General features: G+C 41.7%; 9 protein-coding genes across 12 annotated transcripts; 5 read left to right on the top strand and 4 right to left on the bottom strand.

Moving 5' to 3' along the window:
- Positions 1–5,490: 5,490 nt before the first annotated feature.
- Positions 5,491–9,518, top strand: LOC311494279 (neurexophilin-2-like; the record flags this gene model as incomplete). Its single annotated transcript, XM_084553237.1, has 2 exons — positions 5,491–5,680; positions 8,676–9,518. Exons 1-2 carry the CDS (start codon positions 5,603–5,605, stop codon positions 9,516–9,518), a joined length of 921 nt encoding a protein of 306 aa, XP_084409363.1. The 5' UTR covers positions 5,491–5,602.
- Positions 9,519–9,626: 108 nt separating this feature from the next.
- LOC311493768 (serine hydroxymethyltransferase, mitochondrial-like) lies at positions 9,627–17,966 on the top strand (the record flags this gene model as incomplete). The annotated part of the gene is given in 14 exon segments (XM_084552548.1): positions 9,627–9,669; positions 10,118–10,215; positions 10,217–10,273; positions 11,237–11,431; positions 13,044–13,123; positions 14,385–14,585; positions 15,490–15,571; positions 15,677–15,799; positions 15,923–16,062; positions 16,381–16,543; positions 16,737–16,836; positions 17,246–17,401; positions 17,552–17,659; positions 17,808–17,966. Coding segments are annotated over 14 exon segments (1,674 nt in total). The 3' UTR covers positions 17,936–17,966.
- A 5,809-nt stretch (positions 17,967–23,775) lies between these two features.
- ndufa4l2a (NDUFA4 mitochondrial complex associated like 2a) lies at positions 23,776–29,114 on the bottom strand (the record flags this gene model as incomplete). The annotated part of the gene is made up of 4 exons (XM_084553238.1): positions 23,776–23,832; positions 23,921–23,981; positions 24,947–25,032; positions 29,070–29,114. The coding sequence occupies 4 exons, from the start codon at positions 29,112–29,114 to the stop codon at positions 23,776–23,778; spliced, it is 249 nt and encodes an 82-aa protein (XP_084409364.1).
- A 7,527-nt stretch (positions 29,115–36,641) lies between these two features.
- On the bottom strand, positions 36,642–42,060 carry actr5 (actin related protein 5). Its single transcript, XM_084553229.1, has 9 exons — positions 41,576–42,060; positions 40,219–40,457; positions 39,896–40,065; positions 39,509–39,726; positions 39,182–39,346; positions 38,581–38,685; positions 38,224–38,363; positions 37,428–37,560; positions 36,642–37,320 (listed from the first exon to the last, which is right to left on the bottom strand). The coding sequence occupies exons 1-9, from the start codon at positions 41,957–41,959 to the stop codon at positions 37,003–37,005; spliced, it is 1,872 nt and encodes a 623-aa protein (XP_084409355.1). The 5' UTR covers positions 41,960–42,060; the 3' UTR covers positions 36,642–37,002.
- Positions 42,061–52,406: 10,346 nt separating this feature from the next.
- Positions 52,407–55,281, top strand: LOC311494276 (vesicular inhibitory amino acid transporter-like; the record flags this gene model as incomplete). The annotated part of the gene is made up of 2 exons (XM_084553231.1): positions 52,407–52,787; positions 53,545–55,281. 2 exons carry the CDS (start codon positions 52,407–52,409, stop codon positions 54,730–54,732), a joined length of 1,569 nt encoding a protein of 522 aa, XP_084409357.1. The 3' UTR covers positions 54,733–55,281.
- Positions 55,282–56,182: 901 nt separating this feature from the next.
- On the top strand, positions 56,183–62,635 carry bpifcl (BPI fold containing family C, like). 2 transcript variants are annotated; one of them, XM_084553233.1, is made up of 16 exons: positions 56,183–56,425; positions 56,595–56,707; positions 56,809–56,908; positions 57,172–57,303; positions 58,395–58,550; positions 58,645–58,708; positions 58,815–58,875; positions 58,973–59,064; positions 59,347–59,523; positions 59,636–59,695; positions 61,354–61,521; positions 61,620–61,687; positions 61,770–61,812; positions 61,894–61,957; positions 62,117–62,193; positions 62,296–62,635. In XM_084553233.1, the coding sequence occupies exons 2-16, from the start codon at positions 56,608–56,610 to the stop codon at positions 62,341–62,343; spliced, it is 1,410 nt and encodes a 469-aa protein (XP_084409359.1). In that variant the 5' UTR covers positions 56,183–56,425; positions 56,595–56,607; the 3' UTR covers positions 62,344–62,635. The 2 variants fall into 2 exon arrangements, with proteins under 2 accessions (XP_084409359.1, XP_084409358.1); XM_084553232.1 differs by having other exon boundaries at positions 56,567–56,707.
- Positions 62,636–64,287: 1,652 nt separating this feature from the next.
- LOC311494281 (PRELI domain containing protein 3B-like) lies at positions 64,288–69,884 on the bottom strand. The gene is made up of 6 exons (XM_084553239.1): positions 69,782–69,884; positions 68,166–68,334; positions 67,988–68,077; positions 66,896–66,966; positions 66,245–66,347; positions 64,288–66,150 (listed from the first exon to the last, which is right to left on the bottom strand). The coding sequence occupies exons 1-6, from the start codon at positions 69,811–69,813 to the stop codon at positions 66,031–66,033; spliced, it is 585 nt and encodes a 194-aa protein (XP_084409365.1). The 5' UTR covers positions 69,814–69,884; the 3' UTR covers positions 64,288–66,030.
- A 2,557-nt stretch (positions 69,885–72,441) lies between these two features.
- On the bottom strand, positions 72,442–105,404 carry LOC311493765 (piezo-type mechanosensitive ion channel component 2; the record flags this gene model as incomplete). The annotated part of the gene is given in 55 exon segments (XM_084552546.1): positions 72,442–73,560; positions 73,798–74,005; positions 74,135–74,214; positions 74,564–74,680; positions 74,912–75,081; positions 75,717–75,809; positions 75,906–76,094; positions 76,332–76,479; positions 76,582–76,740; positions 77,106–77,320; positions 78,046–78,193; positions 78,361–78,493; positions 78,584–78,791; positions 78,912–79,100; positions 79,823–80,081; positions 80,188–80,493; positions 80,639–80,797; positions 80,965–81,164; positions 81,785–81,951; positions 82,092–82,169; positions 83,193–83,313; positions 83,431–83,543; positions 83,634–83,699; positions 83,899–83,987; positions 84,107–84,196; positions 84,825–84,984; positions 85,248–85,344; positions 85,493–85,736; positions 88,662–88,827; positions 89,130–89,231; positions 89,398–89,602; positions 89,712–89,912; positions 90,554–90,718; positions 90,877–91,053; positions 91,237–91,433; positions 91,672–91,787; positions 93,453–93,494; positions 93,706–93,870; positions 94,314–94,462; positions 95,411–95,470; positions 95,852–95,973; positions 96,093–96,201; positions 97,063–97,329; positions 98,502–98,656; positions 99,145–99,277; positions 99,377–99,418; positions 99,578–99,664; positions 99,969–100,137; positions 100,335–100,548; positions 100,661–100,874; positions 100,963–101,122; positions 101,295–101,340; positions 101,473–101,574; positions 104,520–104,615; positions 105,341–105,404. Coding segments are annotated over 55 exon segments (8,187 nt in total). The 3' UTR covers positions 72,442–73,304.
- An 8,921-nt stretch (positions 105,405–114,325) lies between these two features.
- On the top strand, positions 114,326–143,834 carry gnas (GNAS complex locus). 3 transcript variants are annotated; one of them, XM_084553236.1, is made up of 13 exons: positions 114,326–115,052; positions 115,165–116,096; positions 121,626–121,698; positions 129,587–129,641; positions 129,827–129,946; positions 133,787–133,884; positions 137,269–137,323; positions 138,137–138,210; positions 138,362–138,420; positions 138,519–138,639; positions 139,439–139,569; positions 140,869–140,936; positions 141,096–143,834. In XM_084553236.1, the coding sequence occupies exons 2-13, from the start codon at positions 115,958–115,960 to the stop codon at positions 141,240–141,242; spliced, it is 1,140 nt and encodes a 379-aa protein (XP_084409362.1). In that variant the 5' UTR covers positions 114,326–115,052; positions 115,165–115,957; the 3' UTR covers positions 141,243–143,834. The 3 variants fall into 3 exon arrangements, with proteins under 3 accessions (XP_084409362.1, XP_084409361.1, XP_084409360.1); XM_084553235.1 differs by having other exon boundaries at positions 114,326–115,737; positions 115,958–116,096; XM_084553234.1 differs by having other exon boundaries at positions 114,326–116,096.
- The last annotated feature ends 345 nt before the right edge of the window (positions 143,835–144,179 follow it).

The raw sequence follows: 144,179 nt of genomic DNA, 5'->3' as shown, positions 1-144,179 counted from the left end.
CCTCAGTATTAAACAATTAAAATCACATCACACGTTGACGTTCAGAAACTGGTCAAATTTGAACACATGTTCAAATGTTTGTGACTCCCCTCAATGCTTAGATTCCAGCTCGGATATCAACATCGACACAAGGCTATCGCCAAGCCGAAAACAGATTTTTTTAATATTGACAAGAATGAGAAGCCCTGCAATGTGCGGGGCATCAAAAAATTGGGAAAAACTCTTGTTGTCCCTCTCCACGGAAATCTTTAGTAAAAGGCGAAAGATTTATACGATCTGAAGAGAAACAAGAGTGCATATCTTCTTTCCTGCTAAGAGGAAGAGCCCATTCCCTGCCTCAATGTCCTGACTTGTGGTTCAAATGGTCAAGACAAGTAACAAGCACAGAATCCTATTCTGGAGATTTAGTTGACAGCACAATCAGTGACCACTAGAGGGCAACACAACACAAAGTTTTTACCTTCACACACACACACACAACAATATCCTGTCATTCATTGCTATTGTCTGAAATGAGTTTAGCTATGTCATGATCAGACAACTCCACAATAAATAGCAGTGTTTCTGTGTCTCATACAACAAACTCCTACCTCAGTATTAAACAATTAAAATCACATCACACGTTGACGTTCAGAAACTGATCAAATTTGAACACATGTTCAAATGTTTGTGACTCCCCTCAATGCTTAGATTCCAGCTCGGATATCAACATCGACACAAGGCTATCGCCAAGCCGAAAACAGATTTTTTTAATATTGACAAGAATGAGAAGCCCTGCAATGTGCGGGGCATCAAAAAATTGGGAAAAACTCTTGTTGTCCCTCTCCACGGAAATCTTTAGTAAAAGGCGAAAGATTTATACGATCTGAAGAGAAACAAGAGTGCATAGCTTCTTTCCTGCTAAGAGGAAGAGCCCATTCCCTGCCTCAATGTCCTGACTTGTGGTTCAAATGGTCAAGACAAGTAACAAGCACAGAATCCTATTCTGGAGATTTAGTTGGCAGCACAATCAGTGACCACTAGAGGGCAACACAACACAAAGTTTTTACCTTCACACACACACACGACAATATCCTGTCATTCATTGCTATTGTCTGAAATGAGTTTAGCTATGTCATGATCAGACAACTCCACAATAAATAGCAGTGTTTCTGTGTCTCATACAACAAACTCCTACCTCAGTATTAAACAATTAAAATCACATCACACGTTGACGTTCAGAAACTGATCAAATTTGAACACATGTTCAAATGTTTGTGACTCCCCTCAATGCTTAGATTCCAGCTCGGATATCAACATCGACACAAGGCTATCGCCAAGCCGAAAACAGATTTTTTTAATATTGACAAGAATGAGAAGCCCTGCAATGTGCGGGGCATCAAAAAATTGGGAAAAACTCTTGTTGTCCCTCTCCACGGAAATCTTTAGTAAAAGGCGAAAGATTTATACGATCTGAAGAGAAACAAGAGTGCATAGCTTCTTTCCTGCTAAGAGGAAGAGCCCATTCCCTGCCTCAATGTCCTGACTTGTGGTTCAAATGGTCAAGACAAGTAACAAGCACAAAATGCTATTTTGGAGATTTAGTTGGCAGCACAATCAGTGACCACTAGAGGGCAACACAACACAAAGTTTTTACCTTCACACACACACACACACACGACAATATCCTGTCATTCATTGCTATTGTCTGAAATGAGTTTAGCTATGTCATGATCAGACAACTCCACAATAAATAGCAGTGTTTCTGTGTCTCATACAACAAACTCCTACCTCAGTATTAAACAATTAAAATCACATCACACGTTGACGTTCAGAAACTGGTCAAATTTGAACACATGTTCAAATGTTTGTGACTCCCCTCAATGCTTAGATTCCAGCTCGGATATCAACATCGACACAAGGCTATCGCCAAGCCGAAAACAGATTTTTTTAATATTGACAAGAATGAGAAGCCCTGCAATGTGCGGGGCATCAAAAAATTGGGAAAAACTCTTGTTGTCCCTCTCCACGGAAATCTTTAGTAAAAGGCGAAAGATTTATACGATCTGAAGAGAAACAAGAGTGCATAGCTTCTTTCCTGCTAAGAGGAAGAGCCCATTCCCTGCCTCAATGTCCTGACTTGTGGTTCAAATGGTCAAGACAAGTAACAAGCACAGAATCCTATTCTGGAGATTTAGTTGACAGCACAATCAGTGACCACTAGAGGGCAACACAACACAAAGTTTTTACCTTCACACACACACACACAACAATATCCTGTCATTCATTGCTATTGTCTGAAATGAGTTTAGCTATGTCATGATCAGACAACTCCACAATAAATAGCAGTGTTTCTGTGTCTCATACAACAAACTCCTACCTCAGTATTAAACAATTAAAATCACATCACACGTTGACGTTCAGAAACTGATCAAATTTGAACACATGTTCAAATGTTTGTGACTCCCCTCAATGCTTAGATTCCAGCTCGGATATCAACATCGACACAAGGCTATCGCCAAGCCGAAAACAGATTTTTTTAATATTGACAAGAATGAGAAGCCCTGCAATGTGCGGGGCATCAAAAAATTGGGAAAAACTCTTGTTGTCCCTCTCCACGGAAATCTTTAGTAAAAGGCGAAAGATTTATACGATCTGAAGAGAAACAAGAGTGCATAGCTTCTTTCCTGCTAAGAGGAAGAGCCCATTCCCTGCCTCAATGTCCTGACTTGTGGTTCAAATGGTCAAGACAAGTAACAAGCACAGAATCCTATTCTGGAGATTTAGTTGGCAGCACAATCAGTGACCACTAGAGGGCAACACAACACAAAGTTTTTACCTTCACACACACACACACACACACACGACAATATCCTGTCATTCATTGCTATTGTCTGAAATGAGTTTAGCTATGTCATGATCAGACAACTCCACAATAAATAGCAGTGTTTCTGTGTCTCATACAACAAACTCCTACCTCAGTATTAAACAATTAAAATCACATCACACGTTGACGTTCAGAAACTGATCAAATTTGAACACATGTTCAAATGTTTGTGACTCCCCTCAATGCTTAGATTCCAGCTCGGATATCAACATCGACACAAGGCTATCGCCAAGCCGAAAACAGATTTTTTTAATATTGACAAGAATGAGAAGCCCTGCAATGTGCGGGGCATCAAAAAATTGGGAAAAACTCTTGTTGTCCCTCTCCACGGAAATCTTTAGTAAAAGGCGAAAGATTTATACGATCTGAAGAGAAACAAGAGTGCATAGCTTCTTTCCTGCTAAGAGGAAGAGCCCATTCCCTGCCTCAATGTCCTGACTTGTGGTTCAAATGGTCAAGACAAGTAACAAGCACAGAATCCTATTCTGGAGATTTAGTTGGCAGCACAATCAGTGACCACTAGAGGGCAACACAACACAAAGTTTTTACCTTCACACACACACACACACACACACGACAATATCCTGTCATTCATTGCTATTGTCTGAAATGAGTTTAGCTATGTCATGATCAGACAACTCCACAATAAATAGCAGTGTTTCTGTGTCTCATACAACAAACTCCTACCTCAGTATTAAACAATTAAAATCACATCACACGTTGACGTTCAGAAACTGATCAAATTTGAACACATGTTCAAATGTTTGTGACTCCCCTCAATGCTTAGATTCCAGCTCGGATATCAACATCGACACAAGGCTATCGCCAAGCCGAAAACAGATTTTTTTTAATATTGACAAGAATGAGAAGCCCTGCAATGTGCGGGGCATCAAAAAATTGGGAAAAACTCTTGTTGTCCCTCTCCACGGAAATCTTTAGTAAAAGGCGAAAGATTTATACGATCTGAAGAGAAACAAGAGTGCATAGCTTCTTTCCTGCTAAGAGGAAGAGCCCATTCCCTGCCTCAATGTCCTGACTTGTGGTTCAAATGGTCAAGACAAGTAACAAGCACAGAATCCTATTCTGGAGATTTAGTTGACAGCACAATCAGTGACCACTAGAGGGCAACACAACACAAAGTTTTTACCTTCACACACACACACACAACAATATCCTGTCATTCATTGCTATTGTCTGAAATGAGTTTAGCTATGTCATGATCAGACAACTCCACAATAAATAGCAGTGTTTCTGTGTCTCATACAACAAACTCCTACCTCAGTATTAAACAATTAAAATCACATCACACATTGACGTTCAGAAACTGATCAAATTTGAACACGTCATGTTTGTGACTCCCCTCAGCACTAATAAGCGCTTAGATTCCAGCTCGGATATCAACATCGACACAAGGCTAAGATCACACACTGACGTTGATGAATTGGGAAAGTCTCTTGTTGTACCTCTCCACGGAAATCTTTAGTAAAAGACAATTAGAAAGATTTGCTTTTCAGTAATGTTGTTACCAATACTTATTCATTTTCAGATAAACGTAAACAGTTTTGAGTATACGTTTTTAAGTGCATTAGATCACACAAATGTGCTATTGTCAGGTAAAGTATAAGTACGTGAGAATAGAAGTGTTATACATTAACGAAATGTTTCACTTAGTTTTTTCCACCAATTAAAATATCTCACATAACATGACCTAATGCGAAGTTTAAGATGCAAGAACCGTTTATAGTTTAAATTATACCAATTCCACAGGGAACATCATTTCTCCGCTCCATTCACTCAGACTGGTTCATCATCAGATGAGATGTCTTGGTACTCTTTTGCAATTACAACAAATCCAATTTTTTGTGTCTCAGTTGTCAAAACAATAATGTTTTCAAAAATCATAAAATGTCATTAAATCATTGAATAAACTATTTGAGTGAGGTTCAGATAATTTCTGGGTTCAGTGAATTATTTAGTGGAGACGTGACCTTAAATAGCACGGGAAACTATTACACTGTATTTACTCAGATTCTCATTATAACTCTTCATTCAAGACTTAAGTTATCTGGTTGGTTTTTATTTGCAGTGATTTGCTGCCTTGAAATCCCACCGATAGGCTGAGGCAGTGAATCTCACCAGTTGTCAGTATTCTTTTTTTTTTTTTTCATTTCCCAGTGAGAGTCCTTGTCATTTTGTCAGCCTCCCCGTGGCTAAAGTATGCAGGGACAGCGGGGAGGGCTGTCAAACTGTGCCTGCCTGAGAGCGCCTTTCCCCGGGTTGATGAGTCATAATAAGGACCGGCCAGGTGGTGAAAATGAGCAGGGAGACAAGTGAGGGGAGTGTGTGTGTGTGTGTTTGGTGTTTCTGTTTCTGATATAAATTATCCCTCAACAAATTTGAAATATTCTCCAGTGAGTTTTTTTTACAATTAAGCTGATGCAATTTTTTTTATTTTTTGTCTTCATCTAGTTTGTCTTTGTGTGTGCGCAGTGGTGGTGGTGGTAATGGAGGGGGAGGTGGGGTGGGGGGGTAGTGAGAGACAGAAAACACAGTGGGGGCGAGTGAGCGATAGTGGGAGGGAAGAGGAGAGCTGAGTCTTCACTAAGTCTTCGATCCAGGTCTTGGGGATTGTGAGTCTCTCACTGTGGAATGTCTTTTCAACTTTAAGAGTGAGAGCGAGCATTAACTCAGTAAATCAATCGGGCTGATTGCCTCTCAGACAGTCCGGCTCTCTGGATGGAGAAACGCTGCTGTAAAATGAGATCTCTGTGTTTGAACTTTGCCATCACCTGTCTGTGGCTTCTTCCTTCCTCGGTGAGTAAGATCAGTAAACAGCCTTTGCTCTCTGTGCTCATAATTAACTCAAAGTGTTGTTCTAGTGACGCAATAATTCCCTGCAGATTGTATTATGTGTATTGCTACTTCGTCAAATAAGAGGGTTATTATATAAATCATCGTACGTTCGTCATATTGCAGCACAATCACGTATTTTCTTAATTCATCTGTTCTTCTCTTAATAAAAGTATGTGATTCCACTGTGTCTGATATTGACCAACTGAGCAAATTCTGTACTGTGACTTTATAATGATTTTAAAAGATAATGGGTGACTTGACATGGAAACACTGAAAATTCTCCATATCATATTAAGGTGTAGATAAAAGTGAAAACTACAAAAAGAGTTTCATCTTCTTGCTGTATGAAGTCATCTGCTGATCAGATTAGACGTGACTCACTTATCTTTCTTTTAAAAGAAATAAATAAATTTTATGATTTTATGATTTTCAATCTTAGTACTGAAGAATTCTTATTTCATTATATAAGATTGTCTTGGGAAAGTTTACTTTTCTATTAGATGGCGAGGCTCAGACAAAGTGGATATATACCACTTTCACAATTTTAATTTGTTCCACTCCTGTGGTCTGTAATTCTCTTTCAGGTCTAATTGTAATTCAATCTGCTCTCCTGCCTTTATTAAACTTTCTCAACTGTGCTGCATGAGCGGTCGACTGCAACATCTGTAAGACCGAATTTGTCGCGTGTGAAAACCTCAAAGCAACCTCATTTTGCACTTTATTACTTGAATGAAACGACTGCGCAGCCTTTGTCAGTTTAAAAAAGTTTCATCACCCTGGGGCTTAATAATAAAACATAGTCGCTTCATTTGTTCGGTAAGCTCTGAAAAACTGACAGATTACGGATCTTTTTAACAAGTGGAAAAAAATCTGTCCTCAAAAAAAGCAAAAACTCTCAGGCTTTTCTTTTTCTTTTTTTTACACTCTGCAGGTGTTTTTGCACATGTGTTGTTCTTGCATCCGCTCCTCTGCTCCAGCTCAGTTGCAAACACTGTGCTGGCATCTTGACACTGAGCCAGTGACACGGCTGTCACACTGTGGGCCCCAATTAGGGGAGGTGAGAGCAGCACATAGCTAGAGGTTTAGGCTTGTAGCAGTAGGCACAGCTGGATCTCACTTGGTTACACCAGAAGGCAGAGATTGGCACACAGAGTGGTTAGGGGTGATGAGAATCCCACTTATGTTGAGAAATAATGGCACCCTGGGAGCTGTTTATTTAGAAATATGGGCAAGAATAACCCTAAATCTCCACCTGCCTCAAGCCCTAAAGGACTGCAGAACTTTGGGTTCAACTATGTCTCTATAGCCATAAAGATCCTTGACCCATTTCCCACATTCTTTAAGAGAGAAATGAGACTCCAGTATTCACCTTTCTTATTAGGGGTCCAATTTGATTTTACCCATAAAAATGTTGCCCTGATGTATATTTAGCTGCTTCATCAATCATAAATCATTATGTTTTGTATGCATTTTATTTATGAACTGAGAATAGCAGTCAAGTGGAGTTAACATGTTCCTCTCAGTTATTGTGCCTATTCTGCTCTATGGGAGCTGTAAAAAGAACAACTTCTGCTTATCAAAATAACCAACATTCAAGCAATTAGTAAAGGAGTTTATATATGTGTGTGTGTATGAAGCGTTTAAATAATTTACTTACCAGAATTGGGGCTGTAATGGGGGGCAGTAATAGGAAGGAGGATGATGTTATGAAAGAGGAATAAGTGCAACACCACAATACATTAAGGGAGCAGATTATGTCTTGAGCTCTAAATTAATTAATTCATTATTGTATTATTCTTGTAAATTTTATGTTGTATTTTAATTAGATACCTAACTAGATACCTCCAAGTGAAAACGTACTGCCTCATTAATTTCATGTAATGCAGATGAATATGAGCACGGATAGATGCTGGAAACAGTTCGCACGATTATGCTCTCTATATTATTTTACTGACAAAACGACAAAACGGCTTGCCGTGTCCCTTTCTCTTGTGAGCGTATTGATTAGAAAGCTAGAGGATTCAGTCCATTGCCAAGGTCACACTGAAGGGAGGAATTTGAGTTTTAACAAGGGAGTGAGAGAGAGAGAGCGTGCAAGGGAAGACAGCCAAATTAAAATGTGTTAATGGCCGTATGAATGTGACTGTGTGTGTGGGTGTGTGAGCGCTTCTTGTTACTGTAGTCTTTGCCTGAAGGGGATAACCTATTGATCATAGTTAAAGTCATCCTCATTGTGAAGGACCTGCCACTCCGAAGAATAATTATTTTTATCGATTATCTGCTGCTTTGTAATTTAGACACTGTCCTTCATTTGTGGTCATTCTGATGGTCGAGTCACTTTGTACAATATTTACTATATTTACAGTTGACAAGTGTTGACTCCGGAGTTGTTTGTTCCTCCAAAGCGTGGAGTGTCAAGGAATTAAAGATTAGTTCCTTGAGTCTGTCTTAAAAGACTGTGTTCATGTGTACATTAAAGCAGGCTTTGCATGCCGTCACCATTTTTCCTGTTCATATGCACAAGAAGGGATTCCGCACTGTCTAAGGAAGCAAACGAGTTTATCTAAAAAAACAGAGAAGGAATTTAAAGAAGCACAACATATTTAAAACTGGACTAATCTGAGTAGTTTCTTCAATTCTGCTAAAACTGCTCTGGAGAAATCTCTAATTTCTAACAAATCCAGGTGTCTTTGTTTTAGCTTTTATTCCAAAATACCACGACCTGGACAAATGAGAATCTTCGTAGACAAACTTCAAATGCAATCCAGCCAAGCCAAGTTTTTGCAGAACTTGTAAACATCATTTTAAGTACTTACAGTAGAACAACAAAACTGATAATAAATAAAAAGCCAAAACTGTATGCATGGTAGGAATCTTAGGACTTGTTCTTGTGACTGTGGGAAAAGAGTGCCTCTGATTTTTATTCTTTTTCATTCTTACATTCTGTCCTCTACAGGTCCAAGAAACATCCAAGCCACTGGACTTTCCGAGCCAACAATGGGGGGAGGATGAAGTAGGAAGAGAAGATGCTGAGGGAGCAGCGTTGAAGGTCAAGCATATCTCCAAAGACTTACAAATCATCTCCACCAAACACAAAACACCTGCATATGGCTCTCTCGGTCCCTACGGTTGGCCTCAGAACTTCTCGCAGGCCCTGGATCAGTATCTATACCGCACTCCTCCCAAATCCAAACCACCTGTTAAAACATCCCCAAAGGCCAAGAAGATCTTGGGCTGGGGCGATTTTTACTTCAACGTGAAAACAGTGAAGTTCAGCCTCCTGGTGACGGGGAAGATCGTGGACCACATCAACGGGACATTCAGCGTCTACTTCCGTCACAATTCATCCCGTCTGGGCAACATATCCGTCAGCATTGTCCCCCCATCCAAAGCCGTGGGATGGGAAGTTCTGGATGCATCTCAGAGCGCCCATACCAGAAACTCTGTGCTGCTTCCAGACTTTACACCGCAGTTCCAGAGCCCCCCTCAGTCCACCAGCTCCACTCCTCCTGAACAACAACAAAAGCACCAGCAGGACATGATGGTCGTGACCGAACTCAACTGCCGCATCGAGTACCAAAGAACCAACCGCTCCAAGAAGACCAAGCCCTGCATGTATGACCCAGGCCAGACCTGCTACTCAGAAAACACGCAGTCCCAGGCTGCCTGGATCTGTGCCAAACCCTTTAAAGTTATATGCATCTTCATTGCCTTCACCGGCACAGATTACAGGCTGGTGCAGAAAGTTTGTCCGGACCACAACTTTCAGACAGAGCAGAACCAGCAGCACTTCGGATGACAGATTCTCAGATACTGAAATGTAGACATCAAGCACTATTTTTTCATGCATCCAAAAAATCACGTGTCCAGACTTTTAGATATAAAATAGATTCAAGTGTGACTCATGATGGTTTTTACACACTTGGAACATAAAAAGACATTTTCAGCCTGTCAGTGACTGCAGTTTGAACACTTGTGTTTTAATAGTCAAACTTGTTAAAAAAAAGAGTTTTAAATGCTTTGTGTTGCCTGAAATTAGTCTCATCCACCAAACGTGACACATTGTCCATAAGAAATACCAGTTACCTAATTCATACAGTCAACTTTGTGCATAGTGTTTTCCGAATTTGTTTTCTGAACATGCATTCGCAGAAGTTTTCATCCATAATTAAATATATATTGATTGGTTTAGTCGTTAGGAAATTCTTAAATCACGAATAAAAGTAAATGCTGTATATATGTTTACATTTAGTGACAGAATGTTTTAAACAGACTGTGTTTTTAATCTAAAATTAAATTCCTGCTTGTTTGTTTTATGGTAGCTGTGACTGATTAGATATTTCACCTCAAAGAACTGAGAAGATACAAATGATTTACTGTAGTTCTGACTTTTATCAGTGACACAAAGTACGCATGTCCCTGCCCCTCCGCCCTCCGCCCTCCGCCCTCCCCTCCGGCATGATTTTACCTTCACCCTTTGTACCTTGCAAGTTTTCTACTGTTTTCCCAGCCGTCACAGACATGCTGTCTCTGTCATTAAGGCAAACATTACAGGTAAGAACATTAATAACTTCAAATAACACACATTTGCACTTGTACCTGCATCAGAAGATCTTATTTTTCCGCACAAAAGAGCAATGACTAAATCACTTATTACTGCAAACTAGGTCACCCTGGCTAACCTCAGCCCTGTCAGAGAGAAAAGGTCTGAAGATGTATAGTGTGTTTTCAATTTGTCAGTCCAAAAGAGAAAACTGTGCTTCTGCTTGTCCTAGAATACATTATGTTGTTGGAGTTTTCTGTACAGTCGGCGCTTTATGCAAGTCTTTTCATACTCAAGGCTTAGAAAGCATAAGGAAAACAAAAGATGAAAGGAGACTTACTTCAACATACATTTATGTTTGAACCGTAATCTGTCTATTAGGCCAGAGTAGCAGTTACATAACTATCATGCAGCTACAAGCTGGCTCCAACAAACAGCACCCAGATAACTAAGCCATTACATGTCTGACCAGACCAAACACACTTTTCATGTACAAGGTTTTCTGTAACTGCTTCGCTGAACAACACGTTTGGTTTTTCACTGCCTTTCATTTAATGGATTGTTTTTAATATCAAAAGACACATTATTCTAACTCCCTTGTTTCCAGCCCCCTGGTGCAAAGTATTATAATTTTGAGTGATGAAAGTGTTGCAGGGGCTCACTCTGCATGAGAGTTTCAAAAGACAACAAAGGAGCATTCGTGGACAACAACAACAAAAAAATACAAAAACTTTGTACTGTTCAGAATAACAGACAGTTTAAAGCCCAGTGGAGATTTGCATCTTATTTGTCTCCTTTATAGGGTTTATATTAATTACTCTGAACTGTTAAGAAAAGGAAGTAATATAGAAGACCTTTCACAGGACTCGCCCAGTATGTTTGAGTGTCAGTTCTGCAGTTGTGATTTCAGCAGTGCACATTTAGTTATTGCCTCAAATTAATCTTGTGTGTTCATCCACTGCCCGACACTACAGCCCCTCTTCCTCAGGGTTTCAGGAAGTTTGGGCAGAAAGGGCCCAATCGCTGCGGAGTCATGCAGACGAGGCCTCAGCAGCGGGAGCACGTGGACGGGGCAGGAGAGCCTGGCCCAGGACGACCCGGAAATGTGGAGTCTCCTGCAGCAGGAGAAGGACAGGCAGTGTCGAGGGCTGGAGCTCATTGCGTCAGAGGTAAGGCCCAAATAGTCAAAGCATCAAAACACTGCACTTTCTACTGCACTACTTATTAGCTGTCACCTATAGTGACCTGTGACCACCAGCATGCTGAAAGGCTGTTGTAATGTTTGCTCAGTGCCTTGCATCACAGAGCCTGTGTGTGTGTGAAATTAGTGCTGGAAATACAGGTGTGCAGTACAAACCATATCAGAAGTGGAGTTCCTATTTTGCTCTTACTTGCTTGTTCCAGATTATATATACAGTACATCCCTCAGATCTCACTTAAGTGTCAACAGAAATGAAGAATCCTCATCGAAGTCCTTCATACCCCACAGCCTCATGGTACTGCGTGAGTTTGGTGTGAAAGATGTTTTGTTTTAAGTCCTACTTTGAATCTTCTGCAGAACAGCCCCCATTCAGACGATGAATGTAATGCTAATTATCCCCTGTGCTAGCCTGTGTTCAGAAGTTTTAAAGACTGCAGTATGCGAGACAGAAGGCTAGAAAAACAACCGTTCATGGTCCAACTGCAGCAGTGAAACCGCAAGTCTCCAGTGTTGTCGTTTCCAGAACATAACAGTTTCCTTCTGAGTCTGTAAGATTCCTTTGTGTTTTCCCTCCTTGGAAGTCACTGATTTCATCTAAGTGGAAGCTGTGGGAATAGAGGAGAGCTTTCATTCTTTACTCTCCAGCAATTATGAATCCACAGCACCATCAGTCACAATGGCATCTGAAAGATTTTCATCTTCTTGCACATGTGCTGTCAGTCATTTTCTGCTGCAGGCCAGCTCCTAGTGTGTTTCTTCAAAAACACAGTCAAATTATCCTATTAGCTTCCTTCGCTGATTTCTTCAAGTGATCTCCATTTTAAGTCGAGACAGGGGAGGAGGAGCGATTGTGCATGTGTGTATATCTGGATGTTGTTTGAAATCTCATAGAAAGAGATTTATGTCACACAGGGGACTGGTTTTAAACCCCACTGGAATGATTGAGGGATCCCTGAACAGTGACAGGTTTAGTATGATAACAAGGCAGAGGAGGCAGCGGAGAACCGAGAGAGAGGAGATGAGCTGAAGAGCAAGTGGGAGAAAAAAAAAGAGACAGATGGAGAAAAATTCATTTACATTAATTTCCTTTTCTGCAACTACATCTCTCCACTGACATTTGACACTGTGTTGAAACCCCACAGGGATTCGGCTCTAGTTAATTTGACTATAGTACTGCTAATACGATATTATTTTTAGATACTCTAATTTAACTAAATCTTTGTAGCTTTTGAGAAAAGGACGTGGCAAACCTTTTGCAAGATTTATACCACACAAATTTAACAGATTTTAGTATATTTATAATATTATTTAGCACAAAAATTTGTTGTGTTGTTGTTTTAATTGGCATTTGCGAGATTTGTTTTTTAATATATATATATAGTTGATTTAAATGCCTACTCGATAAGTTTATTTAAACTGTGGTTACACTAGCTGAGCATTACTGAAAAAGTGCAGGGGTGTTCATTTTCCCTTCTCCAGGTAAATGTATATTTGGATGGGGACAGTGTTCTGAATTTATAAGCATGATAAAACAATGTGCAGTGTGTGGCTCTTGACGCTGCGCTTGTTTGTTCTGTCAGAACTTCTGCAGCCGTGCAGCACTAGAGGCACAGGGATCTTGTCTGAACAACAAATACTCTGAGGGATATCCAGGACAAAGGTGACTACATACACTTTCACAAATATACAGTAATCACTGACAATATCCAGGTGGCCCGGTAGGCAATTTTGTGCATGAAACCAGAGGGTTGACAAGAATGTATAATGATGAATTTCAATTACTAGGTGCACGATTCCCATTTCAACCTAATACAATGTCAGTATAAAATGGTAAAATGGTAAAATGGTACACGATACGATACGATACGATACGATACGATACGATATGATACGATACAATGATACGATACAATGATACGATACAATACGATACAATGATATGATACGATATGATACAATGATACGATACGTACGATACGATACGATACGATACGATACGATATGATACAACGATACGATACAACGATACAATACGACACGACATGACAGTACAATAAGTTACGATACAGGACACGACACAATACGAATACAATACAACAAGACACGATATACCACGAAACAACGTGATATGACATGATACGATACAATTCAGTTTTATTTATATAGCGTCAATAACAATACAAGTTGTCTCAAGACTCTTTACAACCTCCGGTCAGAAACCTGGCCTGAAACCCCCAGAGCAAGCCTGAAGGCGACGGTGGCAAGGAAAACCTCCCTTTTAACAGGAAGAAACCTTGAGCAGAACCCAGCTCATATGGAGAGACCCATTTGCCTAAGGCCGGCCGGGTAGAGATACAATATGCGAGGCGACGTTACGTTACGTTACGTTACGTTACATTACGTTACGTTACGTTACGTTACGTTACAATATGATACAATACGATACAATGCGATATAGTATGATACAACAACAAACGCTAACATATGAAATGATACTATACAAACGCTACGCTATGAAATACTACCCCTAAAAGCGATACATTTCAAAACATCACGGTACAATACAACATGATACAATAAATGCTCATGTTACAAACAGCAATATGAAACAGTTTGATACAATCTAATACAACATGATAAATACACACAAGATACAATACAAACATTTTGATTAAATACAATTGAATCTGACATGATTCAATATAATGCAATATTGTGTCATATACAAAATACAAACTTACACTATAAGTACTATACAACTACAAGCACACACAAAATAACACACAATATAATTTAATAAGAGATCATAAAATGCAATTCGATAAAATACAAATTCAAAATGCTATACAGTTCAAAATGATATGATAACATGTGATACTCAGATATGATACTCCCAAATTGGTGATTTCTATCTTTCTCAGGTACTATGGAGGCGCAGAGATTGTAGACCAGATTGAGCTGTTGTGTCAGAAGAGAGCGCTCACCGCCTTTGGTCTAGACCCAGATCTGTGGGGTGTCAACGTCCAGCCATACTCTGGCTCCCCCGCTAACTTTGCAGCCTACACGTCTGTACTGCAGCCTCATGACCGCATCATGGGCCTGGACCTGCCTGATGGGGGACAGTAAGTGAAAATTTCACAACCTCTTCAAGCTAGAAACGCCCAAAGACAGGACTTTTGGGTTCGCTGTTTTCCTGTTTGTGTATATAGAACTATAAATGATAACTGCTAAGATTTGTTGTCAAAAATTAAATTCATTTATTCAGTGTGTTCAGTTTTACATTGTCTTAGACATTAGACATGTCTTCAAATCATTTGAAAGTCATTGCAATATTAATAGCTGCAGATTCGTTTGTCTTGCATGTTCAAACAAACATGCAAACAATTTCTGGGTGGACGTTGGTAGAGTTGTAGAAGCTGTAGAAGAAACAGAGGAGGCAGGATGAAGACTACTGAAGTCAGCTTCATGTAAAATTTTCTATAATATATTTGTTTGCATAAATATGCTGGTCATGTATATGGTCAGGGAAGTCAGAGTAAGTTAAAGAAGAACTTATATATCCCTGCACATGCTGAACTTCAGAGATATACAAACTGCTGTTATATAAGTTATCATAATTCATTATTGTTCATATAAGTAATGAATGCTTCAATCGGTCACTTCCGTTTCTGCCTTTTGGCTTTTTGCAGTCCTCGTTAGTATAGTGGACAGTATCTCCGCCTGTCACGCGGAAGACCGGGGTTCGATTCCCCGACGGGGAGGCTTAATTTTTTTCCCGTGGTGGTCTAATGGTTAGGATTCAGCGTTTTCACATTCTTGGGGAGCTGTAGTGGTTAGAGGAGCAGCTTGTGACCGAAGGGTCTCATGTTTGCCTTCCCTTCCCCCTTGTCCATAGCTGTGGTGCCCTGAGCAAGCACCGAACTCCCAAATTGCTCTTTAGAGGCTGCACCTGTCCACACCACTGTGTGAACAAATTAATGGGTCAAACATTAACATTATTATTATCTTCTGTTCCCATTCTACCAGCCTTACCCATGGCTACATGACTGACACCAAGAGAATCTCAGCCACCTCCATTTACTTTGAATCGATGCCTTACAAACTGAACGTGAGTAGAAAGTCAAGTTGTTTAAGTTAATCTGTAAATGCTCTCCACAAAGATTTTAAGACTGTAAAAGCTTGTTTTTATCTCTGACCTTGTGTATTATCTCAGCCTCAAACAGGTCTGATTGATTATGATGAGCTGGAGAAGACTTCTCGCCTTTACAGACCCAGACTCATCATAGCAGGGACCAGCGCCTACGCTCGCATCATCGACTACTCTCGCATGAAGAAGGTGCCTAGTTTCAAACAAGAACTCTGCCACTGTTACCACTGAAGGAAAAGTTGTTAATCCATCCAAGTCCTGGCAAAAGGAATAAAATTAAACAGGTAATGAGTCTGACTTCATGTGTTTTAGCTGTGTGTGGAGCTGAACGCCTACTTGCTGGCAGACATGGCTCATATCAGCGGCCTGGTGGCAGCAGGAGCTGTTCCCTCTCCTTTCCAGCACGCTGACCTGGTGACCACTACAACCCACAAGTCCCTTCGTGGAGCAAGGTGAGGCCCTGGATTTCGAGATAAATTAATATTTGCTTGTCACACAAAAAGGTTGATAACAGTCAGCCTAAGTTATTAAACACACAAGCATACGGACTGTTGTTTGTTTACTGTAAAAACTTCCAAAGGCCATTGGTTTGAGCTGAGAGCTGAAGATGGATGTTTACTCCAAAATAACTTCAAGAATACCTACAAAATTACTTTTTTTCTGTCAGTGGGCTGCACAATGGCAAATTTACTCTGAAGGTGTTTTGCAGTTTATTGTCAAGTGAAAATTGATGATGTGAACATATGAGACCTCCTTTCTCAACTCTGCAGGGCTGGACTGATCTTCTACCGGAAAGGTGTTCGGTCTGTGGATAAGAAAGGCCGGGAGGTTCTCTATGACCTCCAGGACAAGGTGAACTTCGCTGTGTTCCCATCACTCCAAGGAGGACCTCACAACCACGCCATCGCCGGGGTGGCTGTTGCCCTCAAACAGGTCCAGATACTAATTTTATGCATCTATAGTCGACAGAAGCTTGCAAAGTCAAATAAAATAGAAAATCATCCAGGAAAATACTCTCAAGCACCAGCTTAACTTCAGCTGGCTCATGTATAAAACATGCAGTTGTCTTCTGGAGAATCCTGATATGGCCTTTCTCTTTCACCCAGTGTTATTTCTGTTTCTGCAGGCTTCCAGTCCCATGTTCAAACAGTACATCGCCCAAGTGATGTTAAATGCCAAAGCCATGGCTAACGCTCTGCTAAAGAAAGGCTACACTCTGGTATCAGGTACTCTTGATTATGATAAACTCTTCTTTAATTTGTATATTTAAACACATATGATTCCCCACAAATAAAAATAGAAATACTAAGTTATTACAGTTTTATTTCACTATAAAATAGAAATTTATGCTAATACATTCTTTCCAGCTCTCGAGTTTTTGATGCAATTGCTTTACATTCACTACAGCCTAATTTGCATTGTGTTTTTATTACTTTGAAAAAGTTCCCTAAACCTTTGCTTGAGAGCTGAACGCAAACAAAAAGACAATAATGCGAGGAATATCAGAGAAGCAATGATGCCTTTCCTCGTCGACGGACTGAGTGGAGAGTGAAGGGAAATGGAGACATCTTTGAGCACAAATCAAACTAATCCTGTAAACCACTCTCCTCCTCCTCCTCTTCCTTCTCCTCTCAGGTGGAACAGACAATCACCTGGTCTTGGTTGACCTTCGACCTCGCGGCATGGACGGCGCTCGAGCTGAGAGGGTCCTGGAGCTGGTGTCCATCACTGCCAACAAGAACACCTGTCCCGGAGACAAAAGCGCCCTCTCTCCGGGAGGACTCAGGCTCGGTACTCTTGCTGATAAATGTGAAGCTTGTGTAGGGCGGGAGATAGTTTGGACAGAAACTTCCCAGAAACTTCTGTGTGTCCCATGGCCTTGACTTCTTTATCAGTTTTATCAAAAGTGATCAAATAAATTCTCATATCTGTTTCTTATAGGAACTCCAGCTCTGACTTCTCGACAGCTTAATGAAGCAGACTTTGAAAAGGTTGTGGATTTTATCGATGAAGGGATTCAGATAGCACTGGATGTGAAGAAGAAGACCGGTAAGGGGGTCTCTCTTTTGACAAACTTGTGATTTATCTTCTGAGAGAAGTAGAGTTTGGTTGTGGCGAGGGACAATTCAAAATACATAAGCTGGTTACACAAAAAGAGCTATGGTCATACGTCTTTGCTTGATTTGTTTGCCGACAGGAAACCTGGCTAGCTTCAAGTCCTTCCTGCTGCAAGATCCAGACACAATGTCGCGAATCGCAGAGCTCCGCCAGCGAGTGGAGCTATTCGCCAGGCCCTTCCCCATGCCAGGATTCACTGACCACTAAAACCAACACGGCCAGGAAAGGCTGCTCACGTATATCATTTCATGAACTGTAATAGTCATATATTTTAATGTTGCCATGGTAATAAGCATTATTTCATTACACTTTCAGTTACAGTTAGGTTACTGTGCAGCATCATGGGTCATTTCTACACACTTGAAAACAAGTCAAATCATTACTGAAATGATAAAACAGTAAAATAATTGCGCCATCACACATTAAACACTTTATGATGGCTGCAACATTAACAGTAATGGCAAATGTAAGAGCTTTGTATTACACCGTTATTATCAACCTGTTTTTTTTTGTTTTTTTTTATTGTGATAACGGTTTACTTAAGGTATTAAATTCAGTATTAATAAGCAGTATATATACATTTATTACAAAATATAACTGTACCAATAAAGAACTACAACTCCTCCTCTTAGGTGCCTCGGGGCGTGTGTGCTGGTATACAGTAGGAACACAAAATGAGTCATAATGTACAGTTGTGAAACTATTTCATTTATTTGTAGGGTTCACAAATACTGTGCGTTCATTCAATAATTAAACTTATGGTTGAATAAAGCTGCCCAATAATGTGTTTAAGAACTAATTCATGACACGTTCGCATACTTCTCATAAACGCAAGACTTACAACGTTCAATGTTTTACAGATGATGTTAAGGTTTCATTGTATGAGCAATCCATTTTGCAATTTAATACACTGGTGGTAAAACCTACAAGATGAGAAAGACGGAAAAAAAAATGTTTTGCACAGGCAAGCGAAAATGGGAGTGATAATTTCCAGTCACAATTAAGGCTTCACAGAAAGGAGTTAGGACCCAAAAGCAAGAAACACGCTTGGGAATGAGGCAGGGGGAAAAAATAAATTCAATTTAATGATGGAAAAAAAAAAAAAACTACTCAAACAAAAAAGCGAAGCAATTGTAAAGTAGGTTAAAGTCCAAAAACATAAGTTCAGCAAAAGGGTAATATGTCCAGGGGAAACACGGGTATATCTAGAATAAAACATTACACAAAGTAAAAGGACTCTATACAGGATAAATACAGACAGAGGCTTAAAGGGTAACAAGGGACAGGTGAAACAGACACAAGGAGAGAAAAGGATTTAGACATGAAGTACGACTAACTGTCATCACAATATAAAACAGGAAACAATAAAAACCAAACAGAGAAAGTCAAAAACTGCTCCCACGAGGAACAGAAAATGCTCAAAACTCATTTTCATGACAATAATGATTGAATTAAACAGATTCTTTTTTTAAAACACAAATACATACATTGTCTGCCTATTCATCAGTGCTTTCCATTGCTTAGCTAAGACTGGATACTGTTCCCTAAAGCCAAGAGGGACCTTAAGTGTTCTTAGGTATTTTGTCTTTTTTATTCCCCCACTAAGCCTGTTCTAGAGCTCTCACTGCAAACAGGCTTTGCCCCTCAGCCTGGGAAACTTGCAGCAGCTGCTTAGGGTGCCGAACATACGCAGGATCGGTTTGCACCAAGAAAAATCACAAAAAGGCATTTTTAGGATATTTTGAGTAATATAATAATAATAACTCCAGCTCTGGTCCCTCTTACTTTTATTTGTGAGCAATTTATAATGTAAATGCTGACACATTTGATGAGTTTTCTAACATTTTAGACACTCTTTGCCATCACTCGTATTGTGCTATAAACACCCGCTGCCGTGTACTATTCCACGGAAAGGAGGATGATTTGTGTTGACAGTCGCAGATGGGAGGAGCCTCTTCAGATTTTATAAACAGTGATCCTCGTTAAGCTGCTGGAATTTCCTCTGGTCATTTCCTCTCACCGTCAACTACAGGAAACAATCTAGAAAAAAGAAAATAAAAGCTGATTCCCAGTCAGTGTGACAGATATCTGACAGGAAGACAGTTGGAGCCAAGGCTCGGAAAAACTCATAGACGTAAACGTTTGCTCTCTCTCTTCAGAAGTCTGATTAGTCCAGTCTGAAATCCTGTCTCCTCTGGACAGTAGATTTCCTTTTGAATAAGACGTTTCATGACTTTCGAAGTAGACTAATAACCAGACAGACCCTGTTATTGACAAACAGAAACAAGATGTAAAACAATACAGGTTTTATTTTATTAAACCTGTTTCTTCATGCCATGTTGTTACCCCACATTACAAAATGGCAGTAAACAGTTGCATATATTCATGAGAAGATGAAAGCATTATGTAACACCAGAATCCTTCACTGTCCTCACTAAACCTTTATGCATTTCTGCTTGTTTAAACTCCCACTGTTCCTCAAATTGCTGCAGTCAAACCTTCAGACTCACACACTTATAAAAAGAGATGGCCTCGTCTGTCTCTCTGAGAGGAAATTATATTTTCATGTACTTGTTTATTATTCTGAGAAGAGATTCCTCTGAAACACAATAGGCTTTATAGAGCAGCACAATAAACACGGAGCGCCGCTGCTGCCTATTAGAGCGTTGAATATTTATCCCTCTGAAGAGCTGAATGAACTTTTGTTTAGGGTCAGACTTCTTTGTGTCCCGCTCAGCTTTTCCAATCTGTCTTCCAATTTTTGGGCCAGCTGAATCACAAGGTCAGAGGTCGGGGACGTTCTCAGCTCCGTCGTCAGAAAGCACACACAAACAAACCCACGGACACACTCACTCACACACACACACGTAGCATCACAACACAAACTCTCACAAAACTCATCCCCTTTATCTCTGGGCCTCTTTCTCATGACCTGACAACTCCTGCGAGTGTGTGATTTTTAAGGCTTTTAAAACTCCTTCGGGGAAATCGTTTGACCCCTCGTGTTCCATCGTTCCATCATCTTCCTTGTGGTGGCTTTTAGTCGCAGAACGGGGAGGAACACACGGCCTGAACACTGACCTGAACGAGCCCAAAGAGCAGAAAGCTGATGGAGAGGTTTGAGGTTTTTTGAAAAGTCTCAACTTCACTCAACAAAGCTGATCCTGTAAGGAATTCACATTTTCTTCCTGAAGTAGCAATTGAGTTCCTGAAGTTACCAAAAACAAAAGAAGAACAGGATGCCAGTGCAGGCACAAATCCTGTGCCTGCACATATTTATTTCAATTTTACATCATTCCACTTACAGGGTAATTTTGTTTTTGCACTTTGCTCTCGGCTGATTGTAATCCGTAAAGATATAGAGACAGAACGGAGGAAGCAAAGTTATTCTTCTCATACCAGTCTACAAGCGTAAAATGTGAAACTGTCGCGTTTAATAGCAAGGGAGGGAGGGAGGACCCAAATGCAAGACACTAAGGGTAGGCCGGAGCAGGCAACAAAAAGATTTTAATAAAAACTCAAAAACTAGAACTTAAAGCGCTGCAGGGATTGGAAGGGTAATCCAAACAGACATATTTAAAAGAAACTGGTGAAGACCAAAAACCCAGACGAGAACACAGAAACACGAGGGACTGAGACAAACAGGGTAACATCACAGACAACTTGACAGAGAACAAAGGGAAAGGCAGGACTATATATACGCATGTGGGCAACGGGGCTAACGGGACACAGGTGAAACTGATGAGGACGGAGAACACAAGGAGAAACCAATCCAACAATCAAAAGAGGGGACAACACAGGAAGTAAAACAAGACAAGAAGCAGCAAGGAAGAAAAATACTACTGATAGTATCATTGATTGTGTTCTATGCTCACCTTACCTTCAACTTTAGACTATAGTTACACATAGATAGGTTTGTATAACAATGACACAACATCTCTATGGTTGGCTTTCTCATCTGTTCTTCTGCCTTCACAAGGTAATTGCACTGAGGATGTTGCGAGCAACAAGTGATAAGGGACTGATAGTACTCACATCACCATGGAAACCACACGCTAAGATTATCTATGTAAAGACTGTAGGGGAGGCAGCCAGAGGAGCTTCTCTCCAGGGAGAACATTTAATTCTGACTTTCGATCTGAGTCTCTCAAAGTTCTTTTTCCATCAAAGAACTTTACAAAATAAAAACAAGAAACACACGGAAAACCAGAAAACACTCAAATGACAAAATAAAGTGTCATTTCTTCTTTAATCACTACCTTTTATGGAGATAGATTTGGATTTAGTAGCTTGATGCTGTAAGCTTCATGGATCATGGTGTTCTAGTTGTTTTTTGGTTTTTATTATTAGACATATGATTACTGGGTTTGATTGAAAAGTATTCACTTATTGTAGGACTGTGATGCAGCGACACTCAAACACAAGAAAAGTTCCCCTACTGGAAAACTAAGTTCATCTTATCTCATCTTCCCTTACAGTAAACATGAACTAAATGTACATGTTTGTTTGTGAAAGGAGTGAGTATTACTCATGTTTTGTGCAGGACAGGCAAACCAAACAATAGGTTGGAGCCCTGTGAAAAAAATTAGAAAGGGGGGGTCCCAGATGGCAACCTTATGGGATATTTTGCAATGACAACCATACACCTACCCAAATCTATTAAGTGTATCAACAATCCACAACCCCCTAGGGCTCCCCTTCTATCTACCCTTTGACAGATTTTGCTAGCTTGGACTTGGGCTTGGACTTGACACACTTTCCCTATGGTCCCCACGAACGTAGGATCGCCACTGGTTGTGTGGAAATATAATTTACACTGTCACATTGTGGGGACACAAAATAACTAATCCAGTTAACATCATCTAACTTTGATGTGATGATTAGTTTTGGAGTTAAGATAAGTCTCCAGGTAATAAATGAATATGAATAAGTCAGTGTCCTGTGAATAGATGGAAACATGACTGTGTGCGCGGTGCAGGCTGCACACACTCTATCCTGCTGTCATACATCAACGCCAATATAGAGGGTGACTGTTCAGCTCCCTGCCACTGCTGTCTCTGATCAAAGACACTGGGCTGCTGCCACACACACACACACACACACACACACACGCACACACATACACATTTAATGTGGCTGCAGAGGCAGCGATCAGGTTGCAGAGTGACAGCTGCACTGCCACCAGATGGATCTGTTCCATCAGAGTTACTGATTGAGTGGGTTTATTTTAGGGTGCGGAAAAAGATCTGTATCTGACTGTTTGAGGAAAATTACCTGTCTCAGTTTGTGTGTGTGACAGTGCAGAATGACACAATATATATAAAAAAAAAAACTCCAAACAGACAGTTTATTTATTGAAAGAATCCAACTAATTTAATGCATCTGTATTTTTGTTTTATAACTTACACGGTAATTGGTAAATTTAGTGGCTGCAAGACGTACAATCATGTGACAATTACGAAGAAATACAGAAATACAGTCTGGTCACACTGATTTGAACTTCAATGTGATGCACTACAGTTCAGTGTCGTGTTATGAAAAGCTGGTAAAGTTAGAGCTTCCTACTTGCAGAAAACAATACAATGTTTCGACAGCAGAAGACTTTTGGTTCTGTTTAAGCCGCACAAACTGAAAAGAAGCATGTCTGAGTGTTGCAAACAGCTCCTGAATTGGTTTTTGTTAGTCCCAGAAATGGAAGTTATTCAAAAAAAAATATTTAAATGGTTATGAAGAGATTAAATATGTGAAACCACTGGTGCATTAACAGATTTAACTGTTGCCAGATAAAGCATGGTGCAGGTGTGTGCTGTATCTCTGCAATATGTAGAAATGCTACAATTTTCAGTTTGCGTATGCGTCCCCAGGATTGATTCCTGGTCACATTAAGCAGGCAACCAGCAGGTGTGCAGAGACACTAAAGGTTTTTTTTTTGTCAGATCCTGATCTGTGATCCATTTCACCCTCTGCCTCCAGAGCAGTCAGCAGGTTGAGTGAATCTGATCACAGGTCAGGATCTCCTTTTTATTTTACACGCTTGTTTGTGAGATTCAGAACTCTGGTCCCTCTTTCTTCAGGTTTTTGTAGTCCGTGGTGATGGCCACAAACTGGGGAGGAAGTAGAAGAAAATCCAAATCAATAGTAGCTCAATGCTGCAGTCAGCCAAACAAGCCGCATATGTGTGTGTTGTGTTACCTTGTACTGGTAAGTAGGGTCAAGTTTATTCCATGGTTCGGGGTTTTCGGTCTTGTTCCATCTAAACGTACAAACAGAGACACACAGAATCGGTAAATGTTGGGTTCATTGTGCATCCCAAGTGAATTCCTCAATAATTTCCCTCTGTACTTCATCCCCTGTGCAAAATAAAGTAAAGAAATAAGTAAAAAGTTTACGGTCAGATTCAAACTGAGCACAGTGGTTTCAGTCTGTTGTGCCATCACCAGGACAGCCTCTCTAAAGAATCACATTGAGCTTGTAAACAATCACTGCTGCGTAGAAATGACGAAAGACCTGCAAGTAAACGCTCAAAAAGTTGCACCATCCTGTGAGCACTTGTAAAAAGCACTTAGCCGCTCCTGCTGCTACCGAAATTTCATTAATGAACAGTCTGGATAGCAGCAGGAGAAGCCCAAGAAAGAGGCAGTTTAAAGGGGAGATAAAAGCAAGCAGGGATCCCTGTTGTCAGAAAAATATTATGAAGCAAATCCTTCTGTTTAGTTTAATTGACAAAGTGTTCATATCCTCTCCGCGGGGCTTTTTTGAATATACAAAAAAAGTCTACATTTACAGGATGAAATTAATGCAAACAGAGGATGGAAAGCCTAAGTTTAATTAGTCTAAAAGGAAAACGTCCTTGTTTGTAGTCCATCCTATAATCCTCCTGTAGGGAGGCATTGATCACGCTTTGGAAGCTGCAAACATAAAAAGTGAAAACTAAACTTAGAAAAACACATCCAGTAATCACGACGATAATCAGCAGTTTCTGTCTGCAAGGTGAGAAACTGAGCGTAGAGTAAACGTGTTAGCCTGGTGTGCCATCACCAGGACGGCCTCACTTAACACATTTAATTAAAAAGCTGATCCTTTATGCACGATTGTTTTGTCAGTAAACAGCTTAAAACGGCGGTTGGACTGTGAGTTCTGCTCTTTCACCAGAAATCCTTCGCACATCACTTTTCATTTTCATTTTCAAAGGTCCCAGTGAAATGTTAAGGTCCTTACGTGACATGAGGTCCTCTGGCCAGCCGCATCAGATATAAAGACGCTCCACCCATCCCCAGACAAATGAAGAAGAACTGAGGGATGAGCTGAAGAGAGACAAAAAAGATTGAACCTTAAATGTTATGTTATGTATTCAACACAGACACTGACAGATGCAAAACAACAGGAATAGCTGTTGTAACTGAATTACTGGGAGAATTTGACATGTATCTTACTTTACTCTTAAGACCAGTGGGAATTAAATTTTACCTGCTATGTGGATGTAGAGCTAATATATCAGTGCTTTGTTGATCCCTTGCATGAAGTTCAATGTGACTCTGTTTTAAAGTAAATCTAACTCTGTGCATCATCCATTGTCCAAAATCTTTTGGAGTTCCTTTCACTGGAACTAAGGGGCTCAAGCCCAGCTCCTGAAAAACAACCCCACACCATAATCCCTCCTCCACCAATTTTCACACTTGGCACAATGCAGTCAGACAAGTACCGTTCTCATGGCAACCACCAAACCCAGATTGGTCCATCAGATTGCCAGATGGCGAAGCATGATTCATCACTCCAGAGAACGCGTCTCCAATGCTCTAGAGTCCAGTGGCGGCGTGCTTTACACCACTGCATCCGATGTTTTGCATTGCACTTGGTGATGTATGGCTTGGATGCAGCTGCTCGGCCATGGAAACCCATTCCATGAAGCTCTCTACGCACTGTTCTTGAGCTAATCTGAAGGCCACATGAAGTTTGGAGGTCTGTAGTGATTGACAGAAAGTTGGCGACCTCGCACTATACGCCTCCGCATCTGCTGATCCCGCTCTGTCATTTTACGTGGCCTGCCACTTTAATAATTAGTAGCGAGGAAATTTCACAACTGGACTTGTTGCACAGGTGGCATCCTATCACAGTACCATGCTGGAATTCACTGAGCTCCTGAGAGTGACACATTCTTTCACAAATGTTTGTAGCAGCAGTCTGCATGCCTAGGTGATTCATTTTCTACACCTGTGGCCATGAGAGTGATTGGAACACCTGGATTCAATTATTTGGATGGTTGAGTGAATACTTTTGGCAATATAGTGTATGTATCTATGACAGATCTACGTTTATCTCGTTCCTCCTATCCTCTCTCTTCTCTCTCTTCTCTGTCTTTACCCAGCTGGCCTTAGGCAGATGGGTCCCTCCATATGAGCTGGGTTCTGCTCAAGGTTTCTCCTTGTTAAAAAGGGAGTTTTTCCTTGTCACCGTCACCTTCAGACTTGCTCTGGGAGTTTCAGGCCAGGTTTCTGACTAGATGTTTTAAAACGTCTTTATAAATAAAACTGAATTGGACTGAATTTCCTGATTGGTAATCACTATCACAGAACTTCTCCTCCAATATTGTTTTAACAACTGCTTCAGAAGATATTAAAAGTCCCGTCTTCAGCCTTTTGTAGAAGTGTGCTATACTCATTGCAAAGGTATGGTCCACCGTCTACCCATTTGAAAAACATCCTAATTTACTGCTCATTAAAACCAAAGTAATGGAGACTGCACAGCTATCATCATGATGGAAAACAACTGCAGTCCTTCGCCGCGTTGCGTCAGCTTCAGTCAGCTTCAGACTCATGACTCCTGACTAGCTGGATGGTTAAGTAAATGGGAGAAGACACATTCTTGAATTTAAAAGCAGATGCAGCGTTTCTCTTTTTTCTTATTTTTTAACTGAGGAGAGGAGGGAAGTGAAGCAAATGATTCAACTGTGTCATCAGGGGGAAAAAATTTCCTGTCTTTGTTGAGGTAGCTGATGCTTACAGGCGACTGTCAGCCCAAGTTTATTAGAAAATGCATACCTCATTTGACACTTCCTTAACAGCTGACCAACAACGAATCTGAGTATTAACTAGTGGCCTGTTTCACCCTCCGTTTTCTCAGTGAGCTTGGTGGCACAGTGTGGTGTGTGTTTGTGTGTGTGCATGTGAAAGACGTTTCTAAAAATGGATTTCAGATTTTTCTCTTTGAAACTTCTCATTTGTTCTCATTTAAACAACTATTACTGGCTTGAATATGTAAAGTTATTGAATGAAAAGGAGTGAAATGAACATAAGAGCATATTTATAATCTATCCTGTCCACTTAATGCAACATTTGTTTTGTTTTCAGCCAGATATAATTCTGATAACACACTGAATCCTGCTCTTTGCATATTAGGTTATTAGATTAGGTTCAAGTCAGGGGGCATACTTGGGCAAATAAGTTTTTACTTTCACTCTTGTCTGATTGCTGCAGTGTTATTGTGGATTCATTGTCAGTCTGGAATATTCCTCTCCTGCCAAGCTTTTTGACACTGGGAATCATCATGTCATTTTGTGTTCTGGTATATAAACTTGCATTCAACTATAAATGTCACCTCTCCTGCAACTTCCTGAGCTAATGCAGTCCCATATCAGCACAATCCCGCCACCATGTTTCAGGGCTGGCACCGAGTCGTCCACAGCCGGCGTCTTGAACCTCATCTGATCCAATCGAACGTACTTGTGCTGCCAATACTGATCGGGTTTCTTTACATTGTTTTTGTTTCGTCAGCAAGGACTTCTTGAAATAATCCTTGTGCATAACAAAAATAAGTGATACTCCTTTCTGTATAACATTTTATAATATAGCAATACTTCCTCCTTATATTAATTTAATGTCCAGATGGGAAACATTTCATGCTCCCATCAATCGGTGTTTGATCCAACGAAGCTGTGCAGGCTTTTTCTGCTGATGCTTCTCTCCCATCTTTGTGAAGTCACAGATTAATGATGGTCATTAGCACTCGGCTGGCGCTCACTGATTGTAACCTACTTTTCCTACTGCATATACACGTGAGTCATTTCTATAGGGCATAATTTGCCTCTGAATTTCAGACAACTGTGGGACTAGTTTTGGAGTAGTGAGGGATTTTGGACATCCTCGGTCTATGTGAGTCTGTCTCTGAGTGTCAGTGCTGCACCGTCTGTCGCCGAATATGTGGCTTTAATGACTCTTTCCATCTCCCTCTATCTATCTATCTCTGACTTTCTATCTGTCTGTCTCACCAGCTATCCAGTCGTCAGGCTGGTTTTTCCGTCCATCTCTGGGTCTCAAACTTTCGGACTCTTTCTAACAGCCTGTCTCTGCCTCTCTATCTGTCTGGCTGTGGTAAGTTGATCAAGGCGGTTCATAAAACCTCACAGGGATTTGTTCCCTGCAGCTTCCCCCTCTCTCTCTCTCTCTCTCTCTCTCTCTCTCTCTCTCTCTTACTGTCTGTCTCTTAGCCCGTCTGTCTGTCAGGATGATAGACCATATCAAGGAGCTCTGGTAGAGTCTCATTGGGATTTCCTCCCTGCAACTTCTCTCTCTCTCTCCTGGGAGGCCAAATGACAAGAAGTTAAAACTCTGTCACTCCTCTCTCTGACAGCAGAGCTGGTTAAAAAATGCAGAAATAATCCCCTCCCCTGTAGGGACAACTCATATTTTTAAAGTTATTTTATTCCAGCTGCTCATTTCCTAACTTCTTAGATTTTGTCAGTTTAGATTTAGAGGGTTTGATGTGATGCGGTTTTGAAGTCTTAAGCCTTTCTTAGAATTACTTGAGTCCTAAACGAGCCACGGGAACAGTTTAACCTACGGAGTTTTTGTTAAAATGAAATTAGAGGAGACAAAATAACATTTCTGATGATGCCCTGCATTTTTTTAGCACTGCAGGGAGCCATTAAATTACCAGTAAAGAGTTATTAGACTATATATTCAGGAGAATTCTTTGTGCAATATTTTCCGAGATGAGATTTCTAGAGTCAGTTATTAAAACCATAATCTGTGATTTATTTTTGTGACGCTATTCATATTTGAGTAACATCACAGACAGAGAGCAAAAATAAATTGCTATGGGTTAGTGGCCTGAGATAAAAATCAAAATTTAATCTGATTTTAAAAGCCTAAGTAGCAGGTAGCAGCGCATTGGTTCTACTTAGGAGAAACTTTTTAACATCAAAATATTTCAGATGTGCTTCACTGGTTCATTTTAAATAAATATTCTCAATTGCAACGTGCATAGGGATTGCTGTTTTTCTACAAAACTTAAAACTGGCTTGTGACAATAATGAACCACTAAAAAGAACAGAAAGCTTACTTACGCCAGGATGCTTCTTGCAATGCTCCACTGCCGTCCTAAACATCATTGTTGAAGCAGAAATTTACACACAGTGCATGAAATAAAATCAAAGTCTGTGTTTCTGGCCCTTCGTGTCAGCAACCACAGGCTTTGCACAGCCCCTGCACCAGACAGGATTTAGACCTGTTGCTCTCTGAATGTGGAGGGAGGAGAGGAGAGGAGGGGGGTGGGGGGGAGGAGAAAGAGAAAGAGGTCATTTACATCTGATTACAGCTGGCGCTTTTCCCTAGTGAGGTGATTACACTATGTTTGATACTGTGCAAAGCTTATAAAATCACGTGACAGTGACTCATTCTTGTAAATTTGCTATCCGAAAGAGAAACATCAGACGCTCACATCCTGATATTGATGTTTTTTTCCACCCTTTCCTGAGTTTTCCCCCAGTTTGAAGACGTTTTGGCTGTCTGGGAGTGGACAAGAGGAAATGGAAAAGCATATAAACACTGTGGCCACAGGGGACAATGTGTAGGGCGACGACGCACACTAGAACAACATGAGCATGATTAATGAACACAACCAAATGGTCACTGAACTGCTGCTAAAATTAAATCACGCAAAAAGATTTAAGAGCCGACGGACGTGTCGTTACCTGATGCATTCATGTTGCATCCTCTTCAGAACCACTTATTTAATTCATGATGATTCTCCAGGCTTGATTGTCTTGGCAACGAAAATGAGGGACACTCAGTCGTGATGTTTGTAATCTTCAAAGGCTCTTCATAAGACCATGCAGCACCACACTGAACCAGGCAATGTTAAAAAGCTTAGCAATCATTAATTGCAAAAGAGAATTTCAGATTCTTGCAGCACACATGCAAAATGCAGGTTAAACTTTTAGAAACTAGACCCAGAAACTGCGTCTAATGTGGTTTAAATTGTAAAAGACTGGCTCAGGACGATTATCATCCCATAACCTGAGTACTTCTTGACCTCTTAATCTGTAAACTAAATAAATAAATAAAATGAAAACATAACACAGAGAAGCCTGCAGAGCAGAACTAAGAGATCAGCTTCGCATTACAACTACCGCTGCACGATCTCTCAAGAGATGAGACAAGGATGACCTTTTCAACCGACGGCGTTCAGTGCAGCCACTCTTTCTCTGCTACAAGGCTTCCTGTAGTGTTTTGTAGTTCTTACGACAGTGATTGATAGCGACAGCAGCAGGGACACGGATGTTCGCGTAGCTGTACTTTCGCTTATCAAAGAAAACCTCCCCGTCTGTTTAACAGACCCAGTGTCGCTGATTCACTGCACGCCACTTTAATTGAGAGCGAAAACAATTACAGTCCAGTTTGGTACCCTTTCAACTTCACTGCTGTCCATCACGTAGCAGCCAACGCAGACGTCTGTTCTGGTTAATGCAGCAGCACCGCTAATGGCACATGATGCTTATTCTGGGAAAGGGGTTTATTTTTATTCCTGTATGTGACATCTATTCATTTTTATTGCATAAAATAAGATAGATAACCATACACGGCCAGTTTAGGTGAAAAAACAACGATCATTTGCGAAGCTAGACCCACCGGGTTTTTCATAACAGCAGAGATTCATTATAATGACTTCATCAGCCTCAGACAAGGTGTCTGCAAATGGTAATAAATCCCAGAGGAAGACAGTTCCTCCTGTCAGCGCAGTGTGTGTATGTGTGTGTATGTGTGTGTGTGGTAATATTAGTCAGATCTTTGGCAAATGAGCTCCTGGGAGTGTCTTAAAAGTAAAAATCTACATCACGTCTGACCGAGACTCACATACATGGAGCAATCGTGTGTGTGTGTATGTATGTGCACGTGCTTGTATTACTCATGATGTGAGGACATACACCGATCAGCCACAACATTAAAACCACTGACAGTAAAAGTGAATAACATTGACCATCTTTTGACAATTCTGTGTTCTGCTGGGAAACTTTTGGACCTGGCATTTATTCTTGTGGATGTTACTTAGACATGTAGCACCCACCTAGACCAGACCAGACACCCCCACCCCATAGCAATGACACTCCTTGATGGCAGCAGCCATCCCCAGCAGGATGCAGCCTGACACAGACACACACACAAAAAACGGTTTAGGAACAACTAAAAAAGCATGAAGAACAGCACAAGGTGTTGACCTGGCCTCCAAATTCACGAGATCCCAAACTGATCAAGTATCTGTGGGATGATCCACAGAGGCCCCTCCCCTCAACCCGTAGGACCCAAAGGTCAACCAACATCCTGTTCCCAGACACCGCAGGACACCCTCAGAAGGTCCATGTCCATTTTCTGATGAGTCACAACTGTTTGGGAGGCACAAGAGAGACCTACACAATATTAGGAAGGTGGTCATAATGTTATGCCTGATTGGTGTATTGTAGAGGTGTCCCCTTTAAAGTTATAACAATGTTAGATTTAATGCTTAGCAAACAGAGGTTATGAATAAAGTGATGAAACCACTGTTTGTGTTTCCATTCATGGTCATGTAGCAGGTGGTCCATTCACTGGACGGTAACAACAACAATCAGAGCATTAGGAGTCGATTAAAAGTGATAAATTTAAATCTACCTTTTCAGTATAAAACACTTGCAGTATAAAACTGTTGCCTTGAAAATTGGCTCTGAAAAACCTGCAGAAGGGTTCAAGTCACTTACAAAGGATTCCAACAGTGACAGGTTTTCACTAGGGTTAAAAAAAAAGTGTTAAAACTGACTTGTCAAAGTCCTCCTGCGGCACAGTTAACTTTTTACAGTTAAACCAAATGCTTTTCTTTCTTTCCTGTTTCTTACCTGAACAAATGCAACTTGCATATCACAATGCAAATAATGGTAGATGATGGAAATAATGCAAATAATGGTAGATGATGGTAGAAAAAATAGATTACACGCGATGAAAAGTTCAATAGTTTATGTTTCACTGGGTATTTTGGTACTTATTCCATTGTGGAGAACAATTTGCAGTCATAATCAAACAAAGGAAGATACTGAGTAAAATTCAAAAGATGAACTGACAATTTGGACGGCACACATCTAGTTACAAACATGTTCTCTAACCAGGAAGAAAACATCAGTTCTGTTTGGGTCATTCAGTTCATATTGTTGCTGATCTACAAGGCTCTGACTGAGCGTCACAGAGAGTTCTTGTGGCAGGACGGCAGCCGACACTTCTGTTGAACATGTTTTATGACTTTGGAGTCAAGAACGCAACCCATGGAGTCCAATGAAACCTACGCTGAGCCTTTCTTTTAGCGGTCTGCCATAATATTAACATGTTTTTAAATCTCTAGCAGGGGGATGAGGCACAAAGTAACTTGTATTGTAGTTTAATGGGCAGCAAAATGCCACATTCAAGAATAAGAGCCAGAGCAGCAATTAACTTAAATGACACTGGCAGGTAGGTATCTATTTATAGGTATTCTCTAGCAGGCAAAACGCATATCATATCACGACTGATCATGACAGGCTGCACAGTGGTGTGGTGGATAGCACTGATGCCTCGCAGCAAGAAGGTTCTGGGTTTGAATCCCTCCAACTGGGGCCTTTCTGTGTGGAGTTTGCATGTTCTCCCTGTGTCTGCGTGGGTTCTCTCCAGGTACTCCAGCTTCCTCCCACCATCCAAAGACATGCTGGTTAGGTTCATTGGTGATTTTGAATTGGCCGTAGGTGTGAGTGTGAATGGTTGTCTGTCTCTCTGTGTTAGCCCTGTGATAGACATCTCGCCCAGTGACAGCTGGGATAGGCTCCAGCCCACCCCAGAGGACAAGCGGTCACATGACTCTGGCTTGTTTATAACATATTTTGTAGAAATCAGGTTGTGGATCCGCCTTCAATTCATGACCATACAAAAACAATTCTTTTCATGAGCAATTTCCCAGGAAGAGATTATAAACTTAGTTTTATCTGATACGTAATTTCCTCTTCACTTCCACGTCATCTATGTTGGCAGGCGCTGCAAAGTTTTGGCCAAAACTACAGAGAGACAGAAAGAAACATGGTGGAGAAATGGTGGAGTTGTCTCCAACAAAGTAACACCGACTTATTGTACCTGGTCTGTGCCTTAAGTTCACAACATGCCAGCTGGACATTGTGCTAACAAGCTATTTCATTCATTGCAACCATGAATACCTCTCTCTCCGCTGGCAAATGAAGCGTGTCCTGAAGCTGCTCCAACATTTATTTAGAATTTGTGACAGTGAGAAGTTTTGCACTGGAAAAAAATAAAATAAAATAAAGTAAAATGAGATCTTCCAGCCATTAAAATAAACCTCATTGCTTATCTGTCACACCTCCAGCTCTGGTCATTATATTTTCCTCCCCTCCACCACAGGACTGTGTGACATGAGCTCAGCCCTGCCTGGTGTTCCCGCTGACCTACAACACTGCAGCTCACGGATAAATCCTCCTAATTGGACATCGACCAGCACCGAGGCACAAACAGGGTCCTGTACAGACTTGTTTAAAAATACACCACATCTGCATGGTGTCCCTCCTGCATCCCTTGAGCTGTTTGGTGGCAGTTTATTTAGAAATTCCCACCTAATGATGACTTTTATTGGTCCTTGCACTAAATGGGACTTGTGCATCGCTGACATTTGGCACAGTGACATCTGGGGAGGTGAACGCAGGTATGAACATGTATACATTTGAATGAATTTGAACTAGGACATTTCCTGGAGGGATTCGAAGATTAATAAGGATCATAACCTAAAATAATATGTGTATATCAATATATGTTTGTGTCTCAGAATAACCCAGACATTCTCCTGCTTGTTTACTGGTGTTAAACGAAGTAAAACCCATGCAATCATTTAACTAATGTGACGAACGCAGACATTTTGAGTCGATTTCCTTCCCTAGACATCGTTAGGGAAGCCTAGCAGAAATGCAGTGTAACCATAGAAATAAATCCTGGCTGCTTGTGTTTACCGTACACATAAAAGACTTGCTTGTTTTTCCTTTTTAATCCATTAAATTTGAGCCAATCACCCTGCACTCACAGGCCTGTGTTTGGCTCTGATTAGTCCCGCTCAGCCGTACCGTGAAAACTGGACTTTTCTGTGTGTGTTCAAACTGCTGACTGAGAAAAAGCAGAGCAGCCTGGTAGACGTTTTGGACCTTGAGCTGAGGCTCAGTTCAACAACATATAATACTATTAGACTGTAGAGGTCTGCTGGGTTAATAATTAGGAACAATGAACTACTGTAACAGTAAAACGGCTTTCCAGACAGATTAGATGAGGGGACTTGACAGTGACCTATCTGGAATCAAAGGTTCACCTGGAGTCACAAATAACATGCTGTTAGCATCAGTTGAAACCTACAGTAGAATGTGACTTGTCCAGTCTGGTAAATATCTAATAGAGAGCTCAGTCTAATATTGTATAACAATGTACACTCACTTGCCAGTTCATTAGGTACACTAGTGAAAACAAATACATTTGAATATAATAGCCCTGTACTAAATCTTTGCTAAGTCCAGATGCAGTACTACAAACCACAGCCTCCACAATGAAAACACAGCTCTCTGAGTTATTTGAAACTAATGCTGAATACCTGAACCTTCATGAAGTTATATTAGAATACATTCAATAGCGTACGTAATGAACTGGCTAGTCAGTGTTTGTTGAAAGAATCTAAATGGGCTCTATTAATAGATACTTGAGTTGGGTTCATTGTTTAAATGGAAATATAAACAAAGTGATGTTAATTTAAGATCCACTTAGAAGATTTTATCCCCAGAACTTTCAAGTGTAACCTCCATTAGCCCATTGAGTATTTATATAAATATCCATTTACTGTCTTAAGTTCATGAGAGTTGGCTTTGGAACCAGTAAGTAAGTGGAACTTGAGAATTTTATTTGTTTTGTAAAGCCTGTTTCCGAGGTCAAGAATGAAACTTAGAGCTCGAGTTCATCTGAAATATTTGACATATACAGTTTAATAGGGCTACGAACTACAGCCGTTAAACTGATACCGCAGTTGAATCAACGTCTCTTTGTTATTTGGAACTAATGCTAAACCATAAACTTAATTTACTGCTGGAGTGTTATATTAGAAGGCATTCTCTAGTGTACCTAATGAAATGGCAAGTGAGTGTAAAAGGAAGACAGAGGTAACATTTAGTGTTCATCTGTGCCACCTAGTGGTGCAACAGTGTACTACAACACAGACAACAAGGGTCTGTTCGACCCTAGTCCAAAAAAATTGTTTAAATTTGTCCAGTTTTTGAGATAAATGTTTGATACTGTACTTAAAAACATATATATTAGTATTAATTTTACAAATATGAATATATAAAAAGAGTTGACTGCATGTGCTTCAGATAACTGATAATGACACTGCCTGGCACACACTCTAATATTTCGTTGGAACACCTTTAGCTTTGATTACAGCACACATTCGATGTGGCATTGTTACGATAAGCTTCTGCAATGTCACAAAATTTATTTCCATCCAGTGTTGCATTAGTTTTTCACAAAGATCTTGTATTGATGATGGGAGAGTCTGACCACTGCACAAAGCCTTCTCCAGCACATCCCAAAGATTCTCAATGGGGTTAAGATCTGGACTCTGTGGTGGCCAATCCATGTTTGAAAATGATGTCTCATGCTCCCTGAACCACTCTTTCACAATCTGAGCCCCATGAATCCTGGCATTGTCATCTTGGAATATGCCCGTGAACATCAGGGAAGAAAAAAAATCCATTGATGGAATAACCTGGTCATTCAGTATATTCAGGGAGTCAGCTGACCTCATTCTTTGGACACATAATGTTGCTGAACCTAGACCTGAGCAACTGCAGCAACCCCAGATCATAGCACTGGTGCGCTGGTTCCTCACTATCCTTCCAGTTTTTAATAATGCGTTGGACAGTTCTTAACCCAATTTTAGTAGTTTCTACAATCTCCTTAGATGTTTTCTCTGCTTGATGCATGCCAATGATTTGGCCCTTCTCAAACTGACTAACATCTTTACCACAACCACAGGATGTGTCTTTAGACATGGTTGTTTAAGAAACGAGAAGCTACTCATTGCATCAGTTGAGGTTAAATAACTTGTTGCCAGCTGAAAGATAATCACCCATGCAGTAATTATCCAATAGGAGGCTCGTACCCATTTGCTTAGTTAAATTCAGGTGGCGACTTTTTTTTTGGCCAAGCAGTGCAATTACTGACCAATTTTGAGATGTAATGCCGTTTGTTTTTTTATACAGCACAGTGCAGTGAAATGTGGAGAAACAGAACAAGCAAACTGAAGCTGTGACAACTTCTAATTGTGTGAAATGTCATGCAATTTTCAGACAAAATATAAAACATCAGGCCATTTAACAATACAGTGATACAGACAGTGATTTGGTGCAATGGAGGAAATAAGGGGATTATAAAACTTGGACAAATAAGACTATCTGCATGCACAGACGCAACTAGGCTTTAGTAAAATTAGTGTGTGCATAATTTGAATAACTGGGAAATTAATTAAACTGAAGTGTAGTGAGAGAGAAACTTGTAGGTGATGAGAAATGCGGATGAAGGAGGAAAAAGTGAGTCAAAAGAGTCACAACTGTTTCCACTGAAAATATATTTTTATAAAATCACAAAAGCAAGAAATTCTATTTACACAATAACAGACAAAATAAACCCGCTCTATTTCTATTACATTATTAATATGAGGACCATTCAATATGAACAGTCTCTTGAGGTTTTCTTAAGCATCATAAAAGGACAAACCCAGAGCATATGAACAGATGATGTCGCTAAACGATGGATTCACATCCAAAACATGTAAAAAAAAAACTGCTATGGTGAGGTGGTGATATTTCTCTAAGTTTGGTAAAGACATTTTCCAGATATCTGAAAACACTTGATGCGCAAAATAATTTCTTAAATTTAGTGACCATCAGGGGGAAAATCTGGGCTCTAACTTCATGAGGTAACCATAGTCACCTCAGCAGCAACTGTAGAGGAAGAAGGGGAAGACGTAACCGCGGTGATGGCAGCGGGCATTCCCGATGATGTCTGCACAGTAACAGAGGGCTCAGCGGGGCGAGCAGGAAGTGGTTTAGCGAGCTTCATGGGAATGTAGGCGTTAGAAGCGCAGTGTTCGCTCAGATACTCGCCTCCTTTCTCCTCATAGTCCTGTCTGGTGATCCATCCCTCTGCCCCTCCTCCAGGCGGATGCTCCAGGGCCCAGTCTCGTGCTCCATACCAGCTATCCAGGGCCGGCCGAGACGCCATGGTCACCTGGGAAGAATATATCCGTTTTAGGTCAACTCCAGATTATCCAGATACTTCGTCTGTTTTCACATGTCTAGTGACTGAACAAGGCGTTAAAGGGGTGTAGGCAGTACCTTAAAGTGTGACTGGAAGGGCCTCATAGCCAGCAGTTCTCTTTCCACTCTTTCCTTCATCCCAGGGTACTGCATGTTCCCTCCTGTCAGAAACACATTGCTCACTAGCGCCTCCTGCTGCTCTGGGGTGTACCTGTTTGTAGTAGAGAGGGTAATACAATCAATCACAGGAGGACAAGACTGATCAGTGCGTCTGCGTGATTTCATTTGCCTGGCCTTATGTTTCTATGCACCTCACTCTACACGACTACACACCAATCAGGCATAACATTATGACCATCTTCCTAATATTGTGTAGGTGCTTCAAAGCAGCTGAAGTGACTCATCAGAGAATGGACATGGGCCTTCTGAGGGGGTCCTGTGGTGTCTGGGAACAGGATGTTGTTAGTGGGGGGCCTTTGAGGGGAGGGGCCTCTGTGGATCATCACACAGATACTTAATAAGTTTGGGATCTAGTGAATTAGGAGGCCAGGTCAACACCTTGTGTTGTTCTTCATGTTTTTTCAGTAAAGCGTTTAGTAAAGCGTTTTTGTGTGTGTGTCTGTGTCAGGCTGCATCCTGCTGGAGATGGCTGCTGCCATCAAGGAGTGTCATTGCTATGGGGTGGGGGTGCCTGGTCTGGTCTAGGTGGGTGCTACATGTCTAAGTAACATCCACACGAATGAATACCAGGTTTCCACGCAGAACACTGAATCGTCACAAGATGGTTAATGTGATTAACTTCTCCTGTCAGTGGTTATAATGTTGTGGCTGATCAGTGTATGTGTTTGTCTGTTTTGTGTGCACCTGTTATTACCTTGCCAAGACATACTGTAGAGTCTCCATCAGTCCCATCTGGTCTTCTCCAGTCAGCGAGGGCTGGAACAAGATCTCTGGACACCGCAGTCGTTCCGTCCCCACAAACAGTTGGTGGTACTCTGCCATGTTGAACATGGGCTGGACAAAAGACAGCACAGTAATTTGTCAAGGACATGTGTGATGAATATTGCTACCACATGTTTCAAATGTTCCATGAGCAAAGTTAAGCACAAAAGCACAAAAGTAGACTAAAAGTTTTCCACACATTCAGACACACATTACCCTCTCAGGTAATTCCCTGTACAGCATTAATGAGGTTAAAAATATCTTGTCTTAAAAGTTCCTCTGCGACTACCTGAACAACATTAGCGGGTTTTTCCGGCAGCGTGTCCTCAGGGAAGTCCGAATCCATCAGCGCCACCCCGTCTCCGTCATCCATTGGCTGCTCCAACTCAGACACCTGGCAGAGAGCGACAGAACAGCCTCAGGCTTAATGTCATTTGTACTGCATCCACTGCGGCAAACAAGGACAGATCCCGTGGAGCCCTGCAGCACATCCACGGTAATGATACGTCCCCCTGATTAATTGGATTGCCTGACTTCAGCTCCGTGAGTTCGAAGGTGATCAGCTCCTGTCATTTTCTTCTGGAGAAAATAGTTTGACCATTTGGCTTCCTCTTTAGTGGCAGCAAGTGACACGAATACATATAGCAAAGTACACTGGAAACCGTGTGAACATATCATAGTCTCAAGTTGCACATAAAACTGCAAGAATACATTTATTCAAATACAAATCTATGCTCTGCACAAAGTCTGTTTTCTGGGATCTGTAGACTTTTTTAAACTATCCAGATGTTGCTAAAAATGCAGAGACTAGGAATGTCACACAACACAGCAGTCCTACAAAGTCAGACTTCTTAATTTTATTCTTTATAATTTGGTAGCGTAACACCTACCTCCGTCTTTAACTCCGCTCCGTCGTTGTGCAGCAGCTTCTGTCTGCCCTGCTCTACAGCGAGCTGCAGTTTGTTGATGTACGACTGCAGCTCCTCAGTTGAGTCCATGTTGAGCTCCACCAGACTCTTGTGGAACTGATCCAACAGGCCGTCCTCCAACAGCTCCTGCACACACAGACATCTATGATCACTGTGGTTTTAGGACAACAATTAGTCTTTTCATAGTTTTTGTTATTTTGTTATTTCTTGTCTTGCTCATGTGCAACAGCATCAGCAAAATCTAAATGAAATTAGAATAAATGTTTAATGATTAAAAAGGGTCCATGCCTGCACTGCCATTAGTCTGTCCAGCCTCTCTTGGTCCTGCAGCAGCTTCTCCTCCCGGCGGCGAGCATTGATCTCCTGCAGTCTGCGAAGCTGCTGAGCTCGTCTCTCCTGCCTCTCCTCTGCGCTCACACAGCCGCCCGGAACCTTCCCCGTAAAAGGAAGTTGCATGCGGTGAACTTCCCGCTCGTAAAACTCTGGGCTGCGCCATTTTTCCAGTTCTGTGGGAAACGTCACACGGAGGAAAATGCAAAGTCATGGAAAGAAGGAACGAGAAAGACGTATGCATGCATCTCAGTGTTGTCTTGTGCTCGTAATTATTTGAGTTGTAAACCTTCCCAGAGATATGCATTAACATATATATGTTTAAACTGACGTAGGTACTGGTACCTTCATGATAATCCACAGCAGTGTAACTGTGTTCATGCAGCAGCTCCTCCATGCGGCTCAGTGTGATGGCAGCAAGGTGACCTGGGTATTTCAGCTGCAGGAGACGCTGCAGGTAGGATGCTGCCTGGCTCCCAGCTACATTCACACGCTTACAGTTCACCGCATCCAACCTAAAATCAAAACCGTATTGAAACTACACTGACAACAGAGCTGTACACGGTCAATGAGGGGAGTGAAAACTCACAAAAACATTTAAGAACACTTTAAAGAGGGGAAATACAACACAGAAGCAGCTGTGTGTGTGTGTGTGTGCTGATCCTCACCTGCCGTTGACAACTGGCAGGATGTGTGAGCAGTGGTATCCTGAGGACAGAACGATGCCAGTAGGTGGCGACTGGAGCTTCCTTTGAGTGTTGTTGTGGTACAAACTGTACAAACCATCCACGCCGTAAGAGACAAACGGGACACGGTAGCACTCAAACAGCAGCTCTGACATCATCTGACGGCAGTGCAGCGGGTTGCAGGGAGCCTCCGTCAGCACAACAGGGTGCTCCACACTGCCCTGCAAAAGAGTTCATTACATCATTAATCTTAAGCTCGACCCAGCACCAGACACATAACCTGTATACCCCCTTTCATGTAACTGTGTTGTTACGGTGCAGGTAGATCATCAGCAGAGAAAGTTTTATAATCAATATAAAAGTCTGGCACTTTCCCTTCAGACGTAAAACTAAACAAATGATTTCTCAAAGTGAACCATGATGTTTCTCGCATAGAATTCTAGGATATATTTAATTTATAAACCACTTGCCTAAAATAATCTTTCACTTCCTTATGCTGTTTTTGTACTGGTCTACTGGTCTTGTATTTATGTAGCACTTTTTTTTACCTATTGATACTTAAAGCACTTTATAGTCACAATTTCACATATATCCATCTTCCTTCCGCTTCTTCATTTTTTATTTATTTTTTTTGCTTCTGACATCAACTTTGAGGACAAAATGTTCACTTGCCATCTATATATCCCATCCACTGACAGGCCATTATAATATAATCGCTGTCAGTGGACATAATGTGATTACTGTTAAAATACTCTTCAGTTTTGGACTTTTGGTGGAACAAAACACAGCGACAATGTGAAATCTTCAAACTGGATTCTGCGATCCCGAACCTCACCAAACTGTTTACAGCAGATTATGGAATTTAATCTACAAAAAATTACTCAAGACAATTGACAAATGAATGTGAAATTAAACGATTCATTAGTTAAAACACTAAAAGAGAGGCTGATATTTAAAGATTATCTGCATTTATGTTATATATGCAAAGATTAATTACAAGGTTAAAGGTGATTACATGGACAGCAACATCTCTTTGAAAAATAGAAAATCTTTTAGTATGCAGATATTTCCCATTGCAACTGCTGGATTACTCCTGTGTGCAGGTTTGAATGTGCTCAGGTTTTTGAATGCTTTTGGGTTTTAACATTTATCTACATTTATTCTGCAAACAAACATCCAACAACAACACTGACATTAAGAAATTAACTGTATGCGTTATTATATCTATCTATCTATTATACCTAACACTAACCATGGCTGCTCTATTGAAGAGTATTATAAGGAAATATAAAGCAAAACGATAACATAACCGAGTAACCAGTCACCGTCCAGCTCTGACCTCTGAAGTGATGCCCAGGTGAGTGAACACGTAGTCGAAGATGAGCTCCTGGATCTCAAAGTTGACCACCACATTTCGGTCGAACTGGCTCTTCAGCAGCCACCGCAGCGGCTCCAGGTTCGGGATATCGTTTCCGATCTGGGTCTCGCTGCGTGCGGCTCCTCTGCTGCGCGCCGCCACCGACCTGAAGAGCAGCCGCGGAGAGTCGAAGTCGGCCGCCGGAGAAGCCCAGCCGGCCCGGGTCTGGAAGGAGCCGTTGTCTATCACTATAGGGACCTGTGTCTGGGCTGTACACTGTGTGGGGAGGTCAAAAATCGGGTCGGGAGACGTTTTACAGTCTTGAAATGAGAAAATTTGGCAGACCGCTTGCTCTTTGGCGGCCATTTTGAAAATGAGTCACCGCAAAATACGGTCGGGCGGAATCTTGGTGAGTCTGATTAAAAGTTCCGAGTAGCAGTTGAACCAAAACGGATGACAATAAACATATAAAATATCATATATAACAAATAAATATATGATTTTTCTTTAGTTTTCAGAACATTTATGATCAGTCATTCCCCACTGTGAGATACAGGATTATTTTATGTAATCCCAAATTATTTCTGTTTGTCTACATTGCACTTTACTAGCTTTATATTTATACCCGGATATGCGGTCACATTTGCAGAAAAAAAAAAAAAAAAAAGAGGAAAAAGACATAAAATCTTCGTATGACTGCTTTTTACCACCAGAGGTCATCCTTCACTGTGCAAAGATAAATTCATGAGGATGAAACATGCAGTATGTGGGCTGTATTGGCAAATTTTATACTATAAGAATAGTGTTTATGGGCATCATACATTTGTATTTTCTATCTTCTATTTTTCTAATTATTTTAAAGTTAGGGACATAAAATAGGAAATAAAATAAAATAAAATAGGAATTTCACAATTTATTTGTTATTATCCGCCTTAAAAAACAATTTTGCAACCACACGTTGCTCAAAGAACTTAATTTCTAATTATTTTGGATCACAATCAAGTCAACGGATGTAGCTGTCACATTAGACAACAAAGTGCCATTTGCAATCTGCAAGCAAACAGTCTCACTGCTACTATGTGGTTGTCAAATATGGGCTTATTTTTGACCATACATGCAGCCAGTGGAACCATGCTTCCCTCAGGCCCTGATTCCTTTCCGTCTGCCGTCCTGTTACTCTCAGCTGACCGGACGAAGCCTCAGCTGGTTATGTGGGACACCTGCACATGAGAGCTACTGTACATCCCAGTTGGCTTCTGTTCGGATCAGTCAGCCAGTGCACGTGGCGGAGGTCTCACGGATGGAGAATTAATTCAGTCATTCTAAACTGCAAGTTTGAAAATATGCATGTATTTATATGCTACGCCAATTTTTAATAACGGGTCAAGACAATCCAGTAGACTGTATAAAGTCTATTATCAAATGGGTGTCTTTGAAGTGTTATACTGTCAGCTAATGAACAAATCTACCAAAGAAACAAGAGACAATTTCTGCTCATATAGTGTTCTAATTTTGCATTTATTTTTAAAAGGTAAGTTGCATTCTAAAGGAAACCAGCAATTTATCTTTGCTTCCTAAAAAATATATATATTTTTAATTGTCTTCATCAAAGCTGTTTTGTTTTTTTGTCACCTATTAACCAGCTGCATTTGTATATAACTTATATATTGAATAATACATTCTGCCTCGTGGATATCTTGTGCAAACTGCAATACATTAAAGGGCAACCTTGCATAAATTCGCAGGTAAACCCTCTCAATGTTGCGAGATTAATTTGTAGAGATGTCTTTACAAAAGCAGGTTTGCACCCCGGAGTACTTTTAAATTATAATCTAAATTCCACAGTGTTGCATATGTCAAAATATACCCATGTCCTAGGTTTTAATATTTCATTCAATCCTCAGATACATTTTTATTTAGCACGGAGGTATGAAAAATCACCCTATATATACATTTGGAAACATGCTGAACTACGGTTCTGATGAACATTTTGTGGTTTCAGTTGTGCATCTTTATTATTAACATCAATTCTGTCTTTTTTCTCAACTAGGAGAACGTGTGAACGGAAGAGTGTTGTTTCTGGATGGGAATATTTCTTGGATAGCACAGATATTTAGGAGCAGAAGATGAAAAGGATGGAAGGAAGGAAGGAAAGTGCATGTGTGTGTGTGTGTGTGTGTGTGTGTGTGTGTTGGGGGGTGTTACAGTATGAAGCATGATGGTGTGTCACTGAAGCACGAGCACAGTTCACTGCTCAGGCACAAAGCTCTAAGTGACTGTCGTCCCCCTCCTCCTGACGCTAATAAGCAGATCTGGGTCACCTCATCCTCTCGAACGCACACACACACGGCTACATACCCACTGGTAAGAAAACACACATATACACAAACACATCCAGCCTATACACACACACATCTCCACCCACACAAACATGCACATACGGTCAAAGACTCAAACAAATGCACCCCCCCATCTACTTTCTCTCCTTTCAAACACACACACACTGGCATCCGTTCCTCCTAGGAGGCAAGACATGACTTTGTGCCTCTGTCCGTGCACAGCACTTGCAGTTCTCTGCTTGTTGTGCTTGTCATCCGGGCAGCGGTGATGAGGCACAGGGGAACTAATAGGCTACAAGCACTCTGGGACTGCCACGCGTGATGCCAAGCAGCCTCCATTTTGTGGAGGAATGAACAGACTGTTAGTTCCCACTGACGGGGAGGGAGAAGGGAGGGAGGGACATGCATGCATTAATGAATGATCCAGTATTTTAATAACATCTTTTATTAGTTTTAATTGTAATCATTCAGTGTCTCATCTAAGTATTTATTGCTGAATTGTATTTAATTCATTTCCACCCAAAATGGAAACACATCCGTCAGTGGCAGCCATGTTTCGTGATCATGATTTAGTCACAGCATTTTGCAATCACTTCTAATCTGCCGTGACAATGTGAACCTTTTTGTTTGTTTAACATTGATGGATCAAAATTGTTTTTTTTTTATCATTATCATAATTTTATATTTGTTTTTTTATCATCTAAACTGCAGCTTTAACCTTCTTGTGCCTTGATGTTTGTTACATCCTTTGTCAGTGGGGATGATTAACTAAGCCCTACCTGGGTCTGCTATAACCAATCAAGATTCTTCACTGGGGTAGAAAAGGAGCAGAGAGCTGGGCTTCTGCTGGTTTTGTCTCTTTGTGTCAGCCACAACATTATAACCACTGACAGGAGAAGTAAATAACATTGACCATCTTGTGACAATACAATGTTCTGCTAGGAAACTTTTGGGCCTGGCATTCATTCATGTGGATGGTGCTCAGACATGTACCACCCTAGACCAGACCAGACACCCTCACTCCTTGATGGCAGCAGCCATCCGCAGCAGGATGCAGCCTGACACAGACACACACACAAAAACACTTTAGGAACAACTAAAAAAAATAAAATAAATAAAAAAAAAAAAAACATAAAGAATAGCACAAGGTGTTGACCTGGCCTCCAAATTCACTAGATCCCAAACTGATCAAGTATCTGTGGGATGATCCACAGAGGCCCCTCCCCTCAATGGCCCCAAACTAACAACATTCTGTTTCCAGACACCACAGGACACCCTCAGAAGGCCCATGTCCATTATCTCATGAGTCACAATCAATGTTCCCTCTAAGCTGCGCGCTTGCGCAATCGCGCACTGCTCGCACGTTCTCCGCGCACAAGAAAATCTATGCAGCGCATAAAAAAATCCAACATGAACTGTAAATAAATTAAACAAGTAAATTATTTGTTTATGTACCATTTTGCAATGTAACTCAGTGAGTGACAGCTGTCCAGCCAATGGTATGATGCGGTTCACTTACGCTGCCAATCATGACAGTACGTGCCCCCCCATATCCACCGCGGCGCCGGTGTTTTGCAGGTTAGCTAACAGTGCGGCGGAGTTAAGGCAGTGGCGCATCCACTCACCAAGACAAAGTAAAAATTAAATGTGGTTCTTTTAAGATGGAATGGCTGTCGGAGTGTGTGCAAACAAAGAACCAGCGGTGACACTGGGTAAGATTTTTCTTTTTCGAGAGAGAAAGGTCTGCTCTGCAAAACTTGGGGTTGCCAACAGTCCCTTGAAAAACAGAATCGTTCCGTATTTAGAAACAAAAGTACGCGTCCCGTATTGAGCTGAAACAGGACGCACTTTGTCCCGTATTACCGTGAGAATCAAAAGTAGCGTGTAAAATGTCAATGTAATTAATGAGTAACAAGGCGCTTTATAGGAACATTTACGGTAAACTGTGACCAATAAGCTGACAGCGGGAATCCTGCTCATCTCATTGGTCGAGGTACTGTTGCTTGTGAAGAAGATACCAGAAGACAACAAAGCTACAACTTTTCCTCAAACTTTCTGTTTGAACTTTTCTTATTGCGCTATTACAAGAGGAATGTTCTGCTTTCTATTGTTTTATATTCATTTATACAGTTAGACTTAGACTTCTTTAATGTCCATAAAACTTACATAAAATGGAAAATTGTCTTTGACAGTGGCATAAAGACATACAAGCAACACACACACATCACAGACAGCACTATGCGCAATAAATAGATGAATATAATATATAGGTAAAAAATTACTGCTATAATGGGATTCTTTTGATAAACTATGTAACTTGCTATGATCTCAGGTTTTGGACAGGTGTGATACTGGTGTGTGGCCCCAGCGTGCACGTGTGATGTTGCTCACAGTGGTCCACAGTGTACTCACAGAGTTTTTGTGTATGCCCAGACACATGAAAAATTAGAGGGAACATTGGTCACAATTGTTTTGGAGGCACAAGGGAGACCTACACAATATTAGGAAGGTGGTTTTAATATTGTGGCTGATTGGTTTAAATCCAGCATCTCTTTATGTTACATGTGATAGACTGCCAGTAGGAAGGGAGCGCTGACAGTTTTTCTAGTTCTGCTCGGGGCTCGGCTGTATTTTAGTTACCATAGCTAAATGGTCCATCTAATTGGTCAGTGTTTAGACTTTTCATGATGCATGCTGGGAAACCAACATCCATCGTACGTATGTGTGTATGTGTCAAGCCAGCCATCATAGCACTTGTGCGTGCATAAATCTGTTTACGGTGGCAAAATGTCGAGGACTCATCTCCCTTTTAGGCTCAAAAAGCAAGTCTGCATAAAATAAATAATTGCTCTTTTTGCAGTTTAAGGTTAGGAGTTTAGGGTGAGTTACGAATAATTATGACAACATTTAGTATGTAGTCTCCAGGAAAATGTATATTTGTATTGTCAAAGTGGAGATGCTTCTGTGTTTGTGTGAATGTGAAGAAACAAAGGAAGCAGAAAAGAAAAAGGACTCTCCTTTGTTTGGCTTTTCTTAAATTCTGATACACAGTGCTCTTTATGGCCCTTTAATGCTTTAAATAGTCCATCCCATTGGCCATTCAGAAGGTTTAGGCTTTTTGTGATACAAGCTATCACAGCGTCTACGTGTGTGTGCAGAAAAAAAATGTTTACGATGCAACACTGTCAGGAGGATTTGTCTCCCCTTTTGGTCAAAAAAACAAAAAAACAAATCTGCATAAAATAAATCATCATTACATGTTTTGATGATTTATGGTTGGGATAAGGGTGAGTTTAGGGTTATGATTATTTCTGATTATTTTTTTGGAAAATGCACATCTGCAATTGTAATGTGAAGCAGAGTGTGTTTGTACGAATGTGCAGGACTGAAGGAAGCAGGAAGACAGCCCAGTTTATGTAACAACGCTGACTCTGAGCACTTCTGATGTATCAGAGCCACACTGTGAACAAAACCCCCTGCAACCTCCATGACTCTCCTCTGCACCCTGTCACGCCTGCACTCACAAAGACACACACACGCACTTTGCGCCACGTACACTTTAAACTCAATCTCTTTGTCTTTTTGTCTCGCTCTCGTCACATACACACTCACATCGTCTGTCACTACGACTCTCTTCACTCTCCGGCCCTGTAAGCCCAGCAGATCTTTGTGGGCCACAGAGTGATTAATGTGTTTGTGCACCTGTCACTGTTCATGCATTCATATGTATGTGTGTGTGTGTACATGCATGCAGGCAGAGGTATTTATAAGAATCTGAATATTAGTTATTTTAGTGATCAATTATATTAGCCTGTGTGTCTTTGGCAAAAATGTAAAATATTACTAATGTTTGTTCTCTCAAGCTCACACAGGTACATTTTAGTAGACCTGGCTGATTTAACCTATTGACCTTTCACTTAACCCTGTGAAAATTCAATCATAGCCACCAAAATTGGCCCAGCATTGAGCTTTCTACACGTGCTAAAATGTGTATGGAGCTAAAGCTAAAAAAGCCAAAAAAAACAACCTTTCTAAATCTTAAATATATGAATTGCCGGCTCATTTCCTGTCAAGTTGTGTTTTATCCAACTGCTGTGTTTTTTATGTGTCAAGTAATTAACACCGACGTTAGTTAAGACTTGAATGTCCCACAGGGTAAATTCTTTTCCACTGGAGTGTTGATCTTATTCCATCATCAGAATTGTAAAGCTGCAGCCAACCATAATTTCCATTTACTTCTATTATGTTCAACCACATGTCTTACAGGTGTCTCATTATATGAATAAAAATGTTACAAATACAAATGCCCCTTTGTTAATCTTAGGTGCAAAATATAATAATTGCTTCGGGTCAAGAAATGTCATTAATTTCTGGGTCTCTGGGAAAATTATGTCATGCACAAAAAGGGGGTCACCTTTTGCCCTGGGGACGTTAATTTAGCCCTGCTGCCTTTATAGTTCACTACTTTTTCACTTCTTTAGGAACATTTCTATAGATACTGTTAGATAGAAACTCCTCTCTTTAATCCAGAGTTATGGATCATGTTAGTTTTCAGATTGCATGCCACTGTATTGATGACGTGTTCACTTTATTTATCTCGCTAAGCCGAATCATGCACAAAAACGTGAAGCAGCAAAATGAAATCGAGCCATAATTCATTTTATTTACCTCTATAACAAATCAAAAGTTCACTTTAAAGAAAGGCTTTATTCCAAAAGAGCGTTTTAACCACAAACATTCCTGCAGCTTTCCATTCTTTCATGTCTGTGGAGCTCCTCAGTCTCCTGGTGATGGCACCTGACACCCATCAGGTTAACAGCATCCTCAACGTGCAGGTGAGAGTCTGGTTTTTAACAGACTCTAGTCACGCGAGTTTCATGCACCACCCACAGATCTGAGGGGGCTACTTGGAAACGTCTTCAATAAAACTCAAAAGGGCTTCAGAATTGTTATTTTATACATTTTGTTTTTCTAAGCCCTGTACAATAACAGCGCTCGCTCATTATACAGTCAAATAATGTCCTGCATATATAAATAACAATATTCTGTCTAACAGATGTTAAATCCCACACTTGCAGTTATCCTTTTGTTGTTTCCCAGTTGTATCCTGTATACATCAGTAACGATGTTCATTCATCATGCAGTTAGACTTGTACATATCCTGTACAGTTGTATATATCAAAATACTCTTAGAAGAGGACATGGAAGAAGCTTAATTGTTGTCACTTGAAACAATATTTCACAACTCTGTATATTTTCATTAACATATTGTGTGGGTGACTATAAAAACCTCATGAATCTTGAATTCCCAGGATTTAGATATATTCTTAAAAGGTGGGATTCAATTTATTTTTCATTCAGTAGTTTTTATTCTTAACTATTTATAGTATAAAATAAATATTCTTCCTCTATCCAAGGCAGTCAAGTCTTTCAGAAAAAAAAAGGGGAAAAGAAAACTGACCTGTGCTGAGAAATTCATTTTTTTTTTTTTTTTTTTCAATCCCAAATCTCAACGTGCACACATCCTGTCCAATTACTGTGGCCATGGCAACTATCAGAGATTATAGCTCCCAGTCAGCAGCACTGCATGGCTGTTAGACGAGGATATAAGCCTCCACGTATTTCAGGCCTACACACACACACACACACACACAGAGAGACAGAGAGAAAGAGAGAGAGTCTGAATTAATCCTCTTCTTTGTAGCCTCAGAATCTAAACTAGTCGCCCCGGCAACCAATTTAAAGTCCTTTGACAGAGGTAAAAAATCATGAGAATCCATTTTGTGAGGAAGTAGCTTAGAAATCTATCTGTTGTAGAGAATTTTTTGCCAGATTTGGACATGTATGTTTATTTATTTCTCCTCCTGTATTATTTTTTAACTATTTTTTAGCACATTTCCAGGCCGGTCTGAAAGCAGTTCAGTTTCTGCAGATTCTAGACGAGGCTGCGTGTGTGTGGCGTGCTCGCCTTGGTGCGTGCGTGTGACATTTGCAGCCCATCCTCCGTCCCAGCGTTAGCCCGCGGACGGTGCGTGTGTGTGTGTGTGTGTGTGTGTGATGGGGGAGGGAGAGACGCCTCGAGGACTCTATCTCTCTCTTTCTCTCTCTCTCCCCGGTTCCTGGCCGTCCTACGCGCCCGTACACACATGCCCTCAGACGTGGATGACACACACTCGCTAACAAACACTGCGTCGGCCTGAGCGCAACTAGCAGCTGGCAAAGCTGCCCAAGCCAAGCATGAAAATATGCGGCTCTTTCTCTGTCCTCTGGCTGGCTGCTAAATTTAGACCTTCCCTCCGTGTTGTGTATTTTTATATTTATTTTTTGGGGTTTTGGAATGATGCTCTTAAAATGTTGTCTCGCAGTTCTTCAGTCTTTATCAGGACAGATTTGAATGGACTTTAAAAATAATACGTAAATACCTCAATTAATTTAAAAAGGTGTTTCAAGATTTGTTCAGATCTGAGAGAGAGACGTGCGTTGAATGTTCAGCCTTGCTGCCACGCTCGGCTACATTTATGCAAACCGGCTGCAAAAAAAAAAAAAAAAAAAAATGATGACAGTTTTGCTCAGCCGTGTCACAGCAGATTATGGAGGAAAAGACGAGGTGCTTCGTATTCCCGAGGATTAGAGCTGAGGTGGAGAAGAAATATCTCCAAGTGGGATTTTTTTCTTCTTTTATGCAGATCCTTAGTAAATGCATTAAAATACAAGAATCAATACAGCAATGAAATGAAGTGCACGGTGTGTTAAACCGATGCACCTATTTTTAGCTGCGTAAAAGAGGAAGAGACTGAGGTTTGGTTTCTTTTTTTCTTTCTGCGTTTCTTACAGGAGCTGTCCGCGGTGCTGTCGGTGCTCTGCAGCAGCAGGCAGCTGCAAGATGTTCATCAAATCGGCAACGAGTTGCATCCATCCACAACATGCGCATCTGGAGTCAAGCTGCTGTTAAATGCGAGAGAGAGAGACATGGGCGAACACTGACAGTGATTTAAACTTAAATGTAAATCAGCGTTATTGGTCTGAATTAAACCCATCTATTTGTTCACGCAGAGAGTAAAGTTGCAGCAGTGGGCAGCCATACAATGCGCCAGGGGAGCATTTTTTGGGAGATTCCTCAAGGCTCCTCAGCCGCAGACGGGATAGGAACCTTTCCCTTCATGGTCTCAGATATGCTTCTCTAAACACCAGCTCCATAAATTTAATATTTTACGCATAAAACAAAGCTTAGGCCTAAATGTGTGTTTCATGTACGCAGGTTATCCGACTTATTATATAATAAAATGTAAAAAGAAAAGAAATAAACGTTTTTTTTTTAAAAAAAATGCATTCAAATGTTTTCCGTTTGGAGAAAATAAAATAAAAGATGAGTGGAATTTAGAAAACGTGTTCCATAAGAAATTTAATCTGGGGCCTTTTGTGATTAGTTTCCACAGTAAGGCAAAACGACAGTGTGAGTGTGTGATTGTAGTCGGCAGTATTTTACATATTTTAGGATTGTTTTCAGATGTTTAAAAAAATTGCTGAACAATTATTTATTCCAACGAAAAACCCAACATTGGACTAATCTTGTAGTTGATGTGGCTCATTTATGCATTATAGTGTATCGTAAATGCGCAATGGGCCTCTTGCAGATTTTATTTAAAAAACGGATCAGTGGAATAATTTAAAAATGGCATTTTTATTTTATCCAGTAAACGCAGATAAACTGCAGCAGCAGCCTTTGTTAAACGATTATCCGGCATATGTACACGCTCCGTGACGCCTGCTGTTTGTTGATGGCGGTGTGTGACCTGTTGACAGAGTGCAGCATGGAAGCAGGTGAACTGTTTGGTGTTTTCATTCATGCGTGATGTCAGGGCCAGACCTGTAACCAGGCTGAATTTAAATGGCCTGACCGTTTTATCCTGGAGATCACACTGCTGGTAAACTCCAGCTAAGAGTCTCTCTCCCTCTCTCTCTCTCTCTCTCTCTCTCTCTCTCTCCTTCCCTCTCTCTCTCTCTCTTTTTCTCGTGACTGTTCCGACGTGCACGAGCATTGGCACTCAATGCGCACACATGCACGCTCCACTCCCTCCTCTCTCTTGGTGATGCAGAGATTCCGGCGCTGTCACCAACAGGACTCCAAACTGAGAAGATTGCATGGGGGGGATAAAAATGCACAATTGCCAATTTTAGCCACAAACCAGGATATATTTTCGTCCTGTCTGTGTTTTGAGGCGTTTCTTCGTTGACGCAGACGCCAGGGAGTGTTTTGAAGGACTAATATGGATGAGCAAGCCCAGAAAAGAGGCTGAGGATTTTTTTTTTAACGGTTTGGGTGAAAGGGTTATTTAGCCCTTACTTTGCGACGACGTCGAAGAGGCAACAGGCATGATTTCACTGTAGCAGCTGAAACGCAAATAAATCACATTTTTCCCCACAGGATTTACTCGGCAATATTTTAACTGAAGAGCGATTTTTCCTGAGTAAAGATGGCTCACCTAATCCGACACAAGATCTCCAACAAGCTGACCAATGCGGCCCACACGGTGTCCGACAAATCTCAGGCCAAGGTCAGCGGGGTGTTTGCCCGGCTGGGCTTCCAGGCCGCGACGGACGAGGAGGGTTTGGGTTTCGCAGATTGCGACGACTTGGATTATGACTACCGGCAAGGGATGCAGATGGATGTCCTTCAAGGAGATGAGGAAGGGGGTGAAATGGAGGGAGAAGGGGAGCTGGAGGGAGACAGCCACTACCAGAGAGATGGCACCGGCCCAAGGCCCTCAACCCTGAAGACTGGAGGCTCGCTGGATGAAGATAAGCCAAAAATCACATCCTGGGAAGCCGGCTGGAACGTCACCAATGCCATTCAGGTACCGATTAATTTCACCTTGCATGAGTGGATGCAAAGATACCATGTGCTGCATGCAGCAGGCCTGCAGCTGAACAAAATGTCACCTTGAAGATTTTCAACATTTAATATTTTTAGTCATGGAGAAGGAGATTGTTCTGGGGATGCGCGTAATTCCACAAAATCCAAGATTAGAATAAACATGTTTGATATTGCCGAATGATGTTATACAGAGCTGTTAGAGCTATATTTGATCTTAATTAAATGCAAGGCTCGATTTAAGGTTTAATTCGCTGCTTGCTTGTGAATCCATTGCATTGTGAATCTTAAAATGTATTTATTCAAATCTTTTTATCAGTGGAGCTGCAGGCAGGCCTGTTTGACTTTGATAACCCTGAGGCTGAATGGCACCCACGTGCTTATCAGCGTGTCCATCAAATTAAAGTTTTAATCAAACGATTATTTGAAGGGGGGGAAATATATATATATATTTTTTTTAAATTGTGTTTATAGCGATTTAATTCGAGTTGCGCAAACGAACGGATTATTTCTAGAGATGAGCGAGAAAATGGCAGACAAGAATCAGCTGTGATGATTATTCACATTTCATTTTTTTTGGATTGCATTATTATTATTTTAATGGTCAACGTATAATTTGTTGATTTTTTTATTATGTAAGATGCTGCGTGAGGTAGTCATTGCATGCATGGGCTGCCTCGGCCTGTCACTGCGATGTGGGCCTCGTCCATTACCACTCAACTGCGCTTCTCTGTCCGCAGGGCATGTTCGTCCTCGGCCTCCCGTACGCCATCCTCCACGGCGGCTACCTCGGCCTCTTCCTCATTATCTTCGCGGCCGTGGTGTGCTGCTACACCGGAAAAATCCTCATCGCGTGTCTGTACGAGGAGAACGAGGACGGCATAAAGGTGCGAGTGAGGGATTCCTACGTGGACATCGCCAACGCCTGCTGCGCGCCTCGATTCCCAGCGATGGGCGGCCACGTCGTGAACGTGGCTCAGATCATCGAGCTGGTCATGACCTGCATTCTTTACGTCGTGGTCAGTGGCAACCTGATGTACAACAGTTTCCCGGGGTTTCCGGTCTCCCAGAAAGCCTGGTCTGTGGTGGCCACGGCCGCGCTCCTGCCGTGTGCGTTCCTGAAGAACCTGAAGGCCGTGTCCAAATTCAGCTTCCTCTGCACAGTGGCGCACTTCGTCATCAACATCCTCGTGATCGCCTACTGCCTCTCCAGGGCGAGGGAGTGGGCGTGGGAGAAGGTGAAGTTTTACATCGACGTGAAGAAATTCCCAATTTCAATTGGCATCATCGTTTTCAGCTACACCTCTCAGATCTTCCTCCCCTCTCTTGAGGGAAACATGCAGAAGCCCAGCGAGTTCCACTGCATGATGGACTGGACTCACATTTCAGCCTGTGTCCTCAAGGGCCTCTTCGCCCTGGTGGCCTACTTGACGTGGGCAGACGCGACCAAAGAGGTCATCACGGATAACCTGCCTTCAACCATCCGGGCTGTGGTGAACCTCTTCCTCGTATCCAAGGCGCTGTTATCTTACCCATTGCCGTTCTTTGCTGCTGTTGAAGTTCTGGAGAAATCATTGTTCCAGGATGGAGGGAGAGCCCTCTTCCCTGACTGCTACGGCCCTAGTGGGCAGCTGAAATCATGGGGTCTGGGCCTCCGAATAGGCTTGGTAGTCTTTACCCTGCTTATGGCAGTGTTTGTCCCACATTTCGCACTCCTCATGGGTTTAACTGGAAGCCTGACCGGCGCTGGCCTCTGCTTCCTCCTGCCAAGCCTCTTCCACCTAAAGCTCCAGTGGAGGAGTCTCCTGTGGCACCACGTCTTCTTCGACGTTGCCATTTTCGTTATCGGGGGCATTTGCGCCATATCTGGCTTCATTCATTCGGTTGAAGGACTCATAGAGGCGTACAGATACAATATCCATGACTGAGAGCTTCAGAGATGACCTTTACTGAATGGTGATGTCCTAAAAGGCCGCAGCACGGCAGGTTTGCCGTGACGCAGACCTCGTGAAAGCACCACAGCAACCACTAAAAAGCTCATGAGGAGAGGATTATTTGTGTGAAATGTACATCTTTTTATTTTGCCTTCGTGATAATGTGCAATAATAAACTCTACAGTCATAGTGTAATGTAGTCTACTCATCCCAGAACACGTGTTTTATCAAACCGGACAGAGGAACACGGCCTCCGCATGAAAGGAGGTGGTTAAATATGGGGGCATTAAACAGTCTGTCCAGGTTTCAGTCTTCATGCAAAGATCCAGTGAAAATGTCCTCAATGGGTCCAACTGTGAGTGTGTACGTGTTTATATCTGGGGAATGAAATATGTGAAATACAATGGAGTGAATATGTTCTTATTGGTTTTTGAGCTGCTAGATATCATTAATCCCACCTGAGAGAAAAAAAAAAAAACAAGGCACCCATCAGATCAGATGGTGTTCTATAAACCATGAATAACTTATGTGTAGTGGTTTGAACAGAGTTGTTATTATTATTCTTTTAATCCAATGATTTTGGGTTTGTGTTGTTTATTTATTTATTTATTTTTTAAATTCTTACAGTAGTCCTTGTTGGCTCGTTTGTTTTCTCGGTGTTTCAAGTGTCATTCTGGATGAAGTGAATTCAAGTGCAAGCAAGTGGGTCCTAATTGTGTTATAAGAAAAAAAAAACATAAATAAATAAACCATGTCTGTCTGATAATATTCTGTTCCTATTGAACTTGTTAATTGTGATTTAATGGAACTAATCATGGTGTGTGAGACAAAGAGTATTTGTTGAATTAAGAGATGAATAAATCAAATATTTTATGGCTGGTGATTCAAATGTTTTTTATTTATTTATTTATTTATTTTCCTGAAATGTTGCCAAGAGAAGCCCTCAGCTCTGCTCTGTATTTCACCTCTGATGTGACCCTTGTGATATAGATCCAACTTGTAGGGGGTCACAGGCCTTCTTGATCACTTTCATTTCTAATGTTACTGTCCAGTTAAACTTCCCCTTAAAAAGGTTAAGCGAACTTCCTCTTTCGACCAGGAGCGAAGAGGAGAATTGGAAACTCACATCCCTGCGTCTTAAGACCGAAAGTCTAAAAAGCATAGCGCTGCTGTAATTTATGACATGACCATGTGGGTCTCTCCAAGAGCGCACGGGCGTTTTAAACCTCGATCTCTCACCTCTGCCTTCTCCAGATGTTCACACAGATAATCACTCTACCTAAATCTGTGTGCCTACATTTAAAAATCACTTTCAGTTCCTTATTACGTGTCACGACTTGTTTTTATTCTGAGAATGAGGATGTTATTAAAATATCCTGTTTGTTAGAAGACGGCTATCGCCCGTGGGCATTCTTCTCCGCCCAGCTCCGTTTCGATTCAGAGTAGAACAACTGCCATTTGCACTTTCTCAAGCTGGAGTTCGGTTAACGCGGGCGGGGTTAGGGTCCATTGTTTTACGCACTCCACCTCCGTTATTAGTCTTTACTCTGCGTCAGTCAGTTTCTTTTCTCGATAACGGAAGTAAAAGCTGCATTGTCTGAACGGCACAGAGAAGCAAAGAAGAAGGGTCGGCGTGTGGAGGAAACTTCAGGAGCTCCCCTTCAATTATTCCCCCATCGCTTTTCAGGTAGTACCACCAAACACGCACTCTGCAAGTAACAACAATGTCTGGTAGCATTTAAGTTCAATACAGACATAAAAAAAAAGTGTCTCAGCAGTGTTTTATACGTGCTTCTTGGTTGCATTCGCACCTACATTGTGGTTTCAGTGAAGCAGAGCTGCTGTTTGCACTACAGGGAACCCGGCAGAATGCTTCCCTCTGTGATAGTCCTGCTCACGCTCCTCTCTTGCACCCATGGAGAAAACCCTGCTGTGCAATTCACCCTGAACAACAAGGGACTTCAGTATGGTAAGAATATAATATCAAATACCCAGCATTCTCATAAATTATCTTAATTGTGTGATCAGTGGTTGAAACGTTCATTCACAGTTACTCTGACTTTTTCTCAGGGAAGCACATGGGCGCAGGGTGGATTCAGGAGAAGTTGGGGAGAGTCACTCTTCCTGACATCAGCGGTAAAGCTGTCGGCATAGAGTACACACTGACAGGGTAGGACTTCTCTTAATGTTCCTGTTCACAAGGCTGCTTTTCTGCTTTTCTGCTTCTGTGATTTTGTTCATGAGTCCATGACCTTTTTCACACAGAAATGAACAGGTGGCTTATCGTGTTCTGAAAAGCTAGGATTTTTTTTTTTTTTTTTTTTTAACCAGCTGCAGTTTGTCACTCAGTACTGTGAATAATATTCTTTCATTTCAACTTATGTAACTCAAATGTGGACTCACACCGCACCTCCCTCTTTGTTTTTGTCGCAGCCTCTCCGTGCAAAAGTGTGACTTTCCAGAGCCGTCTGTGCAGTTCGCCGAGAACATCACAGGATTCAGTGTGTCCATCTCAGGCCTCAACATTGCGTTGAGCGGTGGGTGGAGAACACACTTGGGCCTAATGTGAGTTTTCCCCGTGTATAAAACAGAGCCGCCACACAGCTGCAAGTTTAGGGGTTTCCATTTTGGTTCAAGGCTTGATAATTGTCCTTTAGCCATGTTAAAAAAACATGAAGGGACAGAACTTGTTGCTCACATCCAGCAGACTACAGAGTAAATAAATAAGAGGGTAAGACCTAAAAGGCTATAAAAATAAGTTTAAACCAGGCAAAAAAACAAGACAGAGTGCTGAGGACAGATTTATGTCCAGGAGTTCATTACTCTCTAGGAAGAAGCTTCACTTTAACCAAGTTTTGTTTTCTGCCTGACAAACAGAGCAAGGCTTAATGATGCAGGACGTGTGCACCTGCAGAGAGGAAAAGAATAATCTGGTCATCCTCTTCAACATTAAAGACACTGCACACAAATGTATTTGTGTTATTTAGATGCCCCAGCCCCCAGTTAATGAGGAAGTGATATCAAGGCACGTGCTCGAAAGTGGTTCATCTGGGGTCACTTAGAAAATGAAGCTTCTCTTTAAAGGCGCCTCGTCTGCGTCTAGACAGTGAATCGAGAAATGCGTTAAAGCCAGAAAGTATGCCCTGAAACCAAAACGCTCTCAGTCTGATTGGTCTGAGTGAAGTATAGCACAAAATTTGTTGTTCAATCTCTGGTGACTTCCTCTTCCATTGTGCTAAAACACCAAACTGGGTATCTCTAAATGACTAAATGTGAAAGTAACAGCTAACTGGGAGTGTTGTTAGTCCCGCGTTAAGAGTGAAATCTCAGAACTAAGCCCATACTTATTTACATTATCATGTATTGTGTACTGGTATTATTTGCTCAAGCTGTTGAGAATTGTTAGGAGGTTGTTAAAGGAAGCCAGAATAACCTTTGGAATGTGTTGTGAAACAACAAATAAGGAAGGAAAAGTGAACATAGTACTTCCTTAATAAAAGAGACGTATGATCCAGTTTGATACAGAATACATACTTATTTGTGACATCTTATCTATTATCTCAGACACATCACTGACGCACATTTAGTCCAGCGGTTTGTGTGTATTCATATGCACACACATGTGACACAAGGTCCCATTTACTGTGTACTTCCAGACACGACAGCGGCTCATTAGACATGGCTGTGTTTAATGTGGACGTGGCGTCTGTAGTGGAGGTGGACAAAGATCCCAACGGGCGCCTGTCGGTCAGCAGCTTCAAATGCGGTGCTCGGGTTGGAGATGTGAACATGCAGTTCCACGGCGGAGCCAGGTAAAGCGATCAAAAAGAAAAAGGGAAGACGGCTGCAGCAGAGAGGTGGTACTGACGCCGAGATGTAAACCTTGTTGTTTTCACTTGTCAATAGTTGGATCTTCAAGCCTTTTGTGCACTATTACATAAATCACATCAGAGGTGAAATACAGAGCAGAGTGAGTGCTTCTCTTGGTCTTTCCTGCATCATCATCATCATCGGATAATGTTTACGTGAAACAAAGATGTTTAACATTGAAGGACATTGCTTTGTTTCCTCCCTAGATTTGCCCTGGTGTGCAGCAATGCATAGAACAACTAGAGGGCCATCTGCAGGCCATGAATGGTATTGCAGCAATTCATTCTGCTTTAGTGCACAAATAAAAATAAAGATTGCTGATTTAGGAGTTAAATGCTTTTTTTTTTTTTTTAATTCCATTCAGTTTCCTTCGATGTGGCTGAAGCTCTTACGTTTTACTATCCTCTCACCGACTCACCTGTCAGCGATGGTTCAAGTCTGAATCTGGGCTTTAAGGTAAACAAACAAGTCTCCTAATATTTACACATGTGTAGTATATCGGCGAACATACCAATAGTACCTCCTGACGTTAAAAATAAGCATCTAGAATTTATGAAGACGAATTTATGATGAGTTCTGCTGTGTTTTATTATGAAATGTGTGCAAAAGGTATTATGTGTATTGTTGAACGTACGGCGTGGGGGGCTAATTTCTTACTGCAGGGATTTTGTGGTTCATTGTAACTGTGAACACAGTGTATTTAATATCTGTAACTCTTTTATTTATTTATTTTTAAAGGGAGAGTTCACCAGTTTCAACACTACCAAGGACCCTCCCTTCCAGCCCCAGCCTTTCACCATGTCTAAGCAGCCAGACTACATGCTGACAGTCGGTTTGTCCGAATACACTCTGAACTCTGCCTCTTATGGATACTTCTTAGACGGACTGCTTCAGGTCTTCATCAATGACAGCATGGCAAGTGATAGATGAGCAGAAAACAAAACACAGATTCATTTTGTTTTGTCATCAGTGCATTTCCTTATATTAATCACTTTGTTTCTTAATAAATGTTGTTTCATCGTCTCAGATTCCTAAAATATGTCATGTGCACCTGAACACCAGCTCCATGGGAAAGTACATTCCGGAGGTAAGTGGATCCGCATCGGCGCATTTAGACACACGTTAATAACTCAGATACGACTTATGCAAAGAAAAGGCCACTGGGCAAGAAGCTCACGCCTGAAACTGACTTCATTTTGGTGCTGTGATTCACACCGCATTAATGTTAAAGATTATCTGAGCGTGAGTTTGTCTACTCCAGAATATTAAACAATGAAAGCAGCCCTAACAGGTCAAAACTTTACACAGTTTACTCTTTACTGTGTGTTTCCTGAGAGCATTGGCACGAGGAAAATAAAAATAATTCTGTGATATTCTGCTTATTCTGTATGTCAACTCAAAAAGCTTAATTTAATTACATTAATCTGTTTATTTTTGTTGATTTGACTTTTAACACTAATCTTAGTAGATGTCTGACTTCACAGATTGGTCTTTGATACATGGAGACAGTTCAGTCTCCTGACCTGACGAGCTTAAAATCCATTTCTATAATTATGGGTCGGGTTTAAAATCTACTGAGAATATAGACATGTCTGAAAACAACCTCTGATCTTCACCAGAGCTCCCATCAATGTGGAGGTAATCATAATCTCTGGCCTCACCGTACATCAGACTAGGCAACTCCTTGGCTTCCTGTTCTCAGACACCCCCGTCTGGCACCAACAACCACGCCACCTTCAAAGTCTCTTAAATCACCTTTCTTCTACACTCTGATGCTCGGTTAAAACTTCCGTTCATGTAGACATAGTCAACATGCCTAAATGCACTGAATTGCAATCAGACGTTTGTGACAAGCAGTTAAAGGGGAACTACTGTTTTTTACAACCTGGACCTTATTTCTGGCATAAAATACGATAATTTACTCACTCATATAACTTTGGTGTAATTCATATTCCTTTGGGAGATCCTTTTAGATCTGTGTATATCTATATAATGGGAGTGACTGGGGCACCGAAACGCAGCCTCTAAATAACGCATTATCTGCCACGAAACTCGTATCATTTCGCCAATATTTTGTTGTGATACGCTAGCGCTATTCCCCATTGAGTCCAGAGTTACCTGTTATCATCATCCGGGGTCTGTAGATTGACCTACAGACCCCGGATGATGTCTTCTGACCTGGATGATGTCATCTCTGAGCGCCACGCGCACCCACGGCGATCGGCTTGTTTACCTGTAATTTTCTACTGCTATGGTTCGTCCGCAACCTCAGAATCGGAAATATTCATGGATATTCATCCATGTTGCAAAAAAATAAACTAGCAGTACTAGCTGAGGTGTACCTAATAAAGTGGCCAGTGTGTGTGTAGTTATGAAACTTACAGTGTCCAGTCCAGGCAGTGATTTTATGCCGTTTCTTGACCCGTGAATATACCATCACTGTGTCACTGTCGACAGAGAAAGAGAAAAAACATTTGTGAGTTACGTATAAAACCAGGCGGTATGATGAAGAGGAGTAGGAACTTGCCTTTTCAAGTGGTTTACAGCCCAATAGAAACTTGGCCTTGGTAGCTGTGAGCAAACATTGCACAATAATCACATCACCAGGCAACCAGCAACACAAATAACATCCTGATCTGAGAAGCAGAAGATCCTATTAAAGCAGAACTGCTGGTTGACCAGATATAAGAGGTCACTGGTTGAGGTTCTTTTTGTCTCAGACTCTGTATCCTATATTTTCTGCAGCTTCCCAAGAAGTATCCAGGCCTGCTGATGAATCTGCTGGTTTACGCCACAGAGGCTCCGGTGTTTTCCCTCCAGGCTGGCGCCGTTAAACTCGGCGCCCAGGCTGCGATAAAGGCCACAGCCATCGGCAAGAACGGAACCCAGATCCCACTGTTCAAACTCAAGCTGGTGAGCAACCTTTCGATTTCGATTTCCCTTCTTCTTTTCTCTTACCCGCTCGTTCTGAAGCGCGAAGCTCACCGAACCGATGCAACCTTTTCTTGTAGGAGACAACATTCAGGGGTAAAATATGGACTGCTGGAGGAAAACTGAAGGGCTCCGTGATAATGGATAAGTAAGCATCAAAAAAAAAAAAACACATCTGACCCTAAGCTGTTGAACTCCAATTTAAAAACCCAAACCCTGCTTTCTTTCAGTCTCACCCTGACCGTGGTGTCAACTGAAGTGGGACCCGTTAAGGTAAATGGCTCATAACAGATAAAAAAAATTATAATAATTACTTTATGTTGGTCGCAGTGGACAGCGTGTTTCTATTTGCAGACGGACGTTTTGGTAAAGAACGCGACGTCAGTGATGACGAAGTTCGTCCTGCCACAACTGAACTGTGAGTTTCCGCTTCGTGACTCTTATACTTCAGAGCTCTGTCAAAACTCTGGAGGAACTAGTGACACCTGAGGACACAAGACAACTTTTAGAGGCTACCTGCATGAAAACAATGTACGAAATCCTAGTCTTGTCCTGAAATAGTGTGTCTTTGTTTCAGTGAAACTTGGTTTAGGTATGATGTTACCCAGAATGAAAAATGCACAGCTGGTCAACTCGGTCCTGAAGATGGAGGAGGTCAGTATGAACACAAAAGAACACATGGAACAATGGAATTGGACATTTGAACCACGAGTGGAAAATTGTCTTTTGGCTGACGGCTGTTTTCATTCGTGACAGGGGTTCATAGCGCTCTCGTCAGACGCCAAGGTGTACCTGCCAGACTGACTCTTCGACTGACAGACGTCAAACGTGGCTCCGCTAACTTCGCCACACACAGTGTTTCAAACGAAGGGCCGAATGATCAACGTTTCATCTCATGTAAACCCCTCACATGCAATCACGTTCTCAAGCCTGTGCTTCAAACTTACCGACGCTCATAAAGCAGACGGGTGCTGCTCAAAGTCTTCCTACAAAATAAGGAATAAAGATATTTTGTAAATGATCCACTTTCCTGGATTGTGTCATTAGTGTGAATGTGATCGTGCTGACTGAATGTCACAGCAGGAAGGATCTAACAGGGTATGTGGTAATAGGCAATAAATGGATGAACTGGATGAGTGAATGTTTCTAAATGGGTCATCACAAATGTTCTCATGTCTTCTTGTTTCCTCCAAAACAGTACACCTGGGAGGGCACTTAAGCTAAAAAATAAATAAATAAATAAATACCCTCACTTGCCAGTTCATTGGGTACACTAGTGGAAACAAATACATTTGAATGTAACAGCCCTCCATTAAATCTTTGCTAAGTCCATGTGTCAGTACAGCACAACATAATTTAACGGTACTACAAACCACAGCTTCCACGATGAAAACACGGCTCTCTGAGTTATTTGAAACTGATGCTGAATACCAGAACCTTCATGAAGCTGATTTAGTCCAGGACTGATATATGTATTACAATGCATTCACTAGTACAGTGTTTTTCAACCACTGTGCCGTGGCACACCGTGAGAGATCGCCAGGTGTGCCGTGGGAAATTATCCAGTTTTACCTAATTGATCTAAAAAACATTTTTTGAAAATGAATTAATTATTATCTGCAAATAATATGCCATTGTCAAATGTCTGTGTATATATAAGACTTTTTTCTTTGTGTTTATTTGATTCCTATTCAAGACACTTTGACAAGAATGACTTTATGTTGTTACCATAGGCTCCAGTTTCTTTTTTTCAGTATTTTCAGTTGGTGGTGTGCCTTGTGATTTCTTTCAATTAAAAAAAATGTACCTTGGCTCAAAAAAGGTTGAAAAACACTGCACTAGTATACCCAATGACTTGGTAGGTGTAGGTTGAAAGAAACTAAATAGACTGCATTTATCGATACTTGAGGTCAGTCTTGAACCAGAAATAAAGGCAAAATAATTAATTCAAGGTCCACTTACAAACATTTCTCCAGAACTTCCAGGTCTAGTCTTGTTTACCAATCTCCACTTACTGTCTGAAGCTTTCAGACACATTTCAGCTCACAGCAGCTCAGTCTGTTGAGGAAGCACACGAGATCTGGTTGAAAGGTTTTGGAAATGGCAAGCATGTGGAGCTTGAGAATTATTTTTTATTTTTTTTTGTAAAGCTGCTGTTTTGAAGCTCAAGAATGAAATTTAGAGCGGAACTTTAAATAATAAATAATAGAACAACAGACGAGGCAGCGCAGTGGTGTGGTGGTTAGCACTGATGCCTCACAGTGAGAAGGTTCCGGGTTTGAATCCATCAGCTGACTGGTTCCTTTCTGTGTGGAGTTTGCATGTTCTCCCTGTGTCTGCGTGGGTTCTCTCCAGGTACTCCAGCTTCCTCCCACCGTCCAAAGACATGCTGGTTAGGTAGATTGGTGATTCTAACTAAATTGGCCATCTGTCCCTCTGTGTCTACATGCGATAGACTGGCGTACCCCGCCTCTCGCCTGATGACAGCTGGGATAGGCTCCAGCCCTTCACGGGACAAGCAGTTACAGAAGCAGACACAGTTCAATCAACAGCTCTCTGTTATTTTAAATAACCTTAAAATAATAGACAAATAATCTTCTTGAAGCTAAGATCTAGTGCAGGACTGTTATATTAGAATGCATTATTTTTCACTAGTGTACCTAATGAAGTGGCAAGTGAGCTTCTGATCCTACAAAATAAAAGATATAAACCTGACAGTGAGAAACATAAAAAAACACCATCATCATCTTATTCATGAAACAATGACTTTCTTTATTTTTGAAACATTTCTCTGCGCACTCTTTTAGTTTCTGTTCACATTCTTGGAATGTAACACCACCGTAATATAAATACCAGCCTATTTACAGGCAACCAATGTTAACATGTTCCCCATAGAAAAACCATCACACTTCATTCGTTGAGGCGAGACGCTGCGTGGAGGCCGACAGAGCTGCAGACGGGGACGCTCCGAAGGTACATGGTGAGACGGGACAGTCAGGAACGAGATGTGGAAAAGAACTGTTGAACAGGAAGCTGGTGTGAAAGAGATCGACGAAATGTGGGTCCAGGGACCGGCTGGAAGACTCGTGATGCTGCTGAGCTCCGTGAAGCGACAGTTTAACACTGCAAGGTTGTAACGCAAGCGAAGAAACTGAGAAGAAACTAGAATGTTGCAATGCCTCCTTCATATCAGTGTGGCGCCTGATGAAACAATAACGACGCTGAACCAAGGTCGACTGTTTAGCACCAGAAAAAAATCCTCCACGGAACAAGCAAGGAAAACATGAATAAAACTGCTCTGCTACTTGCACAACACCACAAGCTTCTAACACAGATCAGTTTCTCAATGTTCACTACACAAATATAAATAAAACTATCTACAGACCATTAGTGGTCAGAGCACACACACTGGAGTTAGTTCTCGACCACAAATTAAGTTAGAATCAAGAGTTTTGGAGTACTTCCATCTTCACAGCTCACTAAGTGCGGTCAGTGACCCTGAACGTAACCCTGTAGGACTCTTCCTGCCACACCGGCAAGCGTTCACAAAACTGTCGTCAATGACAGCATGTTGCAAAGGTTTGGGCCTTTCAACGGGGTTCTGCCACTGTTAGTATGCTGAAAATAAGTTAAACATTCAAGTATGCACAATCTTCTACTGTAACACTTAACTATGTAGCACATCATCAGTGTAAGAGGAAAAGAGGGAGGGACCGTAATAAACTAAACTAAGTATCCGAACACCAGACTGGCAGATGTAGCAGACAGACCAGCATCTGAGTCGAAAGGTAAAAAAAGCAAATGAATCCTGTTTGGTATAAATGCTTTGCTCCCCTGGTCTGGACTGCTTTAAACTCTGGCAAAGTATTTGGGATTATAAAGTCAGAAAAATGTCTTCCACCTGAAGCACTGGATGTATTCCAGCACCACACAAGTAGACCCACAAACTGGCTTTTCTGTTAGGTCACTTAGCTGCAATACTCTGTACTACAGACTTCAGACAACACTGCTTCAGTGCTTTCATCATTAAATTAAAATACTAAGATGCTATTCAGAAATAAGGGACTTCATTTCTACGGTCTCTAAAGATTTGAAGGCAAAAAAATGAAATGCAAAGACAAAGGGGAGAAGAACATAAATGACACTGGGTAGATGTTATGGAGGCACAATGTGAAGTGTCAAAAAATAAGCGCGTCCACATCACAAGACAAAGTCCTATGAGCTTCAAGTGCTGCCCAAATTCAACCCCGGTTGTTATTTTAAACCGCCATCAGCTCAACGCTCCTCATCACTGCCCACTGATTCAAAAACCTGATGGTGCAGACGGCTGAGGAAGAACAAATATGAGACACGTGTGTAGGGTCAAAGGACGGGGTTGGGGTTGTTAGGCTGTGTTGGTTTATGAGTTGAGAGGTCCCCTTTGAGGGGAAAAATGTCCCGAGAAGTCCATCGGTTCATGATGGCGGAGTGAACAGCGGTGGACGGCCGGGATCATTGGTCTGCAGCAGCTGCTGCTGCCATGGGAACGCGCATGGAACCACGGGCCGTGGCTGCCAACTCCTCGATTTCTGTGTTTAACCGCCTGATGACCCACTCCATCGCCTCCCGACCCTGAAACATGAAAAGCAAGCAGTGTTACCGCTTTGTCATGAGAACAGCTGTTTAGCTCTATCATCATGGTAAGGAGACTTTAAAGCAGCCTCACCTTGCCGGCGTTGACAGAGATGGTGTTGGCCATGAGTCCCTCGAGGTAGCTGCTCAGACTGACACCTTTCACGCTGATAAGAGCCTCCTGAGTCAGCACCGTCCTGAAGACACAACCACAACAATATTTATCACAACTGGTGCAGAAGCAACAAAGAATGTGCAGACCTGCTGGGACAACCAAACTGTTGAGCAGGCACATTTCTTTCTATGTATCAGTTGAAACATGCCCCATTGTCAATTTCCCTGCGGGAACCTCCCAAAGGGATCAATAAAGTTGTCTGTCTGTCTGTCATAATGAAATCAACACACAAATGGACAGTCCTAAAACCAATTAGAGGCATTTTTTGTAAACAAATGAATCTCATTTCGCTCAGATGACGTATAGGACCACTGTTACTCTTCCGTCCATTACAAAATTAAGGCAACTGTATCTTGAAACATGCCCCATAATGAAATCCACCCACCAGAGAAAAAAAAAATGAATAAAAAAATGCCTAAACCATTTGACTGGCCTGGCAGATCTTTGACCGGGCATGAGTTCCCAGTGCAGCCAACCCAAACCAATGTCCTGCTACTGCTGCTGCTGCTGCTGCTGCTGCTAAAGCTTGGAATGAAACTAAACAAAACGAAATAAAACATTTTCACTTACTTTTCAGGGTCTTGTGGATGTGGCTTATACGTCAGCTTCTCATCCACGGACACGAGGTTAGTGAAGGAGATCTGGACGGACAAAATAAAGTTGCGATGAGTCTTTTTTTCATCACATAAAGCAATCGCACTGTCGGGCACTGAGTAGTCAGAGCAGAGCCATGATAACCTGAAACTAATACCTCATGCTTCTTGTAATTAACAATACTAGCGTAACTGATAACATTAATTAGTTCAGTTACATCTGAGTTTAATAGGTTGGTCAGAAATTTTAATTTAATCGTGCGGTTTTCTTTATATTCTATTGCATATCTTAGGGAAATGTCACAATGGCCTCATCTTTTCATTCACGCTTTTTCATTTCCTACGTTATGTGGTCGTTAGCGTGCTAAACATTTAGCCTCTGTGGCTTTCTGACAGGAAAAGTTCCATAGCACGTGTTCTTATAACTGACAGCAGATTTTACAACTTAAAGGCTATACATTTTATTTACACGACTTCCCGTATTGTGAACCACAAGCTCATGATGTTCGTGTGAAATCAGTCCAAAGCCTCGAGGTACGTGATCACATAAGAGAAAATAATTAGTTTTGGTTTTATGTCCTAACTTATTGTAACGTATTCCTAATCCATACCAACAAGAACAGGCTGAAACAACACGACATGTTGGTTTTACACATAGGAAGTTGCAGACTTTTCAAAATCCCTTGGTTTGAGCTGAAGTGTGGATGACTGAATCTGCTGCTCCAACTGAAGCGTCACTAATATTCCACTGAAACCACCTCAATCACCTTGGATGTATCTTGGTCACCTTCTTCTACTGAGTGACTTCAATAAGCATGTTATTAAAATCAGTCCAGCAGATTTGATGCTCCACAGCAGCAAAACCCCTTTGTCAAAACAATAAATATATAATCTGACTGGTATTTTGAAGCATGTAAACGCACTATGAGACCTTTTTATTTAGTGACCATAATAATTATTACGTTGAAGACTGATCAGAATGACTTCAGTCCAGTTGAAGACATAATATTGATGTTAACGCAGCCACAGTCGGAGCTCACTGAAAGCAGTATTTATCAGTCCTACTCACGTTTGTAGATTTCAGCTCGAAGGTCTTCTGCCTGGGGTCCACTACTGAATGTTCCTGGACGTAAGTGCACGTTCTCGTTACCCCAATGATCTGCGGGAAAATAGCACAACTCAGGCTTGGCACAGAGAAAACTAATTTAGCATTATCCGCTTAAAACGAAGCATCTTATTTAACTTACAGAATTGGCGATGGCGGGGAGGCCCCACTCTGTGCTGAGCAGTCTGGTGCTGTGTAACCGTCCCTCTGTGTCCACCTTTCTGTCCAGGACATCCACGCCGAACACACTGGGGTTCATGGGGTTGGGGTACTTCTGCATCGCCGCCTTGGTCACCGTCTCCCATGGGTGGCTGTTAAAAACAACGATTAAGGGTTAGCGTTAGTAAACATGAGTTGACAAACTGAACGTCCTTAAAGGCCATTTAGGAAATTGTCAGAGGACTTCAGATGAAAATTAGTCTAGGCTGATTAAATCTGATACATGATGTTACAGCTTAATGAATGTGCAGAGTCCAAAAGTCTATATATAAAACAAAAATAAAGGGAAAGTGGTGCTAGGCAGCATCATTAACGACACTGACTATACGATTTGTTGTGATTCTAGGTTAATCAAATGATTAACATCTATTAATATCCATCTAATCTAATCAAAACCATAATAAAGAGATTAATCAAATGAAAAAATAAACATTTGATGGAGTCCAAGAACTAGTGATGGTCAGGATCTTCATTGTAATTTGCATCTGATCTAAAATCACCAATCACACTTAATGCAGTGTAACAATAAATCATAACATATTGAGAATATAATACTGGAAATTAATTCCCTGAGCAAAACACTGCAAAAAAATTCTTGCAAATACCATTTACAGGTTAACCCTACATGTGTTTTACTCATTATGCAAACAAATACTAAACAGTGACAATGAAATTAGCTGTGCAAACTGGAGCCACGTGTGTTATTTTAGTAGTAAAACGCATCTGTGTGTACTTGTTGTCCATCTGGGTCATTTTATTTCAATTAGAAAGGAGAACAAGGGGGCGACTGAACAGAAGACAGCCCGCCCAGCATGCAGCCAGAGCCGCAGACATGCAGGAGGAGGAGGAACGCCCCCTCCCCACTCTGTCGTCATCGCGCGTGTTTCATCTAGAAACTTCGAATAATGTATGAAAACCTACCGACCACTGTTTATTATTTCCATTTGTCCGGTGAGCACATTTAGACAGAATATAAACGGGTCACGGTGTCTAAATAGCAAAAATAGTCTCCGCCCAGTCAGTCAGACAGTTATGTAATCCGGTGCATAACGTCCAACTCTCGTGCAGATATAGTTGCCCCGTGATAAAAATTAAAATACACGAAAAACAAAATGATCCATTCACCTTCTGTTGCACTGTGTTTGGGAATATTATAATTTAACCCCAGCTTCCGGGTAGTAAAAAAATTAGCTTTAAAGCTAGCCGCATAGAGCTAACCCTCAAAAGTTAACACAGCGAACAAGCAGTATACTTCCAGTGAACCAACTAATATAGACACATATTAAGACACAAATAGAGCCGAATAAATAGAAAAGCCGTTCGCTAAATGTTATGACCAACTGTTACGTAAATGAACCTAACTGAAGGCTGTTTGTGTGAAGTTACCTAACTTCTCTGCCCCTTAGCTTCTAAGCTAACGAGGCTAGCACCTGCGATCAGGACAGTGGTTACACAAAGACTGGTCAATAACAAGAGTAAACCGGCCTCCTAAAAGCCACATACGCTGAAAAAAAAACACCGCAGAGGAAACGCACTCACTTGAAAATGTGCTCCGACGCCCAGATCTTCATTTTAGCAGGCTTTTCTGTCAGAGCTCGGGAGCCGGCGGCGAATGACAGCGTGACCGACGCGAGGAAGGAAGGAGGGGCTGAAGGAGAAACCTTTAACGGAGTCCCAGCTCCGACTCGCCCCCTAGTGGCGAGAGGGGGGCGTTGCACCCTGCCGCCATTTATTTATTTATTTATTACATAACACACAATGCTAAGAGTTTAAATCAAAGACAGTATAAAGATATTACAAAGATATAAATTTATTTATTATTATTTATTATTTGTACGTCGCTGGAAAACACCCACAAAAAACAACAATACAGGATTGTGTGAGGGTGGTTTACCAAAATTAACGCGGAAAGAAAACCCTTTTCTAAGAGTCTCTCAGGGCTAGATGTTTTATTTTTTTCTGTTACATCTTTTTTGGGCATTAATAAAAACCATCATCGAATTTTAAGAAAATAGTTTCACAATTTCTGCGTGATGTATTGCTGTATCTGAAATGTGGAGGTTGTAAATGTATCTATCCTGCGGGCGGCAGTAAATACACGTAGCGGCGTAGAAACTGCCAAAAAATCCCCAAAGAAGAAGAAGAAGAAGAAGTCTCACCGACGTCATCACGCACTCAAGCGCACCCCCGTTCTGTCCTTGAAGCTACTACACAGACAAGATGGTCGCATACTGGAGACAGGCAGGCCTGAGGTAATAAAATATGAATAAATTCACATTTCTGTTAAAACAAACTTTGTGGTAAATGCTGGTTGCACACATTGTGTCGCGTCTGTAACAAAAAGTGAACGTTATCGCTCTGCATTTGTAGTTTTTAATCTCAAGTCCTCACCAGAGTTACATGCTAGTTAGCGTCAATATTAGCTTAGCACACCCATATTTATCTTACGTTAATGTTAGCTAGTCTTTCAAGACGTGAACCCTTCTAATGATGCATCGTATGTTCTTGAAGAAACAGATGTGAATGTTTTTCCCAGATTAAACACTGTCAGTATAATCCTATCCATTAGCATGCGGCTAACAAGTGTGTCCTCTCTCTGCAGCTACATCCGCTTCTCCGCTATCTGCGCTAACGCGGTGCGGGCTGCCATGAAGCCGCAGTTCAAAGTCGAGGCTTTGAAGGCCGCAGAAGCCAACGTCCGAGTCCTCAAACCCAAAACAGCGTGTAAGTGCATTAAATATGTTTCACTGGGGATATAGCATGTTCCCTGACATTGTGCATGTATGTCAAGGAGAGGCTGCAGTGACACTGACTGGTGACAGTGTGCAGGTTCTCATTCATCCTCAAACACTAAGCACAGTATCCAAGGTGAACTTGACGTTTATATAAGCTTTCTTGTTACTTCTAAATATCTAAGCAGCAAAGCAGTAGTCATATGCAAACTGGAATCACTGGCATTATTATGTTAAACAGAACAAATGGAAAGGACTGATTCACAAACATTATATTGGGTCCTTTACATGCATGATTGTCCATCACAATTTTAAAGTGCTTTATGATCCATGACTTAAATGTTCTGCTCATTCATAGCCTGACAGTAAAATGAAAATGCTTCGTATGCTCAGTTGCCCCTTTTAGGGTGCTGTACAATTGTTTAGGGTTAAAGTTATGACTTTTAGGCATCATATTAACGATTTACCTGTTTGAGATGGGAGTTATCTTAATACTATTTTAAAGCAGTTAATTTTATATTCATCTTAGTTTTTAAAAAAAAAAACTATTCATTAAAAGCATAACTGGCACACAATAAAGAAATGGTGTGTAGGATTTGTGGTGTTTTGGTGTATTTAAAAATGAACTAGTTGCATTTCACAATAAAATTAAGTCACCTCTAGCACTTGCATACGCATCCATCCACATATGAATTGTAAACAAGCATGTGCATTTCGGTGAGGCTGCAAATTGCAACCAACTGAGTTCTCCTTCTTTGTAAGTGTGTAGTAGGACAAAACATGGTCAGGTGTCAGTAGCTACGTCCAAATTAAAGCTGAAAGGCCTCACCAGAGACGGTATTTAGTTTGTCCTTCTGGGCAACTGTAGAAACTTAGCAGTGTGACCTGCTTCCACTGCACATCACCCCATATTATCAACCATCAAAAACAAAACGATTTTTATTTACTACTGATTATACACTAATGAAAACACAATTATGAATATTATACTTAATTTCTTCTCATAGCTCTCTATATGTCGTACACACTGATCCTTAAAAATACCTGACATGGTTGGTACAGCCAGTATTTGAGTAAACTTATTTAGATGATTGTCTTCAGTGGTCATTAACCTCAGCAGGTGACTCCTGTGGTTAAGGCTTATAACATGACTTCATAAACTATTTTTTAACAAAACGCATCAGTTACCTGCATTTTTGTTGTGATAGCTAATTCTGTATGTGATGGTGTATTTATCTGGTAGAACAGAACAAAAAACACTAAAGATTTGTGTGTTTGTGACTCTTTCTCACTCACTGCCATCAGTGAACATCCACATAAGCTGTAGCAGTTGATAGTTTAGTCAATCAACCGTCAACTCCTTAACACTGAAATGAAAAGCTGTTTCGTTCTATTAGCAATGTCAAAATAACTCTAATGAGGATGTTTTCTCTAATGTTTCTGTCTTCTCTGTTTTCCCTCCAGGATGTGAGACCATAATATAAGTAGATTTCCAGGGGTTGTGAGGTCCCGTCACCGTCCTGTCCTCCACAGCGAGGGGGAGAAAATGGATAACATCAAGATGACGTTGGAAAGTGGGGGACCTGAATGAAATAGCATTCTTTCCTTTTCATTTGTAAATTTAATTGTATTAAAAATGATATCAAAACTATATCGATTCCTTGTTTTCTTGTTGAATATCGTATTCACCACAGAATGAGACAGTGAAACATGTTTGTCTAATTATTTTTTATTTTGATAGAAATAAATCAGTGCTGTAGTCTACATGGTATTTACAGAGGTATGTTTGTGTTGATCATGAATGTTTCAGTGATTTCATTGACTTCTAAGAATCTGTCTGAGAATGGACGACTACAACAATAAAAACATTAATAGAAAAGCAATGAGAAGTGCATGCACTGACCAGTGGACTGAATAAACTATAGTAAAATACCAACTGGCAGGGAATTATCTGAACTACGGTTTTGATTAAGGACAAATAAACTTGAAATAACTGAAACACGTCATTAGACATATACAATTTGTCTGATTTGACTGGAAAGACAAAGAAAAATGCAAAAAGTAAGGGTAACGCATCCCACAGTAAATTATCGGTCTATGATTAGAAAGTGTTTTTGTCAGATTTATTTTTTTTTCATGGGTAGCAGCAGGATCTAAAAGAGATTCAGAATCTGTACCAGAGGCACTTCAGCAGGGTTTATAATTACAGTTAGTTCATTTTCTGATGGTACGCTCCTGCTGCTCCATTTGTTCTGTGCTCATATACATCTACTGAGGCTACTTGGCGACAGGGCACCTTGTTATTGTTTGTTAACATACGCTGTTCAGTCCTAGCTGTCTTTCTTCTCTCTGGTCATCTTGATCATGGTCTCTGGCGATCGGTAGAGGAAGATGAGCTTCTCAAACAGCGTCTCCTCCAGCTCCATCTCTCCCGTCTCGCGGACCACAAAAATGTCCGTGCAGAGCTTCAGGACCCTGTCCACGCACGGCAGCTCCTCAAACATGATGGACCTGGAAATCCCGTTGAAGAATTCCCTGACAAACTTTCCGATGACCAGCACCACAGACATGTAGAGACCTACAATGCTGTGAGGAAAAGAGGGAGAGAAAGTTTCAGTTATAAGTTTGGTGCGCAGTAATATTACATTTGAAATATTGTTGAATCATTTACATCTAACATTTAGCCTCTACTAGAGTAATCAATAGCTTGTATGTTAACTTCAAACTTAAGCAAAACATTGTAGTCAAATGGACAAATTTTAACTGTAAAGAGAGGAATAGTCGTGTATAAATGAGGCAGAATGCAGCCGACATGTTACCCACCCGTGTCCAGCCAGAAAGCCCAGACTGGAAGGGCTGACTTTATCACTGAACACCACTATCTCTATGCTGTGACACTTGTGCTCGGAGGAGGTGAGAACTGGGGAGCACTCCTCCACCACCCACCACTGGTCGGCATCCTTCTCGGACGTCCCGTTGACCTGCTGAAGTTTAACCGACATGGGCCTGAAGAAAGCTAGCGCCTGCTGGTCTGGGGGAAGAAATGTTGGAGATAAATTAGGGCAAAGGAGAGGAATAGAGAGGGAGGATAAGGACTGCCAAGGTGGATTCCAGTTTTATTACACATTTATTAAACAGTTAAACGTTTACAGTGACTTACCCACTGTCATCCTGGTTGCCATTTTAGACTCTGGTCCTTTGGGACCCCTGATGAACTTTGGTAACAGAGAATGAATGATCCTATAGGACAGAAAATTATTGTTTAACGCCATTTATTTCAGTCTCAATAAAATATTCACAGATGTTGTAGAGTTTCCTTGCAACACTTAAGTAGTCCTAACAAGTCCTTCTCATCTATAGACTGCAGAATAATGTAGTAAAGTATTATGTGTTAAATAATAAAGTCAAGTTATCATAGTTACAGTACAGCTGAAATAGTCACAACATCAAAACCACCAACTGGTGAAGTGAATAACATTGACGATCTCATTATGATGTAATATGTAAATAAACACAGACAGGACATTTGATTTCAGTACCAGAAGAAGACATAATATTAACAGATGGTTGTGTTTGGACTGAGACTTACACAGGTTTGGTGCTGTTGCCTTTGAGCATGTGCACAATCCCTTCCCTCAAGGCGTCGTCATTATACTTCACGGTGTGTTCTCCCATCGTCTCTGCGATCATTGATATGGACGCATTCCTGAAGAGGCAAGGAGGGGAACGTGGCATGTAACAACTGTATCCATTCAACATGAACTATTTATCTGGAGTCTGTCTCCAAATTACTTGCTTTTTTTTTTTTTTTTTTTTGCCAAATTGACCAAAATAGAAAAGCAGAATAACAAGTATATAAGAAGTACCTGTACAACTGACAGTGAGAAGACGTATTTAACATTTACATGAACGATATAGACTATATACGCGGGCTGACCTGAGCAGCGTCCAGCGTAGGGTCATGTATATATGAGAGGAGTTGCTGAGTTCCTGTATCATGGCTGCCCGACTGGCCGGGCTGATGCTCCACAGCAGACTGGCATCGCTCTTGATCTTAGCAACAACAATGTCCTCTGCCTCGTAGTTCATAATGAACTGCATAGCAGACTGAGAGACAGGGAGAGAGAGAGACAGAGAGAATGGGATTAGATATCCACAGTTAAGTCAGTAAATGCCACAGCACTGTTCTGTGGAGGCTCTAAAGATGTGTATCACTCCACAAGCATTGTCTTATGTGGGACTCACAACTTCAGAACTAGAACTCACAACATAATAACTAGGACTCACAACATCACAACATCATAACTAGGACTCACAACATCACAACTAGGACTCACAACTAGGACTCACAACATCACAACATCACAACTGGAACTCACAACATCACAACATCACAACTAGGACTCACAACATCATAACTAGGACTCACAACATCACAACATCACAACTAGGACTCACAACATCACAATTGGGACTCACAACATTACAGCTAGGACTCACAACATCAGAACTTGGACTCACAACATCAGAACTAGGACTCACAACATCACAATTGGGACTCAAAACATCATAATTAGAACTCACAACATTACAATTAGAACTCACAACTTCATAACTAGGACTCACAATGTCATAAGTAGCACCCCCTTATGGTCAAAGCCAGCATTACAACCCTGTTACAACTCTGTGTTGATCACAAGCCCTTGATTAAATGATATAGAGTAAAATAAAATGTTTCTTACTGGATGAGTGGCATAAACTTTGGTGAGTCTGTTGAATCCAGCTTCTGTGTATGGAACCAAGTTCTGCTCCTGGGCGCTCATAGTGAACAGAGGCTGTGAAAACACGCAGAGAAACAAATATTAGAAATCAGCCGAAAGTAGGAATTTTAAAGTTAGTACAAAGCACAAAGTACTCGTGTCCACCCTGACCTCGTATCCTGCGATGCTGAGCTGGATTGAGACGTCCACCGGCTGATTGGTCACTCCAGCTGCCGACTGGACCAGAGACATGAAGAGAAGCGGGAACCAGATGATGCTGATGAGGGCAAAGATGATGAATCCTCCCATCCCATATTTCACCACCTTCTTCTTTTTCTGCCCTGGAGGGTGGGGGTATTTCTAGAAAGGCAAATTAATGATAGTAGTTTACACTTCAAATCACTTAAAATAATGAGAAATTCCAATAATAGATTGCCACCGTGCATATTTTAACTGGTAAAACGTTATCAAAATATTTTTAATGTACTCTATAAAGCACATTTCATTAATTAAATCATCTAATATATTGCCTTTAAGTTTGAGTGAATAGTGCTTATTTATTAAATAAAAAATGAAGTAAAATGCATTTTCGCTTACTTTTTCAGACTCCCTCCAGCACTTGAGGATAAATATGTTAGCATAGATATCTTCAACACAAATCCAGCTGGAGAGAGACAGAGTGGTGTCGGTCCAGACCCAGTCCATCACCGCCCGCAGCTCAGTCAGGAAGGGAACCATCCGAAAGCTACAAGAAAAGACAATAAAGAATTTTAATTCTAGATTTTCTAAAAACGTTTAAATGTCAGAGCTGACTATTAAAAGGCAGCTATGGAGTTTTTTTTTATACCCCTGAAAGAGGAAGAGGTTCAGGTAGTTGTAGTTCTTAGTGAGGAAGTTGCCCAGGATGCGGTTTGGGTAGCCACATTTGATCTGGTAGGCAGACAGGCCGAAGTAGATGCACTTTACAAAGTACCACAGCTGAGCGATCGGGTTCCTGTTGAACCTCCTGAAGCAAACAGACACAGAGGAGACATCAGCCTTTGGTGCTTTCACTCTCACGGGTCAGACTCATATAAGCATTAGTTCAGGGAGGCCACAAAGTCAAGCTCAGCTCACGAGCTCAACTACAGCATGGAAAATAAACTATTTCTAAAGAAACCTTTTATAAATAAATCAATGAGCTTTTGCTAAATCTTGATTAAATTCTGTCTTGTAATATAGTTGTTGTTTTAATCAAATACATCCTAACAGATAATTTTTTGTGCATCAGTGGTATTTGCTATGTGTTATCTGCAGAGATACATAGTAAATGCATAGTTATGAACGCATTTAAACAAATGAGGAGCGCAATAAATGAGAAGGAACTCTGACCTCTCTGTGACCCCAGGGAGAATGAAGAACATCCAGAAGTGTATGCCAAACACCAGCACCACCTGGAACACACACTTCCCCAGCAGAGACTTCTTCAGGTACAGCGCCCGGTCCACTATCATGGTACCGAACTGCATGAGCAGCATGACCAGGAAGGCCTCTGGAACCTGGTCTTCTGACAGAGACTCCGTGATGTCGGCTACTGCGGAGTATTTCTACAGAGAGGCAAATCGTCCTTATGTGTGAATGCATGTTATAATAAGTAACTCACCGATCAGCCACAACATTAAAACCACCAATCAGTGTAGTGAATAACATTGATGATCTCGTTATAATGTAATGTTCTTCAGGGAAACCTGGTTCCCGGCATTTATGTGGATGTTACTTTAAAATGTAGCACCACATGAGCATTGTTGCAGACCAAGAACACCCCCATGGCAACGGCAAGATGTCATGTGTTCCTCAACCAAATAACGGACACACACGCGGCCATCCATATCATGTAAAAGAACACATGATTCATCAGACCAGGCCACGTTCCTCCATTTCTCCTTCCATCAGCTGAGCTTCCAGCACTGGACAAAGGTCTGCAGCTATACAAAACAAACTGTGATCCACTGTGTGTTCTGACTCCCTTCTATAAGAACCAGCACCAACTTTCTTCAGCAGTTTGAGCTACAGTAGCTTTTCTGTTGGACTGGACACCCCACAAGAGCTGCAGGTCTAGAGATGCTCCGACCCAGTCGTCAAAGTCGCACAAATCCTTCCACCTGTCTGTTATTTCTGCCTCTAGCATCAACTCTGAGGACATCTTGGTGCCTAATATATCCTACCCACTTACAGGTGCCATGATAACCAGATAATCACCGCTGCTCACATCACCTGTCAGTGGTCATAATGTTGTGACTGATTGGTGTATCTATGTACAGTCTTAGTTTACCCCGAATGCCCAGTATCCATATATGGTGACAATGAAGTTGACGACATCAATGAGGAACATGAGGGCGTAGACGTCGCACACGGGGCTGTATTCTGGATGGATGATGTCGTAGAAAAACTGCCGTATAGGTAAGTAGATGTGCAGAGCGCTGGAGAAAGAGCAAAGAGTACTGTCTTTAAAAAGCACGCATTTAACATTCAGTACAAATGTTATCCACCAGAACGACTGGACGTTAAGAATTAAACATTAATGGAGGAAAGCACAAACACAGCAGTCAGTGGCTATAATTAGAAATTAGAAAAAAAAACAACGCACACTTCTATGATGGTAGCTTTGGCTTGCAGCATCCTCTCTCTGGCCAGCTGTCTCATCCTCTGCTTCCTGGTCAGCGGAACCTTGTGTCGTTCTCGTCTCTTTTTCTTGCTGTTCTGCTTCTTGGGCTTAATTTCTGCAGTAAACAAATGTAATCATGTGATGGCAACTATCAAAAAAGAAGAGACTTCCAGTACATATATCCACTCTAGCTTTCAGTATTCACCATGAGATTCTGCAGAGTCGTCTTTTTTTTTTCTGCAGAACATGGAGGTGGTGGAGGCCTGCAAAGGGAGGAACCTGAGCCGGCGTGAAGTTTTCTCTTTGCCGCCCGTTTTATCTCCTCCTGTCATCTTCCTCTTGTCAGCCTTCTTCTTCATCTTCTTGAAGAAATCCGGCATCTCCACCTCCTTGTTGTCCCACAGCCCGTGGCACTGTGGAGTCACGGACGTCATTATAACATTCACAACCAGAGATGGCCATGATTATGAGATATACATGGGTATGTTTTTTTAATAAGCGCCTTTATTACAGTGGTTTAATTCCAAGCTTACCTTTAGAATGGATCGGTGGAAGAACAGAGCGAGCAGCTGAATGAGGTCAAAGAGGACGTAGCCATCTTTCTTCTCCACGCCAATGATGTTGGGCAGAGCAAAGGGCCGCTCGGCGTTGATGCCTCGGTAGGCTGAGGTGGTCCAGGGGAAGAAACCAAACTGGAAAAAGTACTTCACCACGACTGTCAGCTGAGACAAACAGAGGAGAGACAGTTAAAACATTCATTCATTCATTCAACTTCTGTAACCACTTGTCCTCTGGAGGGTCACGGGGAGTCTGGAGCCTATCCTAGCTGGCATTAGGTCTATCGCAGGGCTAACAGTTAAAACAGATCTGAATAATTTATCAGCATAAATCGTAAATAATTATCATAATTCAAAGGTAATTTAAGTCCTTACTAGGCTACTTTGATGCAATACATTAATCACACAGGAAGTTTTTTCACATCTCTGCATAAAAATGACTCAAAACATCCTTAGTTTTCTCACAGATCCTGAAAGTAGACAAAGAGAACCACATTTTCCATACTCATTGATATGTTGCTGTTTAATTGAGCAACATATCAATGAGCATTACATATCTGTAAGTTGCAAAGAAAAGTCTTTTATGCAGAAACGTGGCACTGACTGTACATAAACAAATTTTATAATCACTGAATAACATCAGTACAGTGACGTCAGTACTCACTGCTTCATTTTAAAGAATCATTAGGCAAAAGAAAGTGACACAGGCATGTGTTTTTATGAAGACACTGTTTGTCTTTTAATCTGAATAAACGATAAATTTATTATTCATAACACAGATACTAAAACCACAGCTAACTGAAGCTCTGATGTCCATTTGTTCTAAACATTAACACCACAATGAAACGATTCATTTAAACACACCACATGATGCCGCAATAACCTACTTCGGTGTAGATTATAGCTGTCATCCAGAAGCGTTTGGTCGGCCGGGGCACGGACAGCATGGCCCAGAGGAATATGAGTATGGGCAGGATGAGGGAGAGGAACGAAGCCGACACGATGTGGTTGAGGATGATGACGAAGTAGCACAGCATCTCAGACTTGGACACCATGGTGTTGTAGAGGGCGAACAGCAGCTTCATCGGCCTCGGCAACGTCAGGAAGAACTTGTCAGAATCTGACATCTCGTCATTTTCAAACATACTTCAGTAAAGGAAGGAAGAAGAGAGAGAAAGTAAGGGGGATTGACAGCTTATAATGTGACGCAACCGTTTGTCTCTTTCTTAGAAATATTACATTTCCTACTAACTTGTTGAGCAGCAGCTCGCTGGCAGTGAGGTTCCTCGACTCTTGGCTCAGAGGTCTGGGAGAAGGGGGAGTTGTCTCTCCATCACTTTCTCTGAGATCCAGCGACATGCACTCTGGGTGTTCACCCTCTTCTCTCCAAGGTGTTTGCTCATCCAGGTCGTCCCTCTCCATCTCTGGATCATCTTGTCGTCTTTCCTCCTCCTCTTCCTCTTGTTCTTCCGCACATTTCATCTCACCTTCTGTGTGCTTCTCCTCACCCTCTGACTCATGTTCATAGTCTGATTTTTCACTGGCACCATCTTCGTGGCTTTTAAGAAAAGGATAAAATGAGATACTTTAACTTTAAGAATAAAGGAAATAATGTGTTTAAAGACGATGCTTTCTGTGTTTTGATTTTTAAGACAGTCTTTAAGCAGTACTTTAAGACTGTTTAAGACCACCCTCTCCTTCACCTTGAAAGTTCATCAGTCTCAAAGGAGCCCAGGTCGACGTTGGCTTCCTTTAGGAGCCGACGTCTGAGCAATTGAGGTGGAGGAGGCGAACCAGGAGGCTCATCCAGCTCCTCCTGTGTCGGCTGCCGGGAGCCCAGCATGGTCTCATCTGTCATACAGCTGAAAGTGAGCAGGAGGGAGAGAGTGGATGAGTATACAGGCTCTGAAAGAAGGGCGTGTGAATGTAGATTGTTCTAGCTGCTCTGTTAACTACATCAGTACATATACACACACACATAAAGAAATACGGTAAACGCAAGGAAGAAGGCTCCGCTCCAGTGACCCACCTGGAAAAGCTGCTGCCCCAGGACACCTTAGAAGCTTGGTTCTTCAGCTTGGCGTAAGAGTGACGCGAGGAAGGGACCGTAGGCGGGGAGGAGGGAGGATGTGGGGCCTCGTCCAGGCCGTCCTGAGACGACAGCGTGTTCTGACGGGATAGCCAGTTTTCATAAAACTGCTTCACGCTCGCCTGACTCACCTCTTTACCCTGCGGAAGTGAAATGAATAAACAGAATGTTAACACAACCAGAGAGACAAGTAAAATTAGAGAACCACTGCACATGTGCAAACTGACGTGCATTAGATAACTAGTGAAAATAAATGCAATCGTTCTTATATTGCGGGTCTGCACTAAATCCTCTTTCATGACTGTTGTAATGTTCAGTTGATGTTGAAATAGCGTTAAAGAGGTGGTGATTCAACTGGATGCTCATTTTGAAGCATGTAGTTTGTGGTGCTGTTACACTGGCCCACTGACTAAAATTGGGTGGTCAAAATAATAGAAACACGTGTTGGTAGAACACAATACAATTTAATAGTTCTACAAACAGTCTCCACAGCTGATATTTTAAACTAATGTTGAATACCAGGACCTTCATGAAGCTAAGATGTAGCACAGCACTGTTATATTAGCATGCATTTACATTCACTAATGTACCTAATGATTTGACCATAGTGTGCTATGTATTTGTGCCTGGGTTCAAACTTAAACTTTTACTCTGTGTGTGACTGGAGACTATACTTGAATAATGTATACTTATTTATTGGAATTGTAAAATTAAACACATAATGAGACAAGATTAAAGGGTTTCTATGCTTTCATCCCACCTTCTTCTGCTGCTGGTTGAGTAACGCTCGCTCAAAGCGCAGCACTTTGGAAATGTCCAGGCTGTCTTTACAGAATGAGTTCAGGCCTTCCGTCATGTCGTCAAGAAGAGACTGAACGAACACCATGGCGAACTTTAACGTGCTAATGACGCGCTGCAGGATGTTTTCTGAAAGGAAGTGACAAGTCAACAAGTGCCAAACGTCTGCATTTGATCTGCTTTGTAGGAAGTACAGTATGCCGATCTTTAAAAATGCTGCTTGTAAGAGGTGAAAGGGCAGGGTTCGTAGTGTGTGAATGCGTGTTTACCTTTTTCCTCTTCTCTGGCCTCCTCCTCCATTATGCTTTCTTCCAGTTCATCCTCACTAGAGTCTCCTCTCTCTATGCCTGGAACACAGATTTATCACGAACATTAATTAAAGCAGGTTTATATAACTACTAATAACACTCACTTGCCAGTTCATTAGGTACACCAATCAAAACGAATGCATTCTAACATAATTAACAGTCAGGCAGTAAATAGTTCTGGTGTTCAGCATTAGTTTCAAATATCAGAGAGAGATGTGAGGCTGTGGTTTGTAGAACTATTGAATTGTATTGCGTTGTACCGACACATCTTTCTTTTATTTTGACATTTTAGTCTGTGGGCTAGGCTAACATCCAGCTTAGCAACACCACAAACTACATCCTCCAATATAATCATCCAGTTGAATTACCACCTCTCTGATGCTGTTTCAACATGAACTGAACATGAAAACAGTCATGAAGGAGGATGGATTAGCGCAGGACGCATTCATTTTACTAGTGTACCTAATGTTTTGGCTAGATAGAACATGTTCTAGGTGCCAAAACACTCCGCTGACCTCCTGACTCCTCCTTTTCTCTCTGTCTCCAGCTCCATGATCAGGATAAAACCTCCCTTTAACAGTCTGATGAACACAGAAGCACCAAACTAAATCTCAATCCACAATTTCTCTTCACCTAGAGGGTAAATGTTGCTGCTTTTCCTCCAGTTGTACAGAAATGAAACAGACTGAGTCAAAGGTTTAACTAAACTAACACTAATAGGTAAGCTTTGGTGTGGAAAAAACAAGATTTAATTCTTGTAATCTACTCTGCAAACGTTTGGATTTTAATGACACTGTGATTTTGTTTCACAGTTAAGGTTTGTACCACAGACAATAACATTAATGTCCATTGTTTGATTCCTGCCAAGGTGATTTTTGGCGCTTGTCACCCCCCTACTCTCTGCCCTTCCTTCTCATTTAATAAAGACAAAAGGGCACACAGCTACTGGCTGAACTTTTTCTAAACGAATGCTCCTTTCAGCTCCAGAAATGTCTTTACATTATTTCATATAATTTACATGTGGATGAGGGGGGAAGTGAACACCACCTGTTGCTCTCTCACCCTGTTGTTTCTGCAGCTCTTTCTTTGCCCTCTTCTTCTCCTCCTTCTTCATTTTTTTCTTCTCCTTCTTCAGATCCTTGAGAGCTGATTTAGAGCTGGTGACCCAGGCTTCGTAGGCCAGCTTGGATTTCAAAGACACAGAATGATGTGTAATCTACTGAAACATGCTGTAGACAAGTTAAAGTGGATCTAATTCACTTTCTCTTGGTTTTGTCTCAGATTGTATTCTGGTTCTTGCCTGGAAAGCCGATTTCTTCTTCGGCGGCTCCTCCTCCTCTTTCTTCTCCGCAACGTCCTCCTCCTCCTCCTCGCTGTCACTCTCAAACAGGTGGTAGCCGCAGTTGTTTTCCACTGAGAGAGGAAAATAACAATAAAAGCCACAATGAAATGTTTTGCAAGAGCGCAATCTTTAAATTATTTGTCTGCTGCTTGAGTGCTCACCTCCAGGCTGAGAGACCCAGGGCTTCCACCATTTCCCCGCATCTTTCTTTGCCTTCTCGTCATCAGCTGGAAAACACAAGACAGTATTTGCTGAGTTCCTTAAACTAAACACGTACAACAACAATAGATCACAGTGAAAGTCAATATTAGAGCCTTAACACAATAAACTTCTTAGCATAAAATCATAGCATTCTTTGTTTCTGAAGTATGAAGTCCCTGAGAATTGCTGCTCATGATTTTCTTTCTTTAGATTTGCTGGCGTTACCCAGTGTCACCATCTGCTGATCAGCAGCGGGTCCCGCTTCCTCAGCAGGGGCCGGTCGAGTCTTCTGCTTAGATTTGATCTTCTCCATCCTACAGGTAGAGGGTAGAAAGGTAAACTGATTACTTTCCGTTTAATCTTCAAAATCATTAATTCGCTTCATAATTAATTCGTGTAGCTTTGTCACTGTTTTTTTCTGTATGCGTCTTACTGTTTCTTCAGCGTCTCCACAGATTTCTTCTCCATCTCCAGTCTGGCTGCTACCAGTTTCTTCACTTTGGCCTCAAACAGTTCAGCGCCCCTTAGAGGCAAAGAGAGACGTAGAAACAAGCATGAATTAAACTGGTGTTAGTGCTATTTATTGGTGTTGTGGGACTTGAGGGATCAGTAGTGCCTTTATGCCATCACTATAATGATCATAACAATACCACATGGCCTGTAAAAACCACATACAAGGAGTTAATAGAAAGAAACAACAGTTACAGCACTTGTACGACTCTGGCAGACAACTATAATTACACCGATCAATCATAATCACAAGTCAAGTGAATAACACAGATGATCTAGTTATCATGGCACCTGTCAGTGGGTGGGATATATAATGCAATATGGGAACATTTAGTCCTTAAAGTTGATGTAAGAGGCAGGCAAAATGGACAAGTGGAAGGATTTGAGAGACTCTGACAATGACCAAAGTGTTCCCTATCTGCGGGGGGGAGGAAGCTGGAGTACCCGGAGAGAACCCACGCAGACACAGGGAGAACATGCAAACTCCACACAGAATGGCCCCAGTCGACCTGGATTCGAGCCCAGAACCTTCTTGCTGTGAGGAATCAGTGCTAACCACCACACCTTTACCGATCCCTGTCACTTTTATCCACTGACTATAAAGTACGCTGGGCACACACACAGGAGGCAGGAGCACAGACCTGGAGGCCAGTATCTTAGAAGACTTGAGGTCAGACACCACGTAGAGGAAGTAGTAGCTGAGGAAGACCCTCCTCTGCGCCAGGAGGACGGTGAAACAGATGGCATCCCAGACAATGCCGGCCTCGCCCTCTGGCAGCTCGCACTCATCACTAGGAACCGCTGAAATAAATGAAGAAGGCACATGAATTATGTCCAAAACAATCTTCTCTGCATCCTCTGAATACACTAGGCAGCTTACTTACATTATAAGCTATTTACAGCTTGGCAAACACTGACTGTGTGATTACTACATAAACTAGTATATTTAAAGCATATAACTTAGAATCCATGAAAGCAATCATTCATGTAATACAAAAATACACAAATGTGCCTCAGTTTTATTTGTTTCCTATTCTTACACACAACAAAAGACACACACTTACGGAGGTCATAGCCTTTGATGGTGCAGAACATGCTGAAGGCCTGAATTAACCAGCAGCTGTTCTTCAACAGGCTGTCCAGGTAGGCACAAGAACCAAGCTGAGGGAGAGGCAGAAAGAGGCAACAATCAACAGGACTGAGTCTTGAAGCTTGAAAATGAACAGCTTCAGAAATAATCAACAGGACTGACTCTTGAAGCTTGAAAATGAACAGCTTCAGAACGTTTTTACTGGAATATATAACTCACAGACAGCAGGTTCTTCATGGCGATCACAAAGCACGTGTACCCGATGAGCCAGTCCCACAGTCGCAGGATGTATCTGACCGGCTGCATCAGCACGCTGCCGCCAAACAGCATGAAGTAGAAACAGGCCACCAGGTAGCCCAGACAGAAGATATTGATCCGCGTGGTGCCGGTGATGAAAATGAGGCAGAGCACCAGCCAGAAGAAATAGCTGAAAACAAACACCTTGACCATGTCCAGGTAGGACCTGAGGACACAACAGAGACAAACGGCTTCCCTTTCAGAGAGAGTACTGCAAAATACAAGCGCACACAGCATGTCAGAGTAAAAAAAAAACTCAAAATGCTTCTAGATTTACTGTGAAAAAGTGATTTTAATAGTTTAACATATTTCAAACCTAAACTGATTTGTTTTTAACTTATATGTATTTTTACATATTATCTTCCTGGTTGTGGCCTTCACTATGGGTCTGAGAGAGAGATTTGACAATAAAGTTGACTTTGGAATAATTAAAATTCAACCTGCAACTGCAAAAAAGCCCCAGAGTTATGATGAAATTATGAAAATATTACTGAAAAGACTAAACCCACTAACTTGAGATCAGAAAAGAGGATTCATACCCCACTTGTGTTAGTAAGCTATAGGGCCTATGTGATGCTACAAATAGTTTTTGACATAACAAGTGCTGTTCAAAGTTCAAAAACCTAATATCTATCTATCTATCTATAAATCAAGAAGCGTCTGTGTGTCTGTCTGTGGCACGCATATCTCGCGAACCGTTGGCCCGATTGATTTGAAACTGGGCAGGTGTCTCGCTACGGGCATGAAGATGTGCACTGCTAAGTTTGACGTTGTTTGGATAAGAAATGTAAAATATATCGGTAAAATAGGTTTTCTCCGCTCTAATATTTCCACTACTCCGGTTGCCATGGCATCAAAAACAGCCACTTTCAGAAATTCACCAAAAACGGAGAGGAAGAGGCGGAGCATGCGCACAAATCTTGAGCACTGTTTACAAATCGGCTTTAGAAGAAACCAAACTCAAGGAGAAATTATATTTTGCCCTGGTAACCCTAATAGGCTCAATATCTTCTCCGGCAGGAAAACTAGCATGTAGTCCGCCATCTATCTATAAATCAAGAAGCGTCTGTGTGTGTGTGTGTGTGTGTGTGTGTGTGTGTGTGTGTGTGTGTGTGTGTGTGTGTGTGTGTGTGTGTGTGTGTGTGTCTGTGGCACGCATATGTCGCGAACCGTTGGCCCGATTGATTTGAAACTGGGCAGGTGTCTCGCTACGGGCACGAAGATGTGCATTGCTAAGTTTGACGTTGTTTGGATAAGAAATGTAAAATATATCGGTAAAATAGGTTTTCTCCGCTCTAATATTTCCACTAATCCTCATACACAGCACCTGTAGGCTCCCACTATAGGAATACATACTTCCGACGGGCACTGCACTAGTATATAAAATTTAAAATGTCGTTTAAACATTAAAATACAAACCCTGAGAAGCCATCACCTCCTATCATTTAATTGAAAGAATAAAAACAAATGCATTTAACTAGAAGTCATACTATAATACATTTTTGCTTGTAAAATGATGTAAATTACAGATTATACTATTATATAATAGTTTATACTAATACTAAATAATCAGTTCATCCATCACCATCGTTTATGATTGTTAGATTCAGTATTACAGTAAACATCAGTTCCTATTTATCAGTGACTCCTACAGTACGATGAAATATTCACTTCTTGCACAACTGTCGCAGACTAAGACTAATTCTAAATGTCAGATGTGGAAACTGTTCGGCTGAATATTTCTGACTCACCCATACACACAGAGACCCGTGGAAATGGCCGCCTGTGAGTGCTTATCCAGCAGTTTCAGTTTACCAGAACAGCTTTCACGAGTTCGTCAACACGCATGAATTAATGATCTATCTCAATCCTGTAATGCCCCTAAAATGACCACAAACCAGACTCCCAATTCTCCACCTGCAGTTTAACATCCAGAGCAGGAAGCTGTTTGAGTGCAGGGTCACTGGAGTCCACGCTGTTTTCTGCTCTGATCCACAAATCTATGAATGTAGATTTTGAGTGGTTGTCAGAGAGATGTCACGCTGCATGTTTCTGGTGTCAACCTGCTGAAAGCTCATGACTTATAGCTTATCCATTTATCCATTATACCAGCTAACTCAGCTGTCATAAAGCTATTATTGTCACTGACATAATTCTCTGCCTCTGTGGTCTTGTTTATTCTAATAATAGGAACATTATGAGCACTTTGTATATCCACTAAACCTATTTCCAATGAATATTTTGAATGCTAGCTCTATCCATCAGTCTTCCATGTATCATGCATCATCTGTTCTCCACTCCTCCTTTCAACTCTCACTCTTTTTCCTGTCTCTCTACCCGGTCACCCTCAAGCAGATGACTCTCCCATATGAGGTGGGTTCTGATCCAGGCTTTTTTCCTTGTTTTTCCCAAATGTTTAAACGCGTTTCTGGAAATTGTGGCACAAATTTTCACAGTTAAAGACTCTGTCATAACTCTGTGAACACCACGGAGAAACCTCACCCAAAGAATGAGGTCAGCTGACTGACCAGGTTATTCCATCAATGGACTCAGATTGTGAAAGAGTGGTTCAGGGAGCATGAGACATCATTTTCACACATGGATTGAGCACCACAGAGTCCAGACCTTAACCCCATTGACAATCTTTAGGATGTGCTGGAGAAGGCTTTGTGCAGTGGTCAGACTCTCCCATCATCAATACAAGATCTTGGTGAAACATTAATGCAACACTGGATGGAAATAAATCTGGTGACATTGAAGAAGCGTACTGAAACAATGCCACAGTGAATGAGTGCTGTAATCAAAGCTAAAGGTGGTCCAATGAAATATTAGAGTATGTGACTTTTTTTTTTTTTTGGCCAGGCAGTGTATAAGCGGCATGAGACAATTGCATTGTTATTGCAGTTTAAATAAAATTGACTTGAACTGACATTAAACCTCGCTTTGAAGCTGCAAAGCGGAGACATAGTGCAAGTGGGAAGAAGCTGCTTAGTCTTTGTTTAAAACACACACAAGTTATTTCTTTAGAAATGTACGACATGGAAAAAAATAAAGAAAAAAAGAGCTGAAGAGCAACGTTAGTGTGCCTGACCTGCAGTGAAGGAAGTTATCAACCGGTATGAACTGGTTGAAGGAGCAAGGATCCAAGCTGCGGCTTATCTCGACGTTGTCTCCGGCCAGCAGGCGCACCGCCGCTCGGTTCTCCTCGTCAAACACATGCCACTGCAGAGACGAGCAGAGCAGTAGGAGGTGGTCGTCTGCAGAGGGCCGGACAGAGAGGGCCGTTAGAGAAGAAGGAGAAGAAAATAGAGGAGAGGAAGAAGAAGAGACAAGTCAATATGAAGAGAAGAGACAACATTAGAAGAGGAAGAGAAGAGACGGGAAGATATAAGAGACGAAGAGGTGAGACGAGACAAAACGAAAAGACGATATGAGAATAAAAAGAGATTAGGAAGAAGAGACAAGACAATGAGAAGAGATGAAGAGACAATATGAAAAGAAGAAGAGATGAGACGAGATGAAGAAAAGAAGAAGAAGAAGAAGAAGAAGAAGAACTCACAGAATATGAAAGAAGGATTTGGACTCATGGCGAAGTCAGGCAGGTAAAACCACTTAATGACGTTAGAGGTCAAAGGTTGTAGTGCGGTTCTCCAGGGGTAATCTGTCGGCAAAAGAACACAGTTTTCCTTTATATTCATATTTTCTATATTCATAAAACAGCACCTTTTATAATTGAAAAACTGAAAACATTTTTACTAATTAAACAGATTATGAAACAGTCATTCATCTCTTTCTTGGAGATAAATTCATGTTACAAAGATTCATACCAGCACAGAGGGCAGGAGGGATGCCGATGCAGAGCAGGTACTGCAGCACCATGAGCCCGGATGTAAAGCAGCAGTATTTAGGCCACACTTCCCCTATGGCCTTCCTGCGCCGCCGTGACAGGACGGCTAACAGGGCGCAGGAATGGAGCAGGGCGTAGAAGTCCATCCTCTGACCAATCACATTGACTGCCACGATTAAGCTGATCTAAGAAAACATGTTTGTTGGTATAAAGAAATCAGATATCTTCAGATGTCACTCTTAAACCGACACACGAACAGACACACACACACACACTTCTAAAGACAGTAGGTACCTCCAGTCCAAATTTGTAGTAAAAGAAGTTGATGAAGTACTTGATGCAGGGCAGGACGCCGTGATCCAGGTGCTGCCTTGTGATCCCGTGGAAGATGATGCTGAAGGGCGGAGGCTTCAGGTTGTTATGGAGACGGAAGTAGAGCTGGTGGCGATGGACAGTCGCCTCGAACACCAGCAGCCCCAGCACCATCAGGTGGTTCTGCAACACAGAGCGCACTCTGTAGAAAAAATAACTTGACGGGAGCACAATCCAAAAAGTTTTATTGGAAGACTTTTGGAACAGCAGAGATTTATTTGAAGTTAATTAGAGTAACTGTAATATTTCCACTATTTGACTATTTCACGTGAACTCAGTGGGAATTTGATTCTGAAGACAGCCACATAGGAAATAAGAAAAGTGTGCACACACTTATGCAGCTAGATTATCCAAAGTTTTTTAAAATCTATATTTGGTCTCTGAGTGCTACACAAGTTTTCACTGACATTGCCTAAACTGTAAATTTTAAGGCACAAAAGTTCTGATATGATCATCCCAACCTGGAGTTTTAACTGTATTTATTTATATATCCAATGCATGTTGTTAGCATTTTGTAGGCAAATCAATGTTAAGTGAGTGTTAATTTAGTTTTAACTGCAGTGTCAGATTCTTAAATCCTCGCTTAAAGGAACTGACGACTGCCAAACTATTAAAAGTATTTGCTTTTGCTTTTACTTATATACATCAGCGAGTACTTTAGAGCCTAAATATCAGTTGCAAGTACCTGATAAAACAATGTAATGGAGGGAAAAAGCCAAACAAGGAAAACGGTTTTCAAGAAACCACACTTGTTTTCAGCGTACCCTCAGACAGGGCAGGATCCTGCCTTCACATTTGCGCAGTGCTCCACACCAGTAGACTGGGTCAACGGGCTCGATGTAGAGAATAGACCTCCTGAGCAGCTCCACCATGTTTCCCCTAAGCTCCACTCCGTCATCCAGAGCCGAGCTGTTGGAGGGCAGCAAGCCCTGAGATACACAAAATACACGGGCATGAGAGGGAGTTGTCTGCTATTATTATTCTCTTGTTATAGAATAAGCATAAAAACACACAAATCATCTATGTTATATGACACATAAAAACCTAAATACACATGTGCAGACGAATTCCCTCCAGCTGAACTTACGGCAGTGCAGTTGGAGGAGTAATCGAGAGGTTTGATGACTTTTAGCTGGTAAAACATCTTGCACACCACCATGACACAGGCCCACACAGCAGAGATGCTGGACGCCATTGGTCGTAACCGTGGGAACGGGAGCGCGAACACCCACAGAACCAGAAAAAGCGAGTTCATCAGTGAAACCTGTGGAAATGGACGTCACATATTTTGTTTCAGGCTGTTTTATCACTGTTTTTATTACATCTTATAGTTGGTGATTTGAAATTCATCTCTGTGCTGATTTATGGCAATCAAATCAACAGTGAGTCAATCATCATCAGGGGACTGTTGTGATCGATGATTTCATGCACTGAACCAATGTCCCACCTCTTGCAGGGACACCCAGATGATGCCGGAAGACACAATTTTGAGGCTGTGAAGCTCCAGCAGTCTCCAGCCCAGCTCCTGGAGCCTGTGAAACACCGATAGGGCCTGAATGAGGAGCAGGCTCGCCCGGTCCACAATCACGACCCACTTGTCCTCGTGGCTGCTTAGCACGTTTTCTGAGAGGAGTTGGACAGGACATTAGACACAATGATAAAAGAAAAAACATTATATCACTGCTGCAACCTTGAAAACACTTAAAAACAGATGCTCTAAATCCTCCTTCATGACCGTTCTAATGTTCAGTTTATGTTGAAACAGTGTCAGAAAGGTAGTAATTCTTGCTGAATACCATAATCTCTTCTTTCTTAAAGAATTGTGAATCAATTACAAACTTAACGACACTTTTGAACTCATAACAATACGAGGCATATTTACCCTCTACTGACGCCTCCTCCTGCTCCTCGGGTCCTTTTCCTTCTAAAGAGGTCTGGAGCCCGATGCTGTCCAGAGTCTCCTGACTTTTCGCATTTCCAGTCTGCTCCTTCGCGAGCCTGTCAGCCCACAGTAGATATTTTTCATTGTCAGCACAGTACTGGAAAACCTTCCTCAGAGAAACTCACTAAGCTAAGATGACCTGAGCAGGGACGTGCAGTCCTCATGAAAAGTAATGATGATAAAATAAATTATACCAATTATACCATTGGCCTGTGATATAAATGTAATTTCAGTATGATTCCAGTCATTTTGATCATTTTTATAGTCAAAATCACTGAATTTACATATTGCCTGCATAGGCGCCGAAACCGTGGGTGCTCCGGTGCTCAAGCACCCACGGAAAATACTGAGCACCCACGTGTGCCAGACCAAGACAGGTGGTACCAAGACAGATACAATCCTATCTGTATTTTTGAAGAGTGGGCTGTCCTGAAAAATAGCCTACTTTACGGCTTTAGTATCGAGTCTATATGCGTGTGTGTTCGTGTCAGCCGCTGTCCATTTGCTAAGGTTCTGAAATGCGAAACGGCTGTTTTTTTTTTGTTTTTTTTAAAGGGCGTGCGCTCATGAGCACCCACGGAGGAAAACATAAATCGGCGCCTATGATTGCCTGTGTAAATAACGGGAAGACTTGGGTTGAGGCAGCAACGAGATGAGCCTCACCTTGTGTCTCGGACGCGTGCCTGTGGTTAACTCTCTGTATGTCACCAATATAAGGGTTGTACACACTTTTATCATGTGTACTAATTTTCTTCACCCTAGTTAATGTATTTCATGTATGAGTGTAACACATTTAGTCTTGCTGATCTGACATCAAAAAGCACTGAAAAAGCACGAGACGAGGCAGCCAGTACTTCTGCCTCATGGAAGAGGGCGCTGGTGAGCCATGGGTTCATGCTGTTGCTCTTCTTCTACGCTGAGTCAACTGTACAGCCGCTGCGTGAAAGCCAACGACTGAAAATTGTGTACCTAAGCTCAAAACACTCTCAAAACTAGACCTTCAGTTAAAACAGGAAGAGCTAAATGATGGAAGATATTTTGTTGGATCAAATCATCAGAATATAAAGTTTTAACAACTGAATATTACTATTGAGATTAAGATTTGGTTTTATATTCAAATATATCGATTTGTGTTGTTTGTTTTTCTCACTGGGTACTCTAGTGTTGAATGAGCATGAATGAACTGCAACGGCAAACACACGCTGTCTCTCTCTTATTCTCTCTCTTAACAGATAACTATAGATTTTACATTATTCCTTTGGCCAAATTGGGCAAATTTAAGCTATTCCATTGGGTTCATAATTGTAAATCTGTGCCTCACCGGCCATGAACCTCACCGCACACAGACGTGAGTTCAGTGACTGACAGAAGGCAGGTTTACGGGTTGACATGTATTCAGAGACAGGCAGTGACGGAAAGTAATACTCTCCTACCAAAGGCGTAATAGGGCATTCCTTGTCCAAATGTATTTGCAATACTAATGCTGATCAGTTCAAATAAAAAGCAAGAATCAAGAGCGGAAGAAGATGCTTACTTTTTCTGCAACTGTTCAATGTTTTCTTTAATGCTGGAAAATGCAATAGAGAGTGTTACTTATATTGTACTCAACAATGAATAATCATTCAGAAACCGTTTATTTGACAGATCTTTACACAAAGCATCGCCACCTCTGATGTGTGAGTGTAACAAGATATTTATAAAAGCATAAATTTAACACTTACGTATCAGATATCAAGTCGACTGAACTCCTAAGCTCTTCCTCTCTGGATGAAGAGAAGAACAGATTAGACAAACATATACAGAACACTGCAATTTCTTTTTATTTGTTATCAGTGGCTAAAATAAGCAAAGTACAATCTCTAATGTGACTATGTTGGTCACTTTTAACATGATTGGATCCACTGAAAAAAAAAAAATTACTAAAATTTGTGTTTGAGGACGTTTCTTGCACTGCTCACATTCTTGCCAACTCACCTGGAACTCTCTCGGACAGGTACGTTGTCCAGGTCAGTGAGAGTCAGGAAGTCTGAGTTGAAGTAATGCAGCTGGAGAATACAAGCCAACAGGAAGGCAGCAGGAAGCAGAATACGCGCAAACAGCTCCACCGTGTCGTACCGCTCCAAACCCAAGTCACGAAGTCTGGAGATTCAGACAGTATGACAGCTTCAAAATAAAATAATTCCCATATGAAGATCTGTCCCCTTACGTTCTGTTTCTGCAGGGCCGTTCCTGCAGCTCTATTTCCTCATCTCTTCCACTTCCTCACGCTGTCAAAAGCCCATCATTCTCAATTTATATATTACCACCACTCTTGTTCAATAATCTACTTGCCCGCCTTCTCTGAAACACTCAACTCCCAGTCCCAGTGTTTTAAATTTTCTGTTTATCGATATACCTTCCTACTGCCCCATCTCCACCTCTTCTTGGTCAGTTTAGGAGTCTCATCAGAGGCCTCCTTCATCCTCCTACACCAGCAGGAATCCTATCTTTCTTCATCGCCTGGGGCTCGGAACCATGATACCTTCACCCACTTAATCTCTCCTTATTGAAATATTAATTAAACTTAATACTGTGGGACTCACCCATCCTCTGACATGCCCATGATCTGTCTGAACAGCGCAGACACACTTCTGAACTGGTACATGTAGATGGCTATCAGCACCACCATGGAGTAACCGACCACCACCGCCCAGAACGTCTTCAGGACACGACGCCACACATCGTAACGAACCTGAGAATACACAAACAGCACAATGCAAAGTGAATGTTTCCATACTTAATAAACTAATGGGTTCAGGGTTACTGAACGCTGCCCTCAATGTTGCTTTTATTCCACCAACGCAAAAAACACCAAGCTGATGGCGTCCAAATAGACACTTGATGTTGTCTTATGTCATCTCCTCAGCCATTAGCCCTTCCTGAAAGTGAAGTCTTTTCTAAAAGGTCAGCAGAAATATGATATGGGGAAGAATAAACAGGGAAACACACACAAAAACCTATCTGTGCATGTGCTTATTAGTGGTAATCAATACGTGCTACGCCCGACCTGAACGTTTGATGCACAGATAGTAGGTGAAAGATTCACAGACAATAATTTGGGAGTGAATTACAGTCTAAGATGAACCTGAAATTATAGCAGCTTTGTGTGTCTTGCAACAACATTATAATCATAAAAGTGGCATGTCTTTCCACTTATTTGTCCACATAAATTTTGCCAGAATTTTTGTCTGGAACCCCTTCTTTGGGAACTGATTGGGCTCCGACAAAGATCTTCTGGGCCAAACAAATTGTTTGGGTGGGCTTTATGAGGTGAAGGACAGAAGACTAACAGCGATGTAGTCTTACATCTCATCTGAGAGCCGTGCAGTTGAATTAGTTTACCACGAAATGGCTCCAATTGGTTGTAGGACTATGTAATTGTGTGCAGAGGTATTTCTCTTTATCGGCTGAAACACGCCCACTAATGAAATCCAAGAAGAACAAATGCATGTATAACAGTAAGTGTTCCCACTAATGAGTAATGCAACATGAGAACTGGGGTGTTCATCAGAGAGTGAATAACTGAAGTCAGACATCAGTGCAATTCGGTCTGCTGTCCAGTCACAGATGGAGTAAATGTTTAAATAAGAGGAACATGTTTTGATTAACATGTTTAAATGTCTATTATCCAATGACTAACCTGGTAGAGAACGACACAGAAGAGGAAGAGAACAATGTAGAGGATTTTGTAGACGACCACCTGAGTGGAAGAAAACCACATTAGTAAAATTAAAGAAAATAAATTAATCTGCAAAAAACATACACACACTTGCCAGTTCTTTAGTTACACTAGTGAAAACTAATGCATTTCTAATGTAACAGTCTTGGAAGCTGTGATTTGTAATACTACTGAATTGTATTGTGTTGCACCAACACATATTCTTATTATTTTGACAACCCCATGTTAGTCGGTGGGCCCAGCTAAATAATAGAAACACTTCAGTGTTTAATTCAACCCAGTTTAACAGCACCACAAAATACATGCTTCAAATGAACATCCATTTAATTTACCACCTTTCTGGCGCTAATTTGTTAAACAACATATGACTTAGCCGATACTATTAAGTGTACCATTAGCTACCTTTCCAGAGAAGCTGACCACAAAGAACATGGAGCAGCAGAAGAGGATCCAGTATTTAACCAGCAACCCCTTCACACCTGCGATCAGCATCACTACCAGAGGTGATTGCTGATTTTCCTCAGCTGATTAGGAGGAAAAAGGAGAGCAAACACATTAACACTTTCACTTTTCACGAGCATGCTTGTTTTACATTGCTCCAAGATAATTTTCAAAAACTTTTTAGAATCCAGAAATAAATTACGTGGCATGACTTTGACTTCATCCAGAGACTCCGCCTTCATGCTCTGCTCCTCCTCTCTCTCCGTCAGCTGCTGACGAAACATCAGCCAAAAGCTGAAAGTGTAGAAGACCTGCGGTGCACAAAGGTATATTATAAGCAAAACACAGTCTTAACATGTGTTCCCTCCAAAAAGTCTTCACAGTTTCTGGCCATTATTGAGTCATTTTCCACAAACTGTAGGAACAAATCATGTGTAAAACGAATTCCTAGTAGTCAACAGACTGTAGTCATGTGAGTTTCAGGTGGGCAATAAGAAAAAGCTAAAGTTGCCACCAGTCATCAAGAACTCTCTACTCCTTTTTGAGTGTCTACCAGGGCAGTCTCAAGCAGACTGGTCCCCCCATATAAGATAGGATCTGCTCAAGGTGTGTTCTTGTTAGAAAAAAAGGCCTCAATGCTGCCCTGGAGGTTTCAGGCTCTGGATTCTGTAAAGCGTCTTGGGACCATCTGATTGTTATTGACGCTATATCAACAAAATTAAATTGAATCGAACATAAAAATAAGATACTTGGATGAAACATCCAAGGGGTAGATTAGGGTAAAAGATAAAAGGTAGATTAAAGGGTAGATTTAGGTAAAGGGTGGATTAGGGTTGGGGTAAGGGCTGCCAAATGATAACGACCATTATTCAGTTTATAAAATCAATAAAAAGGGAAAACATCCAAGCTGATAAAAACTTCTTATGGCCATTTTAAATCTTAATAACCACATCTTAATAAAGTATATTAGTTGTGTGTAAATGTGTAAACAACACAGTGAGATTAGAGGTATCAGGTGACATGGTTCCTAGGTATTTGCAGTCAGCCAAACCATTTCTTGTCTGACAATGTCTAATTACATTATCAAAATTATTTGCTGTCTTAAGTGCAGTTTTTTTTTTAATCAAATTAAATATATTTTATCATGTTCATTTCTGTTTTCCCTGCCTCACCTTTGCTCCCAGGTGCACGCAGGGTGCAGGGTGGTAGCTGTTCAGGTCGAAGTCCACTATCACGGCTGGGGGCAGCCCGGGGTAGAGCTCGGCCCGGCTCAGACGCAGCCCGCTCAGGAAGCCCAGCACCACCAGGACGGTGCCGTAGATGGCGAGGAAAGGCGCAGACATCATGGCATACCGCCGCCGGTCTCTCATCATCCAAATTATGCAGGACCACACCAGCAGGGCGAAAGTCAGCCAGTTGTTGTAGGTGATACTCCACACCTGGATATTAATGTTCAGATTCTGAATGTTCTTATCATCTAATTTCAACTCAATTACAACACAATAAATAAATACATTAATAGATTTAAGCTACAGCCCAACAAAGTAGCACAAAACTATGTGTTAACTAGCCCTGTTCGACAGGTAGTTCGGAACAACTGAGCTAATGTTGCTAACGACAACGGCTAGCTAACGTTAGCTAGCTATGGTAGTTCGGAACAACTGAGCTAATGTTGCTAACGACAACAGCTAGCTAATGTTAGCTAGCTAAGGTAGTTCGGAACAACTGAGCTAATGTTGCTAATGACAACGGCTAGCTAACATTAGCTAGCTAAGGTAGTTCGGAACAACTGAGCTAATGTTGCTAATGACAACGGCTGGCTAACATTAGCTAGCTAAGGTAGTTCGGAACAACTGAGCTAATGTTGCTAATGACAACGGCTGGCTAACATTAGCTAGCTAAGGTAGTTCGGAACAACTGAGCTAATGTTGCTAATGACAACGGCTGGCTAACATTAGCTGGCTATGGTAGTTCGGAACAACTGAGCTAATGTTGCTAACGACAACGGCTAGCTAACATTAGCTAGCTAAGGTAGTTCGGAACAACTGAACGAATGTTGCTAACGTCTAGCCAACATTAAGACTGTTTTGAAACGTATTAATTGGATTTTTGTCAAGATTATGTCAAGATGCCCGTCAAAAATAACACTTATATTGTTTTAAAACGTTTCCATTACTTAGCTTTATCAGTGCAACCGAAAGTTAACTTGCCGTTGACTTAGCATGCTTTGCTAGCTAATCTTAACTCATCCAGAATTTGTTGTTTCAGTTAAATAGCCAGCTGTTAATTAGTGACAAAGTACATTTAAACTAATAGTTAACTAAAGGTATAAGCTGTTTTGTAGTTTATCAATTGAAATTTCCAGCTCATTAAATGTCTAATTTCAGATCATTAAATGGCTAATTTACACCAATTGAAACTTCCGGGGTTGGCACGTTTAGACTTTTTTTTTTCAAACTGTAAAAGTCTCTTTATTTTATGTAAGAAACCAGGCTTCTAATCTGTGTAGTTTCTTTTCATCTTCTTATCTGTTGACTAATTGGTTGTGGCAATTATGTTTGTCAAAAAAGCCCAAATCAAAACCTTCATAAGTGAGTATTTAGTATTTTACCATCATGATGATCAGAGCACTGACGTAGCTGTGTTTTTGCACCAGCCTCCCAAACATCACCAGACCACCTGGGGCGGACGGGGGAGGCAGAGTCTCTGTCAGACTCTTTGGGTCCTCCTCACTCTTCTCCCCCATTTCTCCCTCGCTTTCCGTCTCTGGCGCAAGAGAGACACAAAGTAAAGGAACAAATGATATCTTTCAATAGACTATGCACAACTTTACAATACTAAATAATTTGACAGCTTCTCAAGACACTAAACCAGTTAGTCATAAGATTATGACCACTGGCAAGTGAATAACCCAGATTATATCATGGCACGTGTCTGTTAATAGGATATTTTAAGCAGCAAAAAATGGACAAGTGGAAGAATTTGAGTCTCTTTGACACGGACCAAATTGTGATAGCTAGTGGCCTGGGTCAGAACATCCCCAAAACAGCAGGATAATGGCCTCTGCCTCAATGCAAAAATGCTTCAGGACATGTTTGAGGAACACGACAGCAAATTCAAGGTGTTAGCCAGATCTTAACCCAATCGACTGTTTTGGTGGCAAAATGGTGTCGTACACATTAGGCTTGTGGTCATAATGTTATGACAGACCAGTCCATTACCTTTGATGTATTTAGAGAGTTGCATGTGATTACCATGTGACGGCGAGTCCTTGCCTTCATAATGTGGTGGAGGGTAACAGTTTGTGTAGCCTGCCCCTCCCATCAGAGATTCAAGATTGTTGCTGTGGACCGTTTGCCAGGAAATTTCAGTCATTAAAATCATTGGCTGAAGGAAGAGAGCACATTATCAGAGTATTAGCAGTTTAGATGTGGATGCAGATGGCAACAAAATGAGAGATACCTGCCAAATATAAAAATAGCTCACCTCTTCGGGTAGGTAGGTTTCCTCATCTGTGCTGCTCAAAAGCTAACAAAGGAGAAAAGATTGTTGTTTAGTTTGCAGGTATTACCCAGAGCAAATAAATACCTGCAAGAACACTGATATCACTGATGCCGATCACTGACAGAATAATATATTTAAAGTATTTCAAGAATATAATTAAGAAAAGAGATGTTAGTTGGTTACCTCATCCTTATCCCCTGAGATGTAGATGACCCTGGAGAAGCTTGGAGGAGCGTCTGGACTTTCTGCTTGACTCTCAAACTCCTCATCTTCTGCAATATCCTGAGAAGCACAACAGCTATTTAAAGCCAGTCAAAGAAGTTGAGCGTATAATGGTAGAATTTGCACGTGCACTATTGGTAGTAGTAGCTGAAGTGTTAGCTAATGGAACCTTGAAATTAGCTCCCTTCCCCTTGCACATCTTTGTGACCGCTCAAAATATAAAATAAAACTGCAAAAATCAATATCTTGATTGTGCACCAGAGAAAATAAGTAACAGTAATAAAACATATCCTTTTAATGTACCAATTTAACACACTTCTGCCTCTGAACATAACTCTCCTCAGAAAACACAAACCTCCTCCGTGATGTGAACCCATTTGTGCAGCAGAGCCACCAGAGTGTAGTAGAGCAGCAGAAGAACCAGAGGGCTGATGAAGTCGGGCCAACTGACATGTGGGTGCAGACCAATAGTGTGCCGGTCTGAACTGTTGGTTCTGATCACCCCTGTCATACCAAACAACCTGTAAATGAACATTGAGAAAGTGGAAAAGCATTAAATTCTGCGTCTCCACACGTGTCTCGAGTGGCCACGTGTGATCGGATGAAGATACACATTTCTCTTGCATTCAGTTATTAAAAGTAAAAACTGTAATTCTTAAAACAAGAACCAGATGAGTCCAAAGCATCAGTCTCATCCTGTTTTTCCTTCCTCATGTACCTGGCGTAGACATCATCTGGTGGTACAAGCTGCTGGGGCAGAGGCAGCTGATAGAGGTACAGAGCCAGCAGGTGTCCTCCGCTGAAGATGGCCATCATCACACACAGGGAGCTGAAGAGGAGCATGCTGATGGAGCGACGAAACACCCACCACCATACCAGCCCGAGAAACGCCCCGAAATACACTGCTGAGGTGAGGGAGGGCAGTGTGATGCCTGTGCGCACACACACACACAATATGAATGATAAAAAGTGAATTAGACAAACGTTATCGACATTTTAGAGCTATAGTACACCTGCATGCACACAACAGCTGCTGTATTGCACCTGCCAGCCCCAGCAGTAGAGTCACCACCACTTTCCCGGCTGTGTTCATGATTGCTGACAGCAGCAACCTCAGTCCGGCCGCAAACACTATCAGCTTCTGGACAAACTGCGGCGGACCCGTCTGAACCGGCACAGTCGTCTCTTCTGAGCTGTCGAAGGACGAGCCCTCTGTGTCAGTTCCGTCTTCCGACTCTGTGTCAGAGGTCTCCACATCCTGCAAGACCCATGAACCGATCAGATTAACGTCACAGTGATTTATTAATGGATTGTAAAGTTATGGTGATTGACGAGTGAGCGGTTACCTCCGGGTCTGTCGGCGCGATTCCGTTTTCGTGGAGGCTGACTTGGGGCGGAGAGCGTAGCAGCTTTTTGCACAGCCTCATTACGAACAGAGATGAGAAGAATAGGCCTATGTCTGGGGCCAGGAGGCGCGCAATATTTCCAGCGTCGACCGAGCTGAATCTGAAAACACGGAAATATTATCATTGGTTTTATCACCACTATTTTCTCTTTTTGTCAGGAATATGTTACTTGGCAAATAAGACAGCAATCAGAAATCTTTTTTGAAAAATGGTCACCAGTAATAAAAAGTAGAGGGACTTTTTAGATATGAAAGTCAAGCGTTCTGCCATACCTGACAATGCCCAAATGGTAGAGGACATCTTCCCATATGCCGCTAACTAAAAAAAAAAAAGAATATTTTAAATTTAAACAATTTTACAATCAACGAGTATTTCTAGTTTTATTTGAGATCTCATTTGATTTTACAGAACACTTGTTTATCCCGAGAAGTGTCACAAGTTTGTCTTTACCGTGTGGAGGTATGTAGGCGAAGGGAATCTGCATGAAGCACTGAAGGGTCAGGAAGTTGAAACTCATGTAGATGATCAGCCGCAGGAACTGACCCGTTTTACCTAAAGAGAGGAGCAGGACAGTGCACAAAGTTATTAGTCTAGTTTCACCAATTAAAATAGAATAAATTATACACATTTTCAGTGTAACAAGACAGAATTAGTTCAAGGTTTACATTAGCAAATACATATGTGAATCATCATTTTATCAGGCCGTCCTGGGGAGTGTGGGACGCCAGTTTGTCTGTGGTGGGGCGAGGAATGAATACCAGCCCTTTCGGTCAATACATGAGCCTAATTTTCGCGGCCGACTTGTCACGTGTCATGTCCTGCACACAGAATACAAGCTTTTGCTTTTGAGTTAATTTTACAATCCCCACTATAAGATTCATTTGCGCTTACCTCCATCAGGCTTTTAAATCAAACTTTTATCTACAGCGGCCCGAGGCTGCTGGTATAGTGCATTAGTTCTATGGTATTTATTACGAGGGTGTGTGCAAAATGTGTTGCGTGTAAGAATGCGAGATGAAAAATAATTTACTGTTGTAATTTTGCTGTTTATTGTAACTGTGGAGCCATTTATGTGAACTGCACTCCAGTCCGAGACGGATGTCCCTGCAGGGATAATAAAATATTGTAAAGTAAAGTAAAAGTAAAGAAGGTTTTTCTGCCTTTGGGCTGGTTACATGTGGTGAACGAAATATCTCAGAATCTTGGACTCAAGAATGACAATATTTTATTTTAGGGGTCAGAGGTTAATGGTCAAGATCCCATCTTTCCCATCCCTGTGAACATGAGTTAGATTTCCATCTGAGCAAATAATGAAGATTGTGGTTGATAACATGAACAGTTACAGAAATGTCCAATCATAACTTTATACATTTTTATTAAAGATATTAAAGTTGTGCAATCAATTTGGTTGCAAATACAACTAAATAAACTTGTTTATAATCACAATCCTGAGTTGGATTCCTGTAATCCAAATGTTGGAGATTAAAAAAAAAATAAAAAACATGAAAAGCTGATGTGGCTCAACATTAGCTGAGCCAGCAAATGTGTTTTTTACTAAAAGCATTGTTTCACTTAAACCTCTCTCCTTCCCAACGAGGAAGATGGATAACGACACAGACACAGACACACACACACACACACAAACACACTCTCTTTCTCTCTTATCCATAGGTAGATGCACAAAAACACAGGATGCACACACACACACACACAAGATGGACACACAATTCACCACTTAGTCCTAGGAGAGTGCGATCATATTAGGGAGATGACGATAACTGGGATCAGTGAAGCTGAAAGGTAAACAGTTTTTAGATGGAGGGATGGAAAGGAAAGGAAAGGAGAGACGCTGTCAAAATGCTGACATCACATCTTTTAATTCCTCGCTGTAATTATCAGGATATGTATAATTGATTTGACCAGTCCCACCACTTCCCCTTTACAAAGTAGTTTGAGGGAGGGGTACAAATACTTTATTCATCAGAACGCAGTGATCAATACAGAGAGGGGAACACACACACACATTCTGCAGAAATACACACACGCATACACACATTTTATCAATATCCAATAAACTAAATTTGAAAGACAAATAAGTTTTGAAGCTGTTTTCCTTCAGCAGTGAATGGTCCTCTTAATTAATGGTCACAAAAACAAAAAACAAAACGTAGTTCGTGCTGTTCAGTACAGTCAGAAACGTAAAGACTTGTACGACAGGACACACGCATTGCTCAAGATGGGAGAGCCCGTTCTTTGACCAGGATTCAGCTGTCCACCTACACCTGAAGGACATTCGATTGAGGACAACAGCGTCCACATTTCAGCCAGAAAAGTCACCTGTATTAAAATTGGAAAACCCCTCTACGAACAAGGGACGTGGACTGAGACACAATCTGGCCTCGATTTATAACACAGTTTAATACTAGAGTCTCTGGACATTAATGAGTCGTTAGAGAACCACTCATAGGAGAAAGAAAATAGGATAAATACAGAATATCTGGTCATTAACGGATCCTTGTCATGTGAGGTTCAGGCGGCAACACCCACAGACGTTCCTCATAAAAACCTAAACGTCCCACCAGTCATTGAGAATCGAAGAAGCTACTTGGATGAAACGCCTTCAAGAAAAACCTATATGTCCAGTTGCCCTTGTTGTTTTTTTTTGGATATATCACTCCCTGGAAGACAGAATCTTCACAGATGCTTCACAGACACTGTCTTTGTTTTTCTCCACATCAGCGTTCAAAGCTTTAGTTTCAGCATTTTTCAATCTTTTCTGTGAAGGATTAAACGTGGGCCACGGTAACACAAATACGTGTTAATCTCCAATGCTATGGGAAAGTATTTGTCCTCCACCTGATCAAAGGCAATTTACTGTACAACAAAGTCAACCTCAGGAAACGTTCCTGTGTGAAATAGTACCGACACATTGCTTAATACATTCAGAATACTTGCAAATTTCTACTTATAACTGCTTGTAGCTGGACGAGATACACCCAGGCCTGATCAAAATCATCCACGTCACGTGAATAGACCATTTTCCAAAGTGTGACGTTCATCACAAGTAGCACACTATGACTGAAGCAACTGCAGCAGTGACGAGAAAGACTTAAAGATTTAGATTGAAATAAAACAAAGCTATTGGGACGCCACAGTGAGAGAATAAAATGAAGACCGTTTTTTTTAACCACAGAGTTATAATAATCTTTGAATGGGTTATCATGAACACACACGCTGTACAAAATCATACAACCTGACATTTAATTCAGAATACCAAAGGAATTACTGATTTAATATACACTTTTAACAGCCTCAATGTAGGAAATGAGGTGTTAATCATCAGTCTTTCTACAAGAAGTATTTGATACACGGTGGAATAATCAGATCTCAGTAATCAGATCTTCTGAAAGTAGAGACGTAAATGAAAATTTGGCAAAGAATATAAATAAGGCGTCAAAGCTTTTACACTTTGAAACCGAAACACTGGCGCCTCTCACCTCTCATGGTGGCCAGGGTTGGGTTCGGCAGCAGCGGCAAGGTGAGCAAAAACAGGAAATATACCACGGACAGGCCATTGTAGCGGAACGAAGAGGCTGAGAAAAAAGATATTTTAAATTATTGTACAGTTTTTCCCTTTTGTCATAACAACCTCCAAATACCTAGTCTAAATTTGCAAGTGCTGTAATCTTAGCTCCGAGTCCTCAATAGTGTCCATCTGGATTGTATTTTTATTTTTATAACACCAGGTTAAACAAGTGGATGTGAGATAATTTTTAATTAATTTAATTAACCACATCATTATAACATTATTTTTGTACATTATTTTAACGAATATTTGTCATTTACAAAACTGAAAAAGAAAAAAAAACTGCATGGCGGCAGGAAACCTCAGCAGCAGCAACCTGGACATGCTATATCTGATAATGTGAAATAATTGTTCCCATAAGAATATAAAATTCAACAACCAATAAATCATAATCTACTGTAATTCACTCTGCAGCAGATTGTGGGATGAAGCACCAACGGACCAAACTGTTAAAGGTAGCGCACTTGTCTATGCATGATCAATAAAATAAAAGGCTGCAAAAACATATGAAAGAGCAAAATAAAAAGCCTTAACAGTATAAAATGTCTTTAACAGTAACCGTAATACAGCTACAACAACCTGCAACATTAAAATTAATCTCTAAACTTTGCCTTAATATAATCTGCAGCTAGTACTAAAATATCTACATTTCCCATAACTCTGGGGAACACCGCAGTAGAAGTTTAATTCCCATCACCAGAAAATATGTGAAATAATTAGACATGAACTCACCGGTGAGCAGGAGCAGTGGCAGCAATAAGTTATAGAGCAGCCCAACCACCATATCCCCTGCCATGTTCCTCTCTCAGACTCTGCCGCCAGCTAGATGTCCGCACAAGTGAGCAGATGTCTCAGAAACGTGGAGGGACATTTCTCAGATGAAAACAACCGCAGCCTCGGTCAAAGCATCCTCCGGCACGGCAGAGAAGAATCTAGAGACAGAAGGCAGTTTAAGGGAAGTTAAATCCGAGAGACGAAAGATCTCGACTCAAAATCGCTCTTTGCTTGTGTCTCTGTCACACCCTCCTTTCCCTCCCTCACCTCTCTCTCTCTCTCTCTCTCCGTCTCTCTCTCACTCTATTTGTCTCCCAGACATAATGGGTTGTAACCCAGCATCTCTGTTACTATGCTCATATTGAAGCTAATCTCACTCAGGAGAATAACCCCTATCATTACTTCACTGAAAAACATGCTTCCACTGGTACATAAAAGCCAGAAAACAAAGAGTGAAGAGCATAACGATTTTTAAACATCATGACGCCAAAAAACTATTTAAAAGGTGTAGTGTTGCAATGTTTCTGCCTCTTTGTCTCGTGCATTACGTTGAAACTGCTGTTTATCTGAAACCACCGTTTCTTCACGTTTGAAACCCAGATGGAGACACTCACACAGCACTGTTTGTCTCCTTATGGCCCCGTCAGGCTGGCTCATCATATTTGCACTGTGGGGTGAAGGGAAGTGTATCTAATATTCATGGCTGTGAGGCCATTAAAGAGCTGGTGTGACTACGGAGGAATGATCAATGCAAGGACTGAGACTAGCTGTAACATAACTACACTCACTTGCCACTTCATTAGGTACAGCAGTGATAAATAAATCGTCCTTCATGGCTGTTCTAATGTTCGGTTGAAACAGCATCAGAAAGGTGGTAATTCAACTGATTTATCAATTTGGAGGATGTACACTGATCAGCCACAACATTAAAACCACTGACAGGAGAAGTAAATAACATTGACCATCGTGTGACAATTCAAAGTTCTGCTGGGAAACTTCTGGACCTGGCATTCATTGGTGTGGATGTTACTTAGACATGTAGCACCCACCTAGACCAGACCAGGCACCCCCCACCCCATAGCAATGACACTCCTTGATGGCAGCAGGATGCAGCCAGACACAGGGACACACACAAAAACGCTTTAGGAACAACTAGAACATTATAAGCTGTTGACCTGGCCTCCAAATTCACTAGATCCCAAACTAATCAAATATCTGTGGGATGATCCACAGAGGCCCCTCCCCTCAACCCATAGGACCCAAAGGCCCCCCCCCCCCCCCCCCCCCCCCCTCAACCCATAGGACCCAAAGGCCCCCCCACTAACAACACTCTGTTACCAGACACCACAGGACACCCTCAGAAGGCCCATGTCCATTCTCTGATGAGTCACAACTGTTTTGGAGGCACAAGGGAGACCTACACAATATTAGGAAGGTGGTCATAATGTTATGCCTGATTGGTTTATATCCCACGCACTGACAGGTGCCATGATAACGAGATAATCAGGGTTATTCACTTCACCTTACAGTGGTCAATTTTATGGCAAATTGGCATACATTACTTAACAGTTAAGACTTTTTGGACACAGTCACTGAGTTACAGTTATATATTGATGAGGATCTTAAAGCGCAGACCCTCTCAATGTTAATTTGAAATAAAAAAAACTGAGGTCGGGTTTATTAATTACAGCCACTCTTTCACAGTTGCCTATTTTCAGAACCATAGGACCATAGGAACCATACGCTCAAAGACCTTTTGTTGACAGGGGTGGGACATCTACCAACATTGTCTCATGTACAACAATGCACTACAACTACTAGCATCTTTGTCCTTTGTCTCATAAATAGATGAACACACACAAACTTTCCACCGACCACATCGCCAGACCGTTTTTACTGCACGCCTGCCGCTTTTATCTCATTTTAACTGCAGTGTCATGAAATGTTAGCTGCTTACACAGCACTCATTCTGATCATAATCAATGTAGATTTACTGCTGAGGAGTAATTGATTTTTTTTATTTTTTTTTTTTTTACTCTCATTGAGTCGGGGAGTTTATCAGCCCACAGAGAATCATCATCTGTGATCGTCTACAAACAAATACAAGGGATTTATTAGTGTAGTGTTTGGACGTGTACTTCTAGTGCTGTAATGATTAGATGGAGACTAATAAGTGGGGTGTTACTGTATCCTGAGAATCTTAAAGAAAAAGCTAAAACCAAGCTAATTTTTTAATTAGGCTGCACTGACCAGTTTGAGCTGTGTAAAACCAAAGCTGTATTTTGAAGACTGTGATTTGTAGTAGTATTAAATTGTGTTGTACTGACACATGTTCCTAATATTTTGGCTACCCAATTTTGGTCAGTGGATTAGGCATAATAGCATTAACACCTCAGCGTTTAATTCAGTCCAGTTTAACAGCACCACAAATACACCGATCAGGCATAACATTATGACCACCTTCCTAATATTGTGTAGGTCTCCCTTGTGCCTCCAAAACAGTTGTGACTCATCAGAGAATGGACATGGGCCTTCTGAGGGTGTCCTGTGGTGTCTGGTGAAAGAATGTTGTTAGTGGGGGCCTTTGAGGAGAGGGGCCTCTGTGGATCGTCCCACAGATACTTGATCAGTTTGGGATCTTGCGAATTTGGAGGCCATGTCAACACCTTGTGCTGTTGTTTTTTTTGAGTTGTTCCTAGAGTGTTTTTGTGTGTGTGTCTGTGTCAGGCTGCATCCTGCTGCCATCAAGGAGTGTCATTGCTATGGGGTGGGGGTGCCTGGTCTGGTCTAGGTGGGTGCTACATGTCTAAATAACATCCACACCAATGAATGCCAGGTCCAAAAGTTTCCCAGCAGAACTTTGAATTGTCACAAGATGGTCAGTGTTATTTACTTCTCCTGAACGAGTGGCACCAGGTTGATGTTCAGGTGGTGCTATGTATCAGAGTAACATCCACATAAATGCCAGGACCCAGGTTTCCCAGGAGAACATTGCATTGTAATGAGGTCAGCAATGTTATTCACCTCACAGGTTGGTGGTTTTAATGTTGTGGCTGATCAGTGTGTGCTGTGAAGACATTACAGGAATCTAATAATGAAATTACTTGTGTTTACATGCTTCACAATGCTTCAAATATGCACAGAAGGTCAATACAATCCACACACACACTGCTTAAAGGTGGAGACTCAAGAAAATGAATCAGGACACAATCTACAGTGGATTAAGTGGATTACCTCAAGTTTAACATCAGATTTTAACTAAGAATAATTGCTTACAGTTTTTTCTGATGGCTTAAACACTTACATTGATTCTTATAGCACAATTTCTAAAACTATTAATATTTATCACAAAACCTTTCACCGAGTTTGCAAAACTGAAAGCACAAACGCTGCTTTGCACTTAGTTTGCAATTTCGTAACAAACACTTTGTGTATGTGTAAATACAATTTACTGCACAGCACTCTTTTTGCAAAACTGTAAACACTGCTCACTGCTTTACACTCAATTTCCAGATGATCTACACACTCCTGTCAAAACTATACATATTTATGGCTATTATTTACACAATTTTGCCAACTGTCAGGCCACATTGTCACATGTGAAAACTATTATCTATAATTATTTGACTTTGCAATCAGCCTGAGCACTATAAATAAGCCACAGGTAAGCCTTTTGTGTGGAGAACAATGGAAGGAGAAAGAAGAGTAAGAGGAGTGAGAGTAAGAGGAGGGCGAGGAAGAGGACGTGGAGGTGAAGAAGCAGGAGGACGAGGACGTGGACAAGGAAATGAATTTGGAGGAAGAGGAGGAGGAGGTGCAGAAGCAAGAGGGAGAGGAGGACAGCAAGGACGCGGAGGAGCACTTAGAGGAAGAGGACAACGAGGTGTGCTTAGAGGAAGAGGACGAGGAGGTGTGCTTAGAGGAAGAGGACGAGGAGGTGCAGAAGCACAAGGAGAAAGAGGAGAGGAAGGGCAAGGAGTACGAGTAAGAAATAGAATCACTGATGTCATCAGAGCTACAATAGTGGACCATGTCATAAACCATGGCATGAGCCTAAGGGAAGCTGGCCAACGGGTTCAACCCAACCTGAGCCGCTACACTGTAGCAGGCATCATAAGAACATTTCGAAATGAGAATCGGTTAGTACAGTATCTTCTTCATACTAAGTTTTACATTATGTATACTGTAATACAGTAGTGTCATATTCTTTTGAGAAACAATACTGTACATTTACTGTAAAAATACTGATATTGTTACTTTGTAGAATTGTTAGACGACCTGTAGCTGGGGGCAGAAGAAGACTATTCACGGCTGAACAAGAGACCTACATAGTGAATATGGTGTTGGCAAACAACTCAATAAGGCTACGAGAAATACAGCAGCACATACTAGAGGATGACACAACATTCGAGGACATAAATAATGTGAGCATCTCTGCATTATCTCGCTTACTGGCACGCAACCAAATAAAGATGAAGCAGATCTATAGGGTCCCATTTCAAAGAAACAGTGAACGTGTAAAACAACTGCGGTATGAATTTGTGCAGGTAAGCTTATCATTGGTACTGAATCTGGAAGTGCATACTGTGTGCTGTGCATGGGCCTGCTGTGCTGCATTTGTTTTGTCTTTTCCAGAGAGTGATGGAGCTAGAGGCAGATGCCATGGGTCATGAGCTGATTTTTGTGGATGAGGCAGGCTTTAACCTCAGCAAAACAAGAAGACGGGGAAGGAACATTATTGGACAACGTGCCATAATCAATGTCCCAGGACAGCGTGGTGGAAACATTACCATGTGTGCAGCCATCAGCCAAAACGGTGTTGTTCACCATCATGCAAATCTGGGCCCATACAACACTGCACACATTCTTACATTCCTGGACACCCTGCATGAAATATTCACTCTCATTCAGAGACCAGAGCAGACCAGGTATGTCGACATATGGGACAATGTTAGTTTCCATCACGCTGTTCTGGTCCGCAACTGGTTTATCGATCACCCGCTCTTCATTGCGGTCTACCTCCCCCCTTACTCTCCATTCCTGAATCCAATTGAAGAGTTCTTCTCTTCTTGGCGCTGGAAGGTCTATGACCGTCGCCCCCATCAGCGCATAGCCCTTCTAGAGGCAATGGAGGAGGCATGCGTAGACATTGACCAGGTATCATGTCAGGCCTGGATACGACACTCGAGGAGATATTATCCCCGCTGCCTAGCAATGGAAGACATTGCATGTGATGTTGATGAAATTTTGTGGCCAGACCCCGTAAGAAGACAAGACTGATTTTTTTTTTCCTCAGTGATATTCTCCATTATATGTTTTTTTTTGTGCCTTGACTTGAAAAACACACTTTATGTTTACGTATTTTGATGTGTGTAAATAAATATCCATACACTTTGACCCCTGTGTGTTACTGTATAAGGTACTGAAAACCGATATGCCCTGCACACAGGATAAGCAAAAGCCAAATGAGTTTTTCATTGTTACTGCCAGTGTGCAGTGGCTGCTTTGTGTGCTTACTGATATTATGGCTTGTGTGCACCATCGGATACAAAAATACTATTTTTGAAAGAGTGTGAACAGTTTAGCAAAAAGTGTTTATGCAATTAGTGCAAAAACGTGCTTTTGCAAGTAATCTAATGTGTTTTGCTATTTGGGTGAAAGGTTTTGTGATTTGTGTGTAGAGTTTTGCAAAAAAAGCCAAAAGTTTAAAAAATTGCATCTAAGCTATCAGAAAAAACTAATATAGTTGAAACATTTATCAAAAACATGTCTTTAAAAAAAAAAAATTGAGGGGAAAAAAGAGTCAGCTGAAAGGGTGCTGCTCCTCATCGTCCGAAAACCACGAGGTCAGCAGAAGACTCACCAACAAAGCCAAACCACAAACCTTAGAGGACACGTTTCAGTCCACTCACAGATGCACTTCACATTTAATGTTACTGAGACAAACCATGATAAGGCAGTACTTTGTCCTACCTTCAGTCCTGGTTGTGTAAATGACTTCCATCAGTAGCTATTAAAAAAGACATAGATAGTAGATGTGGCGTGGTGGTTAGCAATGATGCCTCACAGCACGAAGGTTATAGGTTTGAATCTAGGTCGACTGGGAGTTTGCATGTTCTCCCTGTGTCTGCATGGGTTCTCTCCAGGTTCTCCGGCTTCCTCCCGCCGTCCAAAGACATGCTCGTTAGGTTAATTGTCCGTAGGTGTGAGTGTGAATGGTTGTCTGTCTCTCTGTGTTAGCCCTGTGATCCAACATAAATATTGCACAGGATATTATTAACTGTTTTTGTTATGGTGTGATCCTACAGTTCACTTATTTATTATTATCTGATGTCTTCATGTTGGTTGGTTGGCGATATTTCTTTGTTTGGTTAGCTGCTGAGCGGGCCACACAAGCCAGCAGCATTTACTTAGTTCATTTAGATTGTAGGTTAATCGTCATGTCTCATGACCGTAGGTTTGTTAGGGTTACTCAGTTGGACAGGGCCTCTAAATGTGTTTTGACTGGGATCTTGGCACAAGGGATTGTAGCATCTAATCCTGTGTATTAACAAATGTTATATTTCAACCGGTTGACTGGATAGTCACCTCTTACAAGCTGTGCAAATGTACCCATGCCATGCAGGAATACACATCTATAAAGATTTAACCGCAAAATAATTCTAGAAAATACTCTTCACTCAAAGACTTCTCTTTAAATATACTGACTCGTAGGAGGATGATGAAGAAGAGGAATAAATGAACTGCTCAGAGTTAGAAGACTGCTGCCGCCTAGTGTCCAACAGCCCTAACAGCAACAGAGCTGATGACCTGTCCCTTTAAACTGCAGTATTACTAAAGCCTTATTTCATTACGTATTTAATTTAAACATTTTAAAGAGCATTTATATGTTAAATTTGGTAACATTACAGCTGCTATTCCAGTTTCAGACAACTCAGAGAGCTGTTGATTCAACTGTGTTTTCATTTTGAAGGCTGTGGTTTGTAGTACTATTGAATTGTATTCTGTCCCTATTATTTTGGCAACCCCATTTTATCCAGTGGGCTAGAATAAATAACGGAAACACGCTGTTTTTTTTTTAGGTTTAATTCAATCCAGTTTAACAGCAGCCTCCAAAATGATCATCACATTGAATCAGCACCTTTCTGACGCCGTTACAACATCAACTGAACATTAAAACAGTCATGAAGGAGGATTTAGCAAGTGAGTGTACATCATCTAGTACTGCAAAATGCTATTTCAGGACCAAAAAAAAAAAAAAAAACACAACAACCCACACTTCCCCAAAACGAGATAATGGAAACTTACTTCCACACATTTGTATGCATCTGAACATGTTACAAAACATACATGAACCCTTTTGATGGTTGTGTTATGAATTTAATTCATCCATCTATTATCTGTCACCTCTTATCCTCAGGGTTGCAGGGGGTTGGAGCCTATCCCAGCTGTTACTGGGCGAGAGGCAGGGTACACCTCGGACAGGTCAATTTAGGATCAACAGTTAACCGAACATGTGAGACTGTAGGAGGAAGCTGCGGCAGCCAGGCGCTGGGAGAACACGCAAAAGGCCCCAGTCAGCCACTGGGTTCAAACCTAGAAACCTTCCTGCTGTGAGGCGTCAGTGCTAACCACTACAGCGCTGTGCCGCCTGTGTTTTGGATTAACCAGTGTTCACTTGATGCTCGGTAAGAGATGAGCACACGATAGCAGTTGTGGTGGAAGGAATCAGTTTTGAGAGTTGCGTTTCGAGTTTAGAGAAACCGAGCCACGATTAGTGTTTTCTGCAAGCACTGAAAGCTCTATGAATTGCTGCAGCATATATAAGTATTGCATGCATAGCTATAACTTCCCCTAAACAGTAATACTAGAACTACACTTTCAACATAATGGACGCTGAAATCAGATGCAACAGTGTCATTGTTATTGGAGCTCATTGTATTTGTTTCCTGGGTACTGAGTGCAGATTGCACGCTCTTCTCGTGCCAAATATAATTTAATAATAATATAATAATTTGGATTTATGTTGGCAAGCTATGGCCTATGTGTAATGGGGCCAGTTAGTTTTGAAACACTTCAAGATTTCCATTTTATTATTATTCTGTTCCACAGTAGAGGAAATTGTTCTCTACACCTAAAACATGTTTAGATGGAGGGACAGGATATTCACCCATCTATATTATAATATTATAGTTTTATTTCTTATTAGATCCGTTGTAAACACGTTTAATGACTCACAAATATTTATTTATCGTCATACTTCACACGTTATTCTCGTCTCATCTCATCTACTGTAACCGAAGGGTCGCTGGAGCCTATCTCAGCTGTCATTTAAACTATTATACTTGGAAAAGTTATTTAATATTATAAGTTTATTTGTATTAGAGTGGCCTGTGGTGTAATTGAGTATGGCTTCTGTGTAGTTGAACACATTTATTATTGTAGTTAGTTATATTTACTTTTTTTTTTAGGTATTTGTTGGTTAACCACGTGTTTCCATTTCATGCTGCTTTGTTCTTCTGTTACACAGCAAAGGGAAACATTGCTCAATATATTAATTTGTTTAGCTACTTTGCAGATTTATATAATTGATAAAAATATATATATATAATTATCTTCAGATTGACGAAGTAAATGATTCAGGTTCATTGTGCTGTCATTATTTTGGCTTAAATTTAAAGTTGTGACCCTTTTCCACTTCTGTCCGGAGCCCCCCCTGACCCCGGCCGCTGTGTGCGCCACCGTCCGCTGCCCCCCTCCTTCAAGGAAGGCGCCGTTTCCTGCGCACGGCTCGCGCCGCTGACGCAGCTCCGCGCCCGGCCCCACGTGACTGCGCGAAGCGGCCTCTCCTCTCCTCCTCCTCCTCCTCTCGGCCCTTCCTTCCCAGGGTTCAATGAGCGCCGTGTGGCCCCACCCCATCTCTCTTCAGCGCTGTCTATCTCCTCAACGTAGGCTACTATTCTCGGCGAGAGAGAGAAAGGGAGAAAATAATAACCTCCAAGAATTGGTTATTCCTGTCCTTCACCTTCCTCGACCAGCGGCCAGGAGGGGAGCGGCCTTCGCGGTGGGAATGTGCTGCCACAACAAGCCCGTGTCCTGTTTTTTTGTGAATGTAAATGCACATGTAGTGCCCAGCCTGTAGCCTGTTTACCCACCTCGGATTCAGGAGGAATATACATGTATAAATGTATGTTTGGATGGCAGCGTGTCTGTGCGCGCAAGGCCGTATGTAGGCTATAAAAACCGAGTCTGACAGCGGGGGTAGCTTTTTTTTTTTTTCACCTGCAAGAAACGTGGATACAGTTTTTTCACATCTTGGTCACGTTTTTTTTTTCCTTTATTTTCTTGTGTTGTTCAAATCCCTTGAAGGATTCATCGGAGCCGAGCTGGGGATTTTTATTTTATTTTATTTTTAAAAAGTCTATCGGTGCGCAGTTTTTTGGAGGCTCGGTGGTGATGTGAGGGGCTGATAACACATTTGAGCAACAAAAGCGAGGGGCAGAGAGAAAGAGAGAGAGAGAGAGGGAGAGAGAGAGAGAGAGAGAAGGCCCTTTGGAGGAGAAAACACAGCAAAGGAACAGCCATCACTAATAAGGAGGACAAATCGGGGGGATACTGGATCGTTTCGGAGTTGGAGGTGGTGGGGGATCCGGGCGTGAAGACAGCCGCAGTGAGTTCGGAGCTGCCTCGGCTCGATTTGATGCGGAGAATGAGACGGAAGCAGTGAGAATATCACACATGTAGCTCGTTTTGGGGGTGTAAATATTATTTTCCCCTTCCAGCTGTCCCTGCCTGGTCCCCGACGAAGACGGCAGTCGTCGGGGGGAGGACGGAGAAATAGGTAGAGAGCGCGAATATCCACCTATGGGAGTGTTTATCATGAAAGGCGACGTGGAAACGAGCCGCGCCACAGCGAGGGCGAGCTTCTCGGACACGCCGAGCTCGGCTCCTTGTCACGGGCAGCAGTGAGACGCAAGACCCGGGCTTTTGGAGATGCAAATTTGGGCTGTCCGCTCTGCCTCCGTTTGAGGTGAAATCGCGCCCTTTGGTGTCATAAAAGACTTGTGTTGTGGATTACTGGGAGAAAGGAGAGAGTGTGGATTTAAACAAAATATATATATATATATATACAAATAAATAAAAAGACAAGTGAAGCGCATGTGAAGGAGGAGGAGAGAAAAAAAAAAAAAGCCCGAGCAGGATTCAGCTAACTGAGAAGGCGGCCTCCGTGTCGTCAGCTACAGTATCCTGCCCTTTCTCTGACGGCTAAATGCGCGTTATGGACACTTAATTTCCACACAGCGGCACCGTGGACAGTTTTCGGAAGCAGGCCCGGGACGTTACGCGGTGTAAATGTGGGTAACATTGTTGCCAAATCCGCGGGTCAAACGAGGGATCTAGACTGGTTTATTTATTTATTTTTCTTTCTAACCCCCCCTCCTCTCCACCAACACCACCACCACCTCCACTACTTCTTCTTCTTCTTCTCCTTTCACCACCACCACCTCCTCCTCTTCCTCCTCCTTCCTCCTCCTCCTCCCCTGGACCCCCTTTTTTCTTTTTTCTTGCGGGAAGATGGGTTGTTTGGGCAACAGTAAGACTGAAGACCAGAGAAATGAGGAGAAGGCACAAAGAGAAGCAAACAAAAAGATAGAGAAGCAGCTCCAAAAAGACAAGCAGATATACAGAGCCACACACAGACTACTACTTTTAGGTGAGTTTGATCTTCTATTTTCGTTTTATCCTTCCCCCTTTTTTCCCCTCGTTTAAAATGTTTGACAGGCCAGGCCTCTGGGTTTGCACAGTTGAGACTGTGCTTTCCTCCCTGCATAACCTTCTGGGATGTTGTTTTGGGAAACATTGTGTGACTTTGCCATTGCATAAGGCTAAAAAAAAAGTGCAGGGTTTTTTAGCATGTTGCTGTCAAATTGACAGTCTGCAGCCACCGACACATGCTGCAGCAGAGTCCAGAGAGTATATAATCAGGTATGGGTTAACGCAGAAGGTGAATAAACCTCTACAAGTGGTCATAGCAGGGCAAACAACCCGCAGACTTCAACATTACATTTGTGCACGATCCTAACAGAACCAAATCATGTTTTCAGCTGTGTTTGATTGCACGCCATGCTTCAAAAAGTTTGTTAAACTGACAGTAGGTGTACAGTACGCTTCAAGTCTGAGGAGTGTGCAGCAGAAATGAACATGTGTAAGACTCAACATGTGTTTGTGTGAGTGAACTGGAGGCGGGCTGGGTCTCACACATTACATAAGAGACAAATAAGAGCGTCTAACTTTCCCCCCCCGAACAGCTCTCTTCTGTACCCTCCCCGCACGTCCATTCACAGGCTTATCACACCTAAAGAAAGTTGTGGTGTTCTCTGTTGAAATAAAACACAATATAGATGTATATATATATTTTGTTTGTTTGTTTTTGTTGTTTTTTTTTTGATTAGCATAATTCCACTGAGGCCGAGGGTGCTGTGTTGTGTGACAGGCCAGTATTTATGTTGGGGAGGAAGTTGTGGTGACTTTAGGAAAGCAGAAGGACAAGCCCCACATGAAAACCAAAACAAAGATGTCTGCCGTGAAGTTAGCTCCCTTTCAATTATATAACCTGCTAGTGTGAGTTAAATGCAGAGCCGTGGTGTTTCGGTGCAGTTTGGAGGATATATTTTTTAAGTGTCCTCCAAAGAATTACTCTCAGTTCAAGCTTGGTTGAGTTGCACGTTAAAGTTGAGATGTCTGGGAAGACTGACAGTCAAAAAGGTTGATGATATTTCTAAAAACAAGGGTGAAAAATAAAGATAACTGGACTTACTCATACAGCTCGTACTTTTGTTCTAAGTGACAGTTGGGGAGATGGGAGTTTTTATTAGGAAAATCGCCTAATACTCACCCAGACTGCCATAGAAAGACGTTGAATACCAGCAATAATAGAAGTAACATGGAGGTGAGACGGCTAACATTAGCAACTGTGCTAACGCTAGAGAAATGACTGGTCTTTTGCAGCCTGGGAGCTAAAAGTTTGGGTTGGTTGGTCTATGATTATTCCCCCAGAATATCCAACCATTTGGATTTCTGCACTGATACAGAGAAGTAACAGCAACATGGTCATTAGCTTAAGTTCCAGTTGTGTGTCCCTAGCTCCAGACCCATACACCATTAGCCTACACTGTAGCCTGACGTGCCCCCCCTACCAGAAATATAACTAAAGCGTCTTGGCCTATGATTGGTCTTTTCCTTGTTCACGTGTCTCGGCCGCTGGACAAGCACAGAAAGTTCTCCCTTGTTCAGCTTCCTACACAATATCTCCTCAGATGTCGTCTGTATGTTCTGCGTTGTAGTGGATTCAGTGACGGCAGCTGTTGATCCACATTTATTAAATTCAGCTCCAACGTGAGCCGCTCACTTCCACTCACCATTGTGTGAAGTGCAGCTGACACAAGTATAAATGCTTTTACCCAGTGTTACCATGATAACATCCCTATGGCTTGTATTTTAAGAAGTCTTTTTGACAGTTTTCAGTCCTTATGTGTACTTATTTCCTTCGGTGTTCCCACGTTTTGACTGTTTTAATGCTAACTAAGTCTACAGGTTTTCCACGTTTTTCTGTTGAATCCCCTGCATGGCTAATGTTTGTCTAACCTAGCAACAGTAACGCATGAACTCAGGACTTGACTAAAGGTTGGGGCCCTTAGGTTAGGGGTCAGCAGACCAATCTGAATCATTTAGAGGATGTTTATTTGTATGCTAGACGTTGAGCGTATTTTTGCACGCGTCTTGGGAAAAGATCATCCCCAAGGTATCAGTGTTTCTCTGAAATGAGTCAGATGTTCTTTTGTCATTTGAATTTAGTTGTGTTGCTGACTGGATTTGTGGTCCAGGTCAGCAGCTGTGGAATATGTGATCTATTGAAGGTTGATAGTAACACTGCTACTGACTAGACCCCAGTTCTGTATATATTCTCAAACAAATAGATCGGTGTGTTGCAGGGTAAGTTGTGGATCCCTCAAGCTTCTCAGCTGTTACTTAGACTCATTCATTAGGTACACTGGTGAAAATTAAAACACTCTATGACAGTTCTGCACTAAATCTTCAGCGTCAGAGAGGTGGTGATTCAACTGGATGATCAGTCTGGAAGATGTAGATTGTGGTGCTGTTGAACTGTATTGAATTAAACGTTAAAGTGCTTCTGTTATTTAGCCTAGCCCACTGATTAAAATGGGGTTGCCAGAATAATAGGAACATATATATATTTCAGTAGTACTACAAACCACAGCCTCCAAGATGAAAACATAGTTGAATCTACAGCTCTCACAGTTATTTTAGATAAACGCTGAATACCATAACTTTCAGGAAGATGAGATTTGTGCAGGGCTGTTGTTTTTCACTTGTGTACATATAAGTTACTTTAAAAAGAAAAGAAGTACCTGCTGTTGAATATTTTCTAATTCATTCAAGGCACATTCCCAGCTTTAGCTACAAAGGGCTAAGCAGCTAATTTGTGAAGCTTTTGAAATAGTGTTTTGCTTGTGATATTTTAATATTTGAGCGTGATTGGCTCGAAAAGAAAACCAGGTGCATCTTTCAATAAGACAATATTGTAAGATGCATAGTTTTACCCTTTAAGACCTGAGGGCCACTCAGAAGTTTTGTTGCTATTTACTACACGCCACTCATTGCAAGCATTTGATTTGTCTGGGCAGTTTTAAAGTGATATCACACACAGTATTAATGTGCAAATACACGTTCCTGTGTGCAGTGTTCATGTATAGTTGTCTGTTACTTAAATACAATACATTTTAAATTGACTAATAGTGTCACATCCTGCCTGTCAGGACTTTTAACGTTAGATTGTTAAAAGAAACATTAGAATGAATGAGTTAAATTTAGTTTTGTTGATGTGTCCCACACCGTTGGCACTAGTCGGACCCGCGTTGTCAGCTTTTCAGCATCTTTAGCATCGACTCAGTCAGAGAGAGAGAGCGAGCGCTCTGATTGGCTGTTCGACTTAGAGAACCCGGAGCACGAGAGGAGAAACAGGAAGTGAGGAAAGTAAACAGCACAGCAAAGTTCAAAGGGCACGCAGAAGGCTCTTCTATTTTTTTCATCTTCAGCTCATCTGAACATTAAAATTCGTGAATAATTTCAAGGAAGTTATGTGGAATAAACAAACTCTAGACTGATTAGCAGCCTAGCTAGCTTCCTAGCTTCCTAGCCTCCCAGCTAATAGTTGCTCTTCCAGTTTTCCCTTTTGAATGATGACTACAAACTACTGCCACTTGTTTGTATGAAGATCTATTCCCTTTCATGCAGGTGCGTGTGTCCCAGCTGTAGCTGTCATCTCTGGTGTATTCAAGTGAATTTTTTTTCTTTTGGCTCAGACACAGGAGACATGAGAGGACTTGGGTCGGCCTTTGTTGCTGTTGGTTCTTTGGTTTCGGGTTTGGTCAACTCACTCAACTGTAATCACTTCACAATGGAAATACATTTTGGATTCTTGAGTGAGTTTTTAAGGCAGATGGTGGGGTTTTAAATCACCACTACATTACTGTACTTTACTATTAAGCGCTGTTACTTTGCAAGATGTTCCGACATTTGTGGTTCACACAATGCAGCGTGGAGAGAGAGTAACAGGAGAGCTGACACTGTGACATGAGGTCATCATCAGACTGGAGAGTACGATCTTATGAGCTCATGGTATGTACTGTACCTTGCTGAGCCACAAAAATGCCCAAGACTCTTTTTGTTGCCCGTCAAATAATGTACCCGGCTACCTCTGATGGATGTCATGGGTTTGAAACGCTGCCTGAAGTTGCTGCAACCTGCAGGGAAGTCTGATAGCTCATGGATCGAGACTTCAGCCCTTTAACTGTTAGTATGGTATGTAGTTTACGTTTTATGTTTTATCCTTCAAAGGGCTGCAAGCTACTTGCTACGTTAGCTGGTGAGCATTTTAAACAACTTGCTGCAGTTCCTCTGTTTATTTAGTCTTTTCTCGGTTGTTGCGACAACATTTCGTCGACCCGTTGAAAAACCTTAACTGTGTGCATGGATGCATGATGATATTAATTCATGACATGTGTCCGTGCACATGCACCAAAACATCCTACAGAATATGTGCTAAGTGGAGCATCAACTCTGGCATTCTGCAATTCATTACTCTTTTTTTTTTAAGTCTCCAACAAAAGACATTTTCTGTTTTGCTACCTCCCATGTTTCTGTTCCTCCCTGAAACTCACCTGATGTTCCCCAAAGATGCTCAGATAGGGTGGATTCATTCCAACCAGAGAGAAACCATCAGATAAAGTGTTTACATGGTTATTAGCAGCAAATATTCTCCGTTTTGAGCAGATTATCAAATGTTTACGCCACCCCACCGTCTCAATCTGATTGAAAACCATCTGTTCCGACCGAAGTGGCGACACGAGGCAGTTTTCTTCCAGTTGGCCTTTTATTCTGATTATTTTAAACGTCCGTGTAGATGCAGCAAGTGTCCTGTCTCTTCACGTGATTCTGGACTGACTCCACGATGTCGAGATCAGGGTGTTTGTAGAGGTTACATCATCTGTTGCAGGACGCCTCTTACGACGGTTCTCTTGGCTCCGGCTTTGTTTAAGGTTGTCGTGATGCTGCAGAATGAAACATTGGATATCTCCCTGATGGCATTGTGTGTTGGATAGGAAACCTTTGCACAGAGGAGGCAGACCAGGATTGCATGTTCAGGACAGGACATGAATGCCTCTGAACTAGCTGTTTATTGGAACTGTAAGCATCAGTGAAAGGGATCGGCATTCAGTAGTTTGCAGAGGGCAGTTTGAAGCTTTAATTTATCTGACCACTCCCATATGTCAGTTTTCATATGGATTTAATACTAAAGCGTTGAAACGTTTTTTTTTTTTTTAATGGGAAAAACAAAAAGTCTAGAGGTACTCATCATTAAATCTAAAAATGGAGTCTTGTGATACTGATCAGAGTATCTAGTGGAATAATCCAGTTTATTATTTCAGCCATGACACCCAGCACTGTCCTTGCCTCAACCTCCAGTTTTTCCTCCAGACAGTTGTGTTTGAATTTGTTTTCATTCACAGCCGGGACAGCTTGTAAATTTCCAAAATAATATTTTTCTTTTGATCCACGTACAAGGAAATCGAAACCAAAGTGTCTTATTTCAAACAAAACTGTAGGTATATATCCATGTGGTCTAATCTACAACTTTTTATTTATTTTGTCTCTTTCTCAGGAGCTGGAGAGTCAGGAAAGAGCACCATAGTGAAACAGATGAGGATCCTACATGTCAACGGCTTCAATGCAGAGTGAGTATGATAATAGTGAGTAAAGGCTCAGGATGCGTCGAGCACGGTCTGCTGACGTGCTTCGTCGTCTTAAGATGTTGACTTGGCCTCTGGAGAAACTCAGTTCCACGCTGACTGAGCTGTGGTTAGCGGTTTGAAGATAACGTTTTGGAACTGTAAGGTCACGGGTTCACATCCCCCTATGTTGGATAGTCCTACAACCAATCAGAGCAGTGAAGTATGCGACCCAGCAAGGTCTGCATAGACTTTATAGGCAGAAAAAAAGAGGTTCAGTCTCTTCATCATGTCTCTATCCTAATTTTTGAACCTAACATCACTAGCCCATTAAACCAACTAAATCCATAGTTTGATTCCCACCAGAGAAAGTGGTTTTAACGTTAAAAGATCACGTGACGACGTAGACTTGTAGTCTTGAGGCCTGGAGTAATGACTTTATTTAATATGTAACGTATTCTTAGATGGAGATAGTGGACATCTGATCATTTTGGGTGAGAATGACTTGGTTAGCTAGCTTAACAAATGCTGCTGCAGCCCCTTACTGTAGTTTTCAGATATTTCACTCAGTGGTGGCGAGAACCACATCTCCCATTGACCGTTGGCGCCGTTCAGAAATGGCATTAACATCCAACCTGGGCTATCTGATCACAAGTGGCCCGCTTTAAATACCTCTTGTCACACCTGGCATTAAAATACGTCTCCATGCGTGTCCCCAACCAGCACTTGTGATATGCACACACCGACGTTATTTGTGGCGCAGTACGTTTTTAACAGCTGCTGTGTGTAACGGATCACTACCTCTCTATCAGAACCACAAACAGCTGTTTGTTGTGTTTGCATCATAATTTTGGGAAATGATACACATGTGCTCATTCATATGACCTGAGATCGATCGTGTCCCTCAAATGTGTCCCGGGGTGTGTTCGCTGGTCACTTGTGATCAGACTGACCAGGACGTTTGTTAACGGAAGATCTGAACGGGACCTTTGTTGTTGGGATGCTTTAATTACCGATTGTTAGCGATGACTGTGGCCTAACTTATTTGAGATAACGAACATGGAGCTTAGACGAGAACACAGATAAAAGTCTGCGTAAGGGTCGTGACGCACCAAGCCGACAATCAAACATCAGCAGGTGTTTGCGGCCCTAGATATGCCGGTGTGCCTTGCATCATTGCCGCTTATTTTTGGTTTTTTAGCTGATTCAGCACGTAGAGTCGCAGCAGAATGGGTCCGCTTAGAGAACGAGAGCACGTGAAGAGATGAGGAAGTAAACAAAACGACAAATTCTCACAACAACGTGATCATCTAGATTGAATAAACTGATTAGCTTGAATCAGGAGAGGCCTGCTCTGTGTGATGGTTTGTAGCTCTTCCTAGCCTCCTAGCTAATAGCAGCTCTTCCTGTTTCTCCTTTTGAATGATGAACACAGACGGCTGCCACCTGCTGGTGTGAAGAGTTATTTCCTCTCAGGTGAAGAACCTGTATACCAGCCGGTTGTTGGCTGCAGTCTTTGCGGTGTGTTCAAGTGCAACTCTTTTTGCCCCAGACACAGGAGGCGCGTGATGAGAGGCGCCGTCACAGTTGGCGTTCGTCACAGTAGTGTTTTGATGTAGATTGTGACGTGTCCGCGCCTTAACAAACCTGTGAACTGACACAGAATCAATATTTTCTTGAATGATGTGTTTGTTTAAACTTCCTGCACCATGTTTTCTGAACACCAGTCAGGTTGTAGCTTGATGGTCTCTAAACTAGTCATTCTTCTGCTTTTTGGGATGTAAATTAAATTGCTTTCACTTGTTTTTGGCACCCTTTCATTTTCAGTTCACTAATTTAGTCTGTGGAACATTTATTTCTTATGTAAGATTACATTTCTGTCGCTCTTTCTCTTTCTCTCTCTTTCTTGAATTTTGGTTTCTGGATTCTTAACTTGTGCTTTTGCTCGTTTCACTAAACAAAAAAAGGAGAGCTTCGTCTGTCTGTGTGTCGGTGATCATGGTCGTGTATTGGTGAGGATGGAAGCGTCTTTGCAAGGTTAGACTAGAAAATCAGCACCTAAGGCGGACTAGAGCATATGACCCAGCGCGTGACTCCACAACACTGAGCCGTGTGTGTGTGTGTGTGTGTGTGTGTCTCAGTGTCTGTTTTGTGTTCATCAACAAGACGCACAAACAGATACAGAATCATCACTTTACAGTCAGATATGTGGCGTTACTTGGATTATCATGTGGCCTTGTTCGTTTCCTCATGTGTGAGGAGTGCTTCCGTACTCTGCGGTGCTCCTCTGCATGTGTGCGTTTGACTGTCAGATGTCCGCGCGTAACAAAGAATCACCTTTGTCTATGAAGATCTGTTAAAGCCAAAACAACGGTGCTGCAGGCCAGTGGCTCGTGGGTCTTCACATGACAAGCATGGTAATATGTTTTAATGAGCCTGGATCCTCAGGCGGGACATAAATATACCGATTTGGGACTTAAAGGCTTCAACGCCGCCTGTGATAAAAGAGTTGGTTTGAATGGGCTGAGTGTTGTGGTAATGTGTTAATGTCAGAGTAATTGGCTTGTGACCGGAAGACTGCTGGTTCCAATTCTTCTTTCTCCTCATCTGGAGAAAAGACTGAATGAATGAAGCAATGAATGAATGAATGAATGAATGAATGACTCGGCTCTCCATATTCTTTGAACAGTCATGACTGGGCTGCCCTTGTGCAAGGCATGCAACCTCCAGGCTCGTCACTGCAACTGTGACGTGGTCAGCAGCTAAAGACTTTGTTGCCTGACAAAGCCGCAAAGCTGAATGCAAACAGAACACTTACTGACCATAAATCATGAAAACACAGAGAACATGCTCCACTTTGAGCTATCAGTTTCACTTATGAGCAGCCTGACTCAGTACTTTTGGTATTTTCAGTTTCCAGTTTCTCATAATTTTATGTTTTTGTACGTTTTATTACATTTTGGTGAGCTTTTAAGTTGAATTTAAGGGTGTCAGTCAATTAAAATATTTAATTGCGATTAACTATATGGTTGATTGTCCATAGAGTTTGTCCTAAATGTACCTTGAAGTGGTCTACCTTCGGTGAGGAGGAGGAGGCTCTCTGTATTGGCTGAGTACTAGCGGGAGGTGTTTAGAACTTGAATACTCGGTTCGGGTCGACAGCTGCTTTCCGGTCGATCCTTACGAGTTGTAAGCAGTTTGTTTCAGTACGTATAAACCTACAAGACTAAACATTGTAAATTTCCGTTAGCATTACCCCGCAAGTGGGTGTGAGCAACATGTAGGAGCGTTTAACATCACAGCATAAAGCCTTCTAGGTGTCTGGGGTCTTTCTATGCGGTTTCCCCTCACACAGACGTTCGTGTAAGGCTAACTGGTGAATAGTATCATTAGGTAGTCACAGATTCTACTGTCTTATAAAATGATTTGTTTCCTTTGGGTTTTGATCTGCTCTCTTTAAATAATTGTAAATCTCCATGGTCCAAACAAATCAAGAGCACCAGCATCGGGTTTTAAAAATTGGTTTGACAGTTTCTATTAGTGAACAAGACAAATAGCTTCACATGTTGCATGAGCTGTCTGTGCCGTTTTCTCCGTCAGGTTAATTTCAGCACAGAACAGGTGACAGAACGTTGTGCTTGGGTGAAATAACCCAAGCAAAAATATTTGTGATTCGTTATGAGACCACGCCGGAGTAAATTAGACCCCTGGCAGGAAGTTTTGTATAGAAAAACGTGTCAGATTAATCTGAAAACGTAATTGATAGATTAATCGAATAATTGGAAAAATTATCTTTAGATTCATCTGTTAAACAATAATTGTTCGGTGCAACAAAACTAAACGCTTCAGCCTGACAAACCTGTGACAGCACCTGGAATGAAAGTATGCATCGAAGGAGAAAACTGTGCGTCTCAACGAGATTCTGCTGCTCGCTCCAACACCGCAACTAAAGAAGCGGCAACATATTTTAGAAAGGATAACACACAGACCTTTAACACAAATTCAGAATTCAACTTTGCCGAGCAGTGCCTTGTACGTGCAGCCTTTTCGTTGTTGCTCGTTTGCCGTATAGTTTAAAAAAGAAAAGTTATGCCTTAAGTTTATGTAGCCAGAAATAAATTGACTAATATTGTGTTTGATCTTCACTTGAAAGATCAGATTGATTCATAAATTCCTTTAATAGAGTTTTTACATATATGCCATTTCTTGTATCCTCTAATCTCTCTGCAGTCTCACAAAGACTGGTGTCACATGACTTGTATTGTGAGAGCGTCCACACATGAGGGAGATCCAAAATATGAGATGTGAGAGAAGCTCCAACTCTGAGCGCACCGTCAGGCCTGAAAGCTGGTGTGTGGCATTCACCTTAACTTATCACAAGACATCACCACTGCTGTGTCATGTCTTTGTTTCTGCCCCTTCTCTCTCTCTCTCTCTCTAACAAAGCAGTCGCACATGTGATTTTTAATGACTATCAGGTTGAAAATGTACATAGGGTTTTCTCAATTTCTCTCCTAACCCAATAAACTCTGTCTTACCTCCTCATCTTCTCTCTCTCTCTCTCTCTCTCTCTCACTCTCTCTTGTGTTACTTAGTGTGCAGGTAGCAGAACCTGCACACTAAGTTACCTGGGGACCTCTATCAGTTCCTAATAGTTGCAGAGTTCATCTTAAGGCGCTTTTAGAGTACTGCGGGACCTAGACGCAGTAAGTATAAATGACTCGTACATAGCCTATGCCAGTGCGAGTCGTTTATACTTGTGCGCTGGTCGGCGCTGTGTCTTTTTTGCCAGTCGGGATCATTTTTGTTTTACTTCCTGCTTTACATTAAACAATGGCGACTGCCGGAAATACTAAAGCGGAAACAGGCTGCTACCAAGCGGACCGATCACAGCTCTTGCGCTCTGTGTCGCTGCGGCATGTAGTTACGTTTCTGGGGAGGTGCACGTCAGGCTACGGCGCTAGGCTCTGCAAAGGCTCTGCGTAGGTGTCTGCGTTGTCGCCGTAGCCTCTGCGCCAATTTAACGCAGAAGTCTAAACTGCCTGTTAATCTCGTAGAAATCTGCCACATCCGTAATTTGTCGTAACCGCAAATTACGTACCATATTTCCCCAAACATTGAGATCCTGTGGTAATACTAGTCCTGTGAACACCATCACCTCTGAGATGGATGACATGCAGGGCGGCACATGTGTTGGATTGTATTCATTGGTGCATTAATGTGTTCGTCTATTCAGTAAAGGTGGAGCCGTCTTAAATACTGCCATCTCGATCGATCGCATCGTGTTTAATCTTTTAAAATATATCTTTTATTATTAACTAGAACGTTAATAATGCATTAACACAAATTCCTTTAAATGTCACTGCTTGTTTGAATGAGCAGTGATTGCGTGCACGTTCTGTTGTTGTGACCTTGGCTCGACCATAGCTCTTCCAGGTACATATAAAACAGATATTGCTGTTAACCTGAATCTGCAGCGTAACTAAGGCGTTCAAAAAGTGTAATGGTGTAAAAGGTTTGCCTCTGATGTGGCTTTACAGGTGCTAGTGGAGCAGAGGTTAGATCAGAGATGCTGTCTTGACTTTGAGTATCTGTGCCCACTTTGTTTGTCGGTGAAGGTTCGCAGTCATTCAGGTCATGGGGCATCCAAAAACAGAAAGCCAAGTAGTTTCTTTAGTTTTAAACGACCGCTGAGGTTTAAAGGGGAACATCACAAGCCATTTAAAGCCAAAGAAGCTACTTGGGTGAAATATCTTTCAGTGACCAGAAAGATATTATAGCACAGCAGCAGCACGGCGGCTTTGCCCAGGAGGGTGTGAATGGTTTAGCATGTTTGAGTTTAGCATCATATGTGTTAACCGCTTAGGTGAAGTTCTTGGCACAAGGTTGGACCAGAGCCGCATCATCTCTTATGCAAAAAATTAGGCCCGTCTCGCCCTTTCTCACTGAACACACAGTGTTGTCCTGGCACGCTCAAGGTGAAAGATAGATGGTTTCCTTTCCTAGAAACATTTCTGTCACAAACGTCTTGTACACACAGCGATCCTTCACGGTGGACAGACATAATTCCTCCACCACATGTGCTGATGAAGGTCTGTTTGTCCGTCCAGATCAAAAACAAACGTGTAGTGCACAGTGTCACGGTAACACGGACACTACTTCGTTAAAACAATACACGCTAGCTGAATTATTTTCCGAGAGAACAAATGACGGCTGTTTTAGTGTTTGGTCCTCACAGCTGGATGTTGGAGATTGATCGGAAGAGAGAGTGAAAATGTTATTTACTGTAACCCATTAGCCTTGTGCCCAATTTGATCATTCTCTCAACATTATGCAGGTGTTAATGACTTTACTGTAAATGATGTGGTTTGCCAGCAACTAGCAGCCAAGCGTCACTACAGACGGAACATCTACCTATCAGAAGCAGTGGCCCAGGCAGCACGAGTGCACCGTGCACAAGTGGAGATAATAAGACACTTTCCAGCACTGCAGTTCAGTCTGTAGAGAAGAAGACAATGTTTTTTTTTTTTTTTTCTATTAGCCTACAGGAATTTAAAGGAGTGAATAGAGGTTTTAGTATAATTTAGCTTTCTAACCTGGTGTTCTGTGCACATTTTTCTAATTTTTAGTTTATGAAAATATGTTTATTTTACTCCACAGGAAAGCAGGGCCTATACGTCTTCTGCTTAAATGTGTTAAAAATGTGTACGCTGTTCTAGTTTCTATCAATTATCCAGGTTCAGTATTCCTGTGTAACTGAGAAAAAACATTATAGTGATTTTTCTTTTTTAACTACTTAAACTGGAACCAAAATTATTATTTTTTTTTTATGCTTCTTCAGACAGACCCTGTGATTGGTAACCTCCAATAGCACTTGCCGGAATCTGCCATCGATGATTGGCTGCAAAAATGATAATCAAAGCAGTTTTAATTTTTTTTTGTGTTTGTGTGCGATTACTGGTTCCCAGTTTGATAATTAGGCTGCAAGAAAATTCTAATTTTACATGAAAGTATTCACTCACTTCAGTCAGTTCATTAGGTACACTAGTGAAAACAAATGCATTCTAATATAACAGGTCTGCACTAAATCACGTTTTCACTAATGTACCTAATGAACTGGCGAGTGAGTGTCAAACCGCAGTAGCTCAAACCACATATAGAAGAAAATGAATGAAATCGGTAAATGAAATGAGTATTTTTTTTTATATCTTTCAACTGTATTTGTGGGCGAATCATGGTAGATTTGTTTGTTTGGCTAGTGGTTCATAAAAGGACTAGGCTAATGATTGAAATATTAGTTGTTGATAGACATTGAATGGTGAGGGAAAACGGGGTTGTGCAGTGGCGGTGTGGAGGGTGGTGACTCCAGGACACTGGAAGTCGAGCCTTCTCGAGGTGTCGTGGGTCTAACTTAACAAAACATCGGTGAAGGGAGGTACCCACTTGAAAACCCCAATGACATGCTGCATACTGCTGTTGTTTAGGCCAGGTTCCTGATGTCTTCATGTTGCTTGGAAGCTATGGTTAGCTGCTGAGCGGGCCATACAAGCCAGCAGCGTTTGGTTAGCTTATTTTTCACAAGGTTCGAATTATCCTCTGCTGCTCTGTGGGCCTATAAGCCAGCAGCATTTACTTAGTTCATTTAGATTTGTAGGTTAATCGTCATTTCAAATGACCATAGGTTTGGTAGGGTTTCTTAGTTGAACAGGGCCTCTAAATGTGTTTTGCCTGGGATTTTGGCAAAAGGGATTATAACATCTTATCCTGTGTATTAATGAATGTTATATCTTTCAACTGTATTTGTGTTTTGATTGCATTTTGTACCTATTGGTCTGTATGTTTTACAGCAGCAGGACCTGACGCGACTATAACTCAAACTTTGTGTCTCTTTCAGAGAAAAGAAGCAGAAAATTCAGGACATCAAGAATAATATTAAAGAGGCCATCGAGGTAAGTGTCTGTCTTCCTTTTATTTCTGATGTTAACAAACAAAAAAAAAACACAAAACCTTTTACTAATTGTGGAAATAATTGACCTTTTCAGACAGGAAGTGGCAAACAGTCTATATATATATATATATTTATATATATATTCAGATATCGTGCTGTTCATGTGTGTTTGTGTGTCTGTTACAGACCATAGTAACAGCTATGAGCACCCTGACACCGCCGGTGCAGTTGGCCTGTCCACAGAACCAGTGCCGGATCGAATACATCCTCAACCTCGTCAACCAGAAGGACTTTGAGTTTCCATCTGTGAGTTGTACAAAACCACTAGAGACACAAATACACACTTTTGTTTCTGCTGCATTCACCATGACACCTGTCGTTTATGATGAAAGCAACCCCCAATCCACGCCTCAATCTTCGTTAACTCTTCGTCTTTTAAAGTTATTTCGCTGTTAATATCACTGCAAAAGACGTGATGGTGGACTCTTAACAGCCTGCTTCTCCAACGGCAGCCATTTTGTTGTTAACAAAGTCAACTCCACCGTGCTCAGATGACATGAATGACTACTTTTACTCTTCTGACCATCTGAGCATAAAGTCCACCTGAATTAATTGATTGGCCTTTGCAGCAGCGTAATCACTTCCCAATGGAGGTATTCCAGACCCAACGTCCCGCCATACAAAATGTATCAGTGAGGAAGTTGGTCTGGCATCCAGTCACTAACATAGTCACTTTAATTAATTAGTTTATTGCCCGGATTGGCCCCTCTACCGGTGAAAACGATTGGATCAGGACATCCCTAACATGTAGTAGACTTAATGATTGCTCAGTGATGTTTTGGGATTGTAATGCTGAGGTTTTGTGTCAGTCTGTTTCAGTGCGTTTTTGTTTTTAACGATCCTTATGATGACATGTGACCGGCAGCCTTGTCTTTGATTAGAACCGCCGTGTAATTCACCATGTAATAGACGGCTAAATTCAGATTGGTTTCATCCAGTCATCTCATACTGCTCACCTTCACTGAGCCAGGTAACCTCAGATATGTTCCTAGTTGAGGATAGCAGACAATACTCCCAACATCCCAGGCGATAATCCCTTGACACAGGTACGGACTGTGTCTCCAACACCCAATGACCCGATGGGTAATGTCTGTGCGGGTTTAGTATTCTCAGTGGGACACTCCCATTAACTAATTGTCGGGGCCAAGAGACCAAAGCTCGGTGGCACTGTTTATCCACAGCCACCTCTGGGGCCGGGGTTAATTCAATTTTCAGTTCGCTCCGTCTCACCTCTGAGTAGATGGTGTGGTTAATTCTCTAGTGAGAGCAGTTTTGTTTTATCCTCTACCTCCATAGTGCTCCATGTCATGATGGAGGCATCTGTTTGCCTGTAAATTACCATACATGACAGAATTTATTCCAAAGGTCTCTTTTTATTTCATACATAATTGAATGTAGGAGCCACCTGATGCACAAATTTGATTATTAACGAAAAAACATGAACGCAAAAGGCTTGCCATTCAAGTGGTAACTAGCTGCTAGACATCGTTGGCGTCTGGAAGCCATTGAGGCTTACAGTTAGCAAGCCAGGTAGGACAAAATGAACCAATAAAAAAATCAGATGAATCATTTTGAGAGCAACCATGATCTGATTTTTATTCCAAGTCTGTGACCAGCAGTGCACAGCTCTTCGTCTAACAGCTCACTGTGGCTGCTGCTTCTTTAAAACTCGCCTGCTGTCAAAAAAATCATCGTTCGTTTGTTTTGTTTGATGCATTTTATTTTAAAGAACGAAAGTGGTGGTAAAAACTGCTTTCTGCTAAATTTTGTAAAAAGAACACAATAAAAGCAAATGGATAATTTCCCATTTAAACGTTTAAAATGTAAAGCTGCAGCAGTAGGAAATGTTCAGTTTGCGTTGGCTGCTTTTGTCTGGTGACAATATGGCATTCTGCATTCATATCCATACATCTGTGTATAGATTACATTAGCATGCATTCAGTTGGTAATAATGTACATATAGAAATACAGCCATACTTTCTTTAGTGGCTCAAATTATCAATCACCATTGTGTTACCTCATTGGGCGACCTATCAGACGTTTGTTTAAATAAAAACTCTCCGCAGTGCAATCCGTTTAACTTTAAATCTAGTTAACGTTACAGTTAGCTGAATGCCTCGCTCCGGCTTCCTTGCAGGGATTGAATAAGTCACATGTCATTTCTGCGATTTCCCGGTTGACCAGTTCAGTAGGTTAATTGTCGCAACGTGACCGTTACTGGAGAGTAGGGTTGGTGGCATTGGAGAGATGTGCGGTCGTAACAGGAGTCAGAGCGAGGTCTGAATTTCTTTTTTTCTTGAAGCACATGACTGAATATAAGTGAGCGCTCTGTTTGTCAACACATGATCAGTCAGTTGTCATGGAGAACCGCAAAATGACAGGAGGGGGAGTATTTTCTTCTTTACATGGAGGGCATGAGTTTTCCAGGTTTAGTGTAGTGACGTTTTGAAACAGCTGAGACAAACTAGGATGTGCAATCACGAATTAGGTGATTAATCAATCAACTGAAAATGAACTGGAGCCTATCTAACTTATTTTAAAGCAAAACTGGAAACATCGGACATTGGTTGACTTGTTTTTGATGGACATGCATAGTTTACAAGTTTTAAGATTGGACGGTTCTGCTTTTTTGTCTGAATGTATAATACATGCATGTGTGTGTGTGTTGGACGATCACTTCCAGTCAGGACTTTGATGTTGTCTATTTATCTTCAACTGGTGACTAATAGTAAACTGGAATTAAACATCACTCAGTTGCAAGAAGCACGGTTGCTTTTTATTTTGCTTCAACAACGCCGTCAAGTGCTGGCCAGGATAAATATTTAGTTTTGAGCATCCAGCTAGGAACAGCTGATTGTAATATCAGTTTCAGCTGATGACTGCAGTTAGAGCTTCCGTCCTCTGTTGCGGTGATTCTCATGTTGTTGACAAATGCGGCGCATCATTTGAGTCTGTGTTTTATTTGTTGTGCAACTGTCTGGAGATGAGCTCTGCAGAGGACGCCTGTTGTTCACCCACTATGAAGACCGTGAAAAGTGGTTGGTCAATGCTGCGTCCCAGCATGTCACTACGGTCTGTGCACGGTGAATTTTTTTTCCTCTTCGCCTCCACCACTATTTACCTTTACGCAGACGTACGCAGGCATCGCCCGGGCACAACGTACACTGCGTGTGGTGTCAACAAAAACCCTGAGACACGCACATCATGGACGGTTGTCAGCGCTGTCCTCTTGTCTCTTTCCTTTTCAGTCGCGGTTGGCGCGTTTGGTGTAAGAGACACAGTGGATACAGAAAATGTCTCCTGCTTTGAGGGACACTCAACGCAAGTCTTTAATTGACTTCACATGTATATGAACTGTTGGTTTAACCCATAGAACTGGTCCTGAACAGTGAAGCCAGAGCAAGTAGAGCTCCCCCTGGTGGTTGGCTGCAGTATAGGTCATAAGCTCCGCCTCCTCCATGTTAGTGGGTGGGGCTTGGGCCAAACTAAAACACTAAAATATACATCAAATCATTTTTTTTCAAGGATGGTTTCTGTCATTTTGGGTAGTTAAAAGAATGCTGGTGAATTTTTTTATTTGAGGCGATAGAAACAGTATGCGACATAAAGCCAACCACCAGTTGCCATGCCAACCGCTCAGTAAAGCGGTCCTGTTGAACCGTAAGAGTTGTAAATTCCATACTTAAACAAATACAGTATATAATCCAACATTTCCTTGTAACTGGTGGAGGTAGAGCAGAGCGTAGTATTAATTAAACGAAAACGCTAGTAGGTCTGGAGGAAGTGTGGTCGGGTCATTGATAATGCTCCACTCTTGGACCGTACTGCGCAGACTATGGCTCCAAAGTCGCAAGATGCCGCCGCCGGTATCCCCGGGAAAATAGTGTCAGTTTGGCCAATGCAAAGAAGTGGCAACACATGGTCCATATTTATATACAGTCTATGTTTTAATCAAACATGTTTGGAGGGGGATATGTTCACTGCTTGAGTCCAAGAACAAGTTTCTGATTGTCAGGCGTCTCAAGTAAACACACCCAGCAGCATCATGGATGACGGTGTTAACTCTTTTTAACTTTCCCTCCTCAGGAGTTTTACGAACACGCCAAGACACTGTGGCAGGATGAAGGCGTCCGGGCGTGCTATGAGAGATCCAACGAGTACCAGCTAATCGACTGTGCACAATAGTAAGTAACTTAAAATACCGAAACATCTACAGATAACACGACCTGAAGTTGACTCAAATTATGCTTATTAGCCATTCAGAACAAGGCACAGTCAACTGAGTCTATGTAAACCTCTGATCCACTGGAATTGTGATATATTTTGTGAATTACACACTCCTACGCCAATTCATTAGGTACACTAGTGAATGCAGTCTAATAATACAGTCCTGCTCTAAATCCTCCTTCGTGACTGCTCTAATGTTCAGTTTAAAATGTGGTGTTTCAACTGGATGAAACTGTTAAACTGGATTGAATTAAACTTATCTTTTATCTTTTAATATATTTGAAAACTAAATATATTGAACTACTACATCAAAGTGGTTTAAGTACTTACATGTTTGGTGAGACTTCACCACTTCCCTGCTACAGGCTCCAGTTCTGACAGTTATTGGCGGGATGAAAGGTCCCATTACAAACGGCTATGGCTAAAATGCAACGTGTACATTTCTTTAAATTATTCCATCTGGAGTCCCGGGAGTCTTCAGTGAAATCAGCGTGAAATAAACATGTCACACTCATTCTGATCTACATTTGTGTCCATTAAGAGCTCAGAGGTTGGGTTTTCCTTTCATGAGGATCATCTGGCCGATCACATGCCAGCATTGTTTTGTCAGTCCATAAAATTTTGCATTTTAGCGGAATTTCCTCCACATGCTTTAGATAACATACCGTGAGATTTTAAAAAAGGACAACTGAGGACAGCAGTAATAGTCGAGCTATGGACGACTTGAATTCTGAACTAATCTTCTGTCCTACCTTGTGATTGGACTGAGATCCACTTGTTGAGCTGAATTAGCCAGATTCTGATCCATCTTGTCATCCATTGATAACAATTAACCAGAAAGCGGTTTAATTAGCCTCTTCATTAGCGGGGTCTTATTACGACTAAGAATTTTTTTCCAACATTCATGAAAATCATTCTGCAGTTTGATTAGTGTACCACAAAAACGTATATATGTGTATATACGTGGATCTAAAGTAACTCGGCGTACAGTTGACCCATGTTAACAGTTGTCCCCACGCTTCTCGCTGGTAGTTGTCACTTCACAAGCAAACCTGAGAATAATGAAATGGGTTCTAGGTAGTAAACAGTTCATGTAGAGTCGTAGAGATACACCAAGCAGATGTGGCGTAGCAGATAAAATCAGATGTAATCTGCCATCAATTTACAATACAGTTCTAACTTCTGTCTCCAAGAAGTTTCAACCTCATTCACACTTTGAGACTGGATCCTCTGAGGATAGGGAAAGAGGACAGGGACAAACAGCAGCTCAACGACAGCTACGTATCTAGCCGTTAACGGACACTAGTCGAGCCAATTTCTGGTTGTCAACAGAAGCTAGTCAAGCAAGTTTCTGATGGGCTACACTCGTAGATGTTTTTATTTAAACCTCAAACTTCCCACCAGTCCCTTAGAACCCGAAGAAGCTACTTGGATGAGTGGTGACATGTCTTCTCAAAAATACTCCACAAGTCCAGTTGCCTTTCTTAAACGGTTTTTGGATATCTACGGTCCTAGTTCTTCGGATGTTTCCCCACACAGTTGGGACTAGTTAAAGCCCTGTTGTCGGCTTTTCGGCATGTGAAGTAAACAACGGGCCAAGTCGCTCAGATAGATCACCAAAGTAAACCCAAACACAACAAAGGCCACAGAGGAATCTATTCTCGTTTTACATCTTTACATCTCATTTCAGCATTTAAATACACAGATATTTTCACATCAGCATGATCATCTACAGTAAATTAGCTGTCAAACAACAGATTATCATGATTCAGGAGAGGTCGGCGCTGTACGTTTGTTTGTTGCTCTTCTTTGCTTCCTAGCCTCCCAGCTGAATTAGCTCTTTTGAATGACAAATGCAGACTGCTGCCACCTGCTGGTATGAAAAGTCATTAACAGCTGGATGTTGGCTGTCGTCTTTGTGGTGTGATCAAATGCAGCTTTTTGGTCTTGACATCACAGACACTGGCTTCGTAGTTCTGTGGTGTCTGTTTAGCGTGTCCCTACCATAGGCTCCTTATTTTATCATCATTAACATATAGTGGCAGCATGTTGGACACCACTAGTAGTGTTACTTTTATCTCTCAAATACAGTGAAACCCTTTGTGGGAGCTTGGAGCCATCTTAAAACGTTGAAATTATACAAAAGTGTGTATTAAAGGTCACACCAGACTAGTTTTTAACAGTACACAGTTGTGTCCGGTCAACATTTCCAAAGAAAAAGCAGATAAAAAAAAAAAAAACAGAGAAAGACTTGAAGTCATGCAACAGCAGCAGATTGCAGCGTTTGGGAGCAAACATGGCCGAGGCTGAGTCATCTCCAGATCAGAGGATGTTTAGAGGAGGAGGAGGGGGGATGTTTGAGGAGGATACCTTTACTGCTCGGCTCTCGTCTCCAAGCCCGTAGCCCCCGACTGCTTTTTACCAGCAAAACATTCTTTGTGAATGTTACACGTGTGTACGTTTACACCTTTTAGATGTTTTTGCCCTATTTAAAGTCTACATGAGGAAAAGCTCCCCCCCTATCCTATTCCTCCCTCAGGTGGCTGAGATGGTACGGCCCAGCCTTGGTGTTCCCTCCCTCTTCTCTTTCACACATCCGACACAAAAAAAAACAAAAAAACACAAACTCATCCCCGCTCTCACTTTCTTCTTCCTCTCCTCCTCCTCCTCCTCCTCCGTCTTGCTCTTCTCCATCCGTCTGTCTTCTTTCTGGAGCTACTCCAGCTGCACGAGATTGGGAGCTGATAGACTATTAATAGTGCCTGTGGTTGGGTCTCCATGGTAACCGTGCTGCAGGCCAGGGCGCTGGGGAGCTATTTTTGAAATCTGCTCTGTAATGTCAGACAGACGCCACTACGCTTTCATTCTCTTGTCTATCACTCTATTTTTTATTTTTTTATTTTTTTATTTTTTCACATTCACAGTCACGTGCGCTCTCAACTCTTCCCTTTTCCTCCTGTTTTCTTTTTGTCACTGTGTCCGACTGGCGCTTTGTCGCCTGTTTCCGGGTTAATCTAGAACGGTAAAAGTGATTTATTTAGTCGGTGGATGGTGCACGAACGTAACCAACTATTTAATGCCGAACCCAGACCCTGAAACCCCAAGAGCATCAGTAAGGCGATGGTGGCAAAAAAGAAGAAACCTTGAACAGAACCTGGTTCATATAGAGAGAGGGACGCAGAGTTAATAACAACTCAAACAGAAGTTGTTTGTCGACTGTCTGCTTGGTGTGTCACAACCTTTAGTACAGCCGTGCATGCTTTTCAAGAGTACGAAGACTCAACGTGATCAATAATGTTATTTTAATTTAATAAATAAGTCACTGTTTTCTCTCTCTCCAGCTTTCTAGACAAGATTGACATTGTGAAACAGAGCGACTACACTCCAACAGATCAGGTGGGTGAACCTCTGCCACATGCAAACCTGTTAGCTCCATTGCTATTGCCCATGGCGGTGTTTCAAGATCAAGTGTTTTCAAGTCTTTTTTTTACTTTTGGCCCCTACCCTAAGAAACCTTCTGCTCACAGTTACCTGTCCAGCAGTGCTGGAGGTGAAAGTTCGGATGTGGAGCGCAGCCACATAGCCTTGTTTTAATATGTTTAGGTTTAAATTTAACATGACTGTCCAAACCACAAAGTCCCTGGTTCGAATCCATGGGCCGACTGGTTCCTTTCTGTGTGGAGTTTGCATGTTCTCCCTGTGTCTGCGTGGGTTCTCTCCGGGTACTCCGGCTTCCTCCCACCATCCAAAGACATGCTCATTAGGTTAATTGGTGATTCTAAATTGGCCGTAGGTGTGAATGTGAGCATGAATGGTTGTCTGTCTCTCTGTGTTAGCCCTGCGATTGACTGGCGACCTGTTAAGGGTGTAACCCCCGCCTCTCGCCCAATGACAGCTGGGATAGGCTCCATCAGAGCCCGCGACCTTTAACAGGAATAAGCGGTTACAGAAGATGAATGAATGAATGAATGTCCAAACCACTAAAAATGAGTCACAAGTCTAAAATGTGGAGGCAGAAAATAAATAAAAACGTCTCAACGTACGTCCCAGTTTTTACAAGTTTTTCACACTGATCCTGAAAATAAGTCCTGGACACAGGAGCAGTGTGTGTGTGTGTGTGTTGTGGCACCTGCCCCAGATTTTACCAACATCGCATGCATTATCTTAAATGTATTTCTGTTTTGACACGTTTTCTGTCATTTTCACCAGGACTTGCTGCGGTGCAGAGTACTGACTTCAGGGATCTTTGAGACGAGATTCCAAGTGGACAAAGTTAATTTCCAGTGAGTAAAACCACGAAGAAGATATCATACATACAAACATCAGTATCATACGTGTACTGTGGCTCAGGATATAACCACATGAGACGCGTTTCTCCACACGATGGCAGCATTTCACATGTTTATACTAACGTCTCGTGTTTCATCCACACAGTATGTTCGATGTCGGCGGTCAAAGAGATGAACGTCGGAAATGGATTCAGTGCTTTAATGGTAACTTGTGTTTATTTCTGCTTCCTCCCGGCTCTCATCGTTCTCTCTCTCTCTCGCTGTGTCTGACTTGTCTCTGTTCCTCCCTCGTCCTCCCTCAGATGTAACGGCCATCATCTTCGTGGTGGCCAGTAGCAGTTACAACATGGTGATCCGAGAGGACAATCAGACCAACCGTTTACAGGAGGCCCTCAACCTCTTCAAGAACATCTGGAACAATAGGTGAGGAGGAGGAGGCGCTGCATCTGTTATTTCTGTCATCACTCCGTGGGAAACTTTTTAACCTAAACAAGTGCAGGGGTTCCCTATTGCAACGATCCACATTAAGGGTCGACCATATACTTTGTTTACAGTTCCAGCTGCCTTTGAGCAAATATAAATACACCGATCAGGCATAACATTATGAACACTCACAGGAGAAGTAAACGACATTGACCATCTAGTGACAATTCAATGTTCTGCTGGGTCCCAGCATTCATGTGGGTGTTACTTAGACATGTAGCACCCACCTAGACCAGACCAGGCACCCCCACCCCATAGCAATGACACTCCTTGATGGCAGCAGCCATCCCCAGCAGGATGCAGCCTGACACAGACACACACACAAAAAAGCTTTAGGAACAACTCAAAAAAACATGAAGAACAGCACAAGGTGTTGACCTGGCCTCCAAATTCACTAGATCCCAAACTGATCAAGTATCTGTGGGATGATCCACAGAGGCCCCTCCCGTTAAATGGCCCCACTAACAACATTCTGTTGCCAGACACTACAGGACACCCTCAGAAGGCCCATGTCCATTCTCTGATGAATCACAACTGTTTAGGAGACCAATACAATATTAGGATAATGTTATGGCTGATCGATGAAGATTGTTGTTGCACTTGAAGGTCCACTGAGAGACACCTTGTGTTAATTATTATTCCCTAGATATTATTTACACTTCAGGCAGTGATTCCTTCACATTCAGACTCGGTTGAATATTTCAGTAGATGATCTTTACGTGTGTTTTGTTCCCTTCAGGTGGCTGCGGACCATTTCTGTCATCTTGTTTCTAAATAAACAGGACCTGCTAGCAGAGAAGGTGCTGGCAGGGAAGTCCAAAATCGAGGAATACTTTCCTGAATTTGCTCGCTACACCACGCCAGACGACGGTGAGCAGTCTTAATACAGTTTTATCCACACGCAGACACTTTTAACCTCTTGTAGCCATTTTTAATCGGGTCTTTTCCCAAACACTGTAAATGAAATATGAAGCGATGTTCCGGCAGCTGTCTCAGTTCCGTCTGAAAATTAGTCTCTGCTTTGGAAGAATACCAAGTTGTCCAACACTTATACCTTCTCTTTCACTTGCTTTTCACTGTAAAGGTTTTGTGAGCCTGCAGAAACACACGTGTTCTTTAATGGGGATCCGTCATACAGGGACGTTACCTTAAGTTTTATCCTGTGAAGGTCTTGAGCAAATACTTGCACATACTCTCGAGCGTAGATATGGAACAGGAGGTCACTTTAGAAAGCCTTTAGTTAAGAGGTTACACTTAATCAGGGACAACTGCGCACAGCAGTAGAACGGGGGCTTTTATAAAGAGGCCATGCAGCTCTCAGATTTTTCATTTCAGAGGCTGTTTAGTGAATATCACTGCATTTGACAGACTTTATATTAATACTAATGCAGAGTTGTTTCATAATGTAGTGTTTGTTTCATTAAATGAAACAAACATTCAGAAAATCTAAGAGGCTTCTTGAGCTTCACAATAAGAGCAGAATTCTTAACTTTAGTAAAATAAATGTAATAACAGCTGCAGCCTGTGTGGTTGACAATGCTAATGATAGCCATAGTAGCTCAAGTCTAAAAACAAACAGATTTCTGTATCAGTAATATTTACATATAATGTGAATAGTAGCTGGTCATGCAGGAAGTAGGTGACACAGCTTACAGGCGGTTTAGACTTCTGCAGTGACAGCGCAAAGCATACGCAGACCGTAACTGACGTGCACCTCCCCAGAAATGTAACTACACACAATGCAAGAGTTGTGATCGGTCTGCTTGGTAGTACTACGTTTCTGCTTTAGTATTTCCGGCTGCTTCTCCATCTCCGTAATTTTCTAATTGACTGTTTTGGATCAAGAAGGATGGAACACATCGAGGAAAGGTTAACAGAGGAGGTTCGGAGATACAAACATTCGTAGGACTCGTCTATGGCGAATGTTTCAGTGTGCATTGTTGAAAGTGAAGCAGGAAGTAGAAAGAAAAATTAACCTTACCTTTTTGTCCGGTATGTAGCTACTGCAGATTCAGTGTCCTGTCTCAGATTTATTCTTTAGTAAGATGGCGACGATATGATAATGTAATATGAGAGTTTATTTTGTTTTCCTGAGTGTTGAATAGTTCCTACTTTTGATATTCATGTTTTAAGAAGGGTGGTCTGATTGACCTTTCTCTCTTCCATCAGCAACACCAGAGCCTGGTGAGGATCCACGTGTCACGAGGGCAAAGTACTTCATAAGAGATGAGTTCCTGGTAAGTTCATTGGTACGACTTTCCCTGGAGTTTGTTGCCCATTGACAAAAAATATCTATATATGCAGTCATTCTGGTAGTTAAATATTGAGATGTTAGTTTGTAACATGCGCTGAAATATATATTTTGTTAAATGTTTTTCTTCCTCCTCTTTCTGCAGAGGATCAGCACAGCGAGCGGGGACGGGAGGCACTACTGTTACCCCCACTTCACCTGCGCCGTCGACACGGAAAACATCCGCCGCGTCTTCAACGACTGTCGAGACATCATCCAGCGGATGCACCTGCGGCAGTACGAGCTGTTGTGATGGGAGAGCAAAAGGCGTTCGGCCAAAAGCATAAAAAAAAAAAAACACACGAATCGGACTACGGAAAAAAATAAACATAAAAGACGTCTCTGAACTCCCCTCTTCTACAGAAGTGTGTGAGCTCTTGTGACAGAATGGGGGTGGGGTGGGGGGTAAAACACACACTTACAGCAAACACACCCCAAACCCAGAACTGCCCCTGATGCAAACTCCCTACCTGATGTAGAAAGAGCTATTTTGATGGAAGGGTTTGAGGGGCTACACCATAAACAGTCTCTGATCTCCTCCACCTTCAGCCATACTCCCTGCTCCTCACCTTTCCACGTCATATATTGTCCCCACTGACTTTTCTGAAAAACCTAGAGTGGCCCAGTCTGGACGGAGTTTCCTGCAGGGAGGAGGATTTTGAGCTGCAGTTGAGATTGTGTGACTTCCCTCTTGATTGCATCGGGATGAAAACTAAGAGAACTACTACTTCAGTGCAGCTGGGGAGGGGGAGATAATATCTGTTGAATTGTTGCAAATACAGAATTAATACGCCACCACAGATCAGCTGTATCTAAAACACACCCACTGTGCTCAGGAGTTGAACCGTGTACACCAAACCTTCCTGTCACTAATCTTTAAACCCAACCACAGACTCTGCTTGCACACAGAAACGTTTCACACCTGCTTTGTTACTGGACTGCACAACCTGCGGGGGCGAGGGGGCGGGGGGGGTACACCCGGAAACGTACTGATCCACGAGTGTCGGGCTCGTCCCGGCGCCGGGCGATTTATCTGGAACGGCGGGTTCGAGCCGAGCCCCGAGGATCGCCGCTACACCGCCGGACTAAGCAGACCCACGGAGGGGTGTGTGTTAGTTAGCGAGAGACTTCACGGGGGAGGGGGGGTTCACAGAAACGGAGACTCTGATTTGGATTTCCCCCGATGGGGCTCGGGACACGTTCGACAGGGACGACTTCTCCACAGAACTGTTTTGCCGCCTGACTTTGCCTCGTTGGCAGTGGAGCAAAAAATGTGAGGAGGATATATTGAGGTTTAAAACAACTACAAGAAGAAGAAGAAGAAAAAAAATAACAAAAATGAAAACTTTTATGGAACTTAAACGGAGGGCAAAAAGCATCCTTCTCACAGTACAGTACCATATAAGTTAAAGAGAACTCTCATCCTGTTTTACTGTCTCCACAGCTGTTTTTGTCTGTGTAGACCTTTGTGCCATTGTGCCCTGTGCGCTCTCTTTCTTTATCTCTACTCTCTCATTCTCTCCTCCTTTTTTTTTTTTTCTCAGCCCGTTGTTTCTCCTCTGAAAGTTTTACTCGCTGTCCATCATCACCCCACCCCTCCTCCTCTCTCTCTTTCTCTCTTTCTCTCTCTTTCTTCTTCTTCCCCGTCCCGTCCGCTGCCTTCCCACCTGCTCCTCCTCCTCCATCCTGGCAGTGCTCCTTTTTCCTCAAAGAGAAAATAAAATATCATAATCCTTGAATATATTAAAAAAAAAAAAACAAGATGATAATAACAAACAGGACTTTTTATTTCATTTTTTTTTTTTTACTCATGTTGATCAAAGAAACCTGCTCACACACCTCCCTTTCCATTCCTCCCTCCATCATTCCTCCATCTTCCCCCTTCCCCCCGACCTCCTGCTCCTTCGTACGTCCGTCTTTACTTTACTGCTGAACTATTATTCTTGTACAGACTGTAAAATGTATTATTTTGTACAACTTTATTGAGAAAAAAAAAAAACTTTTAGAAGATCCCTGTGCCTTGATCACGACTGTACGTGTGTAATGAGCTAAAGTGGGTGTCATACTGCGCTGTATAGCTTGGCCAATCCCCTCCTAAATCCCTGACCCCCTCGCTTCTCTCTCACTCTTATCTCTCTTTCTTTACCCCCCTCTCTCTCTTCTCTTTCTCTCTATCTATCTCACTCTCTTTCCTCCGCCCTCTGTCCTCGCAGACGGCGGACGACCATTCGTAGCTTTTGTAGTTTTATTTCTCTTCCCCCCCTCCCCTCCTCCCCACATCCTCCCATTCACTCTTTATGATTTAAATGTCTATTTTTGGATCCATACACCCACCCCACCCCACCCCACCCCCAAAAAAGATAAATATATGAAATGTATATGGGTTTAAAAAAAGAAAAAGAAAAAAAAAGTATTTTATTAGAATCAAATGACAAATTGTACACTTGATAGTGTGCGTATTGCTATAACTTAAATCCTTTCAACCGAAGTTGTGTTCAGGTTTCTTTTGTTTTCCCTCCGTCTGCAAAGAACGTTACTGAGGCGTTAAAACAGGAGACGACAGATGCAAAACATTGCTTGTTTCTACATAAATTGTATTCTTTTGCTAAAAAAAAAAAAAAAAAAAAAGGCCAAAAAATGAGAAATTAATTAATTTTAGGTGATTTTTTTGATGGAGAGGGGAGGGGTCCTCCTGCCTAGCCTTGCACAGCAGAGGCAGTCTGTACAGTATTAGCATCTCTCTCTCTCATTTCAGTGCCCTCGTCTTCATTTAATGTGTACATCAAATATGGGTCTCTACTTTCTGAACAGGAGCTCTAAGAAATAAAGATTTTTTTTTGGTGCAGACAGCAACATTCTGTCATTACACATAAAAAAATAACATTTCTGCAGACATTTTCTCACGAGGTTCAATTTTTGCAGTGTTATCCCTAAGTTTTTTTTTTTTTTTTTTAATCAGCCCAAAAGGCTTGTTGCAAATCCACGCTAGAGGAAGTGAAGTTTCCTGTTCGTTTACCGGTCACTTCCTCTACAGCTACGAGGAGTCTGTGTTCGCAGGGACGACCATTTCTTTCAGGAGGGCCTCCAGTTTTGAAGCGTTACATAAAATAAAACTCACCTCTTTCACGTTAGTAGTGATGCTGACATGCCGTTATCCTGTATTTACCTCCTCAATGAGAACACCTAATGA

This window comes from Chelon labrosus (genome assembly GCF_963514085.1).
Source record: "Chelon labrosus genome assembly, chromosome: 10".
NCBI classification, from domain to species: Eukaryota; Metazoa; Chordata; class Actinopteri; order Mugiliformes; family Mugilidae; genus Chelon; species Chelon labrosus.
Note: the sequence above shows the minus strand (reverse complement) of the source record. Positions and strands in the feature narration are given on the sequence as shown.

Excerpts from the sequence above, each read along its gene's own strand:
- actr5 (XM_084553229.1), bottom strand. The coding sequence starts at position 41,959 with ATGGCCGCCAAAGAGCAAGCGGTCTGCCAAATTTTCTCATTTCAAGAC. Across the intron at positions 38,686-39,181 it reads GAGCGGAGTTAAAGACGGAG|GTGTCTGAGTTGGAGCAGCC; the intron begins GTAGGTGTTACG and ends GCTCTCTGCCAG. Across the intron at positions 37,321-37,427 it reads CCTTCCAGTCACACTTTAAG|GTGACCATGGCGTCTCGGCC; the intron begins GTACTGCCTACA and ends TATTCTTCCCAG.
- bpifcl (XM_084553233.1), top strand. The coding sequence starts at position 56,608 with ATGCTTCCCTCTGTGATAGTCCTGCTCACGCTCCTCTCTTGCACCCAT. Across the intron at positions 57,304-58,394 it reads AGAACACACTTGGGCCTAAT|ACACGACAGCGGCTCATTAG; the intron begins GTGAGTTTTCCC and ends GTGTACTTCCAG. Across the intron at positions 62,194-62,295 it reads CGGTCCTGAAGATGGAGGAG|GGGTTCATAGCGCTCTCGTC; the intron begins GTCAGTATGAAC and ends CATTCGTGACAG.
- gnas (XM_084553236.1), top strand. The coding sequence starts at position 115,958 with ATGGGTTGTTTGGGCAACAGTAAGACTGAAGACCAGAGAAATGAGGAG. Across the intron at positions 133,885-137,268 it reads CTAATCGACTGTGCACAATA|CTTTCTAGACAAGATTGACA; the intron begins GTAAGTAACTTA and ends CTCTCTCTCCAG. Across the intron at positions 137,324-138,136 it reads ACTACACTCCAACAGATCAG|GACTTGCTGCGGTGCAGAGT; the intron begins GTGGGTGAACCT and ends CATTTTCACCAG.
- LOC311494281 (XM_084553239.1), bottom strand. The coding sequence starts at position 69,813 with ATGAAGATCTGGGCGTCGGAGCACATTTTCAA. Across the intron at positions 68,078-68,165 it reads TCCCCGCCATCGCCAATTCT|ATCATTGGGGTAACGAGAAC; the intron begins GTAAGTTAAATA and ends ATTTTCCCGCAG. Across the intron at positions 66,151-66,244 it reads TCTCTGTCAACGCCGGCAAG|GGTCGGGAGGCGATGGAGTG; the intron begins GTGAGGCTGCTT and ends TTCATGTTTCAG.